The 143328-nt window shown below is 44.3% G+C and overlaps 5 protein-coding genes and 2 long non-coding RNA genes across 16 annotated transcripts in view; 2 read left to right on the forward strand and 5 right to left on the reverse strand.

The window, feature by feature from the left end:
• Positions 1–1470: 1470 nt before the first annotated feature.
• IFT27 (intraflagellar transport 27) lies at positions 1471–10055 on the reverse strand. 6 transcript variants are annotated; one of them, XM_079993110.1, is made up of 7 exons: positions 9833–10055; positions 5746–5825; positions 4963–5022; positions 3993–4052; positions 2326–2443; positions 1920–2029; positions 1471–1729 (listed from the first exon to the last, which is right to left on the reverse strand). In XM_079993110.1, exons 1-7 carry the CDS (start codon positions 9906–9908, stop codon positions 1631–1633), a joined length of 603 nt encoding a protein of 200 aa, XP_079849236.1. In that variant the 5' UTR covers positions 9909–10055; the 3' UTR covers positions 1471–1630. The 6 variants fall into 6 exon arrangements, with proteins under 6 accessions (XP_079849236.1, XP_079849234.1, XP_079849237.1 ...); XM_079993108.1 differs by having other exon boundaries at positions 9764–10055; XM_079993111.1 differs by lacking the exon at positions 9833–10055 and adding an exon at positions 9409–9737.
• A 24218-nt stretch (positions 10056–34273) lies between these two features.
• PVALB (parvalbumin) lies at positions 34274–78787 on the reverse strand. Of its 2 annotated transcripts, none has more exons than XM_079993218.1 (5): positions 78763–78787; positions 46782–46850; positions 42997–43129; positions 37668–37777; positions 34274–34492 (listed from the first exon to the last, which is right to left on the reverse strand). In XM_079993218.1, exons 2-5 carry the CDS (start codon positions 46840–46842, stop codon positions 34464–34466), a joined length of 333 nt encoding a protein of 110 aa, XP_079849344.1. In that variant the 5' UTR covers positions 46843–46850; positions 78763–78787; the 3' UTR covers positions 34274–34463. The 2 variants fall into 2 exon arrangements, with proteins under 2 accessions (XP_079849344.1, XP_079849343.1); XM_079993217.1 differs by lacking the exon at positions 78763–78787 and adding an exon at positions 55720–55876.
• LOC307225709 lies at positions 72606–74464 on the reverse strand. Its single transcript, XR_013843149.1, has 2 exons — positions 74205–74464; positions 72606–72862 (listed from the first exon to the last, which is right to left on the reverse strand). It is a non-coding gene; the product is annotated as an uncharacterized lncRNA (long non-coding RNA).
• Positions 78788–92188: 13401 nt separating the features above from the next.
• NCF4 (neutrophil cytosolic factor 4) lies at positions 92189–106626 on the forward strand. Its single transcript, XM_079992974.1, has 10 exons — positions 92189–92385; positions 95964–96048; positions 97469–97622; positions 97916–97986; positions 99787–99914; positions 100052–100109; positions 100839–100937; positions 101402–101532; positions 102963–103028; positions 106070–106626. Exons 1-10 carry the CDS (start codon positions 92360–92362, stop codon positions 106296–106298), a joined length of 1047 nt encoding a protein of 348 aa, XP_079849100.1. The 5' UTR covers positions 92189–92359; the 3' UTR covers positions 106299–106626.
• A 3118-nt stretch (positions 106627–109744) lies between these two features.
• On the reverse strand, positions 109745–113797 carry LOC307225312. The gene is made up of 2 exons (XR_013842862.1): positions 113656–113797; positions 109745–110103 (listed from the first exon to the last, which is right to left on the reverse strand). It is a non-coding gene; the product is annotated as an uncharacterized lncRNA (long non-coding RNA).
• Positions 113798–115018: 1221 nt separating this feature from the next.
• Positions 115019–135059, forward strand: CSF2RB (colony stimulating factor 2 receptor subunit beta). The gene is given in 13 exon segments (XM_079992368.1): positions 115019–115531; positions 115534–115681; positions 118571–118737; positions 123820–123977; positions 124523–124703; positions 125889–126027; positions 126120–126280; positions 126865–127007; positions 127101–127263; positions 128374–128464; positions 130402–130471; positions 131339–131418; positions 132411–135059. Coding segments are annotated over 13 exon segments (2649 nt in total). The 5' UTR covers positions 115019–115467; the 3' UTR covers positions 133495–135059.
• A 6380-nt stretch (positions 135060–141439) lies between these two features.
• The window catches only part of CIMIP4 (ciliary microtubule inner protein 4), a 10201-nt gene continuing 8312 nt past the window's right edge, over positions 141440–143328 (reverse strand). For all 4 annotated transcript variants that reach the window (XM_079992051.1, XM_079992050.1, XM_079992049.1 and 1 more), the window contains exons 4-6: positions 143247–143328; positions 142177–142287; positions 141440–141614 (exon numbers count right to left, since the gene is read on the reverse strand). The exon at positions 143247–143328 is cut by the window's right edge and continues 69 nt beyond it. In XM_079992051.1, the coding sequence (XP_079848177.1) occupies positions 141523–141614; positions 142177–142287; positions 143247–143328 (285 nt within the window). In that variant the 3' untranslated portion in view covers positions 141440–141522. The remainder of the gene's footprint in view (positions 141615–142176; positions 142288–143246) is intronic.

Genomic DNA, 143328 nt, shown 5'->3' on the forward strand with positions numbered 1-143328 from the left:
GGTTCAGCATCCTATCCTCACAGTGGCCAACCAGACGTCTGTAGGAACCCCACAAGCAGGACCTGAACGCAACAGCACTCGGCTCACCTGCGATTCTCATCATCAGGCATTCTACTGCACATTCACTCAGTTTTGAAAGTCTTCACAACCTTTTTGTTTTAATGACCCTGATCAATTTAGTATCATCAGCAAACTTGGCCACCACTGTTCACCTCCAACTCTTAGATGGTTTATGAACAAGTTAAAAAACACAAGTCACAAAAGCAATCCTTTGGGGAACTCCACTTCCTACAGCTTTCCATTCAGAGAACTGAACATTTATTACTACTCTCTGCTTCCTGCTACTTAATCCATTCCTACACCACAGGGGGACCTTTCCTTTCATTGACTGCTAAGCTTACTCAGGAGTCTTTTGTGCAGTACCTTGTCGAAAGCTTTTTGAAAATCCAAGTACATTTTGTCAACCACATCACCTCTATTTATATGCTTGTTGACACTTTCAGATAGTTCCAATGGGTTTCTGGGACAGTACTTGATCTTGCAGAAACCATGCTCATCTTGTTTCACCTAGGCTTGTTCTTCTATTTCCTTGGTTACTTTATCCTTAACAGTGCTTTCCACCAGTTTTCCAAGGATAGATGTTAAGCTAACCGACCTATAATTTCCAGGAACCTCCCTGGATCCATTTTTATATATCAGTGTAACATTGACTACTTTCCAATCAAAGCTAGTTACATATTTTTGTTAGAAAACCAGCAATTTCACATTTGTGTTCTATGAGAACTCTCAGGTGGGTGCCATCTAGACCCAGCAACTTGTCAATTTTATTTTATTTAGTCTATTAGGCCTAGAAAGAACTTCATCTCATGTCACCGCTATCTGCCTCAGTTCCTCAGACTCCCTTCTTGCAAAAGTGAGTCCAGGCACTGGGATCTGCCCCATAACTTCTGCTATGACGACAGATGCAAATAATTCATTCAACTTCTCTGCAATGTCCTTATTCTCCTTTGACCCTTTTGTCATCCAAGGGTCTAACTGCCTCCCCATATAGTCTCCTGCTACTAATGTACTGGAATAACTTACTGGTTTTGAGCTTCATGTTTTTAGCAATGTGCTCTTCCTTACTGCCTGCTTGCACTTTGTTTCCCCAAGCTTGCGTTACTTTTTGTTCTCATTTGGACAAGACCTCCATATTTTGAAGGAAATCTTTTTGCATCTACTAGCTTCTTTGACTCTTCTCATTAACTATGTTGACATTCTGGTGGCTCTTACGGAATCTTTCCTGATCTGCAATCTACACTCCAGCTGAATGTCTAATATTGTGATTTTAAACAACCCTCAATCATTTGGGAATGCTTTGACCCACATTATACTCGCTTTCGCAATATTTAAACTGCAATCAGGCAAAGCCACGCATGCCAAATTCTAAGTCACTGGATAAGTAATAGCCAGGTGAAATAATAGTTAAAGTCTCTTTCAATAGGTTTATTTTGGCTTAGAATTACAGGAAAACATATGATAATAAGAAAATAAAAGCCTAACTTCCACTCTTACAGGATTGCTAAACATTTGATTAGTTCCAGGCACAAAGAAATGAAACAAGCTAAGCATTATCACACTCAGAGGTGCCTCATACCAATGAATGAAAGGTTTCCACCCTCTCTTTGTAGAGTCGGTGAAAAGCATTTGCCATGATGTGAAAAGGGGCTTCATAGTTTTCCATCTCTTTCTGTAAACATAGAAAATAAATATATAAAGACAGAGGAAAAACTTGTTTAATTACTTCAAGAAACAACAATTGCAGGAAACAACAATTGCTGGAAACAAGCTAAATTACAGAAAGACAACATAATCCAGTGCCTCCTCTATCTGAAAATGAAAGCAATTATTTCTCTACATCCGATTATATAGACACTCACTACTGACATCTCGCAGTATTCTAGGCCATTGGTTTCTGCCCAGTCTTTAGCTTGTTTTTGTTCCACAACTCGCCTATCGATCAAATCGGTCTTATTACCCACTAGCACACCTACAAAAAAAAAAAAAAAGGAAGAAAAGAAGCATTGAATTTTTAACAATGGCACTATAAAATCTCGCAAGTTAACAGGTAAAAGAGACAGGAAAATGTGTTGTTTGACAAGGTAATGGAAAGAAACACCACAAGGGAGTCACATGGCATATGTATTTCCCATATTTGTTTCCGATACTGACTGAATAAAAGAAAGGCATTCTAACAGCTTGGAACTGAGATGCTGATGTCTGTCAGAACTCATGTGCAGGAGTTACAGGCACAAAGTATATATGCAAAAATGTTCAGTTTCCTACCTGGAATATGTATTCCAGAGGCTTGGGTCCTTAGCTTCTCAAGCCATTTGGCAGAGTTACTGAAAGACTGTTCATTGGTAACATCATATACAATACACAGGGCATTGGGCTGTTCCCACTGTGCAACAAGAGGAAAACACTGTCAGTTCTGTTGGAACAGATGTTGTCAATAGTCATTACAGCCCTGGAGACTTCATAAAAAAATAATTTTGGTATATAAGGAGCATCAGAAAACCAGAGCTAGAAAAGAAAGTCTGATAGACAAGGATTCCGTCATCTATAGAAATATCACTGGCATTCAAAAGGAAAGGTACATTGCTGTAATTCAGCCAAATTCTTATCCAAAGCCTCAAAAAAGCACTTTCAAGGATGGAAAACTGGGGTGTGTGTTGTGGTGCAGCAGTAGCTGATCATATTCCATGAAAAGACCATAGTATAAACTCATAAAGGTAAAGGTAAAGGTACCCCTGCCCGTACGGGCCAGTCTTGACAGACTCTGGGGTTGTGCGCCCATCTCACTTAAGAGGCCAGGGGCCAGCGCTGTCCGGAGACACTTCCGGGTCACGTGGCCAGCGTGACATCGCTGCTCTGGCGAGCCAGAGCCGCACACGGAAACGCCGTTTACCTTCCCGCTGGTAAGCGGTCCCTATTTATCTACTTGCACCCGGAGGTGCTTTCGAACTGCTAGGTTGGCAGGCGCTGGGACCGAGCAGCGGGAGCGCACCCCGCCGCAGGGATTCGAACCGCCGACCTTTCGATCGGCAAGCCCTAGGTGCTGAGGCTTTAACCCACAGCGCCACCTGTGTCCCTATAAACTCATAATGAAGTCTAAAAACCATCCCAAATGAAGATATAACATAGCTATTGGGAAAGACAAAGAAAGAGATTACAGTTTATACTTTTCTCTGGCATATTCAGCAAGGTACCATGCCAATGCCCACTTCGTGAATCAGCGTAACTGCCCCAGTGTTTTAAAAACTAGGAAAGCTACCAAACACGTAAGAACAAAGCAAGTTGAAGTTGAAGATCTATTAGGGAAACATAAAAAGGTCTTCCTTGTCAGGGATAGCCTACACTGTGCTCTCCAGGTGCTTCTGGACTCCAACCCTGATCAGTCCCAGCCAGCACAGACAATAGTCAGGAATGATGGGAGTTGATGTCCAACAACCTCTGGGGGCACCAGGCTATTCCTACTCTATGCAAATATGCTCTCTGCACAATAAGATCCACGGGCTTTCAATTTACAAAGCAGGAGTGCAAAGCCAAATTAAGGCATAACTATTTTCTGTGAAACGATCCCAAAATATGCATTCTTGTTTAAGTGTTTTGCTGGATCAGACAAAGGCCTGTGTTAATTATCTGAAAGAATTCAAATAACCAGAAGGCATTAGTTGGTACACTTGAAACTGTGCTGCACTGCTCAGTTGTATTTAAACTTCTGCCCACTTTTGTTTAGGAGACTGAACCGCTCTCTTCCCCTCCCAATAACTTTTATACATGGGGAAAATTGCCCCCCCCCCACTGTGACGATCCATCCAGTTGTTAGGAAAACGGAAGACAGGAAGGAATGATTACTCCCAGTTCTTATGCAAGCTTTAATTGGGATGTGGAGGCCAGGGGTGCTTCAGAGCTTATCTGTTGAATGAAAACTCTTATATTCTACTTGCCAGTTTCTCTAGCATTTCAGAAAATATTTCTTTCCCTGCTGAGTCAAAGAGGAAGAGTTCCTGAAAGCAAAAGCAAAAACAATGTGTAGCCATGAAACCTTTCCTACTAAGTAAACGGTTTTTAAATGCTACCTCACTTCAGGCACAGCAATGATCACAATCTTAATAATTAATAATAATACATGTAACCCACAGAGCTATAGAAATGAATTAACTATTATATTTTTAAATACAGAAGAAAACACACCATAGCCCAGGGTAGTCCAGCTTGCAAGTATTTCACTGCCCTATTTCACCAAGCAGCCCATGACTAACTCACCAAATGGTTCCAGTTACAGATAGGTAGCCGTGTTGGTCTGCCATAGTCAAAACAAAAAAATTCCTTCCAGTAGCACCTTAAAGACCAACTAAGTTAGTTCTTGGTATGAGCTTTCGTGTGCATGCACACTTCTTCAGATACACTGAAACAGAAGTTTCCAGACCCTTCTATATAGTGAGAAGGTGGGGAGGGGTATTACTCAGAAGGGTGGTGGGAATGGGTGATTGGCAGATAGCTGTGATGAGCCAAATGGTGGCAGCAAAGAGCTCTGAGGGTTGGGGGAGAGTCAAAGCAGTTGAGATGGTCCAGAAAGCTTGTTCTTTCCTTTCCTATAAAACATTGATTTCTGCTACTATTCCTAGTATCAACTTATTGCATAGACAAAATGGCAACTCATATACCAACATAGTTACATGATTTTATCCCAAAGAGGTAGGAGTCCCAATGGGTATGAAGTTATTGGAACAAATTAGAGTCCAAGATGTTGCATTGGCAACATTAATGCTATACAAATAAGTTTTCCTACGTTTGTATAAATTAACTAACAGAATCGGAGTAAGTTAAACAAAGTCATTGAAAAAAATGAGAATTCTAGATAGGCTTTTTAACTTTTTTAAAAAACCTATCTGTTTAGATCATAGCTGGGCTCACCACACTATCATTTGTCTCTGGAATGAGTACCGTCTTCACCAGCAATTCTACTCCTGTTGTCTGTCAATCAAAATAAGGTAAACATGTCATAAAGATTCAGAGGAAGCAAGTGTATTTTCATACTATGCTTGCCTAGGGCCAACAGAATCCTTCAGGCTTTTCAAATCATCATCACAATATAACGAACTAATTTATGTCATAGAAACACTCAGAATTTGAAAAATGGATGTTTGGGACTAGCCTGAAAAAACAAAACCAGGCTGAAATGAAGGCAGTTGCTCACAGTTATAGAAAGTTTATTTTTGCTGCATGACTAGCTCTGGCTATAGATTCTTTAGGGTATTTTTCAAACCCCTTTTCAGGCAACAATCTTCATAAGAGAAATAGTACAGCCTTCTTTTTCTGCTCACCTAAGGTAAATACAAAAAAGTATGTTTCAACATGAAGACTTACAAGTGCAGAGACCTGATTTGTACAAGTCTTCCCCCTCAAATTGGGTTTCCACATGTACAGGTCTCTGTATGGGGTGCCTGTTCCACATTTCCTTAGACATATACTGTAGTGGGAAATGGAATGGGATGCACTTTTGCTCCTCCTGCATTTGATCATAATTGGTTGTGTAAGTGTACAAACTGGTCCTAGGTAAATATATCCTTGCCACTTTTCTGATGGGATATTTTAAATGTAACCAAGATACTTAGCACTATGATTAACATTCAGATCTGTGAAGATCACACCGATGTCTCTCCTCCCCGGTGCTTGTCATTCCATCCAAAAGCTCACCAATGTATAATTTTTCTGAAAATGAGCCCCATCATTGCAGAACATCTGGACCAAGGCACTTTTCCCCACTGCTGGGTCACCTGCACAACAAATAGGAAAAATACTTTTATTCTAATTTGGCTAAGTTACTTCCTTCCTCCAATTATATTCTAAGAAATATAATGGACCTGCGGGTATAGAGTGGTATATAAATTCAATAAATAAACAAAAGGGGGGGGATGCTAAATAAATAAATAATACTGATGTCAACAATGAGCAGTTCAATATTATACATTTTATATGCATGCTGAAACCAAAGGATTTAAATACCGTATACCTATCTGGGCAAAGGACGGAGGTGGCACTGTGGGTTAAACCACAGAGCCTAGGGCTTGCCGATCAGAAGGTTGGCAGTTCGAATCCCCGCGACAGGGTGAGCTCCCGTTGCTCGGTCCCTGCTCCTGCCAACCTAGCAGTTCAAAAGCACGTCAAAGTGCAAGTAGATAAATAGGTACCACTCTGGCAGGAAGGTAAACGGTGTTTCTGTGAGCTGCTCTGGTTCGCCAGAAGTGGCTTAGTCATGCTGGTCACATGACCCAGAAGCTGTATGTCGGCTCCCTCAGCCAGTAAAGCGAGATGAGCACCAAAATTCCAGAGTCGTCCGCGACTGGACCTAATGGTCAGGGGTCCCTTTACCTTTATCTGGGCAAAGGAACAGGTCTAAGCTAGACATGACATTCATTGTGTGAATGTAATTAAAAGCAATGCATGTTTTTAGTGTAAACAGTGGCTGAGGGAAGGCTGAGGAGTCTCTGGACCACAAAGGTGGGGAGGAAAAGTTTTTCTTCCTACCACAGTACCCACATAACGTAAATTGTTTCTTCAAAGCTGCAATTTACATTTCAAGGGATGCCCCCATCACACCTTGAAATGAAAAGCACACATTTCGAAAGCTGTTTTTTCTTTTTTGTGTGGACTGTAGCAAGGAGCAAAATAATTACCTGCCCGTTCTGTGGCAGCTCAAGATTATCCAGAACTGCATTTAGCATGGCCCTCAGGCTGTATGACACCTGTTCTCAATTTTTTGCAAGTACACAAACTCCAAAGATCTGCTGTGGTACTACCGACCATAGCATGGGAAACTACAGAAACTGACTTTCTACCTTTTTTCTTCACCATCTATCAGGACAGCTACTTTTGGGCTACTTATATATTTTACTTGCTACTATATAAATATTATTTTGCTTCTTTGAGTTTGTCACAACATTCTTATTATCAATGAATGCTAATCATAACCTTGTCCAGTCTTATGTTCATAATGCGAACAAGAGTGAAGTTAGGAGATCTACTGTACAGAACACAACAAATGGCATTGTGGAAACATTGCCTAAAGGTGCAACATACGGTACTTTCCAGTATGGAAAAATATTTAATTCCGATCATAACAATATTGTCAGGATTCAGTATCAACATTTTAGGCATCAGAATTGAACAGGAAAAACATGTTAATTCTTCTGCATAAGATGCACGAAACGCTCAGATTTCACAACAGTTTCTCTCTGTTCACACAGGATGCAATTGTTCTGCTAGACATGCATACGCAGGAGCAACATGCATGAAAAATTCAGTATTTAGGCTCAAATTGAGCAACTATTTCCAAGACTAATTGAAGGAAATTGTGCTTTTCAGGGCGGCTGGTCTGTGTGTGTTTACTCCACTCAAACTTCATACTCTTGCATGGATGCCAGGTAAGACAGGAACACCCAATGGACATAGCAGAAAAAATGTGTCCATTATGCATGAGACAACACAGTCAAATTTATACGCTTCTGGTTGACTAGGCCACCTTGTAAGGCAATTAGAAAATAAAATTTGTTTAGGCAAATTGAGTATTTTGCATTTATCAATGGTGGTGTAAGGTTTGCTTTTAAAGTAAAAATATGTAATATATCATTGTGAGGCCCAGAGCAGAGTGCTGATGTAGCTTCAGCAATTATCAAATTGAGATTGAGCTCTATATAGCGGCAGCATACCTATTACTGGTCCTGCCCTTGGTGGTAGTTGCCTTATCAGTTAAAGGCCCCAGCCTGCTCCATTAGTCTTCTGCTCTGGCCTCACCCACCTCATGGGGGCCTCTGCAATGGAGTCCTCTAGACTGAAGACAGCAGTGATACATCCTTAGGCAAGAAGGGCACTGGCACCAATTGACTGCCCACCTATGAGGCAGGATGAAGCAGAGTAAGTCCCTGAGTTGGTACCCTCATGGGCACCCTGCCTGTTCTGCCGCCTCCACCACCAGTGGAGAAGCAGTGCTGGCATTGGTTCCCATTTCCAGCGAGATCTCACTGAAATCTCGCAACATCTCACGGAGCACAAAGGGATCTTGTGAATCTTGCCGATGCTGGCCCTTCTACGCTGGTGGAGTGGCACTTCTCATTTCGCCTCAAGCGGAACACACCAGCCCTGCTTTGAAGAGCTTTTGGGGGATTAGCCCTGCATGGCCTCCCCCTTCAGAGTCTGCCCTCCTCCCCTGAAAAAGAGTGATCTGATTCTAGGGTCACGACCCTTCTAAGATTCTAAAGAAACATCCCATAATGCTAAGCATGCGATAAAACCACATCATCTTTCAATAATCTTGGCATTTTCTGTTCTATTTGGGAAACTTGCATGTCTAAAAGCTGATCCTAAAGCCTACAGTGCCTCCTGATCTGCAGATTTTTTAAACAAAGCACACCAACCAACCAACCAACCAACCGTCAATATGCTTTCTGGCAAATCAAGGTAAGTTCAAACTGCCAGTTACAGTCCATTTCTATATAACAGGCACGTCCGACAGGTAGATCTTGATCTACTGGTAGATCATGGGGGGTATGTAACTCACTGCCAGTTATTTTATAGTGGTAGATCTCTGTCTCTTGAAAGGTGGACATGCCCGCTATTTAACATGGAACTGGAACAATCTCTTCCTTTCACCATTGTTTTCTTTTACAGGTTTGCAAAGAAAGCCTTTGCCCCCTTAAAAGGAGGACCTGTTGCCATTTTCAACAACTAGAATCATTTATTGATTGATTTATATGCCACCAACCGATGCAAGAAAGTTTGCAACACAAGAGACAAAACATTCACATCACAAAACCAAAATTAGATGTGACTGATAGAAATCAGCAATGCCCTAGAGAGCTTATGTTTGACATTGGAGGGTCAAACTGGTCTCAGAGCAGTAGAATAATTAGATAGCAGGTGTGCCGAGCTTTTTTCCTCTTTGTGTGTTTTCGCTTTTTGAAGAGCAAGTCCTCCTACCTGGTGTGCTCCTGTGCTTCCCTTTCTACAGGGAACAAAATAAACCCAAGGCATATACTCTTTACTATATATATATATATATATATATATATATATATAACCCAATCCTAACCATGTCGATCTAGGAGGGAAGGGATTCTCAAGAGATTTCTAGAGCGGGGCAGGAATGATTTAAAAGCAACGGTTTCCTGTTAGGCTGCGTTGCTATAAAAGCAACCGAACACCTTAACCACATCCTTAGATTGCGGGCGTTTGTGCAGAGGCAGCAATGCTCTTTTCCTCCCCTCTGAGACGAGGACATGCCTTGGCCCAGGACTCTCAGGTCCCTGTACACGAGGTGCGACTTGTAGCGATGCTGCCAAGGCGGCCAGTTTCGGAACTCACCTGCCACGATGCACTTGGCAGCCAGCTTCACCATGGCCTGCGCTACCCCTTCACCACAGGAGAGGATTTTATGGGGAAAGGGGAGAAGAAGCGACCGGCGCTTATGGAGGGGAGGGTTGTGTAGGAATCGAGGCAGGCGGAGAAAGGGACCCCTGAGGCTGGGCCTAGCGGGTCGGGAGGGAGAGCCGCCCTGAGATCCGCGGGGACAGCAGCGCAGGGCCTGGACTACCGGGTCCCCGCAAACCCAGCTTCCAACCTAAACCACGCTCTTCCGCCTCTTGCGGAAAAAAGCGACTCCAGCCCTCTCCTAGCAACAGGACACGAGAAGGTCCGCGCTTCCCCCGCCCACCCCCACCTGCAATCCTATTGGCCAACGCTCCCCGTTCTCGGAAGAAGCGATTGGTTTCGCGTTGCGCCCGCCTACATTTCCGTTTGGCTGTTCCCTCGCACGTCCTTTCCGCCCTTTTCGTCGATGCCCTCGGCTCATTAGTTCTCAGCATGTGCCGATCAAAAGGAACTCTAGGCGCCTATTGGCTCAGTTTGTGCTCAATCATTTGAAGTCGTCCAGGGCCGCCAACCGCGATGACGCCCCTGCCTGAGGAAGCGATGAAGTCATTCAAAGCAACAATTTTGCGTGCGTGGACCGTCGTCTTCTACCCGGTGATTTATGACCCGCCAAACGAGCCTATTTTATGATTGGTTGAGCCCGGGCGGCCTGTACCACTGGGACGGAATCATGCTCTTTTCGTTGTCAATTCTCTAGGGACGCCGGAAATGACTACGGTTAAACTGTCTTCGGATAATCCCGATTCGGTGACTACTTTCTATTAGGATTCTGCGAGGCAAGACGCGGGTTCACTTCCCAAGTCAATCCCTAAACACCCCCACCCGCCCATCGACAGTGGGCCTTCCCACGCCGCTATGTGGCTCCTATGTACTTTCTGTGTTTGTGGAGGCTCCACGCAAGGTTAACTGAGTTTTCCGCGTCTGCGCAGACCGACGCTGGCCCTGTCTCCTCCCCACCCCCACACGTTGCCCCTCCTTTGGGAGAGAGCGGGGAAGGGCTGCGCGCGCTGCGGGGGGTTCGAAGCGTCTCCAACGGTCACTGGCGTCGCGCGCTTTTTGACCCTCCTCCGGCGGCCCTTCCTTTTTCATCGTTGACGGGCAGCCGCACTTCAACGTCCCCAGCTCGGGGATGAGTGGCGTCTACTGTTGCTCAACCATAGGAGAGGGGCCTCTCCTCGCGAATTCCCGAGCAAAGGCAACGAGGGAACCCTTCCTTCCTTGAGGCAAAAGGAAGGCGGGATGGGGAGCAGAGAGAGGGGAGAGTAGCTGCTGCTTCCCCACCCCTTGACCCCGAAAACGGGGAAGAAATGGTAGGGAAGGGCGGAGAGCAGGCGCCAGCCAGTATTGCAGTTAATCGCAGCAGCTGACATTGCTCCAGAGCTGGAAAGGCCATTCGCTTTTTAGAGTTCATTGTGTGTCAATACCGCGTTTTACGGTGGCATAGGCCCCACTGGTTTACATCTTCACAATATTACTGTTGAGGTGATAATGGCTAGCCCGGGTGTTTCCAATATAGTGCCCAGGGCTGGCCTACCTAGGTAGCAAGGTGAGGTGAGCGCCTCAGGTGCTAAGATCCACAGGGGCAGCTGATCCTGGTGTTGATCTCCCCCCCCCCCCCCGCCGCCTTGTTCCTGATGTAGATCTTCCCTCACCCCTTCTTCCCTGGAAGGTAGAGGGATGCCATTTGGGGGTCCGCCTCAGGTGCCAAAATGCCTTAGGCCAGCCCTCGTAGCACTTTCTGACTTGGTGCCTGTAGCCCTGTCCCTCCAGTTTTAATTTTTTTGGGGGGGGCAATGTTTGGTTATGGGCTTGCCTGCTTTTCTGTTTTATTTGGGGTATGTAAGTGTTGGTGTTTTGCCTGCTGCATGTGGCATTGTGAGCACTGCCAGGTTTTCATCCGAAAAGGTTGAGCACCTCTGAACTAAACCATGGCCACCACGTGAGCTTTGTGTTTTAGTGTTGATCTGAATCTGGCAGCCTCGTGATTGTGCTCCGATAACAGTTGTGGGCAGGATTCTTGCATTGCAGGGGATTGGACTAGATCAGGCATAGGCAAACTCTGGCCCTCCAGATGTTTGGGACTACAATTCCCATCATCCCTGACCACTGGTCCTGTTAGCTAGGGATGATGGGAATTGTGGTCCCAAACATCTGGAGGGCCAGAGTTTGCCTGGACTAGATGACCCTTGTGGTCCCTTCCAACTCTGCAGTTCTATGATTCTATACTACAGCACACTGGCTCAGCATCAGGACTCAAAAGCTCTTAAGGATTTGTTACATTCATAAGAATGCAGAAGCCCTGTGGGATCAATCCAGCATTCCAACAGTATCCAACCAGATCCTTCCATGGGACATGGAGGTTCCATTAGACATCATGAGTGCTAGCCATTTGCCAGACCTATGTGACTTTTAAAATACCCTCTGAGTCAGTGGCCATTGGCACACCTTGTGGCAGCAAATTCCTTACAAGGTGTTGTATGCTCCCCTTTTAATTTAGAACCCTCTCCCATCTGTAGGTTGAGCTCGGGTGGAGTAACAATATATTAATCATAGAATCTTCCAGTTAAAGCACAATTGCAGTCTTGTGCATGTCTACTCAATGGTGAGTCCCATTTCATTCAATGGCGGTCACTCCCAAATAAATGGATTGGATTAGTGCTTTAATCTTGTTCTGTCCCTAGCCACCAAAAGCCAGTGTGAATTCAATGACATACATCTAAATGTGAAGCACTATACAGGAGGTAATACCAGTAAACATCAGCAAGAATATCCCTTCTTCCCCACAAAGGAAGCATTGGCTAGAGCATAGGGGTTGAAGGCAGGCTTGAGAACCTGCACTTTTCTTTTAATAAATGCAGTGGCTACAGTATTTCTTTCCATTCAAGAGGGCATATTGAAAGGATTGAAGGGGAGTAAATGCTTATTTAAAACAGACTTTTTCTAATGACAATACTGATAAAGAAGTCAAATTACAACTGATTAGTATAAATGGGCTTTTAAACACAGTGGCTCTGGACAGGATGTGGGCAAAACAGGTAGATAGGAATTGGATCATAGAAAACAACATGAAGGGACAGTGTGGAAGCACCCATTAGGATAGAGCCTCCTCTGTAGTGGTGCATTGACTGGAATTCCTGCCCTGTGGAGGTGCAGATGCCACTATATTCAAACAAACAAACAAAACATTCATTTTCAGTCTTACCAATTAAAAATTGTCCTCAGTGATTAAAATCCAGCCCCACTGATTATCAACTAAAATTAGGTGGAACTAAATGCTACCAAGGAAACGTAATGGCTGACAGGCGTTTGTAGGGAGGAGAAGTGATAGTTGGAGGAAGATTTTCTTCTGTTTCCTGCAGATTGTCTTCTGCATACACACTTAATGATTATATTTGAAGAATTTCCCCATCACCTGGACTCTGAAACCAGAAGCGAGTCTAGCAAGTGTGAAAATTTATTGAGGTGCACATTTGCAGGGAGAAATCACAGTTCAGGAGAAATAAGTATCTTCCCCACCGCCAGGGAATAAACCTGCCCTCTAAAGCTATGCAGCCTGATCCTATCTGTATATTCAGAGGTCTGCACAGTGAGGCTTATGCACAAGTAATTATTCACAGAATTGCAGCCTTACAATGCAATCCGGTGCATGTTTACTCAGGAGTAAATCTGATTGAGTTTAATGAGATTCCCTGCTAACTGAATATGTATTAGGGCTGGGAAGCTTTTCAGCCTGAGGACTACATTCCCTTATGGTTATTTTATGGGAGTTGCTTGCTGATAATGGTGGGAGTCAGAGATAAAAATGGTGTAGCAATTAATGTAACAACATTGGAAAGATTTCAACACATATCCATCAATGCAGATAAAAACAATCTAGCCAGGAACAAAGTAGATTGGTGAGAAGCTTGGCCTGGGGAGGGGGCATGGAGAGCTACACTTGGTCCCTGGGCCTGAAGTTCCCCATCCTTGGTATATAAGATTGCAGTCTTAGTAATTCCCTAATTAAAACATGCAGCCCTTTTTAAACTGCTGAGATGTGGGAAATTATGCAGTTTGCCAGAGCTCCCTATTCTTTCACTTGGTTCCTTTGTCCACTCTTCCACCCTCTGCTGTGGTGCAAAACTGAAATCTTGCATGCTATTGCAGGATTGGGAGAAGGTAGATGAAGGAACTGTCATGACTGCATTTTTTTTATGCACTGTTAAAGGGGTGTGTGTGTGTGTGTGTGTGTGTATGACAACTCTGGGTTGTCTCCAACTTTGTTTTACTCAGAATAGATCCACTGAAATGAATGGACCTAAGTTAGCTGTGCTCATTCATTCTAATAGATCATACAGTGGTGCCTCGCAAGACGAAATTAATCCATTCCGTGAGGCTCTTCGTATAGCGGTTTTTTCGTCTTGCGAAGCAAGCCCATTGACAGCTTAGCGGATTAGCGCTATTAGCGGTTTAGCGGCTTTTAGCGGATCAGCTGATAAATGGCTTATCAGCGGATCAGCTGATAAGCAGCTTAGGGCTTAGGGAAAGGGGGGGGGGGGAAGGGGAAAAACCCCGCAGGAACTCGCAAGACATTTTTGTCTTGCGAAGCAAGCCCATAGGGAAATTCATTTTGCGAAGTGCCTCCAAAACGGAAAACCCTTTTGTCTAGCGGGTTTTCCGTCTTGCGAGGCGTTCGTCTTGCGGGGCACCACTGTACTTATCTACTCTTAAGTATGATTAAAGTTAGATACTACCATCTGTATTATGACCCAGCAATCTTAACATTTAGTTTTTTGTATTTATTTATAAAATTTCAACCTCGCCTTCAGACATAGAAGCCCAATTCAGACACAGCAGCTCTGGTCTGACAGCCATGGTTTAAGGCTCCCTCCATGCTAATTATTATTTGTTAGTTTTCTTAACCCCCCTTTCACCAAAGTCCCAGGGGTCAGCAATCTTAAAATACAATATTAAAATCAGTTAAAAGTTTGCGATCAGAAGAGGAGGGCGAGTCCTAAACATGAAACCAGGTTCCATTGTTTATCAGCCGAGATTCTTTCTATTTGAACAGGGACATAGCTTCACTTAAACTTGCAGTGCTAACCTAAAAAGCAGCAGAAATATGTAAAAGCAGCAGAAAATAACCTCTATAAAATACAGGTAGTAAAATCAGTCAAAACATCAAAACAGCTAAAGTGAATAAAAGGAACTCCAAACTAAAATTATCATCCCTAATATCAGCTAAGACAGAACTTGAGGACCAGTATGCTTCTTAGGAACTACTGTGCTAGAGAAACCTTCAAAAACCCAGTAGTTCCTTGTGACTACCTGAGGGAGTCAGGAGAGTAGCTTTCATATAAGAAAGCAGGGAGCTCTTGGCAGAAGTGTAAAGAAGGCTGATTATGACATTCACTTGGGATGTAGAAGGTGTGGGTTCAGTTCCCTCTTGTATTCATTTTCTTAAGATTCAATTCACACTATACTTTAGCTTTCTATCTGTAGAGGTTAACAGGTTTTTGTTTTTTAGAAAATGTTGAGATGGTCAGACACTGTGGGAGACAGGTCTAGCAAGAGACAGAAAATTAAATAGTTACAGTGCCAACGTAGCTGTGTTCTAAACAGCAGACTTTAAAACCAAAGTGAGAGTTGACCCACCCTAAGAAGGTACACATGGGACTTTGATAGAAGAAGTGTGAGCAGAGGACCGAATAAAGGAGGGAAATGGAACAAAGTTCAAGAAGAAAAAGGACAGCAAATCAAAGAAAGAAAAGGAAAATAGGTGGTGGTAAAGAAACCTTTGTTTAAGGAATACATTTTTTTGTTATTGTCAGGAACACCTTGGTATTAAAAATCCTACCCACAGCCTTATCTTTGTGAAAGGCAGACTTCCACTTACTGAGTTTGAAATATATGACACATAAGAAAATGATGAAAGAACTGGGTATGTTTAACTTAAAGAAAACAAAATTAGGGGAGACATACTGACAGTTTTCAACTAATAGGCTGCTATACAGGCAAAAGCAGTCTCAGAACAGACTTAAGCTTATACAGTTTGAAACAATATACAGCAAACTACCTCTAACAGTTAACAAAGCTGGGGTAATGTGGGATCTTGTAGGTTTTAAAAAGAGAGAGTCCAAAAGTGTTAATCAAAGAATGGTTTAGAACCTTATTCTATGCATGTTTACTTAGAAGTAAGAGTGGCTATGAATTCTCTTTTAATATTACCAACATGCACTGAAAACAGGAAGCAAAAGTCAATAACATCTTGAATGTCTGAAACCACTCTTAGCTTGGAGGCTTTTGAATAAAATTGAAGTTGCATGGAACTATGGGAGTATTTGCTCATTATCTCTTCTTGATAATCACTGAAGATTAGAGGGCAAGGACAGGAGGACAGTTCTGACACTGCAAAAATATTGTAGGTATCATCTAGGCTGCTACATGCTCAGAATTTGAGATGCACATTTGAGCATTAGCTGTATGGGCCAAAAGAATGGAAACCCTATGTAAATTCTGGTCACATTCCTGCCCGGTATACTCTCTCCTAATAAGCAAGCCATCCAACATGAACTCTGAGCATTCAAGACTGTGGTAAATGGGGAATGTTAGAGAGAGCAACCAAGTGTAAAAGTCAGCAAAGCAGAAAGGTTTGGATAACAATGACACAAAATCTTTCTTTTCCTTCACCTCTGATTCATGCTCTGTGACTTAGGGCAGCTGTAAGGAGGTAGATCATTGGTAACATACCTTACCATCTATGGAGTGACACTACCCAACCAAATTCTGGGTTACTTTACAGGGGGAAAGTTCACATATATTGTTTGACATGTACCTCTCAGCTGTAGGAGAAATTTCTGCAGTGGAGCAGAAACCAAATGGGTATCCAGACAAACTGCATTATACTGCCACAGTAACTTGGTAGCATTACACAATAACGGTTGAGAATAGTTATCTATGGCTTTGTTTTTACTGCGGTGTTAAAACTGAGGATTCATATGGTTTTTATATTCCTCCATGCTAAAAACGTTCCTGTACTTAGAACACTAGTGTATGTTAGGAAGGCTGAGTTAGATTCTCTCTGATTTCTAGGTGAAATAAATTTTATTTTTATTGCTGCTGGCATCTGTCTTTCTCAGGAGACACTGGAAGAGTACGCCTTTGGGGGTGAGGTCAAGCTGTTGGAAGGTTGCAGCACCTGCTACGGCTGAAAAGACTGAAGTGGGAGAGACATGTTTTCTTGCAGGTGGGGCAGATGAAGGTGTCCAGTTGTGCTGCTGCAGATGGACTATGGCGTTTCTCCTCTCTCCACTGCTCCCACTGGTCATTTCTCCTCTGGTCACTGCTATGGATACACAATGTTACTGCATTGTCTTCAGACATTGTGGTTGTCTGCAAGGGGTTCCCACATGATAGGGTTGATGTTGCCAGCCTTCGTGTCACATTTGCAGACATCTTTATAACACAGTGTTGGTTTGCCAACTGGCCTGCTGGCGGAAGCCAGCTCTCCATAGAGCACGTCCTTGAAGATCCTGGCATCTTCCATTCTGTGGACATGACCAAACCAGTGTAGATGTCACTGAGCCGGGAGTGAGAACAAAACTCCATTTTTGTATGGAGTAGCATTTGATTATGTGTGTCCCCAACCTGCAGTCTAAAGTGGTACAGTCCTGACTCATGTTTATCACCTCAGTGAGAATCTAGTCCAAGTGTGTCTACCCTCAAATCTTGGCACAATATAGCCACCGGTGGTTCAAACGACAACAACACCGTTTAAAACATTAATTGAGCAGAATGAAACTGACATTCAACAAACCCATCTAAACTTAATTTTCAGCCAGTTTGACCGAGCACCATTACCAGGTTTGAGAAATATCTCAAATAAAAGGCAAAAACTGCTGCTGAGAAAACAACAATACATCCCTAAATTAGCAAATGTTATCTCAATTTCTTGTGTATGGATTTTGACAGGATGAGTCAGAGCTGTGTGTTGATCCATCAACCTGTGCTATATGGATCATCTGCCTGTGCTGGTCCTCAGTCCATTGAAATGCAGACAGGATAATCCTAGGCACCTCCAGCCTGGTGGTTTTTGTTTGGCAAATATATTCTGCAACATATATTTGATGCAATACCAATGCTTTCATAGTAGGTTTATACTGAACAGTTCGTACATCATTCTACTTAGTTCAGTGGTGCTTATCCAATGTAACTGCGTTTACTGCCTCCTGGAGGGCCACTTTTGCACTATACTGCAACGAGGGGGGAGGGGACAACAACAACACCAGAACATTGGTGATATGAAAAGTTCCAGGATTTCTTTTAGTACTGTTTGCCCTCAAACACCTGCAGTGCAAACTGTTGGAATATGAGTACTATGCAGCTGCAAATAAGCAGTTCAGTGTTTACATCACATGATGTGACTAGCCGTGGGAAAGAATGTTCCAGGCAGTTCACAGGGTGGTTCACAGGGATTTGTTCTTTGTGTAATATGAGACCTTCCTGTTGCGTATGTGAAGGAAGTCTGAGTCAGTTGCTTGGAGAGAAGTCTGAGTGAACGGACATGTTTTTGTTTCAGTTGTACCGTCAGAAATAAACTAGAGATGTAATAGACTTTCTGACTATCTTCTTTCTCCTGCTGGTATGCAAGGGGGAAGGGGGTGTGCATCTTCCACGCAGGGAGATGTCGCCTATCAAGATCTTCCTGGACTGTGGGGATTCCAGCCAGGGTAGATCACCAGCAAACAAGCCCCGGGAGCCTGAGGAGAGGGGCCAGCCTCTCCCGAGGGGGCAAGTTTTCCAACACAAACTACTAAAAATGGATTCCATATAATTGCCCTGATACCACCTTGAACACAAATAACGAATGTGCAATAAAATGGACAGCTGGAGGGGATCACAATCCATTGAAATGCAAGTAGGTCCTAGGATTATCCTGGTACCTAGCCAGTCGGTGACACAAAGAACAATGTTGTGTGAGGTTCTCCAGTCCCAGAGCAGTCTTATCATGAAGCAAGACATGCTGGCTACTGCTGGCTGTGGATTTTGAGACCCATTAATTTCAGCTGATTTTGTGCCCTTTAAACATTTTAAATGCTCCAGTTTTAATTTGTGATGATAAAAATTGGAAACAAAGGTATTCAAAATTGATAAAGACGTTTCATTAAGGTGATGGCATTATTAGATATGTCCCAAAGCTTATTGAGTGCAATAGTCCAGCTTGATGGTTTACTTTTAAAGCACCCTAGTTGTATCCAATGTATGACTAAGTTAATTTAATATTAATTAAATTGGGTTAATATTGTCACTTAGCAGTACACTTGTTCAGCTGGTGGAATGTTTTGTGCCAGCAGGATGTGCAAGGGAATGCATAAGCAGGTTGCTGGTAACTTTGTTTCACAATGGCTTACACAACCCCTTGCACTAGAGGACAAAGAATGCAGGAAACAGACTTTTCTCATTCCTCCACACACCTGCCTATCTGTATCTGTGGCCTGAGGGTAGTGGGTGCTGATGTGATAGCACTGTGACCTTGATTCTGGTCAGGAGTGCCAGTGTGACTTGTTTGTGCCTGAGATAGAAGAAGAACTTAAACCCTTTCAGGTATTATTCTGAGAAAACGCTATGTTTTGAAAGGTAGGATTTAAATGTATCAAATAAGTACATTCTATGAATTTCAGCATATCTAAAATGTACTTACATGCCTGCCTATGCACATTCTCTGTTCTTACAGCATCTGAAAAGGACTCTGGGGCACTCTACCTCCATAACCCTTAAATTGCTGTTCTCAAGGAATCTAAATTGGCATATCTGGAGAGAAGCAATGCTAATAGTACACAAATGACAAAGCTTTAGAATGGCTATATGTCTATCTTACCAGAAACTAATGTGACAGCAGCCAAGCTAGCTGAGTGAATTAGGTTATGAGGTTGGATTCAGTGTTTATTTTCTAAGTATTCTAAGAAGAGCTGGATCAGATCAAAGGCATACCTAGTCCAGCATTGTGTTCTCACAATGGCCAACCAAACAGGACATGAGCGCCAATATCATTTCCCTTTGTGATCCCCAGCGCTTGACATTCACAGGCATGCTGCCTCGGCACATGGAGGTAGTACATAACCACCACGACCAAATTGGTGGCCTTCCTTACATTTTGTCGAATTCAATTCCAGCGTTTTACTGTGTGCTGCTTGAAGAAATACTTTGCTTTGTCTGCCCTGAATCTCTCAAAATTCACCCTCTGTGGTTCTGCTGTATTAGATTTTGTTTGTCGCAGCTGGGCGGATATTGAAGGCAGCATTCCAATCAAAGCTCTGGGTTCTACAAACCCAGCAATTTGCAATTTCAGAAGTAAGGTTCCCAGGCCAAGCATAACTTGTGGTCCTTGCATAAGCACACAGCGGTAGGTTTTCTTCCAAATAAATAATCACACAACGTCAAATAATGTGCCTAATTTATATGTATAACAGTCATAGTATAATTGAGGCCCTGGGTATGTGCCTGCAAGATTGACCTAAATTCTTTTGGAAACTTCCTGCTTTCTCCCAATGCAGCTGATTAGAGGTTCTGTTATAGCCTTAAATGCATTTAAAAAATTGAAGATTGTGATGAATTAAATATAATGCTGAATAACAGGATCCTGACATAATCTTCCATTATTTAATCAGAAATGTGATATTAGGTTACAATGTCCCCAAATGTAAATTTTCCCTGTGCTGTAGATATTTTGCAGAAAATGCACAAGAACATGAGGGGCAGAGCTGACAGGGAGGCAGATAGCTTTGCCAGATGTGAAGGAAGGAAAAACCCCCCTCAAGATCCTGAAAAGTGTGGACAGAACTTTGACATAAGAAGTAGACAATTGGGGTGTGAGCAGATTGGCAGTGTTTTTGCATGATCTGCTGCTTACATTTCATATACAATCCTGGGATATGCCACTGTTCTTCAGTTCCCGAGTGTGTGTGTGTGTGTGTGTGTGTGTGTGTGTGTGTTTCCCACATAAATCTCATATAACAAAATACAGAATGTCCTGATAATCATCTGGGCAGCATTCTTCCGTTCTGCTAGTACCTGGCTGTTGTCCCACCTCTCCTCATTATTCATTATCAGAATATTTTTCTTTTCTTTTTATCTTGCAACAAATTTGCAGCGCTGCACACTGTTACTCAATCATCCAGACACCTGGTTAATTTTGTCTGCTCCTTTCTTTTAGCAGAAGATAAGCATGGCTACCCCCTGATCTTCTCTCAAGGTTCTCCCCCCTCCACTTTTCAGTATGCTCAGTGGTGCAGTCAGGTGTTTTTTGATTCTGGTTTTCATAGAATCATAGAAGTGAAGAGTTGGAGGGCACTCCAAAGGTCATCTAGTCCAACTCCTTGCAATGCAAGAATCATAGCTACAGAATCCCAGGCAGTTGGCCTTCCAACATTTATTTCATTTTTTAAACTTCTAATGAATCAGAGTTACCAGCTTCCAAAAGCTCTAAAATTGTCAGCAAGGCAAATGGGGAATTTATTGGATCTTACATTCTTGGCAGAGCTTGAGTTCCAACAGATATCAGAATAGTTGAAGTCCCCCATGACTACTATATCTTCTTTTTGAATTTTTGGTAATTGCTCTAGGAAGGCATCATCCAAGCCTTCGTTCTGGCTTGGAGATCTATAGTAGACTCTCACTGTGAATTCACTGTTGTTTCCCTCTCCTACAATTTTTACCCAAATACTCTAGACCTACCTTCCATGCTGCAAGTCATGGATCTTCTTGTTGGTATACCCATCCTTTGTTGGTTTCTGCTCTCTTCACTGTGCAGCGAAAGTGCTTGTCACGAGACAGGTGTTTACATTCCACAGTCAATTGCTGTTGGGTTTTCTCACGGGAAAGGGAGACTGGATGTGACGTACACTGGTTTCCTGTTTTTCACTGTTCTTTGCAGTTCAGTGTCCGTTGTTCCCTCCGTGCTTTAGAGGATGCTTTTTCTGCTCCGGCAGAGGCAAGATGTTTTTCTGTAACCTACCAGCTTTGAAATGTAAATAAAGCAACATAGAGCATGTTGGCACGTATTCCTCATCATTCCGCTGTGCACGGGACACTGCAAATATCAACATTCCTGGTTGCGGGCCCAGAAAAACGCAGTGATTTGAGAATGGACTCCAGAAGTCGAATCGGGCTCCTGGCAAAGGAGCAAAGAATCGGAGTGCCGGCAAAAGGATCGGAATGCAGAGGGACGGATCGGACGCTATCTCTGCACGTCGAAATGATTGATGAGGTATGTGCTACTGCTCCGGGCAGCCTGCCAGCTTCTAATTAATGGCTTTATGGCTGGACTTTGAACTTTTAAAGCCGTTTGCCGGACACAGGCAAAGGATCATAGGATCAAGTTACTTTGCTGGGGAAATCGAAAGTAACTTTTAAAAGTGCTCTTGGAGTAAAGCAGCTGCAGAGAATAGTGACGCAGCACTATTTAAGGCAGCAGAGAGAAAAAAGCACTTTTGAACTTGCCTTTGGAATGAGGCTTGAAGCAGCAGAGATGCAGCTTGTATAAAGCAGCTTGATTTAAAGCAGCAGAGATGGCTAGCTGCAGAAGGCTGGCTGAGGCAAGTGGGGAATCTGAAGCCAATCAGCCACATGCTCAGCTCAGAGTAGCCTGTGATACTGCCATGATTCAGAATGGAGCAGATTGCCAGGGTGATAGCTGCATGGGTAAGGGGGAGACTTCACAGTCGTCATCCCATAGTGCAGTGGAACCACCAGATGGCGCCAAAGCTTTGAAGGCAATGAAATGCTACTCGTGTGGACGTCTAGGCCATATGAAGAGGGAATGCAGATATCCCAGGGCCAAGACAGAGCAGCGCAGCGGAAGCTCATCGCGTGGAAAAGGCCGAGGCAAAGGCAAAGGTCTGGTGTCCAGGACAACGCAGCCCAAGGCAATGGTCTCACGCTTCACTCCAAAAGTTGCAGAGGTCCAGAAGACGTCTAGATCTTTCTTCGTTGTTGATTCAGCGGCAACGCACCACATGTGCAACGATAAGCGACTGTTCGTGTCTTTTACACCGCAGGAAGGTGCGATTCACCAGGCGGATGACCACACAATGCCCAGTAAAGGCTACGGAACTGTTGTTCTTCACAGTTTGGACTTATCGATACAGAATGTACTTTATGTGCCGGATGCCAAACATAATCTGCTCAGTGTTGGACAGCTGAATGAGCGGAAAATTGACGTTTCCTTTAAGAACAAAAGGTGCATCATCACAAAGAAAAATGATTATGTATTGTATGCTGAATATGTTGATCGTTTATATGTTTTGTATTATGATGATGTTGTGCAGGATGACACTTGTTGCATTGCAGGTTCTAACAAAAGTTTGCATGCAGAATGTATTCACGATTTTCATCAAAAATTTGGTCATTTGCATTTTGAGGCAGTATCTAAAATGCCTGCCTTGGTTGAAGGTATGACTATTAAACCCTGCAGGTACCACATGAAGTGCAAGGCATGCGCAGCAAACAAGGTGAAAATGGCTGCGAAAGGTAAGGTGTCTGGTAGGCAAGCTACAGAACCATACCAAATTGTTCATGCTGATTTGGTTGGACCACTAGCACCCTCTTTGGGAGGAAATAGGTACTTCATGGTTCTCATTGATGCATTTTCCAGGTATATTTATGTGTACAATCTCAAGCAGAAATCAGAGGCTTTTCCTAGGTTCAAGGAATTCTGTGCTTGGTTGGAAAATGTGCATGGTAAGAAGGTAAAAATTCTTTTCACAGATCGCACGGGAGAATTCACTTCTCAGCAGTTTGAAGCTTTTCTGACTGAGAAAGGAATTCAACACGATTTGTCTAGTCCTCGCTCACCATGGCAGAATGGACTTGCGGAACGAGCAAATCAGACATTGCTTCAAGGGTTAAAAACCTTGCTACATGATGCAAATCTTCCAGAGAGTTATTGGGCCGAAGCTCTCTCATGTTTCACTTACAGTTATAATCGCAGGTTGTCTTCAGCGATTGGTTGTACCCCCTATGAGAAGATGTTTGGCAAAAAGCCATACATCAAACACATGAGAATTTTTGGTTCTGACATATGGGTTCACTCACCACAAAACTCCAAGTTAGACAAGCGTGGTTTGCATGGTATCTTTCTAGGTTATGAGAAAGGTTCTTACAGAATAAGGATGACTGACTCTAAGACTATTAAGCTCACAAGAAGTGTTGAGTACAATGCCAAGTGGGGGGAGAATGTGGGAATTTTCCAATGTTACCCTGATGACAGTGATGAGACTGAGGATAGTCAAAAGCAACCACAGCAACCCACACCCACTGATGAAGGTTCTGATTCTGAGTCTGAAACTGAATCGGGTGATTCAGAGGATTTCAAGAGTGCGAAAGCCTCTATGCGACCCTCTGAAAGCTCTGATCAAGAATTGGAGGAACCATTGTTCACAATAGGCCACTTTTCTCCCAAGAAGGAAGAGGAGAGTGTTGAAGACCTAAGGCTAATTCGAAGGTCACAAAGAGCAACAAAAGGCAGACCTCTAAAGAGATTTGCTGATGAGTTTGCTAAGATAGCAGTAACAGCTGTTAAAAGCTCCAAGAAGTTATTTGAACCTTCAAGTTTCCAAGAAATCCAGGATTTGGATTCAAAGGAAGCTGAGCCATGGTTAAATGCCATGAAGGCTGAGCTTGATTCCTTGGAAAGGAACAAAACATGGGAACTTGTTCCAATAGTTCCAGGAATGAAACTGCTTGGAAGCAAATGGGTCTTCAAAGCGAAGACTGATCAAAATGGCAAGATAGTCAGACACAAAGCCAGATTGGTAGCCAGAGGTTTTGCACAGGTACCAGGTGAAGACTATCACGAGACCTACTCACCCACAGTGAGGTATGAGAGCATTAGGCTTATGCTCAAGCTAGCTGCAGAGGAGAATCTACACATTAGTCACCATGATGTGAATACAGCTTTTCTGTACGGATCTCTAAATGAATCACTTTATATGCTTCCACCTGATGGCGTACAGGTAAAACAGGGATTTGTTTGTGCTCTGAAAAAGTCCCTTTATGGTCTCAAACAAAGTGCACGGTGTTGGCACACAAAACTCACTGAAGTATTGTTTTCTCTAGGTTTTAAGCAAGGGAAAGCTGATCCATGAGTATTTGTCAAAGAGGAGGGGCAAAAGAAATTGTATTGTTTGTTTTATGTTGATGATCTTTTATTCTTTTGGAAAGGTGTCACAATGTACAATAACGCCCTAGATCAACTCAAAGAACACTTTGACATGAAAGATCTTGGTGAGGTAAACAACTACCTATCTCTGGAAATAGAGAGAGATCAAGATGGTAACATTCTAGTACACCGGTCACGGAAAATTGCTGATGTGTTAAACAAACTAAACCTGATGGATGCTAACCCTGTAGACACACCGATGATAACAGGTTATCAGGTAGATGACACTGAAGAAGCATTTTCTGACACTACACTGTACAGAAGTGTGCTAGGCAAGCTAAACTTCATTGCCAGATGTTCAGGACCAGACATTGCTGTTAGCTGTAATTTGCTAAGCAGACAAGTCAACAATCCTACTGTTAAGGATTGGAAAGCTCTGAAACGCATAGCGCGGTATTTGAAAGGCACTATGCATTACAGACTGAGATTTAACAATCAGAAGTCTGGTGGTCTTGAGATATTTGCAGATGCAAGTTTTGGAAGTGACACTACAGACAGGAAAAGTACGTCTGGAGTTTGCTATATGTACAATCAGGGTCTATTTGATTGGTCATGCAAGAAGCAAACAACAGTTAGCTTAAGTACTTGTGAAGCTGAACTGAATGCACTGTCTTATTCACTTAAGGATTGTGAATGGTTGTTACAATTGTGCAAAGACATGAAAATTCCTGTCAAATGTCCAATCCAGGTTTACCAGGACAACAAAGCATGTTTGGCTTTGCTGAATTCTGAAGGTTGTAAGCAAAGCACGAAGCACTTGCAATTGAAGTTGCAACATGCTAGGGAACGTATTCAGAAGGGACTCGTAACGGTGTCCTATATGCCAGGTAATGAAATTCCTGCTGATGTATTGTCCAAGATTGTATCAAGGGATCAACACTGTACCTATGTGCAGAAGTTGGGTTTGTACTGATATTGTACGAACACGCTGCCCAGTGATGTTCACAGAAAGGGGGAGGATGTTGGTTTCTGCTCTCTTCACTGTGCAGCGAAAGTGCTTGTCACGAGACAGGTGTTTACATTCCACAGTCAATTGCTGTTGGGTTTTCTCACGGGAAAGGGAGACTGGATGTGACGTACACTGGTTTCCTGTTTTTCACTGTTCTTTGCAGTTCGGTGTCCGTTGTTCCCTCCGTGCCTTAGAGGAGAGAGGATGCTTTTTCTGCTCCGGCAGAGGCAAGATGTTTTTCTGTAACCTACCAGCTTTGAAATGTAAATAAAGCAACATAGAGCATGTTGGCACGTATTCCTCATCATTCCGCTGTGCACGGGACACTGCAAATATCAACATCCTTTACATATAATGTTGCTACTCCTCCATTCCTGCATGGTCTATTCCTAGGTTATGCCTCTCAATTAGTATATTTCAATCATGAGTCTCATTCCACTAGGTTTCAGTAATGTTTATTATCATGTTTGTCATCCTGTATTAAGAGCTCAAGTTCATCTTGTTTATTTCCCATGTTCTATGCATTAGTATAGAGACAACTGAAACCTTGAGTCATTTCCTCCAGCTGCTTCCTTGTTTTCCCCCCTGCCCAATTGCAGGTTCCTGTAGCACTGCCCGAGTTTCCTGAACTTACTATCCCCAGTACTTGGTGTTCCTCTGTCTTCTGAAATATTCTCTCCTCCCCATCAAGATTCAGTTTAAAACTCTCCTGATCAGATTTACGAGACTCCTAGCAAACACATTATTGCCAGCTGCTATGGGGTGAAATCTACCTCTTACTAGAAGTCTTCATGGAAGTGGATACTATGGTGCAAGAAGCCAGATAGCACCATCTGTACAACCAGTGGTATACTTCCAGTTTTTTCTCCTCTCTTCTTGGGCTATGACTTCCAATAGGAAGGAGTGATGAAATACCCACCTGTGCCCCAAAGTCCTTCAGCTTCCTACTCAGAGTCTCATATGACCTCTGCCCCCAAAATCTTGCCCTGATGGCACCAATGAGGAGCCCTAAGATGATGCAGTCCTAAGGGAATTACTCAGGAAACCCCATGTATTACCATCTTGGATGTGCATTTTATTTAACCCATCCCCCAGTTGGCTTTTGCATTTTTTTGAAATTCTGCTACTTTTAGTGGTACCCAGCCCAAATCCACTGTGTGAAGTGGCCTCTTCCCCTTGTGTAATGGCCTCCCTCATGCTCTTTTTGTTGGACTGTTTTCAGGAATGTAGACCATAATTTTAACTCTCAAAAATAGCAAAATGATCATTCTCCAGGGAAATGGAGGATAATTATTAAAGCCATATCAAACTTGGTTCACACACGCATGCACATAATTTGATTACTCTTTCTATGCTTATTCTTTCAGAGTCCTAGCTGAATGTGTGTACTGATACCAATAATTCGCATTGTGCCTGACTTGATGTGAGTCTGTTCTTTTGTGGTCCATTTAAATAAATCATGCAAGATCTCTAGTTGGGTCAAGTTTCACAAAGTGATGCTGGGACCTTCTAGGGAAGGGACTATAACTCAGCACTAAAATAGGTTTTGTGTGCATTTTCAAGGCTTGAGGTTGCTAGATTCAGAATGGACAGATTTACCTGCAGCTGTGAAGAAGAGAGCTACAGTGTCTCTTATCACTGAGGCACAATTGCCTCATCTGATCAGAGGCCCATGGAGACAGGTTTCAATGCACATTAATTGGGTGCACAATTCCCCTTCTAATCCAACTGGCATGGTCCTATTAAACAATTGGCAATAACACCAAGTAGCTGTTGGGGAAGAGGAGGGGTCTGGATTTAGTCACCCCCCAACCTTTCTTTTCACCAACAAACTGATGGACAGCACTGCTCTACTTCTTTGTAAACCCACTGGAACCAATGCCAAATGAACAAGAAAAATGCAACAGTATCATCCATCTATCTATCATCTATCTCTATCATCTATCTATCTATCTATCTATCTATCTATCTATCTATCTATCTATGATCTATCATCTATCTATCTATCTATCTATCTATCTATCTATCTATCTATCTATCATCTATCTAACCATAAAGAAGAATTGGATTTTATTTCAATCCTCTTCTTCATTTTAAAAGTTCTTTAGTAGAGCTGAAAGGTGTGAGCACATGCATGTTTAGTGATTTTTTCCAAGCAAATTATTATCAACAAACCATTACCGAGGCACTTGGTTTTTTTTTATTTATCAACAAGGTTTAAGATTTGGTTTCTTATAGTAAGTCTCTGTATCCTATTTGAAAGATGTGCTCAACTTCATGCCTGCTCTGATCTCAGACAGCAGGATAGGGATAGCTCCCCTCTCTCTGAAATGGGCTGCTTGTCATGATTGATGATGCTGGGTTTAGAACAAACATTGGTATGACTCAGGAAAAGTCAGCTCTTTTCAATACCTTCAGGCAGAGCAGGAGAGATAAAAGGTAAGCCGTGTGCTGTTGTGGAATCAGAAATGTTCTGCCTAGCTGGGCTGCACTCAGACAGAACCAGTTTATTCCTGTGGGGAAAGGGATGATGATCCTCCACAGAACTGCCCTGTAGAGGTTGGTTTAAATAATAATAATAAAAATTGGCATGGTTTGATTGCCTTTGTTTTAATGGTTGTCGATTTCCCTGTAGCCCAAGTCATAGGCAGTGCAATTACACCTTATTGCCACAGGAGGTCAGTGGCTGCTGAGAAATTATATATTTATCTATCTATCTAATCTCCCCTATCTTAATTTATTCTTTTTCAGTTACTACTAGTGCATGAGTATGTGGATGGGGTTTGGTATTATACACAATGGCAGTCTGCTGCTACTGCTTGAGTCTTCAGCCGATGCCCAAGAACACTGTTGCGCTTTGAGGCCTCCAAGCCCTTCCCCTGTAAATAACTTCACACTGACTCATAAATTTTGTTTAAGTTATTGGGCAAAATTTAGACCACAACTTTATTAATTACAGCAAAGTGAGCAATATTGGCTTAGGCATTGGCAACGGACTATAACTGGTAGTCTGGCTGGTAGTCTGAAAGGGTAAACACCAAATGAGGGAGCAACATTGATGAAGATCAACCGAAGCTCACTCCAGAGTTCCTGTGGTCCTGGCAAGGCCCTAGCCCCTCAAGTGGACTTCGGATGAGATCCAGGACCCCCAGATTCCTTTAGCAGAATACCCTATTTCTGGAGGGGCAGGTGATAGCCACACCTCCCCTCCCACACACTTCAATAAGCTAATGCCTAACCGCCTAACCTTACAAAGTTGTGACGAATGCTATGGGGGTAGGAAAAACCAAGTGGCTCCAGCCAATCTGCAAAATGGAAAAATTCCAAAGCAGGGCCAAAGCAGCATGACCTAAACTTAGGGAGGGAGGGCGGGTGTACGGCAGCGCGAAGCATGTGCCCCCAGTCATGTCGCGCTGCCGCTTTTATAGGACCTGAGAATCACGCCGCTTGCCCTGATTGGCCAAAACAGCCTGGCGCGATCCCAGGGCCTAATGGTTAAGATTTGGGCCACACCTATCAACAACCCACCTTGCAGGGGTGTCCTGGGGGCCCGCACGCAGCCAGGACCCTCATTAAGGAGGATCCCATTTGTACACTCTTTGGGCCCCTCCAGACATCCTCTTTATGGTGATTTCATGATGATTAGTGCTCCTGATAGTATCGGGGCAGTTATATGCTATCCCATTTTCCCAAAGTGTGTCCTCAGATATTTGGGGGGCAGACATACTGCTTCATTTTCAGTTAGTAATATTTTATACCAGAAACATTCACAGAATCATAGAATTGTAGCGTTGGAAGGGACCACGAGAGTCATATCAAACCATTATTTTGCCCGACACAAGGCTCGATCCCACAACTCTGAGATTAAGAGTCTCACGCTTTACCAACTGAGATATCCTGCCTTTTTGTTGTGCCACAGGGCAAGAATACCTCTCAGATGGGGAAGTATCTCAGAACAGACCTAACATGTGGACAGTCTAGTACAAATATATACCACTGTTGTTGTTGTTGTTTAGTCATTTAGTCGTGTCCGACTCTTTGTGACCCCATAGACCAGAGCACGCCAGGCACTCCTGTCTTCCACTGCCTCCCACAGTTTGGTCAAACTCATGCTGGTAGCTTCAAGAACACTGTCCAACCATCTCGTCCTCTGTCGTCCCCTTCTTGTGCCCTCAATATTTCCCAACATCAGGGTCTTTTCCAGGGAATCTTCTCATGAGGTGGCTAAAGTATTGGAGCCTCAGCTTTAGGATCTGTCCTTCCAGTGAACACTCAGGGCTGATTTCCTTAAGAATGGATAGGTTTGATCTTCTTGCAGTCCATGGGACTCTCAAGAGTCTCCTCCAGCACCATAATTCAAAAGCATAAATTCTTTGGCAACCAGCCTTATTTATAGCTCTCACATCAGGGTACTTACAAAGCTTTTTTTTTTGGGGGGGGGGGGAGAATTTTTGGGCATGGGTGGGGTATTCAATCACACATCATCAAATTTAGGCTGCAGCATCACATGACCGGCTGTATGCCGGCTCCCTCAGCCAATAAAGCGAGATGAGCTCTGCAACCCCATAGTCGGTCATGACTGGACCTAATGGTCAGGGGTCCCTTTACCTTTACATATTACATTGCAGGGTGTGTGTGTGTTGTTGTTGCTCTTGTTTTTATTATGTATTTTGTGTTTTTATGTTGTATTTTTATGTTGCGAAACGCCTTGAGATCTACGGATGAGGGACGATATACAAATGTAATATAAACAAACAAACAAACAAACAAACAAACAAACAAACACATGTTTGCACCTCTTGCACGATAAGCACACTTGCTCCAAAGACTGGACTTTTTTGTGTGGGGAGGGGAGTAATATGAAAATGTGGTGGAAGGTGTGGAATAGCACTTGCTTCTTATTTTTATTATATTAATTGCGTTTTGATCCCAATTTTATCTTCAAGGAACTCAGGGTGGCTTACATGGTTCTCCCACACCTCATTTTATCCTCACAGCAACCCTGTGAGGTAGGTTAGACTGCGGGCTCATCCACACTTACCTTTTGCCCAGCGCTTCCTAGGCACAGGTCTGCACTTTAAAGCACTGAGTCTGAGTGTTTATCTTTTTTGCCTGGGCACTTTCCCCACAACAAAATACACTCTTTAGTGCTGAATCAGAACAAACGGCAATCTAGGTTTTCCAATTCAGCAGTAAAGAGCAGGTTTTCACAGGGAAAGTGCCAGGACAAAAAAAACCATGTACTTGAACATGGAGCTTTAAAGCTCAGGCCTGTGCCTAGAAACACAGTGCAAAAGGAAGCCTGGATGAGCCCAGAGAGGAAGTGACTGGCCGAAGGTTACCCGGTGACCTTCCTGGCGAAGTGGGGATTTGAACCATGCTCTCCCAGATCCTGGCGTTGTGGGTTAAACCACAGAGCCTAGGGCTTGCCGATCAGAAGGTCAGCAGTTTGAATCCCCGCGACGGGGTGAGCTCCCGTTGCTCAATCCCTGCTCCTGCCAACCTAGCCGTTCGAAAGCAAGCAATGCAAGTAGATAAATAGGTACCGCTCCGGCGGTAAGGTAAACTGCATTTCCGTGCGCTGCTCTGGTTCACCAGAAGTGGCTTAGTCATGCTGGCCACATGACCCAGAAGCTGTACGCCGGCTCCCTTGGCCAATAAAGCAAGATGAGCGCCGCAACCCCAGAGTCGTCCACAACTGGACCTAATGGTCAGGGGTCCCTTTACCTTTACCTCCCAGATCCTAGTCCAACACTAGACCACACTGGCTCTCACTAGTCTCCCCACAAGCAAATTAGAGTGATTACTCATTAAATAGTCAATATAATCTAATCTCTCTGCAAACAAAGCGGGCTGAAGGCTCAAAAAATGGGTTGCTGGGAAGCAAGTACCCTCAGTGACATGTCAAGGAATATAACTGCAGTAAAATGTTTAAATCTGGTCTGGAGGGGCCTCTGGTGTGAGGCAGCCTAACTATGAGGAGAGGAAAGGTGAGGTGGTCACCTAAGGCAATGGCCTTAGTAAGGTGTAGTGAAGATCAGCATATTTGTGGGTGTGTGGGTTTAAATCTGCCTATGAGGTAGGGAAGAACGTTCAAGAGGATGCTGAGTCTGCACCTTATTACACAGACCACCGACTTTAAAGCGGTAACATCTTGGAGAACTGGCACAGTGTGTGTGTTTGTGGGGTGGAGGTGGTTAATGGGGTGGGAAGGTTATTGTGACCCCAGGCAATTCTTTTGGGTGCCACAGATTTTTTTTTTTTTTTTTGGGGGGGGGGAGTTTTAAAAACAATAGGGAGGTGTGTCATGTAGATGCACCGTCAGGCTGAAATCCACACTAGCACAAATCCGAAAGCCGTTTGCACATTGCACGTGTGGTGCTGCACATAATCTGCACTGCAAAGAGCTTCTGACTGTATTAGCAAAGTCTGCATTGCATCAGGAGGAGCAGTGTTGCAGTAACCTGGGTAGTCGCATGACACACTGCTCCTCTGAAACAAGGATATTATGACATGGGATGGCTCATTCTGCAACAGGGCAAAATCTTATTAGGAGACCTTATAGGCACCGTGTCATCTGACCTGAGACATTACAATGGGGAAAGGGCCTTCCCAGTGGTGGTGCCCCATTTGCAGAAGGCTTCTTCCAGGGCTGCTCACCTTGTATCTCTCCTGATTCCTCTTCAGTGCTAGATGAATACCTTTTTTAATCTTCCCAATTTTGTCTTTGTTTTGTGCTGCTTTTATCTGCATTTTTTAAAAAAAGTTAGTTGTTGTTTTCCTCTGTATTTTATTGTTTAATTTTAAGCCAATATTTTTTAGTGAATTCTTCAAATCAAAGCTGGGGTATCTGTCGTCCTTCAGATGCTGTTGGACTCCCAGTTGCAGTCAGCATGGCCCATGATGGCTCACCCTATCTGGCTGCTTTAGCCTGATGTGGCGCACAGATACGCTTGCACCGTAGCAATTGAGGTGCTTCCTGTGCAAGGTATGTGGCAGATCCACACAGCTCTGCTTTGTTTGGTTTCACAAACCCCTCAACAGTCTGCAGACTTGAACTGTTACACTTGCACCAGAGCTTGGTGGAATGGGGTTGTCCTTCCAGTCTTCAGGTACTCTGTAATGTGCTATTGATAGCTGTGCCTCTCTCATAACTCTGATGCACCTTGCCCTATGTGGGGCACTGAGCAAAGGCTGGAGAGGAGGACTGAGGTCGAGGGGAATCATTCAGCCATGAGAGACAAGTGGCAAGGTTCAAGAGAAGGCGACTGTTGTGACAATGGCCAACGCTGAACTAAAGAATTTGTCCTGTCTTGGCAAGTAGTCAAATCTGTACCCCATGCAAAATTTTTAAAGTAGTTCCTGACTAGGCGCTGTGTCATGGTGGACCTCCATGTGAATGTTCTGAACCTGCAGCTCACAGAGTAGTGAGAAGCCTCAGATGGTTGTTGAGATAGCAAAGTAGCAGATACAGTGGTACCTCGGGTTAAGTACTTAATTCATTCCGGAGGTCCGTTCTTAATCTGAAACTGTTCTTAACCTGAAGCACCACTTTAGCTAATGGGGACTCCTGCTGCTGGCACGCTGCCGGAGCACGATTTCTGTTCTCATCCTGAAGCAAAGTTCTTAACCTGAAGCACTATTTCTGGGTTAGCGAACTCTGTAACCTGAAGCGTATGTAACCTGAAGCGTATGTAACCCGAGGTACCACTGTACCAAGGAGCTATGAGCCCTGGTGCTGGAAAATGGAAACAGTGGAGAAAATAATTCCCTTTTCCAGGTTTCTGACAATAGCACTTATGCTTCTTTGCTGCAGAACAGTAGCAAGGATCCAGGAAGAAGATGCTTTTCAGCTTCAGAAACAGCCTTCATATTGGATCAGATTTAAAAGCAAAACCTTGCTTGTTGTCAAGGATAAAAAGAACCCTACATTATTTTTTCATGGGGCAGGAGTGTTACTAGTTTTGCTGAGGTCTCAGTGAAGTAATTTCTTTTCTAATCATCTAAATTTCTTCATAGCATGAGTCACTTTATTTCCTGTCCTAAGCTACTAACTAGTACTACTGGTTGACACACTCTGTTTCCCGTCCTAGAAATGGCTGCATTACAGCCATTTGTGAAACGATATTTGAGTTTGATCGACACAGACTGATGTAGCTGTATGGCCTTTGTGTTCATATGGCTCCCTGCATTTGGGAAATGTGATGTGCTGAATGTATTGGGGAAGATTTACTGAGCATTAAAAAAAATGTTTGGGGGGAAATCCGAGGCAAGCCATTAAAACATGTTTTACAGCTTCAAGAACAGTTAAATCAAAGGAATCGGCTGCCAAATGAAGTTGTGTAATTGCTATCACTAGAGATTTGTCAAGGCTAAGTGTGCGCGTGTGCATGAGTGCGCGTATCTGGGAGAGTATGAAATCAGTCTTGCCGCAAAGTGAAATGAGATTAAATTATTTGCCATTGGCATATCCCTACTGAAATAATTTCCTCGGTGCTGCTGACCTTATACCAGCCTAAGCTGCTTTGGCAAAGGGGTATCCAGATAGCCAAGAGGATTATGTCCCTAACCTCATCCTTCTTTTCTTTGCCTTCCCTCCATCCTTTCAAGTCGGAATAAAATGAAGCACATGTCAAAGGCAAGGAAAATGGAGCCCAGATTGATGTGACCTTTATTATTTTAACAGCATCTTTCAGCACAATTTACAGAGTTGCAGGGCTGCAAGGAACAGAGTTGGAGTATAAAATAACATAAATAAATAGAAGAGGAACCAAGGAGGTCAGCAAAAAACAGTTGGAATCAGGCAATGAAGGGTGCATGAAGGGTTGAGATTGGTCAATGCCTTTATGCTTCAGCCACCAAGGTTGAGAATTCTGGAGGAAAAAGAGAGAGGAAGAGGAGACAGTCACGTTTGCACCCTATGAGGGCTGTGATGAAAAGGACCAGCCTCATTGTTCATGTCTTCTGAGATCCAGTTGTCAAATCACCAATTTCACTGGTGTCAGGAGCACAATAAGGGAGTAAATGTTTTAAGGCAGTCTGCACCAAACTGATCCCCTCTCCAATGTTTTGGACTAAAACTCCCATGATCAGCCCCAGTTGTGGGGCTTGGAGCTGATGGGAGTTGTAGTCCAAAGCATCTGGAGGTGGTAGGTTTTATTTCTCTTTACTCAGTCAAAAACCACTTATTTCACTTCGTTGTTTCCTGACAATTCATAGAATTGTAGAGTTGGAGTGGACCAAAAGGATCATCTAGTCCCACCCCCAGTTAAGTTGCCAGGTTGGGATGCAGGAGATTTGGCATTGTTAGGTCTGTACACAGCTCCCACCCTGCAAGCCGGGCTGACCTGGGGGAGCCTCAACCTGCATCGACCTGAGGGCTGGGCTAATGTTTAATTAGGGTTCACAATTAAACGTATGGTCAGGCAAGGAGCAGGGTGGGGAAGGAGGTGCAGCCTCTCCCCATCACCACCATTGTGCTGAGAACAGGTTGGTTGAATCCTGCAGAGTGGTACTTTCTCTGCAGGGAAGCCACTTCTGAAGGAGTACCCTGTAGTCTACAGGATTGAATTTCTTGGGGGGCCTGCATCTCCACAGCACCTTCCTGTGGGTTTTGTGTGTGCCTCACTTTCTCTTTGGTTTCTCAGCTGCTCTCCTTTACCTCTGTGGAATCTTAGGGCAGAAGGGTTCCTGCACATACCACCCAATTCAAAGCAACCAGGAAAAGGTTAGAGACCTTAGCTCTTAACAATATTGACACCCCCATTTCCTAGTCACTATGCAAATCAAGAGGCCCATCTAGACGGACTTTTATTGGCTTGCTTAGAGATCTGTTTGGAAGGGCCACCTTAGTAGATCTCCATCTCCTTCTTGGACTCTCTTTTGCCTCTTAATGGTCAGGGAAGACTGCCAGATCAGCACATGACATGTCCCTCTCTGTTCCTATGGCCAAAGACACAACTGAAGTGCTGGCTCTGGGACACATGCCAACTCCTGTTTCTAGTACACCAATATGACCTAGATTTATGAATCATGCATTTCCCCTGGTATGCTTCATGGAAAGAAGTGGTGGCACAAGAATACAAACATGGTCACAGTAGAGCCAAAAGGGTGGAGGAAGGTGTCTTTTTTGCAATATATGCATATACCTAACACATATACCTACATGCTGTCCTGGCAGATTAATCAACAGCATGAAGCTAAAGCCATGTCCCTTTGCTTTATTTCACATCCTTCACCCTCAGCTGTGGGTAGCAAAGGTGGCAATGATGCTAAATTGCCAACTGCATGTGAACTGGCATTAGCTCTTTGCTCAGACCCTTTGGCAGTTGCTAGGACCCACTAGTGCTGACACCTGTCCTGGGCTGCCTGACTTGGTCTAGGAGCCACATTTTTAGTTTCCTCCAATGCCCATAATATAACAGTGCTCTGTGGGATATTTTATGCAGTCAAAAGAACAATACGTGTTTTGCCAGATAGGCACATGAAAGGGCTGAGACTCACAGAGCTTTCCTGTAAACTTGCTAGAGAGAACTCTGTGAGGTCACTTCCCTTGTGCCCTGACAGGCAGAATCAGCAAGCAAAGACCACAATTTAAAGCAGTATTTCAGATGCCCAGATGATGCATGATAAGGAGAGTGATACCGCAGCCCAGATTCATGAGAGTCTGGAAGTTTCATATTGATTTGCAAACAAATAATGAAGGATTTGCTTAAATTGAGACTGAATTCTAAGCCAGATTATGCTAAACATGTGGCAGAGTTCTTGAGAGAGAGGAGAGATCCAAAGCAGACACTCTGGGGCATTGTAGGAAATTAAAATGGTGGCTAAGACATGATTCTTTTGTTATCTGCTGCCATTGCCAAGTAAGCTTGTCAGGACTTGTTGGCCTAGGAGGAGGCCCATCACACAGTGCTTTGTCAAGGTTCCCCTCATGTCTGAAGTCAGCTGTGCTTTCCCCCTGAAGCCTGCCCTTTCACCCAAGTCCCATCACTTTAGACTAGCATTTCTCACCTTCTGATAACTGTGCCCCACTTATGTTCTGAATTCAAAACGGAGATACACCTCACCCTTATACCCGGGAGACTCTTTAGACAATGACAGAATGAGAGGAACTCACTCTCTGAGGCATATGTTTGCATGACTGACTGTTCTGCCCCAAAGGATGTGTACCCAAAGGCACGACTCTTGCAGAGATGCAGTGGGCAGCCTCCTGTAAAGAGAGGTGAGTGTCCTGCTGCACCTTTGGAGTGGAAATGATTGCACTTGGGAAGACTAATATCAGTGTATTGGAAGAAGCAAAGATCACCAGTGTTGAAGCAATGATTCTTCAACATCATCTCCGTTGGACTGGTCCTGTTGTGTGGATGCCTGATGATCATCTTCCAAAGCAACTACTCTATTCCGAACTTAAAAATGGAAAGCGCAATGCTGGTGGTCAACAAAATAGGTTTAAAGACTGTCTCAAGGCAAATTAAAAAAATGTAGCATAAACATTGACAACTGGGAAACACTGGCCTGCGAGTGCTCCAGTTGGAGAACAGCCTTTACCAAAGGTGTCATGTGCTTTGAAGACGCTCGAACTCAGGACGCAAGGGAGAAACGTGCTAAGAGGAAGGCACACTTGGCAAATCCACACCGTGATCAACTCCCACCCGGAAACCAATGTCCCCACTGTGGAAGGACGTGTGGATCCAGAACTGGCCTCCACAGTCACTTACGGACTCACTGTTAAAACTGTGTTTATGGAAGACAATCTTATTCAGCTACGAGTGATCACCAAAGAAGAAGAAGACCTTCCAGTGCAATGATGTGGCAGAATGACTGATTGGAAGGAGATGGCAGAGACACAGTGGACAACCACCTTGGAAATTAGATGCCTTGGGGCAACAGGAGTATCAAATTACTGAATTAACATCTTTCTTGTGTCTTGTTTCTTGTGTCCCAGCATGCATTTTGAAAATCATTCCTTTTCAATGCATGGTTCTTCTTGGTATTATTTCTGACCTGCTGGTGTTACACTTGAACTCTCCAGGGCAAAGCACCTACCATCAACACCGATTTTGCCATCTCCATCCTTATCTCCAGCGGCCAAGAATTCCTTGGTTTCTTTATCAGTCAGGTCCCTGGCGTTAGGGGTAAAGCCCTTCAATACAAACCTATCAATGAGAAGAACGGGGGGGGGGGGGGAGGAGAGGAAGCTAATTCATGAGAACTCTTGAGTTACCCAGTTTTTAAATTTCGTGCATGTAGCACATATTTGCTATCTAAATGTACAGACAGCTATTCCTCTGAAAGGTGCTCCAAAGTGGTTCAAAGCACAGAATAAAAACACAATCAAACATAATTTTGTTCCGTTTTTAAAACATTTCACAATAAAAAAGTAGGGCAGCACTAAAAATGGCAGAACAGGAATTAAGCCATATGTAAGGGTCAGGTAGAGCAAATGCACATCCACCAGATACTGAAAGGCCTTGGGGTTTGAACTGCAGGTCTATTTGGTGAAGGAATACCATACTTCAGGCATAATCATAAAAATAAAACAAAATACCAATTTCTGGCCACAGGTGGTATCACTTCAGATGATGGTGGCATCTGGAGCAACATCTCAATTTATGGGGGTGCGTGTTGTATATGGGACAAGGTGCTTCCTAAGTTTCAAAGGGCTTTCAAGGTCAAAACTAGTGCTTGAATTTAGCCCAAAAGCAGACTAGTATAAAGGTAGCCAATGTGGTGCCTTCCAGATGTCAGAGTACAACTCTCATAACCCCTGTCCATTGGCTACCCTAGGTGGGGATGATGAGCGTTGTTGTCCCACAACAACTGGCTACTCCTGGACAAGGAACTAGTAGAGCTTTCAGAGAATCAGTGTTACACCCCCCCCCCCCGTGGATAGTACCATGTAAAGGTCACACTGCCTCCTTCTGGACCACCTGATGTTTCCAAATTGTCTTCAAGAAGAGCCTGGTAGAAGGCATATTCCTATAGTCAAGCTGAGTGGTTTACTATAACATGCATAACAATGGCTAAGTCCCTGCTCTCCAGGAAAGGGTACAGCTGGCAGATCAACCACAGGTGAGGGAACACCTGGCTAAAGTTATCACCTGAACATCTGAAGCTAAGAGCACCCCTTAACCTGCAAACTTAAGGAGGGGTGCAACCCTTTTCACAAAGCAGCATTTCCCCCAAGAACCACCATCAACACCTCTACCTCTGCTTTTGCCTTGCCTGGATTGAGTTGATTTGCTCTCATTCTGTCCGTTACTGAGCTCAAGCACAACAGGCTAACATGGAGAGGAACAGTTGGCCCTGCCCTGCCTTGTGAGGGTGACCTTCCTAATGTCGCTGAAAGAGAGGAAATTGTCACATGAGGCTGCTTCAGGTGGAAGAGAGTCTCACAAGGGAAAGCTCTATTTCAGATAATTCAGCAGTTATTTCAAGCCACATTACAGATTCCTTCCATCCGTTCTCTTTTGAGAATACTCCTCTTTTTAAGTGCTTACTTCATGAGCTCAGCCTCTGCAAGCAGGGCTGTAGCTGGGTGGGGGCAAGGGCTGCAAGCCCCCCTCAGGGGATAATCCAGATCCCCTTCCTTGAATTTTCATCTTTCATCTCAAAAATAAAAAGGCTAAAGCCCTCTTACTTGCAAAGATATAAGGGAAAATAACATGCAGGCAATATTTGATCCAGTAAGAAGGCAAACAACTCCAACCCAATCAGCACTTGACACTGACTTTTTAATTTTTTCCTTTTAACATGAAATGTTATTAAAATGTTTAAATAAATGATATACCTTTAGGCTGCAGTCCTAAACAGTAAGCCTGATTTAACCCAATGGACTTACTTCTAAATAGGCATACATAGGGTTGCACTAATATTTTTGATTAACTGTGTCCATTTCTGCTGCTCTGCAGATGTTTAGACTGGAGAAGAAAAGACTGAGAGGGGAGACATGATGACACTCTTCCAATACCTGAAGGATTGTCCCACTGTAGAGAACAAAGACTTGTTTTCCAGTACACTGGAGGGCAGGGCATACCTAATGGGCTTCTGTGAGATGAGGGTAGATTTTGGTTGATCATTAAGAGAAACTTCTAAAAAGCAAGAACAGTTTGATGTTGAAACTAAATACTGGGGGTGGGAGTCTCCCTCCCCAGAGGTCTTCATGCAGAAGCTGGACATCCAACTCCTGGAGATGCTCTTGCTTTGGATTTCCAGCCTCAAGAAGGTTGGGCAAGATGGCCTACAAGATTCCTCCAAGTATATGATTCTTTAACATAGGACTTGAATGGAGAACCTTTGGCCCTCCAGAAGTTCCTGAACTACAACTCCTATCAACCCCAGCAAGCATGGTCAATGGCTAGGGATGATGGGAGTTGTAGTTCAGCAACATCTTGAGGGGCAAAGGTTCCCCACACCTGATTTAGGATTACCCTTAGGATGAGAGCCCTTAGGATGACTTAGGATGTAACCTTAGCCTTTCTTCCCCCATGTCTGGCTACAGAACTGAATTTAAAATCACCGGCTCTTACTCTTGGTTGAGCTCCTGGATCTGCATTAGTTGTATTTCACCAGTCAAGAACATTGTATAAACTCAGCTTATCCTGGTTGGACAAGTGACAACAATTTTTCATAAAGCAGGCCTTATCACAAAACAAGATATCCCTTTGGGTCCTAAAATGGCACTTAAACAGCTCAGAATCACTTGCAATACTCCCCTGCCCAGCGAAGCCGCATGCCATTCGGCGGAGAGCAACGACTTCTTCCTTGAAAATTTCGGATTTGGACTAAAAGGAACAACCCGTGAGTAAATTGATTGGACTTAAAAGGGAAATTTGATCTTTGAATTTGGAGCGAGCGGGGGGAGTGCAAAAAGGAAGTCCGCCCCCCCCCCGTTGTAGATGGCTCAACGCAAGGATTTGACAACTAAGATTGAGAGATGAACTTGTTTACCTGAAAAAAATTTTTAACTTCACGAAGGGAAATTACAATAATTGTGCTGGAGGAGAAGACTGATTTGTGGGAACTAAAATGCAACCCCCCCGGGAACCGGGAACGATCCGCTATGAGAGACTGGTGAAGAGACACAGAAACTTTGACAGCTGTCAAAGTAGCTGTCAAAGCAGGAAAATAAAAGAGAACTTTGTTACGATGGCTTTGCTGGTTAGATTTGTTACAATTTGGACATAAATTATTGGAAATAAAGGCAACAAGTTATTTGACTTTTGGGTCTGATTTTGAAAGAAATTAAGTTACCATATTCCCTCTAGAGGGAGGCTGGGACATTGCAACAGTAGCAGCAAGTGGAAAAATACTATGAATTTGAGCAGGATCTGTTATCTCTTGGGAAAGCTGCAAAAACGAAGCATTATTTTGTCTACAGAGGTTTCTATACTAAAGGAGACAATGGATTTATCTATTGAAGAAAGGAAGGGACTTGACGCAAGTTATGTTCCTGAATAACAAAAGCCTCTGTGGAGAACAAGAAGTTTCTGAATTAGAAGGTTTCTGCAGCAGAACAGGAAAAAGCAACCTGAGGAATAAGAGCTGGACCAAATTTGAAGCCGGAGTATTTGGAACATCCAGACATTAAAAGGACCAAGAAATAGAATTTAAGTTAGACTCTTAAACATAGAGGTCTGGATGGAAGAACAATGACTTTTTCTGAGAGTTTTTTCGAGATTGGACTTTCTGAAATTAAAAGCTATCAAAAGACGGCAAAGTGGAGTTGAGATATAGACGTGGATACACCAGGCTGGCAGTAGACAATGGATGAACTTTGGGGATTGGAACCGGGGAATGGGGGAGATTTGGAATCCAAAGGCTGTAAAATTATATATTATTTCTTTCTTTTCTTTTTTCATGTTTGTTGTTTGAAAATAGGGGAATTCGTGGAAGGGAAATGGGGTCGATCTTAGGGAATTATATAAAATATAAGGAGAAATGGTTCATTAAGATAAATAAGATAAATTAATTTGGAATAAATGGGTTATTTAAAATTACAAATAAGGTTTTAAAATTTGGGGTAAGAATCTGTGGAATCAATTTAAGGGAAATGGAATACAAGAGGGGGAGGGGGGGGAAGTCCGGGAAAGATGCCACTGAAACCAAGTGTAAATCATATTTGTTTTTTCTTTCTTTTTTGCTATCTTTCCTTTTTATTCTGGAAAATTTTTAATAAATATTATTATTTTTTTAAAAAAAGAATCACTTGCAATACCTAAAGGATTGCCTCTCCCCATATAAACCACCCCAGACCCTGAGATCATCATCAGAGGCCCTTCTTCATGTGCCTCCTTCACAAGAGGAACATGAGTTTTCTGCAGTGGCTCCCCAATTGTGGAATGCTCTCTGCAAGGTTTGTCTGGCACCTTCATTATACATCTTTAGGTGCCAGGCAAAAATGTCCCTTTTCAGCAAGGCCTTTGGCTGATTAACATCCTACATCATTTAAATGTGTGTGTTTTTCGTGTGTGTGTGCTATTGGCTTGTTTTGTTCTTGTTCTTTTTTTATTATGCACTTTATGGTTTTATTCCTGTGAACTGCCCCGAGATCTTTGGATGAAGGACAGTATACAAATATAAACAAACAACTATTCAGAAACTGTTCCACAACTTTCCCACAAGGATCTCATTACTCACCTGATGACTGAAGTTTGGCTTACTATTGCAAGGCATTGGAAGACACTAAATGCAGACTTACTGCATTTGAGTTCTGGACTCTGGGACTTACCGGTAATATTACTGGAGAAACTGACAACCCTTGTCCAAGAGAGTTGAACAGAAAAGAAAACTACTACTTTCTGATTAACCCGGCATAGTTTTATTACATTGTTGTTGTTGTTTAGTCATTTAGTCATGTCCGACTCTTTGTGACCCCATGGACCAGAGCACGCCAGGCACCCCTGTCCTCCACCGCCTCCCACAGCTTGGTCAAACTGTTTTATTACATATGCTACATCAATAGAACATTGTTATTGGCTTCCAAGGATACATGGCAACCTGTGGAATGTTACCTTTGATTAAAAACTGAAATGACTTCAAAGCTAAATGGAATTAAACAGACATTTGGTGCTTCTGCTGAGGGGTGTGTGTGTGATGGTTGATTGTTGATTGCTTCTCCTTGTATAAATAAGTGAAAACAAAATATTTTGAGGGTGGGGAGCAAAAAGATCAATTAATGTTTAGGTATGGGGCATGTGGATATTGTCTTTTCTGTTGGCTGATATTAGTCATATGATGGCTGGTAGCTTAACATCTTCTATGCATATATTGATATGACCAGATGCTGAAATGTTTAAGACCAGTCCATGCTGCACATTATTTCTACAACCCATATTTTAGTTGGTATATGAGAGGAACACGAATCTTTCCTTACTTTAGTTCATCCTCCTCAATGTAACCGCTTTTATCTTTGTCCAGAATGTGGAAACATTTCTTCACATCTTCTTTGCTCTTAGCTTTCAATCCCACCAGCTGAATGAACTTCTTGTAGTTAAAAGAATCGGGAGCTGCAGGAAGATGGAGAATTGAAGAGGGCACCTCAGTTTTAGAGTGGCTGACAAGGCACTTTAGCAACCTTAACTCTGTAAACAGATGGCATGGGGTTGGTTAATTCATGCCTGCTCATTGGTAGTGACAGCAACAACAACTGTGGATGCTTGCATGTGCGAATGGGCCACCGTAGGTCTGGCACCACAAATCATTTCAAACGCAGTGCTTTCCAGTAGAGTCAGTTCACGCATTCTGTGGCAGGCAGCTAAGTACAGAGAAAATTATTATCTATATCGGAGCAGGAAATAGATCTGTTTGAAAGGCCAGCTCCTTGTCTCTCCCACTCTGTGGGCCTAGTTTGACAAGTGGGCAGCTCTGCTCACCTGTCATTCACCCAATGTCACAATGACATCAGGTGATCCATTTTGGCCTCTGGTAACAATTAGTTGATTGTCAGGCCTTGCAAAGTGCCTGCAATTTGTTGTTGGAGCTTGCAAAGCACCAGAGAATTCATATGCATAGATTCCCTTCTCTCCCTGTTGACGGAGGCGCAACTAAGTATCAGAGAGGATTACAGCAAATATGTCTCCTTTCTTCAGTTATGGAGCTCAATAGCAGGATCCTTGAGAGTCCCAAGTAGTGTTCTATCCAAATAGTGAATAGAACCAGAGCTTCTAAGCTTTAGCAAAGTTGCTGCATTGTCTAACACCATGGACATAACTGGGAAACTGCACCAGAATGACTATGGTAATCTGGAAGGTAACTAGTTTCTGCCCCACACCCATCCCCCTTGGGGCTGTTGAGAAAATAATAGAATTGTAAAGTTGAAATGGATTCTGAGGGTCATCTAGTCCAACCTCCTGCAATGCTGGAATATTTTTGCCCAGTTGGGGCTCGAACCCACAACCCTGAGATTAAGAGTTTCATGCTTGATATGCCACAAATGTCTAACAGAGGTCTGTGTGAGCTGGGAACCTAGAAGAAATATTTGTGGGCTAGTCACTTTTGTGGCCGAGAGTGGTGGAAATTATTGATTTTATTATAGCATTTCTGTCCTATGTTTCCCAATGGTTTGAAGCAATTGGACATCATGGGCTGGGTGGTGGGTAAGAGATACAACTTAAATATAAGCCAAGGTGACTTTGACTTTATTTGGAAGAGACTCCCAGAGGTATTCTAGCTCCTCACCCACAACCAACACACACATTTCAGGAACCAAGACCGACATTTTTCTGGTCCTTGCTGGCTGTCCATGAGACAGGCATATTTGTAAAGCAGAGACAGGACAGAAAAGACAGGCTTTTGAAAAAGGGTGACTCGGGTAGCTCTGAATGTGGTATGACCTGGGAGCAAGGGGTGGTGGAAGACACAACATTTCAAATACATCTCCCTCCCCTAAGCATCACTGTAGCAGCCCTGCTGCCAGGGAAGACAACAGACGCCTGCTGTTTTACTTGTCATATTTTGAGTCTGTCACCTGCCCTGCACACCTAAGCAGCGGGGTGGTGGAGGAAGTGGAATAGAGATAATAAATAGCCCCACAACTCGTAGTCAGGTGTGCTGATAGATCAAGGTTTTCTCCAAAGGCTTCCCCCCTTATCATTCCTTGGTATGCATATTATTTAGGGCAGTTACCCAGAGACTGCTGTAGCACAGCACAGTGTTTCTTTTTCTCACTCTTGCAAATAAAGGACATCAGAAGCTTAAACGCTTCTGAAATGAAACTTCGAGACCCGTCTCGCCAAGGGCTCGAAATCCGGGGGAGGCGCTAGGGAAGTCGAACGCAGTGACCTCTAAGAAGTGCCCTGATTAGGCCGGCCTCCTTTGATGTGGGCAGCAGCCTTTGTCCGCCGCTGCATGCAAATCAAGAGAGAATCAATGAATGAAAAAGAGGGAGAGAGGAGCGGGGTGGGGAATCAGCCTGGTCTTCATATTTCCCGCGGGAGCCAGACTTGCGAGAGCAATGAAGTGCCAAGGACTAAAGCGATTTGCAGACGAGCTCGCCTTCCCTTCGAGTTTTTGGGCTGCTACTGCGATGAGTTTCCTTCCGAGCTCAGCCCTTGGCTTGGGCGTTCTCGGCAAGGTCGCCGGTGAGCAGGGAGAAGGAGAAGGAGGCAAAGAGGACATCGTAGTGGTTTGGGGTTGGGGGGGGGGAGGTGGGTTGTAGCATGTCCATTCGGGTCGAGGCCAGAAATGTCCTGGTTGGTTGGAAGTTGCTTAGAACACAGATAGCTGGGCAAAGCAAATATCTTGTGCAGGCGAGCTTCGGAGAGCTACATACACCTGGGAAAGGTGGATCTGGCCTAACTGGGGTGTCTCTGCCTTGTGATCCTGGTTTTGCATGCTAACCCACATGTTTGAGGGTATCATGGACTGCAGAGTTGGAAGGGGCCCTGAGGATCATCTAGTCCAACCCTCTGCAATGCAGGGATATGCAGCTGTCCCATACAGGGATCGAACCTGCAACCTTGGCGTTAGTCTGCGTATGCGTGTGGACAGGGCCGAATTAAAGGTTTCTCTATTCAGTTCTGTCATTGCAAGCTGCCTTATACGGAATCAAACCATTTGTTCTTCGAGCTCAATATTGTCTACACGGACTGGCAGCACAGACAGGAATCTCGCCCAGATTTACCTGGAGATGCCGGAGCAAGCACCGACCCTGGGACCTTCTGCAATCAAGGCAGGCACTCTAGCCACTGAGCTATGGCTCTTCCCAGGCCAATGATCTTCATTGACCTTTATTTAGACCCTCACCTTCCTTCCATAAGGGAATCCAAAGCGGCGTAGATGTGGCTCCCAGGAAGTCTCCTCCAACCCAGGCGCTGGCCAGACCCTGGCTTGCTTAGCTTCAGCAAGGCGGTGACCTCACATGCCTCCAGACCCTGACTTGGGACCGAAGGCGTACTTCCAAGGAGGGAGGTCTCCGAGTGGGAAATGGGAAGGTCCCTGCCTCACATCTAAGCAGTGGGACTGCCAAATCCTGCAGCCGGGGTGGGTGGGTGGTGGATCGAGACCCTTGAGTTAACCCTGTCCTGCCCACAGTCCTGAACCGTGGACGGCAGCTTGCATGTTCAAAAAGAGGGGAGGAAGCCTCTCTTTCAGGCGAAGTTTGGACCTTTGCAGCCACCACTCCCGCAGCCCCACATGACTGAAACCCACGGAATATCTTTAAAAAGTTATGCATCCTGAAAAGCAGACACAAGCAGAGCAAGGGATGCGAGTCCTTGGAAAGATGGATAAGGAGGGGAGGTCGTAGCTGGGGGTGGGGTGTGGGGTGCTGCCTTGCTGCCAGAAGGGCTCCAGATTACTCAGGGCTCCCTATGCCAATCTTTGGGGCTGTCCAAAGGTGGGGAGTTCTCCGCTAGCTGCGGCGCAGAGCCCTCCCGCAGTGGATTCTCCGGGATCTTAGCAGTAAAATCAACGAAGCATTGCCTTGCCGTGCTAGAGGTGTTCCGAGGAAGTTAGCAAGCAGTGGAGGACGTGAGCCCCGGACTTGGACCGGCTCAGCTTGGCAATATGCGCTTGCAAAACCCCAACCACCCCCTTCTCTCCGCATCTCCTTGGGCCGGACTTTGGAAGATATGCGCCCCACTCTCCGCAATGCCTCCCCCCACCCCCCGGCCACCCCATCTATCCCGCCGGTACTCGGAAGTCTCCGGCGTGGCTCACCTGCACAGGCTGCCACCGCCTTCTTGATATCGTCAGCGCTGAGCACGTCAGTCATCGCCATCCTTGCAACTGTTGGGAGGGAAAGTGCCAAAAGATTTAAGAAGAAGAAGACGGGAGAGGAGAGTGTGGGGAGGGGGGCGGAAAGCGAGGGAGGGAGGGAGGGAGGGGGGAGTGCCATCCTCATCATTTCTGCTCATATGACCAAAACTGCAGTGCCGGGTGGGGATGGCACACGGGGAGAAGGGCTGGAGGGGTGCCAGCTACAAGCAGAAGCAGCAGAAGGAAGAAAAGAGCCAGGAGGCTGTGTGTGTGTGTGTGTGTGTGTGTGTTCGCATCTCTCTGCCAGACTAGCACCAGTTTGTCCAAAAAGAGAGGGGCCGGTGCAGGCTAAAGGGGGTGTTGTGGCCGGGGCAAGATGTTTGGGTACTTTCTCTGCATCCGCAGTCCCAAGCAGCACCTGGCGTGGCGGGAAAGAGTTGCAGACAGGAAGCGAGAGACAGTCATGTCAAGGTCAACCTGTCGGCCGGTACAGGGAAAGATAATGTGGTGGGACAAAAAAAAAACAAAAAAAAACAGAGGACGACAGGACTGCCTTTGGAGCATCTCTTGATGGAGATGGGAGGGACAGCGATGTCTATAGACATATCCCTATCTTGGATGGGAGGGTTTCTAGATTTATATCTAGGACTGGAGTGGTCCTATCTATAGGTAGATGAAAGCTAGGATGAAAAGGGTGGCTATCTATCTAGGATGGGAGGGATCTATCTACAGTGGTACCTCGGGTTAAGTACTTAATTCGTTCCGGAGGTCCGTTCTTAACCTGAAACTGTTCTTAACCTGAAGCACCACTTTAGCTAATGGGGCCTCCCGCTGCCACCATGCCCCCGGAGCACAATTTCTGTTCTCATCCTGAAGCAAAGTTCTTAACCCGAGGTACTATTTCTGGGATAGCGGAGTCTGTAACCTGAAGCATCTGTAACCCGAGGTACCACTGTATATCTCTATATACATCTAAGATGGAAAAGAGCTATGTCGAACTATAATCTATCTATCAGCTATCTCTCAAATATCTACCTGTATCTTTGCTGGGACTGATACCTCTGTCCTGGACGGGAGGGAGGGATGTAGGATGTATCTCTAGGTTGAGGGCCATAGCTTCTCCTCTCCTTCCTTCCCAATGAATCCTCACAACAAATCCATAAATAAGTTTTGTGGTGGAGCTTAGCTCCTCACCCCGTTTTTTTTAAACAAAGCTTACTGATTGGCCAAAGTTCACTATCACTGTGAAGATTTGAATCCAAGCCCTCCAGTCAAAGTCCCCCTGCTCTAAGTAGGAGACTTTGTTTATTGATTCTAGAGAAAGGAGAGGATTTCTGCAGGTGTAGCTTTCCCCCAACCCTGCACACCTTTCCAAATCCCTCTTTCTGCACAGTTATATAAAGTACAACCCCACCAACATCACCTGCTTCTTCCCATCCAGTCACCTTGTGGTGGTTCCACCTGTTAGCAAACCAGCAATGGAAGCAGTAGAAAATCTACAGGTGAACCACAGCATCTCCAGTGTGCTCTAGCATCCAAGCTGCTGTCCTGTAAGGTAAAGGGACCCCTGACCATTAGGTCCGGTCGTGGCTGACTCTGGGGTTGCGGCGCTCATCTCGCTTTATTGGCCGAGGGAGGTGGCGTACAGCTTCCGGGTCATGTGGCCAGCATGACTAAGCCGCTTCTGGAAAACCAGAGCAGCGCACGGAAACGCCGTTTACCTTCCTGCTGGAGTGGTACCTATTTATCTACTTGCACTTTGTGCTTTCAAACTGCTAGGTTGGCAGGATCAGGGACCAAGCAATGGGAGCTCACCCCGTTGCAGGGATTCAAACTGCCCACCTTCTGATCGGCAAGTCCTAGGCTCTGTGGTTTAGCCCACAGCGCCACCTGTACTGAGGAGTAAAACCCCACTGAATACAGTATGGCTTCCTTCTGAGTAAATATGCATAGCATTGGGGTTCACAAGAGTCTACTACTTCATAGGCTTGTTGGATCATGCCAAGGGATCTATCTCATTCAGCGTTCTAACAGTGAATAAACCATATGTTTCTAGGAAGCTCACAAACAGGGCATGGAGACATTTGCCTTGCTTGCCTTCCAGCAGCTGATATTGAGACAATTTGCAGTCATAGAGGATCTGTTGAGTTATCATGGCTAATAACCATGAATTTCATCCATGAATTTGTCCTTTTCAAAGCCCACATCCTGTGGCAGCGGGTTCCACAGGAATCTTCTCACATTTACTTTTATTAGGTGTCACTGAGTTCTAATATGACAAGAAAAATGTCTCCCTATGAACTTACTTGCCAAGAAAACTCAATGGACATAAAAAAGGAGAAGCTTTGAGAAGAATGTGAGAGTTTCCAAGGCATGCTCTGGTTCATGGGGTCACGGAGAGTCAAACACGACTAAGATGACTAAACAACAACAAATGCACTTACTGCTCATCACTCAAGATTTTAAAAATATTGACCATGCAACCACCCTAAACTTATACTAAAAACCTCAGAATGGTTTAGCCTTTGCCAATAGGGGAGGTTCAGAAAAGGGCAACCAACTCCTTAATCATCATGGCTGTCCTTCTCTGCATCTTTCTCAGCTATAGGATATCTTTTTTTAGATTAAGCGATCAGAAGCACATGTGATATTTCAGATGCGCTACAGATTTTTTATAAACACAACATGAAACACAGCATTTGATTTTCAATCATTTCCTAATGACCCCTAACACAGAGGGTAACATTCAACTAATGTTTACTCAGAGTAGACCTATTGGCATTAATAAACCCAAATTAGACATGGCCATTGGTCATTAATTTCAGTGGGTTAAAGTTAGCTGAATACAACTCAGTATTTGATTTTTCAAAACACCTGCTGCTCACTGAGTGACGTATCCATCAAAACATCAATATCTTTTTTCTTGATGAGTGCCAGCCAGTTCAGAACCATCCTATGTATACAGAATCATAGAATCTTAGAGCTGGATGGGACCCAAGGGTCATCTAGTTCAATCCCCTGCAATCCAGGAATCTCAACTACAGCATCCATGACAGATGGCCACCCAACCTCTGTTTAAAAACCTCCAAGGAAGGAGTGTCCACACCCTCCCGAGAGAGAGTGTTCCACTGTTGAACAGCTCTTACTGTCAGAATCTTCTTTCTTGTAACTTGAAGCCATTGGTTTGAGTCCTACCTTCCAGAGCAGGAGAAAACAAGCTTGGAAGTGTATTTGTTTTTTTGACCATAGTTTCCTTTTCACCCAGCTTGGAGAGCTCTTTCTGTCCACTTGGTTATCAGATAGCAAAGAGCTCTCAAAACTGGGTGAAAAGGAAACAAAAATGTACTCTGCGCCCAACTGCAAATAATCTGCAGACCTGTCCATCTCATTACTTACCTCGTATCATATCATTTATAAACAGATTAACTCTTTTCTTTCTTTACTACATTTATATATTGCCCTTCCTCCGAAAGGAACACAGGGTAAAAGATAAGACAGCAAGACACATCAGTAAGTAAAGAACATACGCACACAGCAATCTCAGCTTTTCAGTGTTAAAACAACAAAATATTGATCTGCAAAGGTATCATCCCTAAGCCACTGTGGGGTAGTGGTTAGAGGTTCAAATCCCCCACTAGGCCACAAAGCTCACTGTGTGATTAGGCTGAAAAATAAACAAAACATCATTAAAGCTGGGTGACCTTGGGCCAGTCACTGCCTCTCAGCCTAACCTACCTCACAGGTTTGTTGTGGGAATTAAATGAAGAAGGGAAGAACCATGTATTCCACCTTGAGCTCTGTGGAGAAAAGGTGGGATGTGCATTAAATACATAATAATTAACACTAAAAGTGTTTAGCAGTGATAAGTGGAGAAAGTGATAGAAGCTGGGCAGAGAGAGGGGGAGGGAGACACAATGAGTTTTAAGAAGCCATTTGAGCATGGGCAGAGGAGCAGCAGATCCCAAAACGAGAAAGGAATCGCATTCCGGAAGTGAGAACTGATAACAGAGAGGAGGAGAAAAAAGGACACTTATTCCAGAAAAGAACGAGCGGGAACATAGCAGCCAAAGCAGGAGATGCATGTGAGCGAAGCAATTGCAAAGATGAAAAGTAGAATTTTGTATGCCATGTTGAAAATCAGCAGAAGATAAAGAAGCCCAAAACACAAAAGAAAACATTTGCTTTGCGGGAAATCAGGAAATAAATTGTGTGGCAGCATTTGCTAAGTGTTGACCACTGAGGGGAGTCATGTAACTCTTTCTATTTTCTCTCACTCCCTCAATATCACCTTCGGAAATGTGGTCAAGGGGTGACAGTAGGCTCCAAATATTATATTACTTTTCTGAGCCTGCCGTTTCCATCCACAGTGATTCTGCATCCTTTCTATAGCGTTTATGTCCAGGGAAAACTGTATTCTGTTGACTTCTCCTTGTTCCACCAGGTCCCTAATATGCACCTATCCTCTTTTAGTACCAAGCATTCCAATGTTTCCATTTTGTTTTTGAGGCTTCTGGCATTAACACAGAAGCGCCTTTAAATTGTGTCGCTCTCCAAACAAAATTTCCATATGCAGTTTTGCCATATCATTCTTTGGTCTCCTTTTGTTTGCTTGTTTATTACATTTATATCTCATTCTTCCTCCAAGGCGTTCATTTTATCTCCACAACAGCCCTGCACAGTAGGTTTGACTGAAAGAGAGTGATTAGCTCAAGGCCACTTAAGTGAGTTTCACTGATGATTAAAGAAATGAAATTGGGTTTCCCAGGTGCTAGTCCAGTACTCAAACCACTTGGCCATTGTGTTGCCATAAGTGATCTTTCTGCAGAAACATTCAGCTCTATTTGTGCTAATTTTGCCTTATTCCAGAAGAATCAAGTAGCTGCAATCTACACTAGCCCACTGGCCTCTACATCACCCATGCTTGCTGCAAGGCAGGCCACAGATGGATCAAGCTGCCTTTCAACGGTACACAGTAAATATGTCCATCTGCTAGCAAACAGAGGAAGATCTGGATGGGAGAATCTGCTAACGGGCATTACATGCCTCTCTGCAGTTCCTCAGTGGAGGGGCTGATCCCAAAACACGAGAGTCTCTTGGAAAGGCTGCTCACAATGTGCAGAAATGCTTTCCAACACTCTGAAATCAATCCTTGGGGAATGAACGCCTCATTTATTTTATGGCTTCCAATAAAAATGCAATGCGGGGCTCCAAGATCACTGGGATCTAAAGAGATACCTATGTCAGCAGTAGGCCCAGGAAGAGACTCATAGGGCAGGGCTGTAGCAGACTGTCAAGGCTGTGGATCTGACAGCATAACCCTGGCTTTGGCAGTCATTTCTGTGCTGAAGTTAACAATATGAAACAGCAGAGCGACTCTTCTGCATAAGATTTTTATTTTTTATTTTTTATTATTTTATTATTTTATTATTTTCCATAAGATTTTGTAGGCAACGGCAAATGGGTGACGCTGTGGTCTAAACCACTGAGCCTCTTGGGCTTGCTGATCAGAAGGTCAGCAGTTTGAATCCCCATGACGGAGTGAGCTCCTGTTGCTCGGTCCCAACTCCTGCCAACCTAGCAGTTTAAAAGCACACCAGTGCAAGTAGATAAATAGGTCCCGCTCTGGCGGGAAGGTAAACGGCATTTCCATGAGCTGCTCTGGTTTTGGTGTTCCGTTGCACCAGAAGCGGCTTAGTCATGCTGACCACACAACCTGGAAAAACTGTCTGCGGACAAATGCCGGCTCCCTTGGCCTGTAAAGCGAGATGAGCGCCACAACCCCAGAGTAGTCTGCGACTGGACTTAACTGTCAGGGGTCCTTTACCTTTTAGCACTGCTATAGGTTCATGCTTAGAAGAACCTGTGATATATGCATGTTTAATCTTAAAGGCAGGGCTGGGGTGAGGAACCTGCTACCCATCAAATGTTATTGGGACTACAACTCCCATCATCCTTGGTGATTGCTTGGGGTTGATGGAATTTGGAGTCCAACCATATCAGGAGGGACCACAGGTTCTCCTGCTCCACTTTAAAACATGATAACCCTTTTTGCAGCTACTGTGGGCCACATCACTCTTCTATGCTTTCAAGGAGGAAGCAGTTTCAGAAGTACAGTAGAGGAAGCTGAGGACCGGGATTTTATCCATCCTCTTCTCCCCATTATGCACTCTCATCCAGTCCAGGAGTTTCCAATCATCTTCATAGGCCAAACTGCACCCAACATTAAATACCCCTTTAAAAAGTGCTTCAGCTGGCCACTTTTACTTTGAAGACAAAACTGCCATGGAGCATCCAATCCAGATCTGATGTGGTCCACACGAGCTTGCCTCTTGAAAACCCTCCCTAGCTATTGTCAAACACACCTAACTACATAGGAAACGCACCCAGGGAAGGTGACCCGCAATGGTTCTCCTCCTGCCACTGCTTGCTGTTACAAGGCAGAGGAAGAGCTCTGTGAAACTCCCAAACCGTGTGAAATTCGGGTCAAACATAACTTTCATGCTACCACCAGCTGTTCCTCTGCCTCGTATGAGGTTGCAAAATAGGGGTGTGTGTGTAAAACTATCGCTGCTTTATTGCGGATCTGTAGGAGAATGCAGGTTTTCCAGTGACACAGAACTCTTTGTCGGGCAGAAACGTGGTCCACCACAAATCACATCTTGAGGTCTTATTTTAACAGAGAAAGGGCGTGTTGGGGATGCAGATCACTCACCATGGTTTGCCTCTCTTTCCCCAGTGCTTCCCCCCCCCCCACCTTCAATACAGAAGAGAGAAAAATGGTTGGGGTCTCCGCGGAAGCAATGAGGACGCCCATGGGGACAGGGAGAAGTTTCACTTGCACCCTTTATCCGCGCGTCCCTTTTGCTGTTAAAACCCGAGCCCCCCACCTCGTTTCTTCCTACACGATCGTGTCAGCAGATCCTGGTTTAAATACAGTTTGACCTGTCGCCGTGGCGTCTGGTTTCCCTCCAAAGCACCCTAGGCTGTAACTTCGGTCTCTTTCTCTCCCACTCGCCCCCCACTGCTCCCGATTTGGAGAAGGCGGCTAAGTAGACCCTTGCTTGAAAACTCCGTCTTTCCATCCAGAGAAAGGAGGAGAGAGAGAGAGAAGCGGGAAGGAAGGAGCTTGGTGGTGTTGATGCAGCAGCACCTGTTCCCTACGATACACCCGATACTTTCTGCCCTGGTTGCCGAAGCCCTTACTCAGCAACCCCTCGCACTCAGGCGCCGCCTCGGGTCACGGTGCGCCAGATCTTCCCTTGACCGCCCGCCAGACCGCAGAGATGCTCGGCTTGACGCTTGCTGCTGCTGCGAGCGGGACTCGATTTTCGCACCCACTCCGCTCAGCTGAAGGTGCGATTGCCTTTAGAGGACTGCAACCCGTGGCCCGCCTCCAGCCTACTCTGCTTTTGCTAGCCCATCCGCAAGTAGCCAAGCTCCTCTTGCGCAAGCCTTTACTTAACAGGAAAGATGGAGGTGATAGGAAGCCGAGGAGATGCCCTTATCCCCCTGCTCCCGTTTCCGAGGTTAACAAGGAGTTACCAACGCCCCCAAGGGGGGACTAGAAAGAAAGTAAAGCAATTACATAAAGAAAAATCCAGCGGAGGGCGGGTCTTTGGCATGAAACCAAATAATGTCGGCGATAGTTGAGCCACCTTTGCAAGCAAAGTTAGGAAAGCAAGCGTTAGAATAACACAGGATTCTTCGTCAGGGAACAATCGTTCCTTTAGGCTTTAAGGAACTGGTGCAAGGAAAAATGCTGGACCTTACATTAATTTAAAAACTACATAACAACTGTTCTAGTAACCATCTGTGCAATCTGCTCCAGTCCAAATTATTTTGGGGTTGAGTGGGGAAGCCTCTTTCAAGTAGGGCAACGTAAAGCGTAAAGCGTGGGAAACGCTAACAGGGTTCTATCACCTACGCACTCACGAAAAGCGAACATAAAGCATTGCTCTTCCTGTTTTTGCAAACTGAGAGCTGGGCTCGAACCTCTGAGGCTTCAAGAGGACCGCCGCAGCATGCATTGCGCTCCGCAGGCCCTCAGCTCTGCGCTCTCTCGCTCTCTCTGTCTCTCTCTGGACACCTGAGCGCTCTTTGGTCCAAGCCGCAAGCAGAGATGGAAGAATACGCCTGCCTCATCTTTGCAGTTCTCAGTTTTCTTGCCTGCCTCTTTTGAAATCATCTCCAAACTTTGCACACTTGACTTTAAACACGCACACACACGCTTCTTCCCCTGAAGAAATGTGGCAAGTGCTGCTCACGTTTATATGCAGGGTTTTTACGAAAGAAAAACATATCCCCGAGAGCAAATCGGGGGCAAAATGCACCCAAAACATTCGGGTTGCCATCATCTTCGGGGTTACAAGAGAGCACGAGGGCCCAGCTAAACAGGCAGCCGATGAGGGCGCTTGACAATCCCTTACTCAAAGCGATTGTTCGTTCCCTGATCTCGGACTTTCCACGCACAAATACGCACCGAGATCAGATGCTCGCTTCCGTCCTTCTCTCTAGCTTCAAAAAAGGTCTTTTAAAGGCACACCCTGGTTGAATTATTCCTCCCCTTCCCGTGCTTTCTCAATAAATCCCGCTTCTTGCTTCCCCATGCCAGTTCCACCGCCCTCTCCTCCCTCCTCCCTTTGAAGTTTCCTCCTTTTTGGATTTCCCCCCTTCACCTGTTCCGATTGCCTTGCTGGGGAGGGAGAAAAAAGAAGCAGCCCCGAGCTTCTTCTAACGCGGGGGATACTTCTGTTTTATTGGGGTGGGAGAGTTGTACCCTACAGGTAGAGAGAGACACCGCACCTTTAGAGACCCACCCCCCCTCGTCCCCCAAACCCACAGATGAATCCTTCTTGGAGTAACGGGATCCACTCTCTCTGCCTCCATTCCTGAAACTTACCTGTCTAATGTTTGTGCCAGGCGCGCTAGGAAAGGCTGGTGGGTTTTTGAAGGTGCTCACACAGGAAGGTGAAACCCCGGGTGGGCACCCCACTTATATACGCTCCTTGCCTCTTCTATTTCGGGAAGACGATGTCCCCCTCCTCGCCGGTGTCAGATACTCAGGGACGGTGATGGCAGTATCACATTTACCTTTCCCTAACTAATCAAGCGGCACTATTAATAATCCTTGGCACCCACCTTCCTCTCGCTCCTGAAACCTATTACATCGGCAATCTGGCGGGACGCTCTGATGAAACTTCCATTTATTTGTCCCCGGAGAATCGAAATGACATCCCGTCCCCGCGCGGCTATTTAAACTGTGTGCCAAACGGGAGGGAGGATGGGATTGATTGGAGGAGCCCCCGCGCAGAGCGGCCACACCTGGGTGGGGAGGAAGGAACCAGGGCAGAGCCGCGCCTCTGTCAAAGTAGGTAAGGTGGTGGGTGTATTATGGAGCCGAATCTGAGCTCAAAACACTCACCCCCGGATACTGGCCATCAGGAAAAGCAAAGATCTGTGAAACAACAACAACAACAACTAATAATAATAATGAAAATTAAGCTAATTTGTATGTATTTGCTTAATTGGCTTCTACTAGACACCAGGAGGCTCAGGAAACACCATCTCATTCCATGGATTCCTGTAGAAAGAAGAGAATTATACAAATATTACATGTTCTTGCCTAGTGCTTCATGACATATATTTAGTTGCCAGGCTAAAATGTTTCTTTGTAACCAGGCCTTTGGCCTTCTATGACCTTTGAAATTGAGGGGGGGGGGGTTTGCCTTGTTTAGGTTTTTGGAGAGGGGCTTCTTAGGTTGTTTTTGTCTTATTATGTATTTTGCGTTCTCATTTCGTATTTTTATGTTGTGAACTGCTCAGTGATCTTCAGATGAAGGGTGGTATACAAATTACATACATACATACATACATGCTATTGCTTAGCACTTTTTGGCTTCTGATTTTTTAAAAATTGTTCAATTTCATTTCCCCAGTCATAAGGACTAAGAACTTTTAAACAATGGAGGAAAAAAAGAAGTCCTTTTAGGAAAGTGGGAAACTGCTTCCTACCAGGATCAGACTGTTTGTTCCTCTGCCCTGAATGGCGCTGGCTTTCCAGGGTCTCAGGAAAAGATCTTTCCCCATCACCCCATCACCCTTTTAACTGGAGATTCCCAGGATTGAATGAACTTGCAGCCTTCTGCTTGCACAGCACCTGCTCCTGAGCTGTGGCCCTTTCCTCCTAACCCCAGTTGTAAATTGCAGGCATATAGTATCCTTATAATCCATGGTAAAGTTGAATGGCCAGAGGACCTTTGCTCCCTTTGCCCTTCTCCAAAGTGTCTTGCTTATCCCTGTTTCGTAGTCATCATGCACCAAATACAGAAGTCTGCCTTTACTCATCTCTGTTGGTGGTCTCTTGGACATGTGGCAGGCTTGAGCCCAATACTAAGGAGCAGACCATGCACTTCCTGTTACTGAGAGTGTGCTGGAGTGCAAAACAGGAAGTGCAAGTCGCCTTGCCTCCTTTTTGCCCCCAGGTCTCCAACCATCTGAAGCCAATCTGAGGATTTTAGCATTAGCTTTATAAGTCAAAAGAGCTGTGAGTCAAGAAGATCAGAGTGTTGGGACATTCCTGTGATAGCAACAATGCTGGAAGATGCTGTGATAGGATCTACAGCCTCTGTTCAGAACTGGGTGAGTGTGGGGGAGTCACAGCACACTGTAGTGTGTTCAGATGAATGAGTCCTGCCATGCAAACAATTTCCCGCTATTGGGCGCTGTGTCCGCAGGAAACTGCTGCACATACCCCTGATTAAATAAATGGTGCCGTAGACCGCATTGATCCAAGGCTAACTAATCTAGTCCCTCATGTGGCCCTCAAGGACTTTTTGGTGGCCCTTGGCAATATTTGACACTCCACCCCCCCTCCCCTGCCAGCCCTTGTGCTTCTTTCCCAAAGCTGGGTAAGCAAGGTGCTGGGCTTTGGGGATGAGGTGTGAGGGCTCTGATAGGGTCCTAGAGTCTTCAAGTCTCCTTCCCAAAGCCTAGTTAGTACTTTCCCAGTTTTGGGAAGGCTCTCAGACCCTGCCAGAGCCCTGTGCATTCTCCCCAAAGTCTGGCACCTCACTTATCTGGCTTTGGGAAGGCAGCATGGGGAGGGCGTCAAATTTCGGCCTCACTTCCCTTGCCCCCTGCATGACATGGCAGCGTGCAACCCATGGGTTCCATGTTGAAGTACTCTTGTGGCCCATTTGGTATGAGGGCTGCCCTGTTCAAGAATAATAGAATCACAGAATTGTAGAGTTGGAAGGGACCCCAAAGGCCATCTAGTCCAACCCCCTGCAATGTATTATGATCAGAACACAAGGGCACCTTCTAGTCAGGCACCTTGAATGCAAAGCACAGCCAGTGAAGGGGGTGGTTGGGGGAGAATTCTGAGGGCCAGACAGAGATGGCTGCATTCGGCTCCTGGGCCTGAGTTTCCCTACCTCTGCTCTGTTTATTATGTCACACACCCCGGGTTCCATGGACCTGCCACATATACAAGCAGCTTAAACCAACCCTCTTTATATGTGTGCACTTTGATTTTTATCCCTAGGGCAATGGGGAAATTTGTTTTCCTTTGAATTAGGGAGGGATATTGTGGAGCGATCTTCTATTACTTACAGGTGATTGCTAATCACATTTGTCTGCAGGCTTGTTGTCTTTGACAACTGGGGGGAGGAGGGAGAGTTCCATTTCCCCTCTTGCAAACCAATGCAAGATGCATCTGTATAAAATCAACTGCCTTCAAGCGCTGGTTTCCTTGCTACTTTGGACAGCTGCAGCAATGGATGGCTACAGCATGCACATCTGGAAGTTCCAAAGCTGAAAATCCCAAAACCAGGATGCAGGGCTTGCTGCTCTAATAGAAAGCAGCATTACTCAGTGGGAGTTTTGTTGAGCAGTACATACTACACAAGCACACAAAAACCCACCCAAATCCATGGGTAATCAGAGGAACAGACTGAAATAGTTCCTTACCCTTTGAAAGCAGTCCTTCGGTGTGGCTTACTGGCAGCGCAGCTCTCTGTGAAGGAAAGAAAATCTATAACTCCCATCAGCCAGGGAGAGAGGGAGAGGACTCTGTCAAATGCTAATTTACCTGGCAATATTTCACGAGCCAGCAAGCACTTTTTCCACCTGGCAGGACTGAGAATGAGATGCAGAATTTGACATCTCTAGGTCACCCTTATGAATCCAGCTCTAGTTAGGAGTCATTGAAAACTGTCTCTGACATCAGTCTAGGTGGTGACATTAGATGGACATGGAAGGGGGAGGTCACTGTACAATGGTTTACTGTTTGATGCTTCTCAAACTTCTTGGTACTGGAGTCTTGTCACGTGAGCAACTTTTGGACTTTGTAACCCTGGGAGGAAACAGTACCACATTCAAAGTGATAGGAGTACCACATTCCCAACCTAGCAGATACCATGGGGCAGGGGCAAATTCAGGAGGAGACAAGAGTACCAGGCTCAGGGTGCACTCTGCTTGGGGGTTCCTGGCACTTAGCCTTCTATTCAACTATCCTGTCAGTAGTGAGAACAAATAATACCAACAGTTAATCTTCATCTTGAACTTTGTGACTGGTGTTAATGTATTAAAAATTATTTGCCGGACTGGCAAAAAGTTTAGGGTATTGCACTAGATGCTGTCCTGTTATGATGAATGGGGCACTGCCCCACTAACTCAGTTTGTCCTCATTCCTGTAGGAATATGCAGCCAAAGTCTAACAATGTGTGTTTGCTAAAAAAGGATACAAAAGGGTTAAGACTCACAGAGTTCCTGATTTCTAGAGAGGGCACTGTGTGACATCACTTCCCTTGAGTTCTCTTGTGGGAAAAAGACAAAAGAGTTTAATCTTTTCTACTGCCCCCTGCCTCAGAACTCAGCCTCTTTTTCACAAGGCTTCTCAGGCAGACGGATGTCTCTATGATCTCCGCTCAAGCAGAGATTTCATTTTGAAGTCAAATATGAATTTTATAATTTAGTAGCTGGATTTGCCCACCTTGTTTTCATTACTGTTACTGCTGGCATCAAGTGCAAGACTCTATGTAAGTAAACACTATTTGTATGCTTAATCCACAGTCTGTTGCACTATTCATTTAATTAAGAGGGAAAGGGAGGGAAATCCAGTCTGTTACAGTAATAAGGCTACATGGCCTAATCCCAAAATTTCCACTTTAATGCTGCCTATAAACCCCATCGAAAAGCTCCCACCCATCTGCTTTCTTACTTCCATCCAGTGTCTGCCAGCCAGTGGCGTAGCGTGGGTTGTCAGCACCTGGGGCAAGGCAAGTAATTTGCACCCCCTAACCCATGGATTTGCGCCCCTAACCCTAACCCCCAGATGTTGTGCCCGGTGCGGCCGGCCCCCCCTGCACCCCCCACGCTACGCCACTGCTGCCAGCTACTTCCTCCTTAGTTCTAAGGATGGAGAGAAAGATCCTCTGGCTCCACCTGCTCTGTCCTATGTGAGGATGGCACATAGCTCCAGAATCTGGTTCATTTCAGTAGATTGAGGCCAGGTACAGCCATGTGTACCCTGTGATATATTGTCATCTGTCCCCCACCCCACCCTTTTATCTCCATTAAATACTATATGACGTGAACACAAGCATCCTGTCTTTATTTGCAGCAGAACAAACAGACAATAACATTGGCAGACTTGAAATATGGCCCCTGATATATGTCTTGATGATTTTTTATCTAGTCCTGGCTAGAAGTTAATTTTTCCTTATTATAGATTATTCATGGCAAGGCTAGGAATAGATCAAGGGGTTGCTTATTGAAAAACATGTTAAGGCATCTGAAGTGAAGCTGCACATCTACCCAGGGGCATAAAAATTTGGACCTTAAGGAGAGTATTGTCTCATCATGGGTCAGCTATCATTTGAGGTCACTAAATAAACCCTCCCTCAGGCACACACATCTAGCTATAAGAGGTAAAAGTGTATTGAAGTGGTTAGTCTTTGAATTGTTAATTAGCTGTTTTCCTTTGAATTGTTAAATAGTCTTTGAATTGTTAATTAGATCCATCATGCCTCTTTCACTCTGAGCACAAGGGCAGCTTTTGTTAGATTCAAAGCCAGGCAGCTTTGGAGAGGGGTTTCTGATGCTTCAAGTGCAGAGTTGAGAAACACAGAACCTTCTGGTTGCTTCTGGTTAAGCCCTCTTTTGCACACTTGCATTCTTCCAGTGGCAAGGAGTTCCTCAGTGAGAACCAGAAAAAGGTAAAACCTAACCATCTGACTCTATTTTCTGGGAATTTGTATGGTACACATCATACTCCCAAACCTCTCATTTTCCTTCTTCTAGCATAGGGCATTTCAAAACATTTAGATCTATAATCTAAAGCAACTGCAGATTTATTTATCCCTGTGTGGCTTGGCGTAGTTTAGTCATAACACTCCACTGTGTGATTTATATGCTTTATTATTTAGTTTCAATAAATGAAGGTTTCATTATTTTTGCATGTTTTTTCTTGGTTCACACCTCACTCAGGCACACTTAGAGAGGCACCCTTCTCATTTTCCGTTGAGGTCCCATCCTTCTCTGTGAGATGGGTGTTAGAGGGATCCAGTGAGCAGTGGATGAAGTCAGACATTCCTAATGCCCACCAGTCTCAATGAGCATCAGCCTCTGTTGGGTGATTGTTGACATGGCTCAATAGACATCTCCCCTGGCAGAAGTGGCTATGGGAAGCCAGCACCAAAGTGCTACAACTTGCAGGACAGCAACAAACCACTTGCCTTTTTTAATCATCAGTATGTTTCTGAGCACAATTCAAAGCATTGGTGCTGGCCTTTAAAGCCCTAAACGGCCTCAGCCCAGTATACCTGAAGGAGTGTCTCCACCCCCATCGTTCAGCCAGGACACTGAGAGTTCAACTCCGAGGGCCTTCTGGCGGTTCCCTCACTGCAAGAAGTGAGGTTGCAGGGAACCAGGGGCCTTCTCGGTAGTGCCATCCACCCTGTGGAATGCCCTCCCACCAGATGTCAAGGAAATAAACAACTAGCCAGTGTGGTATAGTGGTTAAGAGCGGTGGACTCATAATCTGGTGAACTGGATTCGTGTCTCTGCTCCTCCACATGCAGCTGCTGGGTGACCTTGGGCCAGTCACACTTCTCTGAAGTCTTTCAGCCTCACTCACCTCACAGAGTGTTTGTTGTGGGGGAGGAAGGGAAAGGAGATTGTTAGCCGCTTTGAGATTCCTTAGGGTAGTGATAAAGCAGGATATCAAATCGTAACTCTTCTATCTGACTTTTAGAAGACATCCCTGGGAACAGTCACCGGTTTTACAAATAAGTCCCCGGACAAATTCCATCCCCAGAATGTCCCCGGATTTCATCTAACATCCGCGGGAAATGCAGTGGTGGCGGTCTTAGCAGCCCAGAGCAGTTGGCTCTGGCTGGCTTCAGGAGCAGCTCGGAAGTCCCCATATGATGGTGGTGCAGGGGCTCGAAGATGCAGCTTCCAGGCTGCCTCCACCTTCCCTGACCCCAGGAACTAAGCTGTGAAGGGAGGCTTCATGCTGCCTATCGGAGCAGCCTCCCAATTCCTACTTGCGTGCAAGCAGGGCGGGGATCTCTCAGCTGTGAAGGGAGGCTTCACACTGCCTTTCGGAGCAGCCCCATCCCAACTCCTACTTGTGTGCAAGCAGGAGGGGGCAGGGATCTCTCAGCTGGGAAGGCGGGCTTCCCGTTACCTAAGTGAGAGATCCCTACCCCCTCCTGCTTGCACACAAGTAGGAGTTGGGATGGGGCTGCTCTGAAAGGCTGTGTGAAGCCTCGCTTCCCAGCTGAGGGATCCCTGCCCCCTCCTGCTTGCATGCAAGTAGGAATGGGATTGGGGCTGCTCCAATGGGAAGGGAGGCATTGCACTGCCCAAGCCTCACTGCCACCCCCGCTCTCAACCCTCCTTCTCTGCCTTCCATGCTTGACCCACCGCACACCGCTTCCCCACCACCACCACCAAAGAAGAACCAACAACTCAGGGGCTGCTCAGACTCATGGAGAAAGGAGATAGAAGCCTCAGAGGAAGGGGAAACGTGGCGGTTGAGGTCAAGGCGGCAGCTGCTCCTCTGCCACCGCCATCGCTGCAGCATCAATGTCCCGAACGTGTAGTAATTAATTAATTAATTAATTAATTAAAGTGTTAATTCCTTGAAAAAAACTCTGGTAACCTTAATCTCTAGAATATATCCAATAACGGTCCTTTCAGCCTTGCTGAGCATTGCCTTCCCACTGAAATCATGCTGCTGTAGATTGCCTCATTTGCCTGTTTCTGGAAATCTTAGGCCCAAGAAGTTGAATGTCTTTGCATCTGTTCACAATGAGATACCCCCCTCCCCTGTCTGCTACACTTAGTTGTGGTTTTATGCTTGGGATCATGTGAGGGAAATGCACACCATTGTGCAAATGGCTCGGATTGGAAGACATCACATGGCTGCTAATCTTACAGCAGCTTAATTTCTTTGGTTGAAACATTTCGGGTCCACCTTTCAATAAAATAACAACCAGCAATAAAACAAGACAGAAAGCCACAACAAATAATGAATGCAAAACCTAAGTTTGGCAAACTGTTTGGAGGTTTATTTGTTTTTACAATCAAGCAGCATATACGGTAAATTTTCTGAAATAAATAAATAAATAGCCAAAAACTAACCACTTTGAACCCAAGTGGCAAACTAAGGTTGCAGCTCCAACTAGCAAATTCAGGATTTGCAAGCTAGTCTGAAAATAAGACTTTGAAGTTTTGTGAAAAGTATCTAATATTCCTCTTCGCCCAGGCCTTTGGCTAATTAAACAATTGATGGCATTTTAAACTCTCTCTCTCTGTGTATTATTTTTGTTTGTTACTGTGTGATGCATTTTTGTGTTTTTTTATATTGAAAACTGTCCTGTGACCTTCAGATGAAGGGCAGCATAGAAATTTAAATAAATAAACAATAGACTTCTTAGAGTTGTTCAGACTCCACACTCCCCATTTAGTGAACATGTGAGGAAGAGGAAGCATTGTGCCTACCAGCCAGGTTCTGTTTGGGGGTGACACACTGGTGATGATGCTCTGTTGTGGCTGAACGTTTGGTAATAGTATGAAGGGAGCACTCATGTCAGCATGAAGGGGCATGACAATTCCATTCATGACTCAGAGTTGTCTGGACACCCCTGTCAGTGGCGATGGATCCATAATTTTAGAATTGTAACAGAAAAAGGCTTCATTCACATGGCAGCCTATTCTGTTTCCATGAAGTTTCCCTAGCTTTTAATTGCCACATTTGAGCTTCTGCACAATGTAAAAGCCACTTCCAGAACTATAGTGGGTGTATAGTAGAATAAAAGTCAAATTGAGCACTCATATTATTTGCAAATGGATTCTGGAAGCAAATAATATGGAAATTAAACTTACACTATATTCTATTATAGTTCCAGAAGTGCCTTTAATATGTGGCAGTGCAAATATAATACTGAACTTAACAGTTAGGAGGGAAATTATGAAAGCAGAATAAATTGCCATGTGAATGCAGCCTAATTCTATATCATAGAAATCATAGAATTGTAGCATTGCAAGGGACCCTGAGGATCATCTAGTCCAACCCCTTGCAGGACAGCTGGAATATTCAGCTGTCCCTTCTGGGGATCGAACATGCAACCCTGGTGTTATCAGCACCACATTTTAACCAACTGAGCTACCCACATCCAGTGCTTTTTTTCTAAAAGAAATGTTTAGGGGTACTCTCATTTTCCTACTCATATTGGAATATTGCCCCTCAATGAGGCCAAACTTAAAATCACAAAATGTTATGGGGCATGCATACCCCTGTGTCCCCCCAGAAAAAAGCACTGCCCACATCCATATTGCTGCTGCTATATCTCATTGCATAGGAAGGTATAACAAGGTACTCATGGAATGAATTTAACCTTGCTGTGAATGTCCTGAATCATGGAATATTTTTTTTGTATTTTTAACTGGTAGTATGCAATGCTTCTCAGGAAGTCCTGATACTGAACTACATCTAGCCTATTTTAATATTCTGAAGCAGTGCTGAGGAAAAACATCAACAACTATTGATATTACTTTAGTGGCCTTGTGTGCAATGCTGCTGTATATATACTGTGTTCAGATATAGATCTAACCTTGATTTGTCATAAACTATCAGACGCAGGCAGCTGTCACATACTGTCAAATATCAAACATTAAAATCAAACTGCAAAGTCAAATATCTAAATCAAAGCATGATTAGTTGTCAAATAGTGACACCAGATATTTTGTGAATATTCAGCAGACACCTGAACATTCTGAGAACATCTCATGAAAATTTGATGTCCATTTGCAGAGGAGAGTATAAAGGAGATAATTTGCAAACAAAATAGTTTCCATTGTATTTTGCAACCATTCACTATTTTCTCAGTCCTTCCCTTCTTTTGTTCTCTCTTTCTCTCAACACTGCAATATCATTTCCTCCCTCTTTCTGCAAGCTGTAGCCTCTGTGCTCTTTGGTCACACCATCTTTCTGCATATAAAAGACAGTCACAGAACGGAAACATACCCAGGGGGTCATTTAGTCCAGACTTCAATCCCTATATGTTGTTAGACTCCAACTCCCATCATGTATGACCACTGGATAAGCTAACTCGAGATAATGTGAGTTGTAGCCCAATAGCAGTAGAGCATGAGACTCTCAATCTTAATCTTAATCTCCTGAGTTTGAGCCCCACGTTGGGCAAAAGATTCCTGCACTGCAGGAGGTTGGACAAGAAGACCCTCATGGGTCCTTCCAGCTCTACAATCCCCTGATTCTATGAACATCTGATGTTGTCTATTTCTGTTCCAAGAATCATCTTCCCTGTGTTTGCTTGAAAACTTGCAAAGTAGAAGATCTCTCGCATTCCATTCCCTATATAATCCCCCCCTAATATAATATAATCTAATTCTACGTCAGGGGTACAGAACCTGTAGTCCTCCATGTGTTGCTAGACTACAATTCCCATCATCCATAACTTTTGGCTGGGTCTGAAGGAAGTTGGGGTCCAACAACATTTGAAAGCCTAGAGGTTTCCCACTCCTTTTCTACTTTCTTGTATGTAAGGTGCCAGAGGACTTAACCTGGGGTTTCTTATAATCAGATGTAGGCAATTTACTCTCTGCACCACCATGACAGTGTGTCATAAGAGGAGCTGATGACCTTCCCTTTGTTGCGCTTTGGTACTATAGCTTCTATTTCAGCAGGTGACAGAAAAAGGAAGATGAGGTTCCACCTGGCACTATAAAAAGCCTCAGAATCTGTTTTGGCTCCTCAGAGTGAAGACTGCCTACAGTATTTGCCAAACTACCCATGCCTCTGCCTTCTGATAGTTTGCATTGCCTTCAGACAGACAGCCCTGCCGTTGCAGTGAAAAAAACCCAATAATTTGCCATACACCTAGCAGAGAGGGAATGCGATTGTGTCTTTCTGAAATCCTTGTAAGGCTGCAATCCTAGGCACATTTACCTTGGAATAATCCCAAATGAGCGTACCTGGACATAGTTCTGAAAAAGCACGCATAGGACTGGGTTGCATATTTAACATCATCAACCGATAAATATCCTTTTATCAGAATAAGTTCCATCAATCTACCCCCACAGGATTTCCATTCAAGACCCATTCCCTCAAGATTCTTTCCAATTTATTATCAACACCTTTCTTGGATGATTATGATGCTTACTTTTCAACATGAGCTTTTCCCAGTAAGACTGTGTTCTTGCTACCTTTTTATGCAGGATTCAACCTTTAAGTCCTTATGCTTCTTCCTAGGCATTTATTTCCTATTTTATATTCTGAAAGATTTATTGCTTTATTACCCTCCTGGAACCTGATTCAAAACCTGATCATGAAATGTGGCTGTTCATATGAGGTCCCCAGTGGGTCACTACTGTGATGGGAAATTTGTTTCTTCCTTTTCATAATTCATTTTAAATCACAGAGAGTACTGACCCAGACATTGGCGGGTTGTTCTCAATCAACATGTGGAGAATCAGCCTTCCCCCATCATACAATTCTTTTTGTGAACTCCCCCCCCATGTGAAATTTTCAGTGTGTGACTTTTGACACCCAACCCTTCACTCTGAGCAGTTGAAACAATTGTGAACATTCTGTAATATCATCAATAGCTGGGGGAAAGAAACAGATAACCCTTGCCTTTTGCCTGTGAAATACAAATTCATTGACAGCTTGCAAGCATGGATGCATACCATTCTCCCCATTTTGCAGCTGCTTCAAGGGTATGAAGGGGAAACTTTTACAGCTTGGTATTCTGTCCTGTCTTATGCCTTGATCTTGTATAAGTGCTGGCTGGAGTAATGATGCAGGTTCCACAGAAGAGGAGTTCTGAGTGTGGGTGCTGCCTCTGAGGATCGATAGGTTAGGTGATCTATGAGAAACAGTTAGTGAACCTGATGGTGATGTTCCATAGTGTGGTGTCGATGTGAAAAGTAGGGATGTCAGTAACTCTTGTAGCAGCTAGGGTTCATTCAGTGAACTGTAGTTGGTAATGGGTCAGCCAGAGTATTTGGGTCTTTCCTAGTTTGACTTGTATTTCTTGTATCAATATAGGATTGCCTTTTTGCAGAAGTCTGTTAGGTGGTGAAAACCTTTGGCATGCCTTTTCTTTACTTGGAAGCTTTAGAATGCATTGTGGAATGGTGGGTGGTGGACATGGGGATAGGGCTGGGGACGGTTTCCTCACTTTTTCTTTCCATGCTTTAAACATGGCCTGCGTGAACCTTTTGTTGTTGTTGTTGTTGTGGGGGTTTTCTTTAGTTTGTTTTGGAGAAATAGATACACTGTCACGGGGGTGTTTCAAATTATATCTGTCTCCATTTACACCCCCCCCCCCTTTGCTTCATCTTCTAGGATGTATGGAATTAGGTGGCATACTTGGTTAGGGATGCAGTATAATTCTATATTGGGAATGCGGGTGGCGCTGTGATCTAAACCACTGAGCCTCTTGGGCTTGCCGTTTGGAAGGTCGGCGGTTCAAATCCCCACTAAGCTTGTTGCTCTGTCCCAGCTCCTGCCAACATAGCAGTTTGAAAGCACACCAGTGCAAGTAGATAAATAGGTACCGCTGTGGTGGGAAGGTAAACAGCATTTCCATGTGCTCTAGTTTCCGTCACAGTGTTCCGTTGCACCAGAAGCAGTTTAGTCATGCTGGCCACATGACCCAGAAAGCTGTCTGTGGACAAACACTGGCTCCCTTGGCCTGAAAGCGAAATGAGCGCTGCAACCTCATAATTGCCTTTGACATAGTTGCCTTCGACCCCGTCCAGGGGTCCATATATGTGTGTGTGTGTGTGTGTGTGTGTGTGATTCCCCAGCCTCCTTCTGAGGAAGGGAAGTGCAGGAACTTGGGAGCTTATCGGTTGCTTTTTATGTGAGAGGATAAATGAATGGAAAAGAGCCAGTTCTATAAGCGAAAAGGAGCTTATACACCAGATGTTTGGTGTAATTGCCACTGTGGCTTTATTCACACCAGGCTAGAAAAGCCCATGTAATTATTGCTGCAGGGGTTTCCAGGCCAGTATAAACTACCTCAGCAGAAGCCAGCTACATTGCTTAACCCCCTGCCTACTTGAGACTGAGGATTAAAAAGATTTCAATCAGGGGAAAAGTAGTTGATTGGGATTCTCTCATGCATCCATTTTTTTGTGACAGGTGGACATGGGCACTATGAGAAAATGAATAGGCAAATTTTGCCAAAAGTGTCCCCTTCTTCCATGCTGGACTTTATTATGCTGCTATGACTAAGTGGGAACCTGTTGCACTGGTCATTAGAGCTGTCTGCCAGTTCTTCCGCACTTCCTTTGCCTTCTAGTTAATGAGGACCAGTTACATCAAGCATAACTGAGGCCACTTCATGGGGGGATGACAATGTCAGTGTGATATATTAGTTACATCTGGAGAGTCATAGGCTCCCCATTCTTGTGGTAGACAATGCTACAGTACACCATGGATCCATGGTCTGACCTCATGTATGCAGTGCTCTCCCCCCAAAAAATGTTTAGGGGTACTCTCATTTTGACTCAAGAAAATCACCATTTTATAGTTCAAATTGGGAAAAATAAATACAGTAAATGGACAAAAGTACAAAGATTCACAAAATGTTTAGGGGTATGTGTACCCCTGCATCCCCCCAGAAAAAAGCACTGGATGTATATATCCATGTAGTGATAAAATGAACCTACAAAATTGAGATGGAGAAAATGATCACAATCAACTAAAGCCTCTCTGTTTTTTTACATGATCTGTTCAAAATCACTTTGTTCAGCAGCCAACTATTGAACTTCATTTAGCTCAAGTCACAGCAAAGCATGGTTTGACTACCCTTGCCTATGCATTCACTGTAATTTTTGAATGTATATTCCTCAAGGACAGAAGAGGTGGATTATAAAGTGTGTGCACAAGAAAGTGTAAAGTGGAATATATTATTTCATGCCACCCCAATCCTTGAGTGGTGCGAGATTCCAGGGGTTCTGGGCATTTCCCCCAGGGTTTCCTTTGGAATGAGGTACTGTGGAGTCTTTGTGATATATGGTTAGCTTATAAACAGCCTGCGATGGAGGAATATTGCTCGCAGCAATAACACCCCAAGAAGCTCTTGCTTCTCCCATAGCCACAGCCTTGGATTCAACCAGAAATCAGGCATGGCTCCATCTCTCAGCTACCCAACCAGCTGCAGGCTTCTTACTTCTAGCTCACACACCTCACCTCTGACTCTTTGTCTTTCTAATTACCAGACAGTTGAGGGAGAGAGGCCCACCCATTTGTCCTCTGGCACAGGGCTACTTCCTTTGTTACCTTAAAGACCCAAATTTAGGGGGCAATTATGGCCCTTGGCTGGCTAATTCAGCAACTGAATCCCTGCAGAAGGGATTCTGGCATGTGGCCAACTCGCCCCCCCCAAACTCATAACAACATCTTAGTCTGTCACAACCCTTTTAGGTTTGCTGAATGCAACTGCCATCACCTGGACTGACCAGCTTCATAGTGGCACCTAATGGCATCTTCAGTCAAAGGGTGAGCATAGGCCTGGTGCCCTCCAGATGTTTTGAACTACATCTCCCATCATCCCCAGCCAGCAGAGCTTACGGGTCAGCAGCATCTTTGTAAGAAAGAGAATGGCCGATGCAAAATGGGCTTGGCAGAGTATGCCCTTTAAATAATGGAGAGGAAATAAGATAATCACATAACATTAATTCTGAGAAGCGCTGGCTGATTTGGACTATCTTGCTGCTTTTTCGCATTACAGTAATGATGCTTTGATGTGCTTCTGTATATTTCTACAATTCCATCAGTCCCAGCCAGCAGAGCTACACAGTTGTAGTCTGAAACATCCGGAGGGCACCAGATTGGCTACAGGAGTACTGACCAATTCAAGTTCCTTTGAAAACTAGGTATTTGAGAATATGCATATCATGGCCATCTGCATCTTAAATAAGAGTAAAACAAACACCAGAAGCTTTGAGAAATTAAATCAAAGTGAACTTGTAACGTTCTAAAGTGGTACATACCCTCATTACCAGTTATGTGGAACAGGGAGCATAACTTGCAAAACATTCGTTTGGTCCCAGATGCTATTCATAGTACAAAGCAAAATTGGATTGATTATAGATGTTTACAAAGATTCTGGGTTTTTTTAATGCATTCATTTTATATCTCTTAAAAATGCTGTAAGCCACCTTGAGCAGTGCAAATGCATTTGACCATGACTGCAGCCTTTAAAATCCAGGAGATGGCCGGAGCTGCACTAAGGAGAACATCATAGCTCTGATCCCAGAATTTTGATCTGGGGGGTTTCCTGCCAACATCCCAAGTGAAAAGTGCTGGCTAAGAAAGTCTAAAACTAGCACGAGGCAATGAGTGAGGATTCCGTCAGCTGGCAATGCACCTTAGCAATATTTCACTGGTCAACAGTTTTTTTCCCTTAAGTGACAGGCTCAAGAAAGTGGGCTATATCAGCCAAGCGTGCAGCAGGTTTTGCAACAAGGGCATGCTACTTGGGCTCAGCTGTGCGATTGTTAGCCCATCCTCCTTGCTGTGCCCTCCCACCAAACACTTGGGAGCACTGCAAGGAATTCATATGACAACTGGTGCTGGAACAGAAGTGATGCAAACAGTGATGACTGGTGCCCATTGAAAATGACTGTGCAGAAAGCACGGAGGTCAAGGGTAGGCGGAGCAAGAACCAGCTACTTCTTTTCTCTTGAGTTCTACAAGGGCAACACTGAAGAAAGAGTAGGAAGCCTACAACCAATGTCACCCACCAACCCCAGACTAGTTCATAGACTTGTAGAATTGTAGGGTTGGAGGGGACTGCTGAGGGTCATCTGGTGTAGGAATCCTGCCAACAGCAATCCCTGGGTGGGCTCAAACCACCAACCTTCTGGTCAACAGCCAGAGGCATTGACCCACTGTGCCACAGGACTAGTTGTAACTAAGAAGGCAAGCAGGTGGGTGAGGAGAGACTAAGGTTGGTAGGCAAAACCCCATTTGCTTTAATGGACCAGCTTCACTGGATGCAAATGACTTGCTTTATGCAAATAGTCTACTGGATGAAAATGACCTGTTCATGCAGAGGAGGAGCTTATTGCCAGGACACAACTGAGATTTAGAAAGAAGGCCCCTCCTCAGTGTGATCATTCCCCATTGTGTTATTTTTGGAAGTCTTAATCCATCCTTCTTGCAGATCCACTGAATGCCAAAAGCAGCAGAGAAGGTGTATTAGGGGTTGCACTAGGTCTAGCTCAGTGGCTCCCTCAACCATCTATGGTTCCTTGGCAGCTGTCCAGCCTCACTGAGTGCTGGTGCTGGTCTAGCATCCTTTGGCCATTCACTGCTTTGCATCCTGCCTAAGCCGATGGTAATTAAAACCATTATATTTAGCATCATAGGAGCCAACTTCTAGGAACCGAGGTCCCTTTGGCCCCCTCAATAAAATATTTGAGGTTTCCAGGCTCCCCCAAAGTGGATCAGCATTGCCATTCAAATGGTGTGCATGCACTGCGCCTTGTGATTAATTATGTGGGGCGGGGCTTATCTGCCCACCCCCTATATTATTCAAGTTGTTACCCCTGTTTAGCATATATGCCGCACTTGAGAATGCTCAAAGCCATTGCACACATTGTCTCAGTAAGCCTTGCAAAAACCTAACCCAGATTCTGGGGCTATAAAGCTCTCCTCTTTGAGGTAGGTTGTTACGAGTCCCTCCAAATTCATTCCATAGCCTGAGCTCAGAGAGCCTTTCTGGCAGCACTAGTTGATTCCATGCATGCTTTCCAAACAGCAGCAAGTCTGGAATCATGCTAATTGGATTGCAAAATGTCTGGCCTTACTGGAGATATCACATTATCACATTTGAGAAGGGGTGGAGCTCAGTAGCAGAGCATCTGCTTTGCATGCAGGAGGTCCCGGGTCCAATTCTTGGCATCTCCAGGTAGAGCTTGGACGCATTGCCTGCCGGAAACCCTGGAGAGCTGCTGCCAGTCCATGTAGACAAAACTGAGATAGATGGATCACTGGTCTGGCCCAGTACAAGGCAGCTTCCTATGCTCCTATTGCAACTCCAGAAACAAGGGACCCTCTTTTAAAAAAACACCCTAAGGTGTATGTGAAAAATCTCCAGCTGGGAAATACATATGTAGAGTTCGGAAAACCAGTGATTCTTCCCGAGTGCTGATGGACCAACAGATCTTTGTTAGGCAGAGAATGTCTGATGCAAAATGGGCTCCGCAGAGTATGCCTTTTAAATAATGGAGAGAAAATAGGATCATTACATAAGGTTAATTCAGAAAAGCCCTGGCAGATTTGGACTATCTTGCTGCTTTTTTGCATTATAATAATGATGCTTTGATGTGCTCCAGTCTTCTGTAGATTTCTCAGTAGTGAATTACTTAGTTCCTCTGGCAGAAAGCACTAGTGGGCATCTTCTGTGATATGAAATCTCCATATTCTTTGAGTGTCCATGCAAAAAATCAGATATGCAATTCTTTTTCTTTATTTTTTCACCCCTTTGTTGTACCTTATGACAGGGACAGAAAACGACGCGCCTGTTATTACAACATGCAATTTTGCCTCCTTAAGAAGCATTCCTGGTCTAATCACGCCAGTTGCTTTGACTGTAATTGCAAGTTTATCCTAATAAAGGATCAATCCATCTTGTTTTCTAAACTACTTTCTTTATGACATACAATTATTGGTGCTAGTGGTTTCCATTGTTGGTTCCAAAGATATGAGTAATAGTAAGAGTAGCAGAAGCTATCAGCTGTCATGACCCCAGAGCAGTAGCAGTTGGTTGGACAGGGTGTTCCCTGCCGTCCTTGTGGTGTAGTGGGAGGGTGAGGGGCTAGGCAGCAGTGTGGATGGTGTGGTGCAAACTCACCAACAGAACAAATCTGACACTGAGATTTATTCTCTCCTCCTCCTTGACTGGACAGTACATCACTGTACTGTACTCGACTGGACTACTGCAATGCACTCTACGTGGGGCTACCTTTGAAGGTGACCCGGAAACTGCAATTAATCCAGAATGCGGCAGCTAGTCTGGTGACTGGGAGTGGCCACTGGGACCACATAACACCGGTTCTGAGAGATCTGCATTGGCTCCCAGTACGTTTCCGAGCAGAATTCAAAGTGTTGGTGCTGACTTTAAAGCCCTAAACGGCCTCGGTCCTGTATACCTGAAGGAGTGTCTCCACCCCCATCATTCAGCCTGGACACTGAGATCCAGCGCCGAGGGCCTTCTGGTGGTTCCCTCATTGCGAGGAGTGAGGTTACAGGGAACCAGACAGAGGGCCTTCTCGGTAGTGGAGCCCACCCTGTGGAACACCTTCCCTTCAGATGTGAAGGAAATAAGCAGCTATCTGAAGGCAGACATCTGAAGGCAGCCCTGTTCAGGGAAGTTTTAAATATTTAACGCTGTACTGTTTTTAACACTTGATTGTGAGCCGCCTAGAGTGGCTGGGGAGACTCAGCCAGATGGGTGGGGTATAAATAAATATAATAATAATAATAATAATAATAATACTAATAATAATAATAATAATAATAATAATAATAATAATAATTATATCACACCAACAGTGGTGACGGGAGATTAGGTAAGCAGTGCTCCTTCAGCCCACCTATAGCTACTGCCCCAGAGTCCAGCACTGAGTCAGAAGCTACTATATCACCAACAGAGGAGCTAGCCCACATTTCAGGTTATATCTAATGCTGGTGATCAGGGAAAGACAGAACCTGAGGCCAGCAGGCAGAAGTTCATTGAACCAGATCCTACCTTACCAAGGCCCATTGAACCCCTACCAGGACCTTCCTGGGTGCTTTTTTTCCAAATCCAAAGAACTGAGTGCCTCCTATATTACCTTGCCAGTCTAATGGCACTGGGAGTGCACCAGGCAGGTCATGGAGCATGGGAGAAGTGTCCATCTTCAGGCCAGAGAGTTGGCCCTTTAAGAGACTCTATTTCTTTAAAAGGGGGTGAAGCCCAAGAGAGGTGGACTGGAGACAGAGGTTCAAAAGACCTCAGATGACTTCTAACCCTTGCCAGAGCAGGTTGCTAATGAGGAGCTCTCCTTGGTGCTGCAACAATAGAACTGCCTTGCCCTGTGGGCTTGTCTGCAGGACCAGAGCAATTGTGATGCAATTGATGTCACAGGAGTGTGGACTGCATGACATGCATTTTAGAATGTTTATTTTGCATGGCCTTCAAACAGCCCTAGGTCAGTCTGAAACCGCAAACATTGGCAACCAAATGAGCAACAAGCGAGACTTGGTATATGACTATTGGTATGACCAATTAAGGAGGGAAATTGGGAAGGGAGTAAGATGTCAAAATATGCCTAGCTAATGATGAATAGATGTCTCCTCTTCATAAGTTGATGCTTTTCACCTCAAATAAATTGATGGACAATTCTACAGTTTTTCTAAAAAAAATGGACAGCTCATAATTACAAACTACCCCTAACCAAAAAGGGAGGGCTCACATAGATCAGTGGCAGAACACATGCTAGGTCCAGTCACTAGCAATTCCAGGCAAACAGCAGCTGAATCAGGTACCAGGTACCTGGGATAATGAACTGAGCTTGGAAAAATGAAGGCAGACAGTGCAGATCCTTCAGAATCAGTGTTACATGATTCTAGCAGAATGAACTGCTCAACATTCCGGCTGCACCAGTTGTAGTTTCCGGGCCATCTTCAAGGGCAGCCCCATGTAGCAGCACCTTTTCAGTAATCAAGTCATAAGGCATGGATTATCGTGTCTGGGCTATCTCTGTCCAGGAATGGCTGTAGCTGGTGAGCAGGTGATAGTTAGAAATAAGCACACTACCACTAACACCACTTGGGTCTCCTATGACAAAGCTGGATTGAGAACTACTGCCAAGCTTGGGGTGTCTGCTGCTTGCAGTTTCAAAACGTGTGGAACTCTGCCAAACCAATTCCCAGTTCTGAGAATCACGACCCCTAAGTGCCTCCACCTTGTTGAGTTCCAGCCTCAGTTTATTGGTCCTCATACAGTCCACTATTGCCTCCAGACCACAACAGCCAGACTGAACGCAGTGGAATATTGAGATACACAGAATTACACTGCACATGTCCCAATTGCCCAAGGGACTCAATCAGCCTAGTGCAAAATATATTTCTGCTTATTGGATGGAGAGGCATCTGTTTCAGTGGACAGGCTGGTCATTTTGCTCTCAAGTTACTTACACTCCTAATCCCTCTCTAGCTTCACATGTAGACTCCAGCAAAAGAAAAGTAAGCACTATCCAAAAGGCCTTCTCCCCCTCCTGATTCTTTTTTTTTTTTTTTTTGCTTTATGGACACCATTTATTACTTTTTTTGGGTAAATCTTAATGACCAGTTAGCACATCCTATTTCCAGAGATGGACATTTCACCTGTATTTCTGGCTAAGGAGAGGAGGTTCCTCTCTTCTCCAATTGCTGGTCTATTGAGGCCATAGAGTTTCTTTTGGAGGTCACTACTCAGTCTAAAAAAACATTTCAATCTCTTCTTACCCAGCAATTCTCCAGTCAAATATGCTGTTTCAGTTAGTGATGCAGGTTCATTTAGTGCCTATTGGGACATTGATACCGGGAAATGATCACTCTCAGTTCTTTCTAGCACTTTAAAGGTATTCCATTAGAAAATAATAATGATAGTGAGATCACTATGTGGTCAGTGGCATCACCTTCACATTTGCTCAGGTAAACATAATGCATATGCAAATTCTAAAAATGTTAGTTCCCTTGCTGATTTTATTTACTATTCATGGAATTACACAACGTTAGAAAACTGTCTTCCAACTCTAAACCTAATGGTTGCAAAAGACCTGCTGAGACTGCTCCAATTTGAGCACTGAAGTCCCCACAAAAGAAATATATGTGCTTTGCAGAATGTGAGATGAGTCCATTCCAATAGAAATCTCTCCATATCACAGCAGTCACTGGGAGACAATTAGTAGGGGGGAAGAACCATTGAGACTATGTAAGAACTCTTGCCTGGAGGAGAGAAGAAAATAAACAGAACAGCGCCACAAGACCAGGCACCAGTGCTTCTGCTGAAGCCATTTACTGACCTGTGACTAGCATTGGGGGTGAGGGGGGTGGGGCTCTGGCATAACTCCCTCAGTGTGACCCTTACCATGGAAAAGGCAGGATATACAAACTGGGAATTCTCCTAGGCTGCATCTGATTATCTGGGACATTCTGTGCAAAGTGGGAAAGGTAGTATTATGATTAGGACAGTGGGCCCTCTGCTGGTCTTGGGGCTCTGACAAAAGCCCAGCTTGGCCACCCTTTGGAGACAGATCTGGAAGGTAGCTACAGGTGGAAGCAAAGTCTTTGAAACCAGGTGATCTGATTTATTCTTGATGCGATTTCTTGTACTTCACCCCTGCCATTAATTAATTATTATAATATTAATAAATAATAGTAATAAAGAACTCTACAGCTTTTCTGCAGTTCTCACCTCAGTGTGGAGCAGGGTAGAGAGCAAGCTGGGAGTCACTATTTTGGATCACTGTTAAGGGCCAAATTAGACTGAGAGGGGAAAAGAGAGAAGGGCAGAAGGGCTGCCTTTTAATATTTACCGGTAATTCCTTTTAACAACAACAACAACACCCAGCCCATCTGGCTGTCTTGCCCTGGCCACTCCAACAATTAAAAGTAGGGGTGAGAGCTCTTAGCCCAAAATGTCATAAACTATTTTTCAATTTTTATTGGACGCATGGAATAAATTACAGTATTAAATTGAAAAAAAAATCAGTTGTTTAATATGGAAAAATATACATCTGCAGAGCCAAAATTCAGTGCACAGAGAAGCAATCCATTGGAGAATCTACTAATATATTTTACCAGCCTTTTTTCAAAAATAAAATAAGTTTTTAGTCCTCATGTGGTCAGTATATCAAAAGTTCAGAAGGCGTATGTCTGCACACTTCCTCATCCTTTCCAGGAGCCCAGACCACCTCCCTCAGATATTACAAATACATTGCCCACTTAATATCTCACAAATCCTTTTCTATCCTCAATCCTTGTTGAAAATTAAGCAATTTCACATATGCTTGGAATTCACTGTTGCCCTTAAGAGGAAAAGAGTCATAACTGGTGATTTCTAGTTTCAGAAGCCGAGCATTTCAATGCACAGATTTCAAGCCTCCATTAATTTTTCTGCGAATCCCTTCTGAGGGAATCCCTTCTGAGGGAAGGGGAAAGATGTTTTGCTGCATGCACTGGAAGTCAGGTGTTTGTGTCCACATATGCTCACATGCCGGGGCCACTTTTTTGCGTTACACTTTCAGGTCTGTGCCTGTTTTAAGCGCAGATCTAAATACAAAATGTATGAATGTGACAAACACATTTCATCTAACCAGGGCTTTTTCCCCAGTCGGAACTCAGTTCTGACACCTCTCAGGCGGCACCATTTCCTTTATAAGAGAACAAGGGAGGCGTTCATGGTGAGTTCTGGCACCTCTTTTCGTAGAAAAATAGCACTGCATCTAACACATGTACAACACAAGGACACTGATCTGCGTATCTGCCTGCAGCTTCCTATTGATCCAGCTTTGCCCCTGTCTAATGTAAGAAATGGCTTTGGATAGCAGAGGATAAGTGTGCGAGAGACTACATCTGAGCAAGTTATGGGAAAGGGCACAGGCATTCTCTTTTTATTTTTTTATTAATTGACATCCAAGAATATCATACACAATCTTAAACACACATACAAAGAAAAGGTAAAACTACTACTAATAACAACAACCTTTATACCATTAAATATTGATTTAAATTTGTACTTATACGTGCTCTTTTCTTATACTTTCTAACTAGACAAAAATAAACCAAAGTAAAATCCAATAAACTAAATTATGTCAAAATATACTTCCCGTCATTTCCCGATGTAAGTTACATTTACAACATTGAATGTAATTATACTTCTTACCTTACTCTTACTATATTTTCTAATACTTTCTTATAACATATCGTACCATTTTTCCTTATTTCATAATATTTAATTTACACAAGGGTCATTCAAACGCTGCCATAGATGTTATGTCATTATTGTATTTTTGTAGGTACAGTATTTCTTGAACATATCCCATTTTTGCATGAATGACTGTTTTGTATTTCCCCTTAATCTATTTGTCAATTGAGCCATTTCTGCATAGTCTAATAACTTATTCTGCCATTCCCTTACTGTTGGTACTTTCCCCCCTTTCCAGTTCGATGCAACTAATAACCGGGCAGCGGCTGTCGCATATAAAAAGATTTCTCTTATATTTTTCTCATGAATGCACACTTGCTATCAAAGAACACAAATTTGCCATGAGATCACAGTGTCACACATGCAAACATGCAGAGACAGATCAAACCTTGCAGTCAATGCCTGGGATGTGCATGTCCAGACACGATACTCAGACACACCTGCTGGACAGTAGGTGTTTTGATTGGCGCACTGCACCCCTGGATCAGTTTTCCGTCATGTCAAAGCCACCAAAACTGTAACAGGCTTGAAGAGGTGAGAAAGAAGCCTCTGGTGTGAAGGATGGCTCCCCTGGCAGCTTGTAATTAGGACACTCGCTGGTTGCAGCTCCACCTCCCCTTAACTCAAGTGCATCTGATACACTCTACATGGAATTCCAAAGTTTAATTTAGCTTAACTCTTGGCTAGAATCAACAGCTGATAAATTTAGTTGGAGGGATTAAGGATTAAGACTAAGACCTCCATAAAAGGAGCCCAAAGACAGGAGACAGCAAAATCCAACAACCGTCACAAAGCCCACCATGAAAAACTGACGCAGAAATGCAGTTCCTGCTTCAGGCTAGGATGGGTATCCGCTGAGGGCCACAATCTAAGAAGGAGCTCTCTGATAAGAGCCCTCAATGCAATTTCAGACATAAATAAAATTGCTGTTTGTGTGGATGGGAAGTATGTTACTAGAAGTAACATATCCATCATGTTTAGTACACCTTGGTAGCCTTATTCTCCATGAGCTGATCTTACAAAAGGCTAGGGCTTTTTTCGCCAGCCAGAACTCACCGGAACTAGGTTCTGGCACCTCTCAGGTGAGCACCATTGCCATTAAAAGAGAACAAGGGAGGCATTTGTGGTGAGTTCTGGCAATTTCTCTTTGTCCACCCATTTCTACTAGGACCTAGCTGGTGAAGACTTGTCCAATAAAAAAGCCTTCCCTAGACTGCATTTCAGGTTTCACTCAGAAATTTATTGAAGGAAAGACTTTTGCTGATGAAGCTCTCATTTCAAATGGGTTTCTCAAGGGTGTTTTTTATTCTCTTAGCAGAAAGCATGCTGATAGAAATGTTTTCAATACTTTCAATACAACCAAGGTGAACATACAGATCACCTGGTATACCCATTGTGCTCTTGTCCAAAGTAAAACTGACAATACACATGATCAAATGTATATGATCACCAAGCCTCATGGAACATGTGCACATACTATTTCAATGAAGAGGGAATTGTACACATTAACTGGCCAACATACACTGTGTTCATAAGGCTATGGGGAATGTGCACATCTAGGCTGAATTTTGTACATTCTCCAGCCATTATACATGATCCCCAACAGGCCTTGTGGAATATGCATCTCCCCCCACCTCACCATCCCAGTATAGCTTAGGGCACCTATAGACTGTCAGAATTTTGCAGGATTGATTTAAGTACATGCTGAGGAATTTAGGGTTGTCCATTTGCAGTAAATTAAAGTGTTCTATCTTCCTAGTGCAACAGATACAGTTAAGAAAAGAAACAGAGTTTTGCAGTTAGGAAAGTAATGGGGAAATGCATTGAACCTAAGAAACAAATTAGGATGAATGTTCATAGGCTGCTTTTGATCCTGGCCTTTGATGTTGGAGAGAGATATTTTTAAGACTTCCAGTCTAGTGGTGGTTGTAATTTGTTTTAAAGTGTTTTTAATATTGTACTTTGCATTGTTGGATCCTTCAGAATGAATTTTCAGTAGAAACCAGACATTGTGTAACCTCCATATAAGCTTTGTGCAAGCAAATCATGACAGATGCTCAGTAAATAAATGCTCAATAAATAAGTCACTTGGAGCAGCCCTTAGTCACAGACAGTGTCAAATAGCATTTCAGAAGGGGTATTGGCCCAAAGAGATTTCTGGTGCTAAAGCCTTGCTGCTTATTTTACAAGAATCATTAAGGCAGGCCTGACTTTCCATGGGATTACCGGGTCAGTTCCTGCCCTGCATTCCAGAGCTTCCTGTCGTGCCTCACATGCCACTTGATTAAGAGGGAGCTGAAACCAGCAAGGCAGGGGCCAAAGCCAAGTCATTAGCTGCCTTGAGGAATTCCATTCTCCTTCTTTCAAGGCCAGAGATGGATGGACAGGGGAAGGAATGTGGGAGGTGGTGGATACAGAAGAAGGCTGTGCCTGCACAAGATTTTGCAGCGGGATGGATGCACTTCACTAGTCCATCTTTGAATTAAGCCTTGCCTGCATGGTCCTAGGTGTTAACACAATAGCATTTAGATCAAACTTTTAAACTGAGTGGACACATCCCAGCCAACTGTAATCCTAAACAACTGCTCTCTTTCAGACTCTGGCCTTTGTCCTGCTAAGTAACTCAGACCTGGAGTCGGGGCATCTCCCAAGGGCCGTCTGGCAGGGTCCCCTCTCTCTGGCTTTCCTAATGGCCCATTACCTTCCCTTGGTCTTTGGTTAATGACTGATTTCATGAACATGGAAGTTTGGCTTGTATTTTAGTTTGGCCTGTATTTTACACTTTGCTAAATCTGGCAGCCAATTGTATTACTCCAAGCCTTGATTAAATTCTAACACCTATCAGACCCAGGAATCAAGGGGAATCTGGAGTTCACAAATGCTGGCACCCACAACTCAAAGCACTATCATGAAGGTGGAATGTTTGCAGTATAGAAGATATGTTGTATGATTTTGTGCCTCTTGTGCAGTGAGTCTCCTAGTAGTTGGATATCACCTCAAGGTATCTCTGTAAGTTTCTGAACCACGATCATGTGTGTGTAGCAGACACAAGAGGAGTAGTGGGCTGGAATCTTGTTCAAGTCATGCATCCCAACCTTCCTGTCTACATGGCTTAGCCAAGAGGAAAGATTTATGGCTAGCTGCTGACTAGTCCATCTTAGTCCTTCCCATAAATTAAAAAGCAGGACATATGTGGGTCAGGTTTTGGAGCTGTACTGTATGTCTCTGGGTTGGAGACTCCCACTCTCCCCACTTGTTTGCCCTTCTCGTTCTTATCTGCTGTGGTGTGGTGGTAAATTTTGAAGTGCAGGAACTCATCAAGACAAAATCCAAAAATGCAGACCCCTCCTCTCCCTCCCTCCTATACATAGGGATGGAGAGGAAGTTTGATCCCCCCATTTTAATATGAAACCATACTTTTCAAAGCAATGTGCAAGCTGAACACAACTATCATTTCAAATTCACATTTCTCTGAATTTTGTGATGCAGTTCTCCAACCAGACAATATTAGCATAATGTGTGCACATAGGAAGAATAACATAAAAATGCATTATAGAATGAGACATTACTATCTATCATCTATCTATCTATCTATCTATCTATCTATCTATCTATCTATCATCTATCTATCTATCTATCTATCATCTATCTATATCTATCTATCTATCTATCTATCTATCATCTATCTATCTATCTATCTATCTATCTATCTATCTATATCTATCTATCTATCTATCTATCTATCTATCTATCTATCTATCATCTATCATCTATCTATCATCTATCTATCATCTATCATCTATTATCTATCTATCTATCATCTATCTATCTATCTATCTATCTATCTATCTATCTATCTATCATCTATCTATCTATCTATCTATCTTTCTATCTATCTATATCATCTATCATCTATCTATCATCTATCTATTCATCTATATCTATCTATCATCTATCTATTCATCTATCTATCTATATCTATCTATATCTATCTATCTATCATCATCATCTATCTATCACCTATCATCTATCTATCTATCTGAAAATTCAGCAGCATTTTAGTGCAAATTTATCCTAAAAATACATTTTTGTATGATTTTGACACACACAGTCAAAAACCATACAAAATGTGTTTTTTAGGAGAAACATGCACTAAAATGCTGCTGAATTTTCATAAGGATTAAGGAAAAATATCACAGATTGGTACAGAAACATGAAGAACTGGAAAGAAGATGGGAAAAATGAGAAATGCAGAGAACCAAAATTGAGAGATTTGTCCATCCCTACTTATATGCATAGACATGTGTATTTGAATGTTTGTCTCATATATACTGAAGGAGGGCTGTATATAGCATAATTCCCAATTTACAGAGATCACCATGACTGCCACCCTGTGCATGGCTTCCTGGGCGTACAGCTCTATTAAACGCTATAGTGCTTACTTCTGACTGCAGAGGTTCAACTTGTCAAATAAATTGAGCTTAAACAAAAGGTCTCCAGCCTTTCAATCTGATGCGCAAACAATCTTGCAAATAAAAGTGTTAACTTCTAAACCAGTAGTATGAAACAGGAACTTCATCAAAAGCAAGAAAGGCATATTCAGTGCATGTTTGGCTATTCCCCTTATCCTCCGACTTCCTCTAATCTGTCACAAACAAACCTGAAACCTCATTATCACCTCATTCACTTACCAGAACAGGGAGGGTTCATCAGAAAGAAGTCCCAGAGCTGTGCTCCTTAGCACCTCCCCCCCGCTACACCACTGTAAATAAGTATTTCATTTATTGAAAATATTTTACCCATCCTTCATCACAAAGTTATATTAGGGTCGGGTGCAATAACATAAGTCACAATAAGAACTTTCAACTTCAAGAATGAAACTAACAGATAAAAGAGATAAGAAGCATAGCAAAGTCATCAGGGTTGGCCCTCCCATGAGACAAGGTGAAGTGACTGCCTCAGGCGGCAGGATCCACGGGGCAGCAGATCCAGCCTTCAGGGAATTCATTGCCTGCTGCTGCCGTAGTAGTAGTAGGAGCCAGTGTGGCATAGTGGTTAAGAGCAGTGGACTCGTAATCTGGTGAACTGGTTTCAATTCCCTGCTTTTCCACATGCAGCTGCTGGATGACCTTGGGCCAGTCACACTTCTCTGAAGTCTCTCAGCCTCACTCACCTCACGGAGTGTTTGTTGTGGGGGAGGAAGGGAAAGGAGAATGTTAGCCGCTTTGAGACTCCTTAGGTAAGGTAAAGGGTAAAGGGACCCCTGACCATTAGGTCCAGTCATGGACGACTGTGGGGTTGCAGCGCTCATCTCGCTTTACTGGCTGAGGGAGCCGGAGTACAGTTTCTGGGTCATGTGGCCAGCATGACTAAGCCGCTTCTGGCAAACCAGAGCAGCGCACGGAAATGCCTTCCCACCGGAGCGGTACCTATTTATCTACTTGCACTTTACATGCTTTCGAACTGCTAGGTTGGCAGGAGCAGGGATTGAGCAACGGGAGCTCACCCCGCCACAGGGATTTGAACTGCTGACCTTCTGATCAGAAAGCCTTAGGCTTTGTGGTTTAGACCACAGAACCACCCACATCCCTTGAGACTCCTCAGGGTAGTGATAAAGCAGGATATCAAATCCAAACTCTTCTTCTTCTTCTAGTAGTGAAGGCTGCAGTTCACTCCTTGGAGGCAGGATCCGTACCTCCTTGGCAGTCCCCCAAATGGCACCTCTAAAGGGACCTCTGGGTGAATTGGAGGTGCTGCTGGTCTCCTCCCACCCGCAGGTTTCCTAAAAAAAGAAACTTGTGCCATAGTTGCAGTAGATATGTCAGGGAATTATGTTCCACAACCTTGTTAAATATAATTAAAGTCAACAATAAACTAAAAGCAGATTAAAACAGATGCAATGTCCACGTGTTTGGGAGGGGAATGGGGTATTCCTAACAACTCTCAACACCCTTCACAAACTACAGACCCCAGAAATCTTTGCAGGAAGCCATGGCAGTTTAAAGCGGTACTTGGTTGCACACTGTGAATGTGGCTAGGCCATCGGGAGGTTTGAGAAAGGGAGTGAGGGGGAAGAAGGAGGAAATTTGTGCGGATGCTGTTGCACAAGGCCAGGCGTTATCCAAACATCCTGAGGCTAGCTTAGACATTTGCCTGATATCTGCTTCTCGGCAGCACAGGAAGGGTGTGTGTGCCTGGGTTGGCAGGCTGCTGAGAAGAGTTTCAAATTACAGAGCATCAGAGCCCTGGGCATAAAATTAGCAGCAGAGCTTTTTGGAGTGAGGCGCCAGCAGAAAATGTCACATTCAGCAGAAGGAGAAAAGCGGGAGACCTGGAACCTGAAGAATGATTTCTCACCACAGCCACCTTGCTGTTCCCCCACCCTTCCTCTCTCTCCTTCTATAGTTCTGTGCTTCCTGTTCCTGGGAGACCCCAAAGCCTACTGGCTTCTTAATAACAGAGGTTGGAGGCAGAATAATTAGATGGCGTGGCCTCCAAGCATCATCATCAAGGACTTTGGCTCACATTTTATTTCCCTCCTCTATTCCTATGCAACCCCTTCCCTCAAATATGGCAAGAATTCACATTCTCCCTTCCAAGAATTTGCTCACAAAGAATGCCCCAAAAGACTAAGACGAGAGTGAGGCAGCCTGTGCTTTGATTCCTCCAGTGTTTCGGCCTGATTCCTGCTCAGCCGTTTCTTCCTTTGAAGAGAGGACAGCAGGTCACAAATTGTCCATAGATGGGAAGCATCAAAATCAGTGCAAGTTTTGGAAGCAGAGGTGAGGAGCAGAGGTACCAAGGTCGGCAGCTTGCCAGCAACATGTTCAGAATGACCTCTCTTCACACCTGAGTTGAGGGAGTGGGAGGACATATAATGGAAATCTCCTCTTGCTCTCTCTTCCCAGCCACCCCACTCCTCCTCTAGGGTGACCACTAGAGAGGGAGGAGAAATATTTAGTTCACATTTAAAAGCAAATCTAACAAATGTGCAGTTTTTGAAAGGAGGCCACCCCCTGAGTAAAGAATGACGGGAAACATAAGACAATATGAAGAAGGGGGTAGGACCAGGTCCCTGGCTATTACAAGAAGCAGCACAGAAATGAAGGATCTTGAAGAAAACATTGTACAGAGTTCCTTTGCTTTGAGGCTGCTTAGCATAACCTGACAACATGTGCTGTGTTAGGGAATCTTTCCCCCCTACCCTGAAAACACAGTGTTTTTCCAAAATAAAAATAAAACCACAGTATGATTCTCATAATTATTTCCTCTTTCTGCCAGGGGCGAAGGAGTAATTTATTTTAATTCCTATTTAAAGGTGAATCTAACAAATTCACACTTTCTGAAACAATACGAAGCTTAGCCATCCTCTGAAATTTTCACTTCTCTCAATTTTGCAATGCATTCCTCTAACCTTGTAATCTGTACAAAAATGCATACACTAGGGTGAAGTGTACAAAAAATGTATGTGTTAGAGAAGACAACGTACAAAAATGCATTATATTAGGGAACATTGATTTGCACAAATTTGCATATCAGGGAAAATGCATGCGAGTGTGTATTTTAAGAGAAAATGGCACTAAAATGCTGATTAATTTTCTTGAGGACTTTTTTTTAAAAAAAGCACACTGAAATGTGGAAATGCAAAGAGCTGAGGGTTCAAAAATATGAAAAAATGAAAGAAACTGAAACTGACAGATTTGCCCATCCTTACCTTCTGCAAGATAAACGCCAACAGGAATCTTGCTTATCTGAAAAGAGATGGGTGTTTGGTATTCATGACAAGTAACTCTAACAGTTGCTGGCACACCTTGGTGCTGGTAGATACCAGGTCTCTTGTTCAATATCTATGCAGTACAATCCTATGCACATCTACACATGTGTAAGTCCCACTGTGTCCAGTGGGGTTTACTCCCATGGAAGTGTGCACAAGATTGCAGTCTGAGAAGCCTGGGGCTTAATGGTTCAGATGATTTCCTCTTCCTTCTCTCTGCACCCTTTGTACTTTTCATCATTGCTGACATGTGAGGTCCAGGGTTATTCTCCATCATCACTGCAACACTAAAAGAGGCCCTATGTGCTCCTAACAGGGCTCTTCCTTTTTTTTTTTTTTAAAAATAATATTTATTCAATTTTTTTAAAGATTACAGAGAAAACATGGGAAAAATACAAAAAATACACAATACAACACAAAAGGCAGGAGAAAAAAAAAGAAAAAACAGAAAAATGCATAGAAAAAATGCAATCATTAAAAAAGAAAAAAGAGAGAAAAAACAATTTAAATCCTTTACATGACAACAGGGAAGTTGTCATGTAAAGGGCTCTTCCTTTTTCTTTACACATCTGTAAGGGCTGGATCTACCAGTTGGCAGAGTGAGGCAGCCAGCTGATTTGGGTATCACAAAGAGGCAGTAAACTATTTATTATGAGTTAGTTATTTAATTAGGAACACATGAAGCTGCCTTATACATACACCAGCATTTTCTGCACTGACTGGCAGCAGCTCTCCGGTGTTTAAGGCAGGGGGCTCTCTCAGTCCCACCTGAAGATATGAGGGATTGAACCTGTGACCTTCTGCATGCAAAACAGAAGCTCAGCCTCTGAGTTATGGCCATTCCCAAATTTATTCTTGCTATCTTTTTTTTTTTTTTACAGCCAGGGAGGGGATGCTTGTAGAATCTGCTGTCTCAGCTGCCAAGATAACTTATCTGGCCTTGGGCACCATGCACCTTGACTTGGATGGATGGGTGAGTGTGGGGTACCATTTGCTGTTCTTGCTCAGTGTCAGGTGTCTGGGAATCCAATCCCCCTATGGTAGGCTTCCAGGAATAGATACACAAGGAAGGTTCTTACCAATGTCTTTTATTCAATATTCACAGAGAGAGGCTTAGAAATGCAACATCTTGGAGTAATGGCGTTGCTTCGAGCAATCCCCACCCCCTTCCCTCCTCAATCATCAACAGCACCACCCACCTTACGGTGGCTGCTTAGGGCCATTTGTCTCTGAGCTCATTGCTCTCCTATTTTCAATGCTCGCCGGATTCTGGGAGAAGAGGGGTCTGGAATGTTTTCTAGTGATAGCGAGTCAGCCAGCTGCTCCAGCTCTGCTTCCCCCTCCTCTTCTCCCATTATTTCCCAACTTTGCCCCTCATCTACCTCTGAGCTGTGACCTCCTGCAAACCACTGTGGTAAATCTATACTTTCTTGCTCTTCTCTGGAAGCTTCAGGCTGGGGGTGGGGTGGTCTCCACCATTCCTCCTATCTGTCCAGTCCCTGACACTCAGGCAGTAAAATGTTGCTGTTGTTGTTGTTTTACACTGTCTCCAGCAGGTCCAGTCCAGAGGCATTTTGCTGCCTGAAACAAAAGAGAAGATGGTGGCTGAATCTTACCTGGAAAACAGGACCACACCCTCTGGCTGCCCACTGTGAGATCAGGATTCTGGACTAGATGGGACATTGGCCTGATCCAGCAAGGGGCTTTTTCTGTTCTTATCAGTGGCTTTTTGAGCACAGGACAGGCATTTCACACACAGCTCAACACCTCACCACCACTCCACATCCTGCAGCATCTGCTGCCTGAGGCTGCCACCTCCCTCTGACAAAATGGCAGGGCTAGCCCTGGCCTCCAAGTTCCTTTCAAAAGGAAGACATTTGTCTGACGATAGGTGCTCTAGCCTAGGCTTTTAGTGGTGCTCAGGAATATGCTGATGGTGTTTCGTGGCATCTCATTCTTCAACAATGTCTCTGAAGAGCAGCCAAGCAGCTCAAATGCAACATCCATTAATCTGTTCCTCTAGAGCAGCTCAATCTGGTGCTCAGAGAGGGGAAAACCTTGAAAGGAGATTTGTGGACTGTGTGCAGCAGACCTTGTCCAGCTCCATTGTCTTGTCCTGGTCCAATGCCAGAGGAAGTGTGGGGCTTGTCAAAAGCTGCAGCACCCCGGAGAGCTCCAAGTAAGCAATTTGCTCCAGTCAGAGGTTGAAAGCAGAAGGAGGCCTTTAAAGTCCTAGTCCCCAGCCTCCCTCCTCCAGCCTCTACCCCCTGGTGGAGAACATCAGAGGCCAACCCTCTGGCCTGAAGATGGGCACTCCTTTTCCTCCTCCTCCTCTGTTCTGTAGCCTCCTTCCCAATGCTGCTGGTGCCAGTGGGAATCTACATTCTGGCCCTACAGGTCCGAGTGGTTCTTCTGGGGGCTCCTGTCCAGCAACCTCAGGCCCACTGGTATCCTGGTCTCCATTGGTCGGCTGAGAGCCCTGAACTTGATCTGGCTCCATAAGCTCTACAGCCTCAGAGCCAGAGTCTGGATTGCTGGTGGATTCATGGGCCATGTCACATCCAGACACCCCAAAGGGTATGCAAAACAACAACACCTTAAACAGGGAACCTGCAGCTCACATTTTATTTTTAATCACTGTACTATAAAACATTAGTATATTGTACGGTCTGTATTGCAAAGAAAAGGCACGGCTAGTGTTGGGGTTGTGCATAAACCTCCAGGCTCCCCTGATCTAACCTACATCACCCTCAATCTTGTGAGGATACAATGCTGCTCTGCCCTCATCGGAAGATGGCTGGGGTTCAGGTGTGCAAGAGAAATAAAACGCGCTCGCGATCTTAAGAGGCTGGGAAACCATGGCAAATCCCACAATGTAAAAGTCAGTGTGACAAAAGAACTTTGAAGTGTGTGGGAGATCCAGAGAAAGATGCTGTTTCTAAGGCTCAAAACAATTAATATCTGTATGTGCCCTTGTTAACCTGCACAGAGGCAAAAGCACAGAGCTGGTTCTTTAAATAGGCTTAAGCCCACAGCTCAAAAAGGCAAGCAATTAACCTGTGGAGAGGGCACAGCGAATACTGAAGAATTTATTTAGCGCCCCTTTTATAGCATTCCCTGGACAAAGAGAAAATACTTGAAAAGCTGGAGAAGGGTACCTCGAGGAGACATGACTTTGCATTACAAAAATCACCTGGTGTTTCATAATCCTTACCTTTCCCCCCTTTGAATAGATATGGTACCTTATCTGGGATTGTTATCCTGCACACCGGATTCAAGTGTCTCTGAATTCAATAGGATTTACTTTTGAGCAGATATGCACAGGGCTGCACTGGCAACTTGGCTCTTGTGGATGTGAAACCTTGCACTGGTTTAAGGTGAAACCAGAACACACAGGAATTTCAAATAGATCTTAAGAACTGCTGATCTGATTCAGAAATAAATACTTTGTGACAAAACTATGTATAAAATCTGACAGTGGATATGCGTGATATTATTTCTGCTATATATCTGTGCTGTCTCAGGAACAATGCTCATGTCCTCTCCTGAATTCACCTCTGTTGGGATATTCCTTTTTTTTTTTTTTAAGCAGAAAAATAAAGTGATGGAGAATCATATTGCTAAGCACTGCCAGATGCATTTAGAGCTGGAGATGTAATGCAACGTTGCCCCCACCAGAGATGTAAAATTTAAAAACAGTTGAATTCATAGGGGTTGGTGGGAAGAAAATTGAACTGTAAGCAGTACATTTGATCAAAGCTTAAACTTCTGTTAAACCACTTTTAAGAGTGTGAAATGTTTGAAGGGTAACATAGGAAACACACCAACACCGTTCTGTGGTTCAGCAAATTTTTGAAGTATAAATACCTTAATTTAATTAAAATTACTATTGCAAATACATAGATCTGCTGCATCCCAGGTCCTAGTCCTATACTCTAACCACTACACCAAACTGGCCTCTGCATTTTTGAATTTCCTGCATCTCTAGATGAAACCTAAACCCTATCTTAGCTGAAATATGGATATGCAATCTAACAGAATTTGTTTGTTTTGACCTCAGGGTTATACACACAGTAAATGTAGGGGTGCCTCTCTCTTTCTTTCATCTCTCCCTAATTAACAACATTCACGTATGCAGGCCCAGAGCATGTGGCTTCCTCAAACGCTTTACATGCCATGTGTAAAAATAATCTCTCTTCCCCTTTCCCTCATGAACCAACAGGCCGGATCTAGCTTTTGTGCATGGTGATCTGGCCTCTCATGTCCCTTGGGTTTTCTGAGGAGGAAGCACAAGGACTGTGGTTAGAAAGTTCTGTTAACAGACACCCCAGAGAAAGGAACGGTGGTGCTGAGTCTGCCTTCTTGGGTTACATGAGGACTGGACACAGTCAGCTTTGCTCGAGAAACAAAGGCCTCATCTGTGCTACACATTTAAAGCAATATCATGCCACTTTTAACCAGCCCATGGCTACCCTGCCCAAAGAATCCTGGGAGCTGTAATTTGTTAAGGTTGCTAAGACTCGTTAGGACACCCCCATTGCAAGGCTTCAGTTCCTAGAGTGGTTTAACAATCAATCCTTCTTCTCTGGAAACGCTGGGAAGGCAGACTGCTGTGGTTCCCTGCAGTGCAACAAAACCAGCACCTGGAATGTTTTTTTTATTATCTGTTAACTTTCTTTCTGCTCTTTAGGAATGGTGAATTTTATTCTATGATTGTGTTTTGTCCCACTTGGATTTATTGATAATACTGATTTCTCCTCACCCCTTTGCCTTGTATTGTCATTAGGGTTGCCACCCCATCCCTAGAAAAACAGGTTTGTCCTGTTTTTGCACAAAAGTGTCCCCTGTCCTGTTCGGACTTCAAATGGGAAACCTTTCCCGCCGTATTCAAGCTTGGTGGGCCCAAAATGGCGGTTGCATTGCTGTTGGTGTGACTGACGAGAAAAATTTACATTTGCAGCTTTGTCCCCTTGGCATGTGAGCTCTGGAAGGCTCATTGAAAGGAATCTGGCCCTCAATGGAGAGAGCCAGTGTGGTGTAGTGGTTAAGAGCGGTAGTCTCGTAATCTGGGGAACCGGGTTCGCGTCTCTGCTCCTCCACATGCAGCTGCTGGGTGACCTTGGGCCAGTCACACTTCTTTGAAGTCTCTCAGCCCCACTCACCTCACAGAGTGTTTGTTGTGGGGGAGGAAAGGAAAGGAGAATGTTAGCCGCTTTGAGACTCCTTAAAGGGAGTGAAAGGCAGGATATCAAATCCAAACTCCTCCTCCTCCTCCTCCTCCTCCTCTTCTTCTTCTTCTTCTTCTTCTTCTTCTTCTTCTTCTTCTTCTTCTTCTTCTTCTTCTTCTTCTTCGTCCCCTCTCTGAAAATATAAGTGTCCCCTCTTTGCAGATATGAGGTTCCCCTCCCACCACTCTAAGTGGCAGCACCACACTTTAAGGCCACTTTACATGCAAGAAGGGCCTGCAGATGGGCAGGTGGCCTGTAGAAAGTGTGCTGCACCCTGGAGAAACTCAAAAGTCATCATTTATCTAAGCAGAGTTTCTGCCTAGCGAATACGCTCTCATTTTCACTTTAAACACCTTTGCATTTAACATGCAGGTTTCAAAAACCGAAACAGCATCAGAGGGGCAGTAGGAGGGGGCTGATAATCAATAGGATCAGAATAGGCATGGAGGGGAGGAATTAACCCTTTCCTGCCAATTTAACCCCTCTTAAATGCAAAAATGCGTTTCACATCATCTGTCCTCATTTCACCCTGAGTGTATTCTCTGCCTGGCACATCCTGACTGAGTCATTTTACATTTGTGCAAGTGGGTTCTTCAAAAAGGGGGTTGGGTGGGTTGCTGCCTTTTAAATGCTCCAGAGCCCAAATCTCACAGCTTTGTTCAGGTGTCAATATTTACTTGGGTGGGAAACTGGCTTCTATTGCAGTTTGGCCTTACTTGTGCATGTGTGTGTTTTAAAATAGGGTCAAGCATTTTTGACACAGGCGTATGCACAACTCTTCTCTCTGTTTCAAAAGCCCCGTTCTTTCAGTTGCACTTCCTCAAATTGGACGAGGGAGGGGAAGGCCGATAAAAGGCAGACACTTCCGAAAACAGAGAAGTATTCAGAGGTCTCTGAAGCCTCATAGAGAGTTTGCAGCGCACATTTTAGGCCAAGGCAGGGTGCTGAGTTTGCCTTGCCTGAGCTGTCCGAGGTGTGGAGAAGCTGAAGGACCATTAATCCCTTTGGCTCTCGTGCTGACAAGGAACTGTAGGAATGTCTCAGCAGCTGCGAGGCGAGAGGTGAGTCCCTCAGACACTTTCTCCTGGATACTCTAGCTTTCGCTTGAAAGAAAATGTCAGGAGCAAAGGGGGACAGGGGGCTCCCACACCTTTAATAGTTGTGTAGAAGAGGGCAGTGATGGTGGGCACCCATTGGAACTGGTAGCACCGAAGGCAGGCAGCCCAGCAATAGGTGGAGCCAGAGCCAATGACAGGCAGAGGCCATTAATCCTGGTTTTTCTTCTATCCTCCTCCCTGCTGAGTTCTGCAAAGAGGGGGAAGCTGCCAGGGCCACCCAGTGGACTGGATGTAAGTAAGAAGGCAGGCAGGTGTTGAAGAAACCAGAGGCCTTTCTCCTGGGCATGGTTGACCAATTGGTGCCAAAGAAAGATAGAACCTTTTTTATGTATGCTACAACAGCAGCAAGAATATTGATTGCAAAATATTGGAAGACACAAGATCTACCCACTCTGGAAGAATGGCAGATAAAGATGATCGATTATATGGGACTGGCAGAAATGACCAGCAGAATCCGAGACCAGGGAAAAGAGTCAGCGGAAGAAGATTGGAAGAAGTTTAAAGACTATTTGCAGAAATATTGTAAAATTAATGAATGTTAGAATGATGTTGGAAAGAAAGTAAATGGTTTCCAGCTGTAATGCTAAGAGATATGGTAAATAAGGTTTTGAAATAAGTAAAAGAATTAATGGTGAGGATTTGCTGAACAAATAATCTGAATTGGAATATAAGAAAGGGAGGTGTGAGGAGGTCGGGAAAATAAGTTAAAAGAAAATAAGTGAATGGAAATTGTATGTGTTTTTTAAATTGCTTTTATTTCTGTATTTTTATATTTCTGTATTTTTATACCTTTGTTGTTTCTTTTCTTTTTGTTTTTTTGTATCATTTTGAAAACTCCAATAAATATCTTATAAAAAAGAAGAAGAAGAAGGCAGGCAGGTGGAGGGTGACTGAGGACAGAATGAGGTTGGTGGGGCACTGCTCCATTAGATTCAGTGAGGCAGCCTCCACTGGAAGAAAAGATTGACGAGCAATCCTCTTCTACAAGACCAGGGGGCAGCAAACTTTTTCAGCAGGGGGCAGGTCCACTGTCCCTCAGACCTTGTGGGGGGCCGGACTATTTTTTTTTTTGGGGGGGGGGAATGAACGAATTCCTATGCCCCACAAATAACCCAGAGATGCATTTTAAATAAAAGCACACATTCTACTCATATAAAAACACGCTGATTCCTGGACTATCCGTGGGCTGGATTTAGAATGCAATTGGGCTGGATCCAGCCCCTGGGCCTTAGTTTGCCTACCCAGGTACAAGACTGTTGGAAATGCAGGAGCCTACAGTCCTCTTCTCATCTGGCCACTCTCATTTGAACAGCTCTCTGGAAAGTTTGTCTACTTGATCCAATATTTGGATCTGCCTCTAGAAAACATAACAATGTCAAACACTGGTGAGCTTCTTTTGGGGGAGAGAGTCCCACAAGACCTGAGCAGATACTAAGGAGGCCCTGGTCTTAGATGCAAAAGAGGGCAGGACTCCTTTTGCAAGGAATACCTGGTAAAATTCCTCCTTCTACACAACTATTTGAGGAGTTCGAGCCCTGTCCCCTTTTGCAGCTGGCCCCTCTAGTTTTAAATTATAAACTGTTTCAATTCTTCAACCCAGTGGTGGGGAATCTTCAGGCTGCAGGCCTAACCAGGCCAGTCAGGCATCCTCATCTGGTCCACGAGGCTGCTTTGGCCAAACCATCGTCACCTGCCCTTCACCTGATGTCATATAAGGTTAAGGTAAAGATGTGCTTGGGCCAAACTGGAGGTTAAGCTAACCCCTTTCCAGCCCCGTGAGGAGCGCGGGGAGCATTCGCGCAACACATTTACACACTGCAGCTGACACACTAATGTGTCGCCACACACAGTTTGGAAAGCTCTGCCCTAAAGTAACCTCCTGTCCTCAGGTGCAGTAGGGAACACTGACCCATCACCGTGGGGATTCGAACCACCAACCTTCTGATCGGCAAGCCCAAGAGGCTCAGTGGTTTAGACCACAGTGTCACCCACGTCCTCTACTTTTACCTTTTTACCTTTTCCATCACCGCTGTTCAGTTGGCTATTTTAGGTGGAATGGAACAGGTTGCCATCTTGTCCTTTGCCTCAGGTAGCAAAATATCTTGCTTGTTTCATTCATTCATTCATTCATTCATTCATTCAGTCATTTGATTTCTTACCCATCCTTCACCATAAGGCCCAAGGGCAGGTTACAGCAATATATTGTAGTATGCAGTTTTAATTGTTTATAACAGTTAAAATTATAAGAACAAGTGAAACCATTTCAACCAAAACAGCAGTCTAGATTCAGCAAGAGAGGTGGGTCCTGCAAAAACACAATGCTTTACCTGCCAAAGGGGAAAGCTATTCAGTGTATGGTGAATGTTCTACAGTAGAGGTGCTAGGTACACCTCTGCAGCGAGGGAGTTCCACAATTTAGGAGTGCCACCAAGAAAGCCCTCTTCCAGGTCAACCCCCCCCCCACATTTCTGAGAGTGGTGGAACTATCAAACGAGCCTCTTTGCCTGCCCCAACACCCAATGTGTTCTGTAGGGATGGAGGTGGCCTTTCAGCTAGACACCAACTTGGATGGCTTTAAAAGAGGAGATTAAGGCTATCAATGGCAGCTAGCCATGATGGCTCTGCTCTGCTTCTATGCTTGGAGGCAGCAATGCTTCTGAATACCAGTTGCTGGAAACTGCAGGAGGGGAGAGGGCTCTTATGCTTGGGGTCTGCTTCTGAGTTTCCCACAGGTGGCCACTAAGAGAACAGGATGCTAGATGGGTCATTGACCAGATCCAGCAGGCTCTTCTTGGGTCCTTTGTTCTTAGATTTGGGGGGGCCGAAGTAATTTAGGGCCTGGATACCAATGTGACTATTGTTTGTGCTTTTTCATTCTATGTACAGTCATACCTTGGGTTACAGATGCTTCAGGTTGTGTTTTTTGGGGTTACAGACTACCGAAACCCGGAAGTACCAGAACAGGTTACTTCTGGGTTTTGGCGGTCGTGCATGTGCAGAAGCACTAAATTGTGCTTTGTGCATGCGCAGAAGTGCCAAATTGCAACCTGTGCGTGAGCAGATACACTGCTGTGAGTTGTGAATGCTGCGGGTTGCGAACGTGCATCCCGCATGGATCACGTTCGTGACCTGAGCGTCCACTGTATTATTCGTATTTGTAATACACCCTGATTTTTAATTCATAGGTGGGTGGGGTAGATGTCTATTGCATCATGACTGCCACCACAGCAACGGCTGTCATCATCTTCACTAATACAATATTGGCCCAAATATAAGCCACACTCCCCCCCCCCCAATTCTGATCGTGAAAAGTTAAAGTGCGACTTATACCATGACCTTATGCTGCCAGCAAAGTGGCATGCCCCCCCCCCCAGAAGCAGCCCAGGAGCCCGGGGCAACGGCACCCATCCCGTCTGTGGCTCCCAAGCCTCCTCCAAGCTGCCAAATTTTAAAGGTGCAGCTTATTTGCGGGTGCGGCTTATATTCAGGCCGATACGGTAATCTCTTCACTTGTTTTCCAGTGATTTTGACCAGCTTCCAGATGATGTGCCTGTTTCTGCTAACATCGCAGACATTGAGGAGAAGAGAGGCTTCTCTAGTTACTACGTAAGAGAAGGACTTTTCTTATGAGTTTTGATCTGGGGATTGATGGGGAAACTGGAACTGCAGGAAATGTTTCCTTTTTGGGCAAACAGAATGTATCATTTCACAAAAGGAACATTTCACATGGGAAATTACTTGCTTCACAGCACTAAATTTCACAATACAGTACTGTGATGACTGATGGTTATTACACAGCCTTATCTGTTAGACTATTTCAAACATAAGCAAAATTCCCTGATAATGTAATCCTGTACATTCTGAATGGGGAACCTGCCTCCTTCCAGATGTTGTTGTGCTACAACTCCCATCGTTGGCCATGCTGGCTGGGGACTGATGAGGAGTTGTAGTCTAACAATATCTGGAGGGCCACAGGTTCTTTGCTCTGCCATAGATGTTTACTCAGAAGTACTTTGGCCACCTCATGAGAAGAGAAGACTCCCTGGAAAATACCCTGATGTTGGGAAAGATTGAGGGCACAAGGAGAAGGGAACGACAGAGGACGAGATGGTTGGACAGTGTTCTCGAAGCTACAAACATGAGTTTGACCAAACTGCGGGAGGCAGTGGAAGACAGGAGTGCCTGGCGGGCTCTGGTCCATGGGGTCACAAAGAGTTGGACACGACTAAATGACTAAACAACAACAACAAAAGCCCCTGAGATACTCAGTGGGACTTAATCACAGGGAATTGTGCATAAGATTCTGCCTAAATATGCATTTGGATATAATGCTAAACCATAGTTTAGTGTTATGTGAATGAACTTGGGAGCAGAAGCTCTTCCCTCCCACCTCCTCTGGAGCAGCCAAGCTGAGGAAATAAGATGTGTTCATTTCTGTTTTCAGCTAACCATGGTTTGAGATTATGTGCAGAGCAGACAAACTATGATTTGTGTTAGCTATGGTATGAGGAAACAAGGCCACTTCAACCTGAGCCTAAACCACAGTTAACATTAATCCTGGTTCTGGGTTTGTACATAACAATAAACTACAGTTCTCTGAGAATTGAAGCCTAAATGGTTGTATCATGTTCTCAGTATTCAGTGCAAAACCCACTTATACTCCAGCGCCACTGAGAAAGTCAAGCACAGAAAGATGGTTTGCTTATTTGTATGTTCCTGTCTTTCCCCTGCCTGTTTTAAGGGTATAAGAAGCTTAAGCTAAGTCAGGCTACAGGTCCAATTAATTCACACCCCATAGTTCTTTTCCAGGGATGTGGAATCTGCAACGCTCCAGATGTTGTTGGACTCCAACTCCCATCAGCCACAGCTCACATAGCCAGTGATGGGAGATGATAGGAATTGTAGTCCAGCAACATCTGAAGTCCATGCATGTTCTTCATCCCTGGTCTATTTTGACAATAGTTTTCTAGGCCTTTCCAAGTCACGCTGCCCAATGACCTTTAACTGGTGTCTTCTTCTCTTCCAGGTCTTTGTGATCGAGGTGAAAACAAGAGGTGGAGGCAGGTATATGATATTCCGCCGTTACAGCCAGTTCTATAACTTGCATGCCAAGCTAGAGGAAAGATATGGTTCAGAAAGCAAAAACAGTCGCTTTTGCTGTCTACTCCCTGTCCTGCCTGGTAAGACATAAAAACTTTCCTATACCTATCTTTCATTCTTAGATAAAGCTTTTAAAGAAATATCCAAAGTGGCTGAGTAACTGAATAACAATAAATTCAGATGCTTCCCATGTGTTCCTCCTTTGGATTTTCTGGCACTTGTGTCTGGAGATGTATGAGGAATTCATTATTTATGAATTCAGATACAAACTGCCCTGATCTATACCTACCAGGCTAATGTGTAGGTATAGATCAGAATGTAATTATTCTTTGGATTTCACGCTTTCCGGATCTCTTAATTTGGTGTTTTCCAGGAAAAGTTTATGTTGGTGCAAAGAGGGAGATTGCTGACAGCCGAATCCCAGTACTCAATGCGTACATGAAGGTAACTCTGGGCAGAACTGTCCACACTGGTGCATGAGGTTGTCTTTATATTGGATCATAAACTGAATGCAAAACCTATTCAGGGTATGAGTGAGCACTATTCCACTCTAACAGCATTCAAATATGGCTCAAAAAACTGGGGAAGCACCAAGGCAAAGAATTGCATTTGTTTCATATGAACTTTGCCGTCACGGCTTCCTCCAAAGAATTCTGGGAACTGTAGTTTGGTGAAGGAGCTCAAAATAGTTCATTGGTAATCACTGGCCACCCTTTTAGAACTATAATTACCAGAGGTTGCTGAGGGAAGGAAATGACCGCTAAACCAGCTTGAATATTATTATTTTCCTTGCTGCATTTGGCTTCGCTAAAGGACACTAAAGAAAGCAATCCATTTTGTAGGAATGAACCCATGCCAAATTCATAGATTTTTAAATCACTCCTCCACACATACAATGGGGCCACTATGAACATGTACAGGAATTTTCATTTTCTATTTAACAAGATTTATATACCGCATAATGATTATGATATAACTTACCTATGTGTAGTAGTAGTAGTAGTAGTAGTAATAATAATAATAATTATTTATACCCTGCCCATCTGGCTGGGTCTCCCCAGCCACTCTGGGCGGCTTCCAACAAAATATTAAAAATACAATAAAACAATACACACACACACACACACACACACACACACACACACACAGTTTTATTGTATTTTAATAATAATAATAATAATAATAATAATAATAATAATAATAATAATAGATATAATAACATTTTTAAAAATGTAGATGAAGCCAACAGTTTTCTAAAATATAATGTGGGCAAATATGAGGTAAAGCTAATTTTTCTCTTGTGTCATCAGATCACATAATTTCAGCTCAGCCGTTATGTGCTAACCTGACAACTTTGGCTTAACTTCATATCAGGAAAAGGCTAAGGAAACCTGCAAGAACTTGCCTTCTCCTCATGGGGAAATAACTCACAATAAATGGGTTATAGTACCCGACCTCCCATTCAGACACTTAGGCCCAAAGTGCAACTTGAAGCCTGTAGTTGCCCAACTCTGACCTAATAGTTGAGAGGATTCTGCACAGTAGTGGGTAGTCCTAGCATCCCCCTCACATGTTCAGGGATTATGTGAGGGGACTGCATTTGCAGTTCCCACCCCAGAGGTACAGCTTTATAGTCACACAGAACTCTTTCTCCTTAATGTTGTGCATATATCAGTGTTTAAGAAGTGGGGCCAATACACAAAATCCTACTTCACTTCCACATATTCATTGTAAGGTAAAAGGTAAAAAAGGTAAAGGACACCTGGATTGTTAAATCCAGTCAAAGGGAACTATGGGCTTGCGGCGCTCATCTCACTTTCAGGCCAAGGGAGCTGGCATTTGTCCACAGACAACTTTCTGGGTCATGTGGCCAGCAGAACTAAACTGCTTCTGGCACAACGGAACACCATGACGGAAACCAGAGCGCACCGAAATGCTGTTTACCTTCCTGCAGCATTGGTACCTATTTATCTACTTGCACTGGGGTGCTTTCGACCTGTTGTTTGGCAGAAGCTGGGACAGAGCAATGGGAGCTCACCCGTTGTGGGGATTCAAACCGCCAACCTTCTGATCAGCAAGCCCAAGAGGCTCAGTGGTTTAGACCACAGCGCCACCTGCGTTATATTCATTATAGATGGGTGGGGTAAACAGCCCCAGAGAGATCTCCTGTTGCTCTGGAGCAGAATCTTATCAGGGGTCATGCCCCATATTCATATACCCCCCTCTCGTTTTCCTTTGACACAGAAATTGCTTAGCTTCCCAGCCTGGTTGCTGCTAGATGAAGATGTCCGATTGTTTTTCTACCAGTCGGAGTTTGACAGTCAGCAGGTACCTCAGGGGCTGCGAAGGCTTCGCCCACGTACCCGTCGCGTGTGAGTATCTCCTCCCCAGTCTTTCTGCCAAATAAATAAGACATCTCCCCCATTTTTTTACCTGCCTGGAATTTAATCCTGTAGCTTCATGGCCATACATCCAAATGACACATTGCTCTCCCTTTTCTTGGTGACAGCAAGAGCGTTTCACCCCAGGAACCTGGCTTTGACCGACTGGCAGCCCCACGGGCAGAGGTGGGTACCTTATACAGCAAGTCGCAGAGGTGTATAAGATTGAATTTCTTTGAAGATATGGAATGTAGGGGCTCATCAACACTTCCCTTGTCCTATGCCTGGAAAGCATGTGTCTGAGCAGTTTCCCATGTTTTCTAGGTCTGGGTCCAAGCAGTTTTGCCTTTGCCCTGCTGCTTTCCCCCAGAAAACCCACACTTCAGCACTAAATTGGGACAAACAGCAATCCACCAAAAACCTGATTGCCATTTCTTCTGATTCAATATTAAACATCAGGTTTCCTTGGGGGAAAGTGGTGGAGCATATGGGGCCCTATGTTTCTAATACCAAAAAGATTGTTAAACTAACGTAGCCTGAGTTACCCAGCTTGTGCAACTAAGTATTTTGGCTTAGGAGAGCATATTGTTTATATACCATGGGTCACCCTAGTTTGGGATTCATAAACTAACCTTAAACTCTAGTTTACAATCCTGGCTTGATCCTAACTTGTTTGGGAGCAACAACCCAGAGTGCTGGGTTTTCACGTTGTGGGAAACCAAGCTTAATAGATATTAGAAATATAGTTGAAGTTAAGGTGTGTGTGTGTAATAGAATAATAAACTCTGCAATCTCATTTATTGGACATCCCCTTCAATGATTGGAACTATGGGGATGTGATCTTTATCTTCTGTGAGCCTAGACTCAATCCATTCCTCCAGTTCTGTTACTTTATTTGTTTGGTTCTTTCGATAGGCACTGTTTGATTTTACTGGGTCCACTAAACTGGAACTGAGCTTCAAGAAGGGAGACTTGATTTATTTGCTCAGCAGGGTCAACAAGGACTGGTTTGAGGTAAATATCAAGGCCTTATCTGATCATATATTACTGGCTTGATTTCTAATGTCTACCCAGCTTGGAGTGTGCTTTTAATCAGGGGGTGGATTAGCTTTATTGCCATTGCTGGATAGATAAAGACACCACCAAATTTTGAGGATGGATTTGTGATTCCACTCCAGGTCAGAAGTGTGTGTGTTTTAAATGGACAATCCAGACAGCTGTGTTGTCGTGCATAGTTTGCTGCTTTTTGGCCAGAATTTTGTCATTAATGGCACATCCATATTTGGGCATTTTACTCACTGCCCTAGTCTTCTGCAGCTCATTTCCCAGCACCCTCATTCCCTCTGATGAAGATCTCCTTTTCACTACGCTCATCAAAGGAGATCCTGTGCCACATCCATAGTCAACAAATTATCGCGCAACCATAGAGGTGTGCCACCCTTTTAAAGACATTGCTTGTCCCCATCATCTTGTCCCAGGGAACTGTCCGGGATGCCACTGGAATTTTCCCAAGTGCTTTTGTGGATATCATCAAAGAACTCCCACAGGAAGAGGACACCATCAACTGGCTGCGCTGCTATTATCATGATGACAATGTCAGCAGCATCAGGTAGTGCGGGGTGGGGAAACTTCTTCAGAGGCGGGGCCACCTTCTGTTCTGGGTAACCAATAGTGGGTGGGGCCAGAGGCAAAAATGGGTGGAGCAAAGAATGTAAATTCGTTAGGATAGCTTCCACATGCACTTCTTCCTATCCTCCACCCAGGCAAACGAACGGCATTGTTAGAGGTCAGTGACACACTTCAGCCAGGTGAAATATTCAAGGAGGGGCATTGTCTGGGGAAGATGTGTGGTTTGGGGAGAGTGCTGAGGGCTGGATAGAAAGGCTTGGAACTGCTGCTTCTGGGGAGCTACTGCAGCAACCTGGGTTGACTCTTTGTTTATTTTTATTTATTAAATTTGTATACCACCCTTCATCTCAGGGCAGTTCACAACATGAAAATACAAGATAAAAACGCAAAATACATAATAAAAACAACACCCCCACAAACCAATAATGCTCCCCATTGCTTCCCACAAACATATTTAAAAAGGGTATCAGATTTTAATCAGCCCAAGGCCTAGCTGAAGAGGAGACTCTTGCCTCTGCTGTAAATTCAGCAGATGGTTTTAGGAAACTGCTGCCTCTTGAATCCTCCCACCTAACAATATGGGAATTAATAGTTCTGACATAGCTTGCAAGGTAGTTGTTAAAGATACTAGATAATGCACCTGATTCATTGCTCTGAATGTTGTTGTTGTTGCAAAGTGCTAATCTTTATGCTGAGTTGGGGAGAGAACTTGCGTATTCAAGAACCCCTGAAGTCTTATATGCAGTGTTTCCACAAAACCCGGCCATTTAAACACACACATGCCTTTCTTACTGGAACATGGGGTGTTTGTATATTTGCTATTTAAGCGCTGATATAATGTCAGGTTTTTCCAGATGACCTGTTTGTTGAGCATTTCTCCCAATTTGTTTACACAAAGTTTGCCACAAGATTTTACAAAGTCTGCTGTTTGTTGAGCATGCTTTCTGTTTGGGTTGTGGAGAGGTTATCATACCCTCCAACATTTCTCCAATGAAAATAAGGACATCCTAAGGAAAGTGCGACATTCAGGGATCAAATCAGAAACTGGGACGGCTTTTCTAAATCAGGGACGTCCCTGGAAAATAGGGACACTTGGAGGGTCTGGGTTATAAGACGTTGTATTAAGCAATTGTTATCCTACACTTTCTTGTGCATTTCCCCATTACTTTCCCTTCTGCAGAAAGGCCCGATTTCTTTTTGGAACTGGATTTGTCCCGCTCGAGCACCAACTCCACTTTAATGTACAACTTGATTTTTCTGGTCTGTGATCAAATCCCTTCTGCAAAACAGCCACAGTTTGGAAAGGGGCCACAGACTGAGTTCAAAAAGTGGAGTGCAAGCAATCCCTTCCTGTTGGATTTCCTCTTTTGCACTTCCGCTGCAAGCTGACCTCGTGCCTCTCTCTTTTAGGGACATATCGGTGGAGGAGGACCTGAGCAGCACCCCACTATTCCAAGACCTCATGGAATTAATAAGGTAAAAAGCACAGAAAGAAAGAGCTCTCTCAGGCAAAATACACTTAAATCATTTGCTCTTATGTGCACTTTGCTGAAATTCCAAATGACCTCTGCAATTGTATCTGGGAAAGCTTTTCTGTATTAGGAGTTGAATTGCTTCCAAAATAACTTCATATTTTTTTTTTTTTTGCTCTTAACAAGTGGAGGGAGTCTTCTGTTCCTTGAAGCTGTTTGTGCTGCTCTTCTCTTTGGAACTTTGAATGGGGAAATTTGTGTCTTTAGTTTGCCATTCCAGTGCAAGTCTCTAGTGTAGGGTATGCTCACACTGCTATTAGCGCGTACAGTCCCCTTACCTAATACTACGTACTGTCCTGGTTTGCACTCCGCTTCCTTTATTTAGAGCCAAATTTAGCAGCTCATTAAACAGATAAATTGGTAAGTGTGTCCATTAGTGCTAACTTTAGCATAGGATCTTTCTTCCTGCTCATTGTCTTGTCCTTCCTGCTTTGCTCATATTGGGATGCTTGATATGGCTTTGCAAATGTGCTTGTGAGTTAATCTGATTTTGGTCCTGTGCACTACTCAACTACTTTCACAAAGGAAACTTTAACTTTTAATCTAAAGGGCATAGGCGCCACAACATTAAAGGCCTGGTCCCTATTTTGTGCAGAATGGACATCGCTATAAGATGCTGTCTGCAGGAGGCCCTTACTGAGGGAATGCAGTGTTCAGTACTGTAGGGTATATAAAGACTGATAGGCTATTTCAGGTATCCTGGTCCCAAACTATACAAAGCTTTATACACCCAAACCAGCACCTTGAACTTAGCCCAGTAGCTAATTGGTGACTCATGGTATAAACATGGTGGTGATATCCTTCCCCAGTGACCAGCCTCAAGGGCAGCACCACACAGAGCACATTGCAGTAATCTAGCCTGGATGTTACCAGTTCACGGACGACCACGTTATGAGAATAGAAGGAAGAATAAAATGTAACTATTTTGAGAGCGAGCGAGCGAGAGAGAGAGAGCGCTACAACCAATCAGGAGAGGATGAAATATGTACCAGTATGTGCCGCAAATCAGTTGCACAGCACATACAACTTCAAGAATGTATATTGTCCAAGGACAGCCAGAACCAATGGTCCAGGGACAAATACTGCTTGCAGCTGAAGTTCGCTGATGCAGATGGAGCCTGAGAGCTGAATCAACCATGTCACCATTTTTAATGAAGTTGAAATTTGTGTGGAGGACCACAGGAAACTTTCACATGTATGGAAACTAACTTGGTTTGGCCTACTTGTTTGCATTTGTGAGCGTGTGTGTGTGTGTGAGAGAGAGAGGGTTGGGGGGGTTGGAGTGGGAATGGCTTTAAAAGATTTAGTCAGATTCCTGGAGGCAGTGCTTTCAATGGCTACTAACCATAATGGCTACGTTCTACCTCCCCTGTCAGAGGCAGTATGTCCCTGAATTCCAGCTTCTTGGAATTGTATGTGGGCAGAGGGTTGTAGCGCTCATGTCTTGCTGGCAGGCTTCTCACAGGCTTTCGGCTGGCCACTGTGAAAACAGGATGCTGGACTATAGGGGCCATTGGCCGGATTCAGCAGGCTCTTCTTCCATTCTAAAAATCAGCCACACCCACAGGGCACTGTTTATATACCCTGCCACCCCCAGGTCACACTACAAAGCCTTCACATCTCTCTCTCTCTCTCTCTCTCTCTCTCTCTCTCTCTCTCTCTCTCTCTCTCTCTCCCTCCCTCCCTCCCTCCCTCCCTCCCTCCCTCCCAGCTTGGTCTCCTCAGGAGTTGCTGCCAGGACTAAACACAGGAACGTTTGCTTTTGTGTATGGCTGCCCCATGTGGTGAATGTTCAGAATTTCATTTTGGAACATTTGCTTTGCAAAAACATGTATGCTAAGCTTGCAATTTATGCAAGGGTTCAGTTCCCAGGAACTGCACACAAACACCAAAAATGCGTATAGCCAGGAAGGCCCCTTAATCCCGTTAAAAAAATAAAATCCAACGAAGAAAAAAACACCACTTACCAACAAATGATGGCTGTGTTACTTAGTCTTCCTCTTCCTCTTCTGAGCCTGGTGTTGCTTCAGGGAATGAAATTACAACGGGGGTGGGGGTGGGGTTTCACCGGTAGCCAGTAAAGAAGCCGCTAAGCTTGGCCGTGGTCCAGCTTCAGAGCTGGGGTCGGTTTCTAGATTATGTCCCCTTGCTCTGAGACCACCTCTGCTTGTTCTCTGTGCTCTCGCTGGGCCCTATATCAGTCTCTGACTCTTTGACAACACCCAAACACTCTCCCAAGGTTAGTGCAGTTGCTGATGGGATTGCCAGCTCCTGACATTTTTCTACTGTGCATTTTGATTTTTCCAGTGTTTTTCCAATTTCTTTATTTTCCAATCGCCTGTGTATTGTTGTGTTTGTGTAAGAAAGGTGAGTGTAAGTTGTGGGCTTGCTGTATACTAGGCACAATTGCACAGAAGAGCATGTATATCTGCAGACATTTGCACTGAAATTCTTTTGAATTTTCATGAGGACTTTAGAAAAGAAAATCACAAACAGATGTGGAAATATGGGTAACTAAACTTTAGTAAAATGATTCCTTCCAGTAGCACCTTAAAGACCAACTAAGTTAGTTCTTGGTATGAGCTTTCGTGTGAAGAAGTGTGCATGCACACGAAAGCTCATACCAAGAACTAACTTAGTTGGTCTTTAAGGTGCTACTGGAAGGAATTTTTTTTTATTTTTTTTAGTAAAATGAGTAACCCAAAGAAACGAAAAATGGAAAATGAACACATCAGGAAAACATAGACTTCCCCTTGCCATGTAACTTTGGCTTGCTCTGTTCAAACAAGCAGCCCCCTGACTTGCCTTCTGAGATTGTGTGGTTCAGGGGTGGAGAACTACATTCACTGGTAGCCTTTGAGAGGTCAGGGGTCAGGGTGAGTGGGACGAGAGGCAAAACTGGCCAGAGCAGTGGCTTTACCTTTGTGCAGTAGGTTGTAGATTATCAGGAGAAGCCATACGATTAAAGTCTTCCTCTTTTTCCAGGCGAGCATTTGCACGTGACGATATTGCCCTGAATTACCGTGATGCTGAGGGCGATCTGATCCGCCTGCTGTCTGATGAGGATGTTGTACTCATGGTGAAGCAGGGCAGGAGTTGGCCTTTTGAGAAGCACATCTTCCCGTGGAAACTGCATGTTACTCAGCAAGATGATTACAGTGTCTATGACCCAGCGGGAGCTGGAATTGCAGCACAAACAGCAACAGGACCATGATCCTTGTTGTTTTTGCTGCTCAAGAGGGGTGGTAATACAACAACCTGGAACCATGTGGAACTGTCCTGCAGGACTTTCTCCATATTTTACTACACATTTTCTTTGGTTAACAATATGCATTGCATTATCATAGAGGGTTATTTTGGGTTTCTCCTAAATACGGGTCCTCGTGTTGAGTTAGACTGTACCCACACACCTCTCTTCTTGTGGGCTTTTTGGCTACTATGTTCTTGATGTAGAAGATTATTATTATTATTATTTTATTATTATTATGTTAATGTAAGTTATATGATAATATTGTATTGTAGTAAAAAAGTTACTATAAGCATGCTCTGGGTTCTGTCAGTCATTTTTAGGTTCTAACAATCTCATGATAGTATTATATTATGGTTGGCAGCTACAACAGTTTCCTTTAGCTCATTTAAACATGAGTTTAAGATTCATTTCTCTGGCTACCCTGTAAATAAATGTCTTTACTCGGGTATCCAGCTATATGCAAGCTTATGTTTACCAAGGCATCTATTTATGTACAAAGACTAATCAAAGATGGGTTTTTAAAGAACGCTCGTTTACAGCATTGTTGGTTTCACTGAACTATAGAGCATGCCAGAGCATAATTCTTTTTTGAAACATCATTCCCTCTGCTTCTGATGCTTGGACTGTGAGTGACAATGCTTATGCTGTTAGAATGGTACTGCCTGCACACAAGGGCGAGGTAGCAGCGGGATTGAGTAGGTGGCCACTGACTACGTTTCAACACTCCTGGGTAGTTTTTGTTAGCTTGCTTCTTCAATAATCACACTGATGTACTTGGGGAAAGGGGGTTAATTGCTGGGAATTAGTGTGTGTTGTGTGTTCACTTTTTATTCTATTGTATGTGATTTTTAAAAAAATAGTTTATGACCTTAGAATGTGTTGTATGTCACCTTGAGAACTTTGTGGTATTCAGCTAACAGAGAAATCTCTGTGACTTCTTGCAGGACAGATCCCCTGTTCTTCTGAATATCTTGATCCTTGAACCCCTGGACAGGGCTCTGGCCTCTCTGGGGCAGCAGAATTTTGAGCCACCGGGCAGGCATGATAGGAACGGGACGATGAGATACCAGACACATGTGCAGGGATAACATGCTTAGAGAATGGTGGTTGAATCTTGAAGACTGACAATGCTAGCAAATAAGACAAACGAGATTTCAACTAGACAAGGGGAAGGGATTTTCCAGGGAAAGGGACCTCAAAATATGGGGGCTGCCCCTGATACGTAAGGAGAGTTGAATTTATACCACCAGTGTAAAGCTAGGTGGGTATGGGTAGACAGATTTCATTTCTTCTGTTTTTTTTTTCTTCATACCAAAATGCAAAAGCACTTTTATTCAGAAACAACACTCGCCAGTTTCAAGGGAACTTGGAGCTGATACAGACACGAGTGTCCTTCATGGCAGTGTGGGGGTGGGGGGATCCAAAACAATAGCATGTTGTGTTTGCAGCTGTGCTAAGCGGTCAGATTGAGAGAGTCAGCATGTATTCAAGGAAAAGGGAAGTTCTAGTCCAGAGGAAGTGGGATTGAGCAATTAATAACAGACCATGCAAACTGCCTTGGCATGGTTTAGGAGCCACCCACATTTTTAAAAAACCCCCAAACACCTTTCTTTTGAAGTTTGTTTCACTGATACTACCACAATGCAGTTTGAGTGGTGGATTCTCTGCAACAGAAGTACAACCTGGAAGGAAGATGTCTGTAAATAGCTCCCTTTAGGTACTGCATTGGATCACTGTCCTACTACCCATAAGCCTGCTAAATATTTCCTGGATGGAGGATTGAGGGCACTTTTCCCAGGAGGATTTTATTTATTAATTCCACAGCGCCCTCAAGTGTGCTAAGCGCTCCAGAGAGAGAGAGAGAGAGAGAGAGAGAGAGAGAGAGAGAGAGAGAGAGAGAATGCACAGGTATAAAGAGATATTTTCTTCAGCAGTTTTTAATGTTATGGAAGAGAAGAGGATTTTTCTTTTCTTTTTGGTGTTGCTGCTTGAATAACCTTTGGCAAGCACTCTTGCCAGCATGAGTGTGCTGAAAGCTTCCCTTTCCTAATTGCAAAAGCACTGGCACTTATAATCCATGCAAATTTAATTCCGCAACCAATTAGCATTCCTTTCTGGCTTGGACAGAGGTGATGCTTGCTGAAAACCCAAGAGATAAGAGAGAATGCATTCTTTTACAGCTAAATACAACCAAACTCACTTAAGATGCCAGAAAGAGGAAGCTGGCAGGGGCAAAGGACAGCTGGTTGTCATCAAGCCACACTTTGAAGTCGCACATGCAGGGGAATAGTGGGGGGGGGGCAAGGGGTTGTGGCCCCGGTCATGGAATTTTGAGGGGATGAGAGCCAGGCGCCCCCCCCCCCTCACAAGCACCAGCTTCCATGGGGATCCCCATCCTTCACTATTTTCTGCCAGGGGTCTCTGGGCACCAGAGCCCAGCCCAGCTTAGCCACCAAATACCCAGCCCCCTCCTCACTCGGGGCAGTTCCTGGATGGTGAGTGAGGTGGGCAAAGGGTGAACCCAGCCCAGCCCAGCCCAGTTCTCCTCTCCACAGGCATCAGGTTAATTTGTCCACCAAGGGCTGCTATGGCCAGTTGGGCTTCCCCATGCAGAAGCGGGCAGGTGGGGCAGTGCAGCCCTGTTTGGCCCTGGTCAGGGCAGGGGTTGGGTTTGCCCCAGTGGGGTAGACGTCCAGAGCCCAATTCAGCAGAATGAACAGGAGAGCCACAAAACACAGTAAGGCAGGTTTGTCCCATATTGTAGTAAGGGAAGCATAACACAGCACCGTCTAAAGACCCCCACGGATCATTCAGTCAACAAGAAAAACCTCTAGGTTTTAGCACATTGTGTTAAGAGCTTTTCAAGTTCATTTAAGCTTTAAAATGCCATGAAATTACAGCTCTTAAGGGCCACACCATTAATGGATGTGCTATTCAAAAACATTTGTACTGCTACAGTGTGATATCCTATCCTATGGTCACTAACGGTTGGCAGGATGCAGCTGCTTCCCTGACCGCCCACCATTGACATTGCTGAGGCTCACCAAGAGAGGAAAGGGCAAAGCAGCAGCAAGGTCAGCACAGTGCAAATGCACTGGCAGAACCAGTCCAGGGCTCCTGCCAGTATGTTTGCACCGCACTGGCCTTGCTGCCGCCTTCTTGCCCCTCCTAGTAATGCTGGTGATGCCATGTTGGGTTAGCACCACCATCATCCTGACCTGCCAGCCACTACTGCCTGTGGTTTGTTCCAGCTTCACCCCTACCTTGAATCTGGGTGGCTGTTGGCAGAGTGGTTTGTATGAGCCCCAGACCTGTCTGCTCAGCGGGATGGAGTCTATGGAACTGAAGCTAAATGACATCATCTGAGTGGTCCCAGGTTCCCCACTTGTAGTTACTATGCACGCACAGTCTTTTATTTCCATGTTGTCTCCAAGCAGAATGTGATAGGAAGAGAAGAGTGGCAAGAAGTGCTCATTTGCCAGCCCCCAAAACATGTCACACTTTGTCAGAAGCAGCAGGAAAGTTGTGCAATCTGTATAACAATGGAAACAGAACAACTTCCTCTTCCATCCCAGAATCGATTTTGAAAGGAGGCAGCGTATGAGAAAAGGAAACCGAGACAAAATTCTCAAGAACAGCTCTCAGGCACTGAATGTACGATTCACCCAGACTATTTGAAGACCAAATAATGGGAGATCTCCTATATCTCTGAAGAAGACAAAAAGGCTTAACCCTCCCTTGGCTCTAGAGGAAACCATTACATCTCTTGCTTCAGGTAAGGAAACTATCTTTCTAGAGACTTGGAGAATTAAATGACAAAATCATTGGATTTTGGGGTGGGAAAGAAAGGGCATTTCCCATGTGTTTGATGAACTGAACATTGTCATAGGACAGCCTCCCCAAACTTGGTTCCTTCCAGATGTTTTGGACTACAACTCTCATCAGTGCCAATTGGGGAATGCTAGGATAGCAGATCAGTATACTCAGGAAAATGGAAGCTCCCTGCTTTGCTCTTTCAGGTACAGGAGACAGGGGAGGAAAAGCAGGAGAAAAACACTCTTTCCTGAGATAACGCACAGTCTTTCTCTCTCTGAAATGGAAGCCGTAGACTTTCATAGGAGCAACCAGCATACTTGGTCCCATTTGTTCCACCCTGAAGTCTTTCCCTTGAGCTGATGATCAGAGGCACCTGTCTGGCAGTTCTCTGCCCTGGAGAAGTGCTCCTCAGTGGGCTGCTGGTGGGGTCAGGCACAATGCACACTTTTCCAACCTTTTGTTGTGCCCTAATCTGGCAGATAGGGACACGGATGGTGCTGTGGGTTAAACCACAGAGCCTAGGGCTTGCTGATCAGAAGGGTGGGGGTTCGAATCCCAGCGACGGGGTGAGCTCCTGTTGCTCGGTCCCTGCTCCTGCCAACCTAGCAGTTCGAAAGCATGTCAAAGTGCAAGTAGATAAATAGGTACTGCCTGGCAGGAAGGTAAACGGCGTTTCCGTGCACTACTCTGGTTCACCAGAAGCGGCTTAGTCATGCTGGCCACATGACCTGGAAGCTGTACGCCAGCTCCCTCAGCCATTGAAGCGAGATGAGAGCTGCAACCCGAGTCGGTCACGACTGAACCTAATGGTCAGGGGTCCCTTTACCTTTACCTTTTTAATCTGGCAGATAGGGACGCGGGTGGCGCTGTGGTCTAAACCACTGAGCCTAGGGCTTGCCGATTGGAAGGTCAACAGTTCATATTCCTGCGACGGGGTGAGCTCCTGTTGCTCAGTCAAAAGTGCAAAAGTTGCACGTCAAAGTGCAAGTAGATAAATAGGTACCACTCCAGCGGGAAGGTAAACGGCGTTTCCGTGCGCTGCTCTGGTTTTGCCAGAAGAGGCTTAGTCATGTTGGTCACATGACCCAGAAAAACTGTCTGCAGAAGCGGACAAATGCCGGCTCCCTCGGCCTGTAAAGCAAGATGAGCGCCGCAACCCCAGAGTCGTTCGTGACTGGACTTACCGTAACTGTCAGGGGTCCTTTACCTTTACCTTTTTTAAATCTGGCGGATAGAAAAAGGTGTCTTTCAAAAATTATTCTTTAAACCCCCCCCCCCAAAACACCCTTGGCTATTTTGTCTACCATGAAACATACTTGAAACATTGCCTCTGGTTGAAGCTTGCTCTTGCACAATTCCATAGACATTTTTTTTAAAAAAGATGCATGTGCACAGGTGAAAAATACCTGCGTACATGCCCACAATGAACCTCAAGTTTCTGAACTCACGAAGGGGTGGGGAAGTACTAACTGAAGGAGGGGGCAACAACACATAGTACAAATGCACCCCCTCAAGCACTGCCTGCTAATGTGAATGTGAAACATTGAAATTGGTTTTGGAGCCATGAAATTGAAAGCACTCATATGTGTACAATGGGGGGGAAATGATACACACACGCATTCCTATGGACACAGCTATAGTCAATAGCCAGGGAATTGGTACCCTGCCCTAAAAAGAAAGGGATGGAGAAGAGACATAAAACAGCAGGGGGATGAGGCAGATGGACCAGAAGGTAGGCAGGTGGTGGTGTGTAATGTTGTGAATCCATTCATGTCATGCAGATTGATGCAACCCTTTCCTAATAAAAGTATCATTCGCCAAATAAGGCCCATTTTACACTCCTACGGAGCGTATTAGAGAAGTGTCTCTTTCCTTGTCCCTCTTTCCTTGGAACGTAACTGTGTTTTCAGGGCAATAAGCATTCATCCTGATAAGCTTGTAGGTTGTTTACATGTCTTCTCATTAGCCATTTGTTGATGCCACAGCCTTAATGCACCTTCCAAGCAGCAAGAAGTCCAGTTTTCATTTGTTGTGCTAGGATGACAGAGAACTTTAATCTACTTTAATCATGCAAACTAAAATTCCTGCATGCCTTTGAATCCCCACCCCCATGCAAAATGCTACAGGCTGGAGGCATCCAGAGTTTGGAAAGTGAAGTCAAGGATAACAAACCTCCATAAACTCACAGTTAAACTGTAAGTCTGAGACAGTAAGTCAAACAAGCCAATTGCTTGAGTTCTGAGAATGGTTTAACAATTGATCCCTCTCCCTCTTCCCAGGGAACACTGGGAATTGTAGTTCCATGTGGGGAAATGGTTCCCCAACAACAACTCTGAGCACCCTTAACCAGCTACAGTTCCCATGATTCTTTGGGGGAAGCTGCTAAAGTGGCGTAAGTGTGCTTTAAATGTACGGTGCAGATACAGCTAGGCAAATAAAATGTCAGCAGGAGATGTGATCATGGGTCACCCACATCATGACTAATGTGATCTTGAGTGATCACAGGATTCTTTCCTCTCATCCCCACACATAGAAGTTTCTCCATGAGATGTGGCGAGAGTGAGAGTCCTTGTTTTAGCTCTGTAGACCAGTTTCGGTCTGACCTGAAAAGAAACCGGAGCAGTTCTTTCTGGAGGTCATAACGATGAATCAGAGCAGTGGGGGCCCAAGGCGTTTCAGCACCTGAGGCATGCCTCCTGAGGCAGCTGCCTCATCCAGCCTCATGGGTGAGCTGGCTCTGAATCAGTCTTACATTAGAATGTAAGAATAGCATTGCTGGACCAGGCCAGTGGCTCATCTAATCCAGCAAGCTGTTCATACAGTGGCCAACCAGATGGCAGTAGGGAGCCTGCAAGCAGGGCCTGTGGTTTCCAGCAACTGATATTCAGAAGCATAATGCCTCTGATAGCAGAGGAAGAACATAGCCATCATGCTTAGTAGCCCTTGATGAACGTGGTTATCCTGCCCTTTATTTGTGCTGACTTTGCTAGACGGTTTTAAAAGTCAGCGGTGGTTTGGCACCAGGGGGTTTCAGAGTGTCTTCTGGGGAATTCTAGCATTCCTTGAAAGCTGATCATGATTTCTTGACTGAGAAGAGCAGATGCGCTTCCCTGACAGGTAACTTTCCTACCGCTTTCAATCTTCACCTATCATACAATTACTGCAGAGGGTTCTCCGTTTGCTCAGAGAGGGCAAAATGGATAGCAAGTGCTCTACTTGGACTGGGCTGTTTGCTTATTCCAGCAGCCCTTCTCAACCTGGTGCCCTCTAAATATTTGTTAGACTACAACTACCTTCTCTCCTGGTCATTGGCCATGCTGGCTGAGGTTGATGGGAGTTGTTGACCAAGACGCCTGGAGAGCAGCAGGTTGGTGAAGTCTGCCCCAAAACAAATAAGAGTTTGGGGCAGATATCAGACAAGGCAATGTAGGTGAGTGGGGGTTCATTGAACATAACAGTTAGATGGGAAGAGAGTAGTACCCTTGATTTACACTTTTACTCCCACCTTCAGCAGGTGACCCAGGAAGAGCTGCAATGTGAACAGGTACCAAGAAGTTGGGCATCAAACAGCGCTGAGCCCAAGGAGTGGGACAATTATTCAAGGATAAACAGAGACGAGAGGAACATGAGATTCTGCAGGGTGGCCTTGGCTTTGAGCCTCTTCTCTTATGTTGTTGAAGCTCAGGGTGAGTTTTGTATTCATTGTCTCACTCTTCCCTCTCTCTTTTTTTCTATTCTCCTTTAATTTATTTTATTTTTCCTTGCTCCTCTGATGCCGGGTGTTCTGTTACACCCTAGTGCAAAGGTCGCAAACCTTTGGAGGCCTCTGAGAACATCTGGAATTTTGAGAGTGAAAGCCGTGAGCACCATCAACTCTGGCTGATTCTTTCCCCTTCCCATCCCCCGCCAACAGATACAAAAAGAGAAAGCACACACACACACACACAGAAAGAGAGAGAGAGAGAGAGAGAGAGAGAGAGAGAGAGAGAGAGAGTCTTTACCTTTCCATGAGATCTAGGTAAAAGTTGAAGCCAGTAGAATTAAAATGGATCTTTGTAAATTTGCATGATTTTACATAATATCCCACTGACCAACACATCAAATTTAAGCAGAGGTCACCAACTTTTTGGGGTCTTCTGGGAACATTTGCAAGCCAGAGAACCCATTGTGGTTGCCACAAAACAAAGCACGTCCTCTGTAGGCACATGCACATCTGCAAGCACCATGTTGGCAACCACTGTGTTACACCAGGAGATGGAACCAGGGTGGACGAGGCTATGAAAATGAAGGGGTGGGGTTATTGAGAAAGTAGATGATGCAGTGGCTCCAAGTGACTTCAGTAGACATAGGTGGCTTCTTTGTGGTAGAGAGAGGAGGGAGGAGGCAAAACCCAAATCATATCTAGAGACACGGAGGTCACCGTGAGATTTAGCTTGGACCCCTCATGTCATTCAAAGCATGCCCCTTTTTTTCCTCCCATACAAGGGAATGGATGGCATTTCCTACAAAGTAGAAATATAAATCAGAGAAAACTTTGCAATTAGGAAGGGAGCAGTAATTCAGTGTAGCCCACATTTAAAGTCGAGCCTACCAAACCCACATTTTCTGAAACAACACGCAAACGGAAACACAGCCATTCTTCAAAATCTATACTTATCCAAATTCTGCAATTGCAATTCTCCAGGAAAGTAATGTGCACAAAAAGTGGTAAAATATGTTCAGAGACAGCTATGTGTAGGTTCTCTTCAAGGATTTCTCTGAATCAACATGCTACATGATAAGAATCCATAGTCCTGAATCAAACCTAAGATGAAAGAAATGAATTTTCTAATAAAGTGAAATTAATGGTTTTATGTTGGAGTCTCCCTCCAGAGTTCTTGCTTTCAAAGAGGATCATCTTAAGGACAGTTACAGAGTGACCTGATACCAGGGAGATTTATAAAAACAATCCAGAAATCCAAGTTGATTACCCGTGGTCTGAATCAAGATTATGAATTTTCATCACATGGCATGTGTTGAATAGTGTACCAATGTCCAGTTGTTTGTGTTCTCAGCAGTAAAAGATTTGCTAGTCACCAATGAAACTATTTTGCTGGCCAGTTCTTCCTCCTGCTCCTCTCCATCTCCACCATCATTTAGGAATTTAGGATTATACTTCATACATCACATGAAATTGACACTAGTCCCTGAAAGCTCATGCCATAATAAATGTGTAGTTCTTTAAAAGTGCCACAAGACCCTCCATTCTCAAGACTATGAAGCTAAGAGGAACATTTATGTTCCTTAAATCCATGAACAACCACCAAGAGATTAGAGAATGTATTATTCATTAACCGTTTGTTCCCTGCTTCTTTGGCTCTTCCCCAACACCAGTTTATATCCTTATGTTTTCTTTCCTTTGCAGGGAAGTCACCTATGGAAACCCTTGACTGCTTCAGTGACTATGTGTCACACACAGCCTGCACCTGGAATGAAAGCCGGGGTGCAAGAAACTTTGTCAAGATGAAGCTTCTTCATAGCGACACAGATCAGTGAGTGCCTAACCTCTAATCCCTGAGGATAGGGAACCTGCGGCCCTCCAGTTATTGCTGTACTCCAACTCCCATCAGCCCCAGCCAGCATGGTCAATGGCCAGGGATGATGGGAGTTGGTCCAAAAGCACCTGGGGTAGGGAACAGGTACCCACCCTTGTCTTATCCATTGCAGAATGATGAAAAGATAATGCTGGAGGCTGCTGGGCCTAAGGGCGGAGATGCTTGAGGAATTACCGTAGATCTTTGCAAATCCCAATATGAACAGGCCTGATCTCTGCCTCCCAGACTAATGTACGGATTCATTCACTTAGTTATCAACCAGGGGTATTTTTTGCACTTTCCAAGTGCTCCTGTGCAGTTCTCGACTCAAAAACTATTTTCAAAAATTCTGTATTTTGAGCGGTAGAGAGAAAGAGAGAAAGAGAGAGAGAGTGAGAGAGATGTTTCAAAATGTGCATTTTAGATAAATCCAAACTAATAGTCAAAATAAAATAAAAAAATTCCTTCCAGTAGCACCTTAAAGACCAACTAAGTTAGTTCTTGGTATGAGCTTTCGTGTGCACAGGTAGCTGAAGAAGTGTGCATGCACACGAAAGCTCATACCAAGAACTAACTTAGTTGGTCTTTAAGGTGCTACTGGAAGGAATTTTTTTATTTTATTTTGACTATGGCAGACCAACACGGCTACCTATCTGTAACCCAAACTAATAGGTTCAAATTGCAAGAAAGGGGACTGAAACTAAACACTGGGAAGGGATTTCCTTGTGGTACCCACAGTGGAACAGGCTGACTTGGAAAGTAGTGTGTTCTCCTTCCTGAGGAGTTCTAAAGAAGTGGCTGGCTAGATGCAGCAGATGGTGTAGCAGCAAATTCCCTGCATCAGCTGGCAGTTGGACTTGACTCCTTGAGTCCTCTTCCAACTGCAGGATTCCAAAATACATTTTAAAATGTGTAATTCAATACATATTCTTCAAGGAAGGAAGGAAGGAAGGAAGGCGTGGATGAATTGAGAATTGGGATGGGGCAGACCGATGGGTAAATACATGTGAAAATGGCATGGACCAGAAATAGACAGATTCACCCATCCCTCAGGTTGCTCTCAGAGAAAGAGCGCCTCCTCCTTGCCACAGTCTCCTGCCCTGCACCTCATTGAACAAACTGTCCGTTTAATGAACATGCATTTTAATGAACATGCTGAGACCAGGAGGAGGGGCAACGCTTGCAATCATGTTCCCCTCTGCACATTCTTTGTAACGTGCAGAAAAGGGCTATGGTCCCTTTATGCGAGAGGAAATAATAACAAGGGAACGGTTTTGTTAGGCGTGGGGGGCACTTCTCCAGAAGATGAAGTGGTGATGTTTCTTTCCATTTTCCATCTTCCTCTTCTGTGTTCCTTTGAAAGAGGAACTGAACCTTAACTTAGCCTGACAAAGGGGAAAAAAGGAAGGAGTGGTTGTTAAGAGTAAGAGGAGGTGGAGGCCAGCAGGATATAGAGGCATGAAAATGGCAGTCAGTGTGGTGTGGTGGTTAGAGGAAAGGAGTGGGACCTGGGAGACCAGAGCTCAAATCTCCACTCACCCACAAAGCTCACTGAGTGGCATGGGCGTAGCCAGGGTTTATTTGGGGGAAGGGGCAGGCTTTATGCTGTAGGGGCAGAACTGAGTTATCTGTGATGCAATTGGTCAGTTAGTTAAATATTATTTTTTATTTACTTGATTTGGAGGGGGCAGCTGCTCTCCTGCATCCCCTGGCTATGTCCATGCTGAGTGCCCTTAGTTCCAATCATTGTTGCTCAGCCTAACCTACCTCTCAAGATGGTTGGGAGGATAAAACAGGGAGGTGAAGAGAGCAATGCATGCCACCTTGAACTCCTTGGGCAGGCGCCTTCAATGTACTCTCTTACCAACCTTTTCCAGCTAAACAATGTTTTTCTGGCCAGATCTCACAAGCAGAGAATTGTGCCCCATATTAATTAAGGACAGGAGCAGAGGTGTAGCGAACTGGAGTCACAGGGGTTTGAGGAACCATTACTATTTCTGCAGCAGGGGCCCTGAAAGCTCCTTGTCTTCAGGGTCCTAGAGCCACCCTATCAGCACGAAAGGGGAAGTTTTTAGTCACTGAGAAGATGTCCTCTTGTCCTTTGTGCTGATTGGAGCCAATGAGAGTGAAAAAAAGGTGAGTCTGCCATTTAGGATTGGCTCCTAAGGTCACTCTGGAGAAGGCGAGTAGTAGCTCTGTATGTTCGAAAGACCAGTATAAAGTAAGCAGCACATAAGCGGCACACAAAACACTGGTCTACTATGAGAATTGGCAGCATAGGTTCATTTCTTCAGTACATGTATGTTAAAAAGTCAAGCATCTAGAAACATGAAAAACACACGTTTCCTTAGTTTCAAGAGAAAGGTGTGCAAGTTTTGTTACACACAGGAACTTCAAGCAGAACAAAACTTAAGTCTCTCTGAAATAAGATATTGGAACACTCCAAATCATTTGTAGATCTAGCTGAAAGGCAGCACATGGAGATCTGCATTGATCATAATAATGCATCTGTAATTATTATTATTATATATTTATAAGATTGTTGTATATCTTAGAAGGTTGTATTACCTTACAATGGGGCATGGCTGTGACTATCCTGAAGGAACCCTGCTCTGGGCAGGAGGAAGTGCCTTTTCTATGTTTGAAACATTGGGGCAGGAGGTCTGTACTCCCAAGATCCCCCCTCAGTCCTCTTAGCTTACATGGCCCATCTTTTTTATAGAGCTGTAACAAGCATTGTGTATCATCAGACTCATTCTCTGGGACTCTGGGTTGTGAATGAATGCTTGTAGAATTAACAACTTTGCTGTTACCAGTAAATAAAACGAGGCTTTCTGGTGCTTATAGGAATAACCTCACACAGATGACATGTCATTCCAAAGAAGAAGGTTCACAGATACTTTGGAGCTGCCACAAAAACCAGACAATTTTCAATGTCTGGTTGAATAATATCTTCATTTTCAAACCAGATCAGGAACTGAAAGTCCAGGTGAATGTCAGCCTCTTTGATAATGGTATGTACTCACGTCTCCCAGAAATGTGAAAGGTGGACTCATGCAATTTGTCTAACAACATTTATTTATACCCCGCCCATCTGGTTGGGTTTCCTCAGCCACTCTGGGCAGCTCCCAACAGATTATTAAAAACATGATAAAACATCAAACATTACGGTATCCACTGAAAAGCACAGGGTGTAGCAACCTTGCTGAAACTACATAGATCTGTGCCTTGATGGGAGACCACCCAAGAGCTTAAATCCCATGGAAGAAAGGTGGGAGTGGGAAATAATATTACAACAACATTTGTTGAACTTTTTAAAGAATTGCTCCCCCAGAAATTGTTGGGTTTAACTTACATTTACACTTAGGTGTTGAGGACACAGAAAAGAACAGTGACTGTGGTCAAACTTCAAAGAAACAAGCTCTCCATTATTATTGGCATCTCCTTTCCTGGGCTGTCAACCTGTTGCCCCAGATGATGGAGACTACAATATGCAGCAGCAGCAACAGATAGCATGAAAGCTGAGGCATGATTTGATGAAGTGAACATGCGCAACGCCCAACCATTTTGCCTGACATTCTTTGAATCATTAAAATTAAATGCAAATTTTATGCAAAAATTTTATGCAAAGTTTATTACAAATAGCATACTTTTCATTTCGTCACATGGATGATAAATCTATGCAGGTGTTAAATCACTCTGCCTTTCATATCTGAAGGCCAGATGAAAACTAAATCCAGAAAGCTGAAATATATGTTAGGAACATTGTAAAGCACCTTACACAGTAATACAGGTTGTCTGTCAACTTTTAAGTTCACAACATATGAACAGGAACATAACACCAGGTATACTTATTGTGTCCAAATATATTTATACCTGATTTAGACCAATTGGGCAGGCATCTGTAGGCCTGGGCAGGCCGGGTCTTCATGTTATATACCTGCTGGGATTGACAAGGCATCTGACCCTCACCTGAATCTCATAGCTCTCCTGACGAGTGCTTTGGTCTGCCCACCAGATACTAGGCACTCTACTATTCAAATTGGGCCCCAGTATTTTTGTTACAATCCCCTTCTCAATTAAGCAATCAATTTTAATCTAGAATTTAAATTCTCAAAACGTTCTTGTTTGTTAATTTGAGCAAGTAAACTACTACTCTCACTTCATTACAAACAGTATTTCTACCTGCAACACACTTGAGCAAACCTGCTCCTCTTCCTTTCACAGATATTTTGTTGCCAATTGCAGCTGTAGCTGCCTCTGATTAGTTATCATTTAACTCTTGGGGAAAATAATTAGCATCACACGTCATGTGCATGGAAGTTGCTGAACTAATTAACCAACTAGAAGGATTACTGCTAATAGCACCAGTTTTCCTATAACTTGATATTGCTGGATAGTTTTGATGGAACTTTTCTTTATTAGTGTCACTTTGTGTGGTACAATTCCTTGCAAATGAAGGAAAACAACTTTTCTGGTTGTATATGTTGATAATATAATTTTGGTTACTGAGGACAAACAAGATTGTACAAAAACAAGGTTGGGTGCAGGCCTGGCCAGGACATAGGTGTCTTGATTGTGACAAAGGTGACCTGTGTGCTTTCTTGCTTGATTAACAGCTGTTGGGAACTTCAAGGTCCCTACTCTCCCTTCTTATGGTCTTTGTACTGGACCTGGAGACTCCAATAGAGAGCATTCCATGTCAACAAGGAGGGCAAGTGGGCACCCTATCAAATGACAGGGCAGGAGCTACACAGAGCAGGGCCTTTTCACTGGTGGTGCCCATTGTATGCCTTGCTCTTCTCAGACCTGCTCTCTTTTGGCCTGTATTTTGGAGCCTTTTAATTTAGGAAGACTTTGAAAGAACTGGTTGACAAGTCTCATCAGTCGCTGACATATGAGCGGATTTTATTTGCTGCTATTCTGGGCTTCTGGTGCACCAGGGTTTACACCAGTGTAATAGAGTTCGCCAGGATGCCAGAAGGGATACGATTTATGAACTTTCTCCATTATCTGCACAGCAGGGGGTGTTCAGTCAACAGTGCAAAGGCTGAGCTGAAGCATTCCCTATTGGTTACCTGCTTTCAGCAATAGGGGTCACTGTCTGGTAGTACCCAACTGGTTAGCTGTCAGATTCTAGAGCTCTCTATTGGTCGCTCTTAGGTAATTCACAAAATACAGAGTCCATTCTTAAAACATAGTGTTCATACATAAAGCAGTAACATAAATCTCCATTGCTACAAATTTGGTGTATATTTCAGCGGATGAACGTATAGGTTTATGGCCATGCTGTAGTGTAGTGCTTATGCGACTGTGAATAAAAAGTGGCTGGGCTCATTGTCTCAGGGTTTGGGGGGGGGGAAGAGGTGACAAAACTGATTTCCAATAAGTGCCCCCCTTTTATTTCCATAACAAGTCCTTGAGTCTGTACTCTGAATAGTGACACCAGGGACCTAGAAGGTGCAGGGTTTGTCAGTCCAACCCCTGCACAGTCTCATCAGGGCTGACCTTAAGGCAATTGGAGAAATTTGGCCAAATTGAGCCCGTGTGCCGCTCCTAAGGGGGCCCCTGCACCAGGGCAATCTAGATGGATTTTATTTATATCTATAAGATTTTGCAGACTTTGGCTGTGAACTGGGGCCCTACAAAAAAAACACACAAAAAACAACAACCAAGTTGCGCCCCACTGCTTCAAATTGGGCCCCATTGGCTAGCCCTGAGTCTCATAGTTGCTGGGCCTGAGTTGCCTTGCACTTGCATGAAGTCTGGGGTTTACAATTTTGAGAGAGGGGAAACTGCGGCACTAGGGAGAGGGCAGGCTGGTGAAGCCCCCTAGACTTAGAGGCCCAAGTTGCCCTGCCCTCGCATGAAGTCTTGGATTTGCAATTTGGGGAGAGAGGAGACTGCCCACTGGGGAGCGGGCTGGCTGGTGAGGCCCCCTAGATTTAGAGGCCCAAGTTGCCCTGCCCTCGCATGAAGTCTTTGATTTGCAATTTGGGGAGAGAGGAGACTGCCCGCTGGGGAGCGGGCTGGCTGGTGAGGCCCCCTAGATTTAGAGGCCCTAGGCTTCAGCCAACTTAGCCTATACATAAATCTGGCACTGGGTCAAGGCGACCACCACCCCTCTGCCACTGCCATCGCTGCAGCATCAAAGTCCCGAAAGTGTACTGCAGTATTTATTTATTTATTTATTTAGCCCCCCCCCCCCGGCTGACCAAATTGGTCGACCCAAGGAGTGACGCAGCCCCCGGACCAGACTTTGGACATGCCTGGTCTAGGTTAATGTATGGTAACCCCTCTAGCCCCCACTGTAACCTTTCAACTTCACCATCAGGATGAAACAAAAATAGATTTTGGGGGGGCTCATTTTAAATCTGAATGTGCTGAGAGCCCAAGTAGACTTTTGATGAAGATATAGCATTCTGAGTCTGTGACGAACATTGAAATCAGGGATGGAAAACCTTTAGTGGCAAGGATGTTATTGGACTCCAACTCCCATCAGCCTCAGCCAGCAAGAAAGGGGAGCTTAAATATTTCCATCCTTCTGATTCTTCTCACCCTGAATTATTTTCTCTCAGTTGTTAAGAACCCACTTCTTCCCTCTAAATCATGCCCTCACACTGTTTTGGAGATGTTGAGTAGAGATGCATGCTCATAGAAGTTGATGTCAGTCTTCCCCTGAATATCCTGTTCTGCAGCGTGACAAATCTCATATGGAGTTTGAGGCAGTGGGCTTAATTTAGTCAAATCTTGGTGGTCTGGGCAGCCACTGATTGTGATGTGGAAAGGTTAGGGTGGGGTCTAGAGAGGTCAGAACAAGCAGTGTCCCATCTAGGCCACAGGTAGCCAATGTAGTGCCATCCAGATGTTAGACTCCAACTTCCATCATCCCTAGCCATTGGCTATGCTGGCTGAGGCTGATGAGACTTGGAGTCCAACAACATCAGGCAGGCACCACATTGGCGACCTCTGAAGCAAGTGGAGTCACTTTCAGGAAATCATTTGGTTCAGGAAAGTGCAGCAGATGGCATTCAGGTTCATGTACAGCATGTGCCCAGCCTCCCTCCCCAAACCAATAACAGGTCCACTTAGGCACAAACTCAGTGGCTTGGAAAGAGCAGAATCCAGGCCAGGTGCTATTACAAGGAAAAGGATTAGCAACAATCAGTCCAGTCCAAGAGCAAGGACCAAAGTTCAAGAGTTTGAGATTAGCAGTAGGAATTCCAAGGCTGCATGGGAGTTGTTGATAACTGAGACACTGTGACATTGGGAAACCAATTAATGCACATAATGTGCTAGAACGTCTATGTCTTCGTTCATTCCACAGGAGATAGCATTGAACCTCTCAATTTATTGTAATTTAGCAGTTTCACATTGTCATCTCTTTGCGATGTAAAAATATTTGAAATATCATTAAGTTAGACTTCTAAAGCTGACACAATCAGTGTTTTGTTGGTGAAGACATCGGATCAATAGACCTTGGGCCTTGACTGAGTGTCAACTAAACCATCTTTATTGCTTTCTTGAATTGATCCACAAGCTGCAATCTTAAGCACACCTCCTGGGTGGGAAATTCCACTGAAACCAATTGCCTCCTGTCCCAGTTAAGAGTGGATAGGTCCAAGGTGCAAGAAATGAAGATTTATTTGTTATACTTTGTTAGATGCTTTATAAAGTAACTTATCTAAGCATTGTACGGATCTGTTAAAATACCTGTACAATGCTTGTAGGACAATTGCACAGTAAATCTTAAAACTCCGAGAGCCAAGCAGAAGACAGGGAGTAAAATCAGGTGGTCTTAAAAGACTTGGGGAGAAGGAAAGGTTTGTAGCCTGACACTGAAAGAATAACAACATAGATGGTAAGTGGCTTTCCCTATGGGGAATGTTCCATAGCCAGAGGGCCACCACCAAAAAGGCCCCCTCTGAACTTCAGACTGAGGGAATGCATAGAGAAAAACATTCTTAGATACAGTTAGCAGTAGGTAGATACAAGAAGAGGCATTCTGTCAGGTACCAAGCAGGTACCATAGGCAGATCTGTACCTTTCCACCTGAGCAAAGATTAACCTGTGTTTTTCTTTATTCACTCTTCCAGTACGACCTCCTCCACCTCAGGTTCGAGATGTTGTTGTCACAGAGGATGGTGACTACCTATTGGCTTGGGAAGCAGGGGGTGGAACAAATAAAAGACATTGGCTGGATGGAGCCCTGGACTTTGAAGTGACCTACAAAAGGTGCTGGGAACTCTGGGAGGTATATATGACCGTTTTGAGAGTCACGTCAACATTTCTGTCTGCACTTAGTCATGCAGTGAATACCATCATCATCATCATTATCATCAGAAAAAAGCAACCACAAAATATTATTCTACACAAGAAGTGTATTCGATACCATTAGTAGAAGTGCTGACTGGTTTCCAAAAATTAAGAGTTTTAAATGGAGTACAGAAGGTAGCACTATAGAATTCACTACCCCAAGATATAATGACCACCACCTTGGATGGCCTTAAAATGGGTTTAAACAATTTCAAAGAGGATAAAGCTATTAGTAGCTGCTAGGCATGATGTCTCTGTACTCTCTCCAGTATCAGAGGTGATAGTCCTCTGAATACCAGTTGCTGGAGAGAACAAGCATTGGAAGTGCTGCTGTGATCAGCTCCCACTTTTGGCTTCCTATAGGCCCCAAAGCAGGCCCCTGTGAGAACGGGTGGCTGGAGTATATAGAGTATGGAAATGTATTTCTATGGAAATGTATTTATCTCTTCCCCCCCATGCAAATCTCTCTCTCTCCCTTGCTAGGATTCCACCTCTATCTTGATGCCAAACACCTCCAGATGCCTTCTCCTCCATGATGACCTTGTGCCTGGGAGCCCCTATGTTGCTCGCGTTCGAAGCAAACCAAGACAAGGCGGTGGTCTTGTTGGCCGTTACAGTAAATGGAGCCACGAAGTCTATTGGGAGACACCGAAAACATGGAAAGGTAATACTGCAAAGAGATGGTTTTTCCTTATGGTCATGGCTGTATGTTCTAAGCTGCTGGAAGAGCTGCATGCCAGTTGGATAAGATTTATGCTAGAAGATTAGCTCTGGATGAGTTGCACTCAGTTGCTCAAATACTCTGGATGCTCTTGCACATGCATATCTCATCGCTGTTCTTCTGTAGACACCCATGGTGTCGGGCAGCCTTTCCCAACTTGGTGCCCACCATCAGCTTTGTGTTTGTGATGCCATTAAGCAGCTTGTGAAGAAGCTTCAAGTTTTTCACTGAGATGAAGCGAAGATTTGAGACACACCCAGACATTTTGATCACTCTTGGAAAGAACTCCATGATGCTGGTGGTTCACCTCAAAACATGATGGGACATCTGTTGGAGTTAACCTGTACCTGTCATGACCCCAGAGTCCAGCAGCAATCAAGACTCAAGGTCATGGGCTGCAAAGTCTACAGCTAAGGAGTCTGACCAAGAGCAGAACTCTGAGTCTGCTGCTGGAGATCAGGAGATACCTGAGCCAGAAGATCCTAAGTCTCCAGAGGATGCTTATAATGACTCGGTCTGCTCTCAACCTTTCTTGGAGCATGTCAGAAGCTGTAAACTCTGATCTGCCTTGTCCATGACATCCAGTATTGGACCAGGAGGTGATGGTACCTTCAGCTGTGCTCATTCTAAATAGACTTAGCCTATTGCATACAAGGCTTCCCTCACATTTACTAACCCACTTCCCATCTTATTGTTCCATGCACCTTAATTCAACAAGTGGTGAGGACTCCAGGGATGCACTGTGTACATAGTTTCTGTTTCCTTTGGAATTAATTCATTAGATGCTCCCTGACCTTTGGCCTTGATGTCTGCGTCTAGCAATATTTGGAGGACCCAGGCTCCCCATTTCTGATCTACTCATTGGTGGCTTTCACAACACTAATGACAGTTAATTTGCACTGGTGTCTTTGCAGGACAACCCCTATTTCTGTTTTGATCAATGAATTGTTTTGTGTTATATAGTTTGGTTTGTCTTCTCTGAGAAGCCTGATATTTAATGGATCCTCTTTTTCATTTCTAGTTGCACTTCTTACCAAATACCTCCGCAATGTTACTTCCCTGTGTTAGCTTTTGCCAAGCTCTGCATGACCCTAGACAGGGCTTATTCTTTCTGGTTTCTCCCATTAGATGATGCAGAAGCTCAGCCCAAGAACCTCCGCTGTCTATTTAATGGCATTGATCAGCTAAATTGCAGCTGGGAGGTGCGTCAAGAGGTCACCAATTCAGTCTCATTCACACTCTTCTACAAAGCCAGCCCAGAAACAGGGTGAGATTTTCTGTATGAAGCAAAAATACCTCCAAATATCCTTGCCTTTTAAAAAAAACCTTAACTTCCTCTTGTATCTTCCTTGTTCCTAGAGAAAAGGAATGCTCCCCAGTCCTTCAAATGGAACTGCCTTCCACCCGATATGTCCTGCAAAGCTGTTTGATCAATGTCGCCAACCCCGAGAGGATAAGCCAATATCTCGTGACTGTGCAGCCAAAAGAGGAAGAGAAAGTGATGGAGGCAGCAAAACACAGTAAGGCCCCTTTAGAGTCCACAAAGCTTAATTCTATGGGGCACATACGGGCTCCTATGACTTTTCTTTTCTTTGTGACTTACCTGGGCAATGTCACCTGTATGCAGTCATGAAGAAGCAAATGTGAGGATAAGACAAAGTCACGTGGTCAAACCCAGTGCCAGTGCCTCTTACAGGCAGACCAAGTGAGGGCCAAGACTCTGAAGGGAAAAGGTGCAACAACCTTGTGGGAGCTGAGCAAGTCTGGATCTGGTCCATAGCTGAATGGAAGACCCTTGTCCCATTATGGAGGGAACAAGGGTTATAATGACATAAAATGAATTAACAGCCACTTGGGGTAGCACAATTCAAGAGACACTCCATAGGGAAAGAAGCACATCAGGCTGAGACTCTGAGGATGCTTTTGGTGTTGCCACTTCTCGAAGGGAGCTGGCAATGCATCCTAGTCCCTCAGTAAAGTCCTAGGGGCTCCTGGGGGTACACTCCTCTTTGCTTGGGCCCACCCTGACCTTACCCTTGCAAATACTCTTTAACAGGTTAACAAAAGATAGGTTTCTGTTCTTGATGCATCCTTTGTTTTCCAGTCAAGGCAGGCCCACCTTTCAAGCTGTCTGTGTCAACCCAGGACAACCAGGAGTACAGCCTCAAATGGGAGGTTAGGAATTCGACTCTGCAAATTCCAGAGACATATCAAATCTCATACTGGAAAACCGGAAAGCTTTCAGAGGTGAGCAGTAAATAAACTGCGCTCCAATACAGTAGTTTGAGAAAAGCAAAGTGTTATCTCCTCCCTTGTTTTTCTCCTCTTTTCTCTTCTCAGGACCATTTGGGCAACAGTGATGACACATGGTTCACGTTCTCCTCAGAGTTGCTGGAACAGGACACAAGTTACACAGCAAAAGTGCGGGCAAAAGTCCGTGGTTACTCATATGATGGTCCATGGAGTGAATGGAGCAAGGAAATTGACTGGACAACACACAGGGGTAAGCCACAAATGGAGTTTCCAAACAAGGGCTCTAGTCCACCTTTCTTCTCTAGGGGGAAAGGTTCTATTGCTGTCTTCAGATGGCGATATGCTGAAGAGTTGGTATGGACAGGCACATACTGAGCAGAGGCGTAGGAAGTGGGGTGTGGTGGGTGTGGTCCGCCTTGGGTGTCATGACAAAATGGCAGGTGAGTGGATGGCACACCTCTCACCCTGCAGCAGCAGCTCTTCTGACCTGGCGGCAGAGAGCAGCTCTCCTCAATCATGGTGAGGCGCACCCGGCTGCAGCAGCTCCTGCAGAGAGCAGGAGAAAAGTGAGCATCAGCTTCCCTGGCTCTCTCCTGTTAGAATTCCTGCTCAATGATTGCAGTCATGGGATTTTTGTCTATCACATGACGGTATATGTTTTGACTCCACAGAGTGGGAAGTGACGGAAACAGGATGTTTGTGTTACTGTGTTCTGTGAAGTGGGAATATTGTTCTTCGTTCTTTTTTTCTTTGCTGTCTGATGCTAGAGCGAGAGGGAGCCATGTTGCAGTGCTCCATGTGTGTTTATATGTAAATAAGGTAGATTAGCCAAAATGCTGAGTTGCTGAGGTGTGTTACGCAAACTGCGCAAACTCTGTGGATCCCTAAGTGTGCCAGTGTCGGTTGGCATCAGTCGCTGTAATGTTCGGGCAGAATAAAGCTTTTGAAGCTCCCGAACGAATGACCAGGAGGTAGAGAACATGCCAGTCAAGCATGTGTCTCTGCCAGGGTCCTACTCAAGTGTAGGCCGAGCTCCCAACATCTCCTACCCTGAACTGTGGCGTGTGGGAGGGCACCCTCCACGCCATGCCCCCCTCGGGAGTGCACCTGCCCTGGGCAGTGCGGGCATATGCTCTGCCGCTGATGCTGAGGGCACATTACAGTAGTCCAGTCCGGAAGTCTGCTTGACATGCATCTAATGTTTTCCCTGGGTGTGACTTCTTAAGAACACTTGAAGCAAAGGCAATGCTGCTTTGATTTCAAAGTCAGTTTTCAATTTTGAAGTGCAATTTGCTTTAACTTTCCTTTCAATTGATCTCTCAGCATTCTGATGATGTTGCAATCCTCTGTTTGGTTTCAGTTGTGCCTCCTTGGAGCATTATACTGATTGCAGCAGTCTCTGTAATTGTGATGATGGCAGGCATGTGCTTTTGCCATAGTTATCTTCTCAGGTAAGCATGTGTTGCAAATGGGTTGGGCATCTGGATACATTGGCACACAATGTAGGGTGGGGACTGGCTGCAAGGAGTTTCAGAGCTCTCGAGTGGTGGCTGTTGCCATATAGTGAACAGTCCACAGCATACAGCTGTTTGTTATGTGGACTGGGTATTGTCTTTTTAACCACACTTCTATAAATATTCCAGAACATACATTTGCATTGGTGATGCATTGCACATGGACAGCTCACAATTTGTTAACATCCACAAAGAGGAGTGTTCTCCACCCTTTCTGCATCTGAAATATGTATATACATGTAGGCTATGCTTGGTGGCATAATGCCATGGCAGTGTTATTATTATTTGTCATGTACAAAGTGCATAGAATTTATTCTGTGCTGTGTGTAGATTAAAAACATTGTGGTTCCTGCCCATAAGCAATCCAAAGGCATGACACAAAAGGGATAAGGGGTGAGGAGGGAAGAGGAAAACAAGGAAATTCGGGCGTCAGTTCTAAAAGTGATATACTCGCTTTTATAAGGGTTGAAGGGGGTGCAAAAGGTAAAGGGACCCCTGACCATTAGGTCCGGTCATGACCGACTGTGGGATTGCGGTGCTCATCTTGCTTTATTGGCCAAGGGAGCTGGCATGGCCAGCATGACTAAGCCGCTTGTGGCGAACCAGAGCAGCACACGGAAATGCTGTTTACCTTCCCGCCAGAGTGGTACCTATTTATCTAGTTGCACTTTGACGTGCTTCCGAACTGCTAGGTTGGCAGGAGCAGGGACCGAGCAATGGGAGCTCACCCCGTCAGGGGGATTAGAACTGCTGACCTTCTGATCGGCAAGTCCTAGTCTCTGTAGTTTAACCCACGGCGCCACCTGCGTCCCTCCAAAGGGGGTGAGGGTATTCCAAAAATCCCTACCCTCTTTGTGCATGGCAAAATGTGTGTGTGTGTGTGTGTGTGTGTGTGTGTGTGTGTGTGTGTTGGGGCGTTGTTGCTGCTGAACAGTCTCTGGCTAGGGTGCAATTCTCCAGCAGTTTTGGAGAAGGCTACAAAAGAAACTTTCAGAACCTTTCTCAGAAATTTCTCTTCTGTTAATGCCACTGTTTGAAGGAAGCAGTGAACTGAAAGACAAGAACTGGAAGGTGCAGAGGCCAAGCCCACTGTTTCTTTCGACAATATTAAAATAGCATGAAACAAAATTAAAAGTGGATCTGCAAATTGTGCCCAAAATTCTCTCTCCTATTCCCAGGATGCAAAATTGGGAGTGGGGAAGTCGGCTGACATAAAGAAAATTTGGGTTTTCTGAGAATTTTCTTACCCCCCCCCCCCCATGAACGTAGCATTGTGGACAATTTCAGTCTCCTGTTGAAGAATGTTCAGCCAAATTTCAGTCCACATCTAATGTGCATAATGAGTAGCTTGAATGGAAACTGTTGTGGGGAGGGGGGAGCCAAATTGACTTGGTCTCTAACCCAAGCTAATTGAGAGGTCCTGGCTGTCTCATCTCTCATTCTGCTGCTGCCAGGTGAAATGGAGGCTTTAAATGACTAAGAATCTGCTGACCACATGCTCTCAGCACTGCCAGATTTGCCTGGTTGCTTAGCTGGCAGCAACCAGATGTCAACTATTATTTTAGACATCCTCTCAACATCTGGAATAAAGTCCATGCATCACCATGATTGAAACAACATGTGGAAAACACTTGAAAACACTTTGGGTGGCAACAGCAGTAATGTGGAGATCCTTCTAACGTGGTGGTGCTGGTTCAAGCAGTGAACAATCCTATGGATGCCACATTGAGCAGCTTCCATTCAGAAGCTGTTTCATGCGGCATTTGTTGAAGTATAGATGGACTGATGTTTGCCAACCACAGAGAGCAAATGTTTGCTGCTGAACAAGATTCCACCTTGGTTTGACTGACGTTGCTTTAATGTCTTCATTACAGGAAGAGCAAGAATTGGAAGGAAGCCATCCCACACCCTCCCAAGACGCTTCTTCTCCCAAACCTTTTCCCGGTGAGAGAGATTTCCTTTGGACTGGAATTAGCATCTCTGATTCTGCCTTGCAAAAATGTACTGGGCTTCTTTGTTTGAAGGCATTCCTTCTGATACTTTTTTGTATCGAACCATCTTCCATGAGATACTTCAACACTGTGTGTTTGGCCTTGGTCAAGGTCCAAGGACATTAAGGCTCTCCCATGTGGGTGACCAGTTTCAGGTCCCTGTCACTTCTGACTGATTCACCCCAAGTCTGCTTCATTCCATTTCCACATTTTAAAAAAAATCCACATGAACAACTGCATTTAAATCCATATTTTCAAAACCATGCATTTAAAACACTTTTATACTATTTTAAACAGCCATGGCTTACCTCAAAGAATCTTGGGAACTCTAGTTTGGTAAGAGTGCTTAGAATTCTTAGGAGAAATCTCTCAGAGCTATAATTCCCAGCACCTTGAACTAACTACAGTTCCCAGGAGTCTTTGGGGAAAACCATGACTGTTAAAGTGATACAAAAGTGCTTTCCATGTATGGTGTACATGTTGTTTTGAAAAAGCAAAGATGATACTTTTTTTGAGCCAAGATCTGCACTGGAACAGTCTGGAAATGTGAAACATAGGAAATTCCCTTCTATTAGAGTCAAACCATTGATCCACCTAACTGATACACAAGGTAGGATCTGAATGAAGATGAGACCAGCTGCTTATGGGCACTAAGCCAGCACACAGGTGCCCATGAGAAAGCAGGAATATGCAGGTGCCCTGTATCACTAAAGCACTTGGGACATGGTCTCACCCGCAAACACCCTGTGTTTAACTTGTACCATGCACAGTGGCACTTTTGTTCCAGCTCTTTCCTCACACTGCACTTGTGTTCTTTCAGAGACTTGAGTTGCTAAATGGCTCAGAGGACAGTAGTAGCCAGAGCTCTAGGGAGGGAGTGAACAGCTGTACGTTGGAAAGGTGAGTACATCTAAAGGAAGGACACACTGCTTGTCCAAGGCATTCTCAGAAAACTAGCTGGCATGTTTCTGGGCCATGTTTACTTACACTAAGGCAGCAATCCTATACACATTTATCTGGGAGTAAGCTCTGTTTAACTCAGCGGGGTTTCCTCTGAGCAGATAGGCAAAGAATTGTACTAGTTTCTGTCACTCTAATTAGCTGCTTCATGTTCACTAGCAAGCCAACAATGGCTCGGAAAGTGGGCACATAGAAAGAAGCCACAGACCATTGGTCCATCTAGTTCAGTATTGTCTACACTAATTCTCAAGCAGCCCCCACCCACTCCGTTTCAGGCAGGGGACAGTCTCAACACCACCTGGAGATGTTAGGGGCAGGGGTGGCTGCTGAGCCAAGGAGGCAAAATCTCAAAACCTAGTAAGCAAGGTGCTGGGCTGTGGGAAGGAGTTGTTGGGCTCTGACAGGGTCTTAGAGTCCTCCCAGCTCCTTCTGAAAGCCTAGTTAGTGCTTTCCCAGCTTTGGGAAGGAAGTAGGAGGGCTCTAGGACCATGCCAGAGCCCTTACGCCTCCTTCCAGAGCCAGCACTGCCTTACCCACTTTTGGGAAGGCAATGCGAGGTCTGGTTGTTTGTACACCAAATTTTGGCCTCGCAATGGGTGCCATAGTGTCCAAGTCAGCCACTAGCTGGGGGTTGAACTTGGGACCTTCTGCAGACAAAACAGATGCTCTGGCTCTGAGCTATGGCCTGATAAGACAGGTTTCCTGATCCCAGCATCTTCAGATGAATTCCTCCTCAGACTTCCCTCTCAACAGTTGGTGCATGGGAGGACGCTGAGGTGGGACTTGCATGCATGCCCCTTCCCACTCCCCACATTTAGCCTACACACACTCAGGCAAATGCTCGAGTAGGGGTATTGTCTTGGAGTAACATGTTTGGGTGGGAAGATCTCTCTTTACTGACCAACATTCTTCACTTATTTCCTCTGCTGCAGCCAGAAGCTGGTTAGTCACCCAGAGTCTCTTGAAGCCTCCAGTTCAGGGAAAACAACACCACATTCCACTGCCTTCCAGCATGTGAAAGGAACAGAACTTCCTGTGGCCAATGCCAGCCAATTTTTGGATCAGCCTGACAAGCCACTCTGTAGCCACAAGGCTCGGAAGTTTGATTTTGATGGCCCATACTTACTCTTCCCACCAGAGTCCTCTCTGCCTGAGAACCAGAAGGACTTGGAAGTTGCCTCTTTGGAAAGGAAGGAGACACCTGTGGCTCTGCAATTTGTAGGACTGCCTCATTGCTCTAGTTTCCAGCAGCTTCCACCTGTGGGGAAAGAGGAAGAGCCGCCAGCGTCTCCTGTCCTAGTCCGAGAGCAAGAGAAGCAACAACTTCTTCAAAGGCAACAAAGCCGAGTGGCAAGTGACAGGTTGGAGAAGGAGGCAAATGAAGGTTTGAGGTCACAAAGCCTTACTAGCATGAAGAACCACTGTCAAAATGAGTCCTTAGACTACATTGCCACAGAAGATCTATCACTAAGTAAAGAGAGGGACTTCTTGCTCCCCTCACCTCTGTTGACCTCAAAGGATGGAAGTCTTCTCTGTTCTGGGATAGTCACAGCTGCCTCACAATTGACCCCAACCATGGATGATATCTCAAGCTCACAGCTGGTTCAGAAGAAGGAAGCAGATCCTGGGCACCCAGCTAATGCTCCAGTCGTGTCCCAGGACTCATTTAGTGACTACGTCACCAGCATGCCCCAAACCCCAAGATCTGTGCCAAAGGAAGGGCTTCCTTTCTCCCCAGATGAGCCTAAACACAAGGGCTTCCTTTTATTCCAACCTGGTGGCAACAGTAGCCCAGTTTTATTAAGCCAGGTAGGTGAATACTGTTTCTTCCCTGGCTCCAAGACCATGGTGGAAGCCTCTAAGAGTCAAGCAGGATCTGTACAGGAGCAACTATCAGAAGTTATTCAGAAAGGTACCAAGCCTCTCTGCGAGGACAAGCATCTTGGGAACAAGCTGCAGACCACCCCTGCCCTCTGCCAAGACTTGAGAGTGAGCATGCCTCACAGACATACATGAACATCATTCTGTTGTCTTTCCTTTTGTCACTAGTATTGAGCTTTCTTCCCATTGTGAAAAGCAGAGGGGGGTGCTTGTGTGTGGTCCCTTCCAACTCTACAGTTCTTTGATTCTGTAGGAGTGGCAGCAGGGACAAGCGCCCCCTCCTCTCACAACACAGACCTGTTTGCCCTAAAAAGGGATAAATCTGTCTGTTTCAGTGTCTCCCCAGTTCTCATTTTTCCCCAGTCTTCAGTTCTCCACAGCTTCATATCAACATGTGATTTATTTAGGTATTTTTTTAAATGTCCTCAGGAAAATTCACCAGCATTTTAGTACAAATTCTCCCCCCCCCCAATACAGTATACACATTTTTATGCCATTTTCCCTAATACACACATTTTTGCAGAGCATTCTGTTTGTTATTTTCAGATAGATAGATATATAGACAGATATATAGATAGAAGGATAGCTGTATTTCAGTTTTCATATTGTTCTGGAAAGTGTGGATTAAGTACGTTTGCCTTTAAAGGTGAATTGAATTGAATTTCTCTCTTCCTCCCGCCCCGCTGCCCCATCTCCCTCTCCTTTCATGTCAGCTATTTATGTATTTATGTATTTATTTTTAAAAAGCAAGCCTGTCAAGGCTAAATATTAATAGTGCCGTATCTAGTTTGGCGAAATATTATTATGTGTCAGAAAATGTATAGCAAAACAAATAGTGAAGATAAACATTCAGGGACTCATCCTGCCTACTGAATTCCCAAACATACAAACCCCATAGGATAGAAAAGATAAAAAGTTTCTCTCTCTCTCTTCCTGAAGGCCATTGCTCCCCTAGTACAAACTGGAGCCTCTCTGGGGGAAATTTTTTCTTTAATTCTGGCTGCTCAGCTTTATATTGCTGCATGCCACCTCAACTTCTGAGTGATGAGAGATTCCAGGGGTTCCAGGCGCTATATACTCAGGGCTCAGTCTCTTTGGAATGAGGAACAGTGGAGACTGCAGTGTCTTTAGAATGTATGGTTTATTTATAAATATATAAAGTGCTCTCTTTTTTTAGAAAATAAGGTGCCAGTCCTCATCTGTAGGAGCATTGCTGGTTGTTCCCCAAGATGGCAAGTTAGAGCTTGCATTGCAGGGCAACTGGACCAGATGGGGTCTCTTCTAACTTTACAATTCTATGATCCTATGAGGCTCATTTGCCAAAAGCAAGAAACTAAGCCTGTAGTGTCTTCAGCTCAGTATTGTGGCGTATTCTGCCCATAGAGATTCGAAAGATGTCTACTGTTTCAACTTTTAAACACCTCCTGAAAACTTTTCTATTTCCTCTGGATTATGCAGGCAGTTAAGAGTGCATCTTTCCATAATAGGGATCTGATTTCTGATTTTAATATTTTTCTGTCATTTTTATTGTATGGTTTTATGTATAATTGTTGTAAACCACTCAGGTGTTTTTTTAAATGAATAGTTGTATATAAATATTTTTATGAATAAATAATAAATGCTGGACTAATTGTCGTCTGCCAGAGCTAACCCTCAGTGTTACCAAACAGAACAATTAAAAGGTCCTTTGGTAAGATCGATTATGTTATTATTTCTGCTTCTTTTATAATTTCTGCCCCAAACTTCTTAATTTGGGGAAAACACCCATAAGATGTGTTGCATCCCAATACTTTCTCTCAACTTTTCTGGGGAAAATGTTGATGTCTTTCACTTGAGGGCTTCAATTTTCTTTAAAGTATTTACAAATCTAAATATGTTCAGACATACATTGCCCATCACTATAATGCTTTTTGTAATATTATTTTTAATTTGGAAGATGTAAATCATCTCCAAAGTAAAGCTTTGGAGAGATTATATCTATATCTATATCATCTCTCTATATATCTCTATAGCAGAAATTAAATGATGTCATATTAACCATGGAATGCTTAGATAAACATTAAACCAAACATTTACTTACCTAGCTATATCAGCTATTAAATGATGCAATATGTGATTAAGCTATTAAGTGATTGAATGATCACTAATTAATCATATTTAAGTGAACATTCGGGGAAAGCAAAAAAATAATAATTATCTATATTTGCTTGTAATATTTTTCAAAACAGATTACAATTCGAATAGAAGGTCATGAGCCCGCCATAGTTAAGCACTTTAAACACATATTGAATAGACTTAAATGTGCTTGACTTTGGCTAGGTCATTTTCTGAAGCCAAAGAATATTAAGGGTTATAACAGAGTTCTGACGAAAGCAACGTGTTGTCATTATTGAATCCTACAATGGATCCTGGCCATCAATTTAGGTCTGGGACAGTTTTTCATACACAATCCAAGTGTTATGGCCCCAATAAAGAGTAGAGGAAAGAGATTCCAGTATGACTCCATAAAGATGTTACACAGGGCTTTTTTCAGCCGGAACTCAATGGAACTCAGTTCTGGCACCTCTCAGGTGCATGCCATTGCCATTACATATAAGAGAACAAAGGAGGCATTCATGGTAAGTTCTGGCACCTTTTTCCCTTAGAAAAATAGCACTGATGTTAAATAGTTTAAAAAGCTCATAGGGTAGATCAAACAGAAAACCCAGAATTGCCTTTCAACAGTTGTCAGCATTTACCTCAAAACACTGTGCATTTATTCTTCCAATTTTGAAACTCCTGTTCAAAAGCAGAAGAGCTTTAGGTTCCAGTCAGTAGGACTTTCCCTTTTTATGAGGATCACATAATGATAAACATCTGTAGCTTCTGATGAATGGAAATTATTTATTGACCAGTTTCATCTACTGGCAAAAGTCATCTTGGTGCTGTGAATGCAGAGATGGCTGCTCATTTATTTGCTCATCTGGATATTCTGTAGATATGGTAACAGCAGCAGCAGCAGCAGCAGCAGCAGCAGCAGCAGCAGCAACAACAACAACAACACTATGCTTTATAGTGCGGAGGTCAGTGAGAGCCAGCGTGGTGTAGTGGTTAAGAGTGGTGGACTCGTAATCTGGTGAACCACGTTCGCTTCCCCGCTCCTCCACATGCAGCTGCTGGGTGACCTCACCTCATAGTGTTTGTTGTGGGGGAGGAAGGGAAAGGAGATTGTTAGCCGCTTTGAGATTCCTTAAGGTGAGTGCAAGGTGGGATATCAAGTCCAAACTACTCCTCCTCCTCCTCCTTCTCCTCCTCCTCCTCTTCTTCTTTGCAGGCCAGATCTGGCCTGACAAGCCACAGGAAGTAGCCCACCAGTTCCCACAGCTATTTCCTGATGTCAGCACTGAGCTTGCTCTCCTAATACCATAGCCTCCTAAAGCTTTAGTTTGCATTCTGCACTCAGCCTCATGGGATCAAATGACTTGATTGAGCCATAACTGGCAAGCTCTATCTAATTCAGGAATTGTAAACCTGCCCCCCCAACCAGATGCTGTTGAATTACAAGTCCCATCACCCTGATCATTGGCCATGCTGGCTGGGGCTGATGGGCCCTGGAGTCCAGCACTGTGAAAATATGCAAATAGCCAACCCGGCTAAGGACCATTGGACACTATTCAAATCACATATGTGCCTCATTCCACGACATCCATACTTATACTCAATATAACTTCACCATTACAACTCGGGTCCATCAATTGCAGTTGTCTGCAATGGCCTTGCAGACAACTTCATTGTCCAGAAAGTGGGAGAAGCAACAAGAGGAATAGCCATTTTAGATCTGGTCCTAACCAATGTTGATGACCTGCTTAGTCGGGTAGAAGTGGAAGGATCATTAGGCGCGAGTGATCATGCTCTTCTGAAGTTTACTATACAGCGGAAAGGAGCAGCCAAGCATACTAGGACTCAATTTTTTGACTTTAAGAAAGCCGACTTCATAAAACTTAGGGAAGTGCTGGGTGAGATCCCATGGACAGTAATACTAAAAGGAAAGGGAGTTCATGATGGCTGGGAGTTTGTTAAGAGGGAGATAGTAAAAGCACAACTTCAGGCAATACCAATGAGACGGAAACATGGAAGGTGCCTAAAGAAGCCAGGGTGGCTATCTAAAGAACTTCTAACTGAGTTAAGATTAAAAAAGGATGTGTACAAAAAATTGAAAAGGGGGGAAACCACCAAAGAGGAATTCAAACAAATAGCCTGCGCGTGTAGACACAAAGTCAGAAAAGCTAAAGCACAGAATGAACTCAGGCTTGCTAGAGAGGTTAAAAGCAACAAAAAAGGCTTTTATGGGTATGTTCGTAGCAAAAGGAAGAACAAAGAAACAGTGGGGTCACTCAGAGGAGAAGATGGTGAAATGCAAACAGGGGACACAGAAAGGGCTGAACTCCTCAATGCCTTCTTTGCCTCAGTCTTCTCCGATAAAGAAAACAATGCCCGACCTGAAGAATTTGGAGCAAATGATTCAGCAGAGGAAACACAGCCCAGAATAACTAAGGAGATAGTACAAGAATACTTGGCTAGTTTAGATGTATTCAAGTCTCCAGGGCCAGATGAACTGCATCCAAGAGTATTAAAAGAACTGGCAGATGTGATCTCAGAACCACTGGCAATCATTTTTGAGAATTCCTGGAGAACAGGCGAAGTCCCGGCAGACTGGAGGAGGGCAAATGTTGTCCCTATTTTCAAAAAGGGGAAAAGAGAGGACCCAAATAATTACCGCCCAGTCAGTCTGACATCAATACCAGGGAAGATTCTGGAGCAGATCATTAAGCACCTAGAAAGGAATGCTGTGATCACCAATAGTCAGCATGGATTTCTGAAAAATAAGTCATGTCAGACTAACCTGATCTCGTTTTTTGACAGAATTACAAGCCTGGTAGATGAAGGGAACGCAGTGGATGTAGCCTACCTTGATTTCAGCAAGGCATTTGACAAGGTGCCCCATGATATTCTTGTAAAGAAGCTGGTAAAATGCGGTCTTGACTATGCTACCACTCAGTGGATTTGTAACTGGCTGACTGACCGAACCCATCAATGGTTCCTCTTCATCCTGGAGAAGAGTGACTAGTGGGGTGCCACAGGGTTCTGTCTTGGGCCCGGTCTTATTCAACATATTTATCAACGACTTGGATGATGGACTCAAGGGCATCCTGATCAAATTTGCAGATGACACCAAACTGGGGGGTGGGGGGTGGCTAACACCCTAGAGGACAGGATCACACTTCAGAACGACCTTGACAGATTAGAGAACTGGGCCAAAACAAACAAGATGAATTTTAACAGGGAGAAATGTAAAGTATTGCACTTGGGCAAAAAAAAAAAATGAGAGGCACAAATAAAAGATGGGTGACACCTGGCTTGAGAGCAGTACATGTGAAAAGGATCTAGGAGTCTTGGTTGACCACAAACTTGACATGAGCCAACAGTGTGATGCGGCAGCTAAAAAGCCAATGCAATTCTGGGCTGCATCAATAGGAGTATAGCATCTAGATCAAGGGAAGTAATAGTGCCACTGTATTCTGCTCTGGTCAGACCTCACCTGGAGTACTGTGTCCAGTTCTGGGCACCACAGTTCAAGAAGGACACTGAGAAACTGGAACGTGTCCAGAGGAGGGCAACCAAAATGGTCAAAGGCCTGGAAACGATGCCTTATGAGGAATGGCTAAGGGAGCTGGGCATGTTTAGCCTGGAGAAGAGGAGGTTAAGGGGTGATATGATAGCCATGTTCAAATATATAAAAGGATGTCACATAGAGGAGGGAGAAAGGTTGTTTTCTGCTGCTCCAGAGAAGCGGACACGAAGCAATGGTTCCAAACTACAAGAAAAAAGATTCCACCTAAACATTAGGAAGAACTTCCTGACAGTAAGAGCTGTTTGACAGTGGAATTTGCTGCCGAGGAGTGTGGTGGAGTCTCCTTCTTTGGAGGTCTTTAAGCAGAGGCTTGACAACCTCATTCCATGACATCCATACTTATACTCAGGAGTGCTCTGATGGTGTTTCCTGCTTGGCAGGGGGTTGGACTCGATGGCCCTTGTGGTCTCTTCCAACTCTATGATTCTATGATTCTATGAATTGCAATCTAACATATTTGACTGCACAGCCTGCAACCTGACATATTTTACTGTTTGGGACAGTTATTCAGAAGAGGGAGGTGGCACAGCTGGTTTATTATCTAGAAGGTATTACTTGACCTAGATTCAGCAACCTTGGTCAGTGGCTGCCATTTCAGACAACTCATGCTGGTGGCCAAGTGACTCCTTAATGTTCACCATGTACTGTTGCAACTGGCATGATAGGGTGGTCCTAAATTCCCTTTTCTAGACACCTATTAAAGGTGCAGGAGTTCTGTGTTCTTTTTTCCAACTGGAAAAGCTTGACCTGGGCTACTTCCACCACAATGCTGTAAGCAATCACCCTGAGAATCTAGAGATACTTGAAATACCAACATTTTACATGTGAATGAGGTTGCAGTCCACATACTTATGCTAAGATTATCCATTGATGTTAATCATTGCTAGAGAGCTTTGTTTAAACAAACAAGGTGCAATGATTATCTCAGGTTTATTGTCCTAGAACAGCAGCCACAATCTACACCAACTAGGAAGTCCAGCCTGGGTTCTTCAAGTTTAAAGGGGATCCAGGGCCGGGGAGTCAGACTCTTTGAATCTGAGCAAAAAGTCCAGGTTTGGCAAAGTTTGCTGACAGTCCTGATTCTTTCATGAAGCAGCTGATGCTCTGCTCTGTGTTCCCGTGTTTGTGTGTGTGTGTTTACTCTGTAAGAGTACTAGGAAGCAAGATATCTGCAAGGAAATGGAAGCCTTACAAGCTTGCTTCCAGTATTATGAAAACCTGTCCTCCTTCTGAAGTATAATTCTTGAGCTGACTAGTCCAAGAAAGACAGCTTAGTCATTGGTTTAATGGCATGTTTGTTGAATTGGATTCTGTAGCGCCCAGATTCATCAGGAGTTATGCATGGTTGCCCATAAAACTTCCCCTGCATCCTGCTAGCCCAGAGAAGCACTGGTAATGTCCTTAGGGCACTCTTTATTCATTCAAGGTGATGGATGAGGGACCCAAAGACCTCCCCAATGCCCCACAGAACATGATAGCATTGCTCACAAATTTTAGGGTAGAGAGACACAAGTGTTTCACAGCTGATAGATGGATGCGGTAAAAGTTATATGACTATAGGAATGCAATTGGCTTAGTACATTTTATCTGCAGAACAGGGGAAGGAGACATTTTCATACCTATTCTGTCTCCTTGCATCAATACTTCTCTGGTAGCCCTCCCCACTATACACAGCAAAGGTAAAGGGACCCCTGACCATTAGGTCCAGTGGTGGACGACTCTGGGGTTGCAGCGCTCATCTAGCTTTATTGGCCGAGGGAGCCGGCATACAGCTTCCGGATGATGTGGTCAGCATGACAAAGCCACTTCTGGAGAACCAGAGCAGCGCACAGAAATGCTGTTAACCTTCTCGCCGGAGCGGTACCTATTTATCTACTTGCACTTTGACATGCTTTCGAACTGCTAGGTTGGCAGGAGCAGAGACCGAACAATGGGAGCTCACCCCGTTGCGGGGATTCGGACCGCCGACCTTCTGATCAGCAAGCCCTAGGCTCTGTGGTTTAACCCACAGACCACCCATGTCCCAATACACAGTAAGGTATTCCATATCCCTCCTTACTGTATTTATGCAAAACTCTATTCACTTTCCTAATTTATGTTTGCCACTGTCTGAAATGGACCCATAGGAAGCTGCCTCATACCTAGTTGGACAAGTGGTCCATTTAGCTTAGTATTGTTTGCAGCGTAGACTCAACACTAATCGGTGGTGGCAGCACTCCAGAGTTTCAAGTCTTTTCCCAGCACCCTGTGGAGATGTTGGGGGATCGTGCTTTGTTCCATTCTTTGAAAAGCTGCACCAGCTCATTTCAAGTGACTATTAAAGATACACAATCAGGCCAGGCTGACTATTCCCAGGCCAGTCAGATAACCCAACGTTCTGCTTTATCCATATGCAGAGCACATCAAAAATAGAGGCTAGATGGAGGTTTATTCCACTGCTAGGGAGAGCCAGATATTTTTCCAGAAGGTCTTCATCCCTCTTCTATGCCTTCTTAGGATTTGCCGCCTTTGTTCTTGTCCCCGTATTTTTGTTCCAAAGCTTTTTGAAGGTTAAGGTTTAGCGCATTTTTCTGGAACCACCTCCCTGTTGAGAAATACACACAGTTTGCATGTACATATCTTGTACCTTTTAGCAGGCACCAGGATTAAAGGGCTATCTTTGGGAGGGGCTGGAAAAGGGCCAGTAAAGGCAAGAGCTCATGAGGGCATGGAAAGGCTGAGGTGTCTGTGTGCAGCTGTTGTACAGTATGAGCAAGCTTTCTCTGCTTCTCTCCTCTCCCCTCTGTGTGTAATGTGGGTATGGACACTATGATGCTAACTAGCCACAGACATGCCCAAAGTGGCAGAACCTTTATCACCGACAGTAATGAGAACAAGATGCCAAAAGATTCCTAGAATATGTGCTCAGTCTTGCAATGTGTGATTTGCAAGCTGTCAACTGAGGGGAATCCAAATATTTAGATTATAATAATACTTTAGGTATTTATATATAGCTCTTTTTCTAAGTGCTCCACTAGCATAATCTCTGTAATCCTCACAAGAACCCTGTAAAACAGGCTGGCACTATTATCCCCCATATTGCAGATCTGATGGGAGACGCCTTTGTTTCTCAGCCATCTTTTCCTTAAAACCCTAGGGATTCTCACCTAGATCATCAGTTTTTCTTCCATGCCAATGTTTGGGGTCCCGAACTGCCCTCTTTATTACATCTGGGGTATAGGAATCCTTCATCAGGCTTCTGCTTTCCAGTGGTCCTCCTGCAAGAAGGGAAATTCACAGAACTCTTACACCACTTGGACCAGAGTCATCTAGGAGCTGGATCATAGGCTAGGGGGAGCTGGCCCCTACAGGAGACAACAAAGTAGTTGTATGACTTGGGTACCTCAAATTGTGAGAGCTGTCCTGAATCAACAGTCCCATGTTTATACAGAAAGAGGTTCCCAAGGGATTTTAGCCACACATGCCTTGCCCGAGTAGGATAGATTTGGTAGCCTGAACTGTCCAGAAAGCAGAGTGTGGGGAAAGCCTGACTTGAACCCTTCTTGTGCTTTTAGCAGTTTCCCCCATTTTGGTGATAATACAATCACCTGCAATTTGCTGATCAAAGGTAGTAGGTAATGGAGACAATAGGAAAATGGGCAACCTTACATAAAAACAAAAACCTCAAAGTGATGGAAGTTACTGACTGGATTTGTCCAAGAACGTGAGAAACAGCCTGGAGTTTTCCTCTGTCAAAGGTTGGTTGGGTTGGGTTGTAGTTGTGTGATGGTGTTGTGAGAACTTTGGAATAGGCCCCTTTAGCTGTGCCTTAATAGCCCTTAATCTGCAGTGATTAGCGAGTGATAATATTTATCTACCATACCATAAAGCTTTGCTGGCTGGTCTCTGCATATCAGAGTTCTGTTAAAGGCACAAGAGAGACATTACTAGGTAGGTTGGGTTTCTCTCCCTGCCTGCTTCCAAGTCTTCCTCCCTCCAAGTCTTCTATGTTCTTGCTGTGCCTTCTCCTAATATCTTTCCTATTTCACGCACATGCACACAAAGACTTTTCTAAAGAAACTGACCCCGCAAAAGATCAGTTTTCGCTGCTCATAAGTAGCATGTAAAAGTGGTGTCAGTTGTGGAAGATCTGTGAACTCAGCAATCCAAAATCAGTAAATGCCATAACTGGAGTCAGAACAGGCAGTGTGCAGGTAGACCTGGGATGCTCCTTTACCTTGGAAAATGTTGGACCTCAAGTTGTATCCTAGTTCATAATAATCAGCATAAGGTGACGATGCCATAGGATTCTCTAGAGT

Source organism: Podarcis cretensis, assembly GCF_951804945.1.
Source record: "Podarcis cretensis genome assembly, chromosome: 10".
Lineage (NCBI taxonomy): Eukaryota > Metazoa > Chordata > Lepidosauria > Squamata > Lacertidae > Podarcis > Podarcis cretensis.

Coding starts and splice junctions, on each gene's coding strand:
- IFT27 (XM_079993108.1), bottom strand. CDS start 9,908: ATGCTGAGAACTAATGAGCCGAGGGCATCGACGAAAAGGGCGGAAAGG. Junction 5,826..9,763: donor GTTGGCCAATAGGATTGCAG/GTGGGGGTGGGC, acceptor TTTGTTGTGCAG/GTGACCCAGCAGTGGGGAAA. Junction 4,053..4,962: donor CAGAGACAAATGATAGTGTG/GTGAGCCCAGCT, acceptor TTTTGCTTTCAG/GAACTCTTCCTCTTTGACTC.
- PVALB (XM_079993218.1), bottom strand. CDS start 46,842: ATGGCGATGACTGACGTGCTCAGCGCTGACGATATCAAGAAGGCGGTG. Junction 43,130..46,781: donor GGCGGTGGCAGCCTGTGCAG/GTGAGCCACGCC, acceptor ATCTTCCTGCAG/CTCCCGATTCTTTTAACTAC. Junction 37,778..42,996: donor ATTGAGGAGGATGAACTAAA/GTAAGGAAAGAT, acceptor TCTCATTGATAG/GTTTGTATTGAAGGGCTTTA.
- NCF4 (XM_079992974.1), top strand. CDS start 92,360: ATGTCTCAGCAGCTGCGAGGCGAGAG. Junction 92,386..95,963: donor CAGCAGCTGCGAGGCGAGAG/GTGAGTCCCTCA, acceptor CTTGTTTTCCAG/TGATTTTGACCAGCTTCCAG. Junction 101,533..102,962: donor GACAATGTCAGCAGCATCAG/GTAGTGCGGGGT, acceptor TCTCTCTTTTAG/GGACATATCGGTGGAGGAGG.